The sequence below is a fragment of the Eulemur rufifrons genome, chromosome 19, assembly GCF_041146395.1.
Source record: "Eulemur rufifrons isolate Redbay chromosome 19, OSU_ERuf_1, whole genome shotgun sequence".
Classification (NCBI taxonomy): Eukaryota; Metazoa; Chordata; class Mammalia; order Primates; family Lemuridae; genus Eulemur; species Eulemur rufifrons.
In genome coordinates this window covers 78,799,917-78,944,095 of record NC_091001.1, presented here as the reverse complement: position 1 = coordinate 78,944,095, position 144,179 = coordinate 78,799,917, and the positions used below count along the sequence as shown (strand labels likewise).

Here is a 144,179-nt window from a genome sequence, read left to right as displayed (position 1 = left end):
GTGAACTTTCAGAGGGTAAAAGAGAAGTTTTCCCTTGGCCCCTACAATTGCATGTGCCCTCCTACAGATTAAGTGCATGAGCTTCTTCCTTGGGCTCTGCTGATGCTCACCTCTTCCAGGGCCCCTTCTTTTGGTTCTCTAAGCCAAGAAATGAACGTGAACACTAGCAATATTTCATTATTAATAGTAATAACAACCAGAAAGGGAAGAACAGCCCCAGAGCTGGCCTGGCACCCAGAGCCAGGCGGTGGTATTGTACTGTTGAGAATAAATAATTTCACAAAACATCAACATCAGACGAGGCCACTTTGTGAGCTAAGGTAGAGTGTGACAAAAAACAGGACTGCTTATCCCATGATCACGGCAGAACATCGACCAACAAGCACATTGTCCAAACCACAAACATGCCTCAAATCCCCCTTTCTGTCTTGTGTGAGTGCCTGCTGCTTCTTTACTTATTACAGCTTTAGCTTGACTTCATTCCTTTTGTCTACCAGATAAAAATTATTAAATTCCCACTGATAGAGTTACCCTTACTGTCTGATAGCCTCTGATCCAGAGCAAAGCCCCAGTTTTTGAAGCACTCCTCCAAATCACCTAACACAAGCCCAGATTCTTGCTAAGTCCTTAGTATAGCATTCTGTGAGTTTTGAGATACACTACCCTAGTGCAAAGAGGAGGGTCCCGGTGGAATTACAGGAATGACAACAGAGCCATTGGGAAGCTTTCATGTCCCTCAGACCCCAAACCTGTGTAGAAACCTGGTTGTGTTTAAAATGTGGGTGAAGAGTAATCCCTGAATCCGAGTTACAGATTTGGATCAACACAAAACCCAATTAGGAACATATTTCCCGCCCCACCCCTGCCCCCACACTCCAGATTATCCCAAGAGAGTGAGATGTTTAGTTCTATTGCACTAATGAGAAAATAAATTAAACTGCTTGAAAAATTATTAGTAGAACAATGTCTGCCAGTAGAGATTGCTTCAAGAATGGAGCCCAATATAGAGTGAACAACAACAACAAAAGCCATTGAGACATCTGCAGGTTTGGTTTTAGCAAGTGTTCTCAGGTGTTAAGGTGGAAGCTTAGTAGGTGCTCACGGAACAAGTAGAGAAAGATTTCTCATGCAGAAATTAAGATATATATAAAAGTAAAAACAGTTTATTTTATATCCTTTAGAAGGACAGAGAGAATGAGAGAGAGAGGGAGGAAAGAGAGGGAGAGACAGCGTGGCATCCCAAAGAAAGAGAAGGGGGCGCCAGCAGGGAGGACCAGTGGCTCGCTGATTTTAAGGAAGACAAAGAGAACAAAAAATAGCGATGGCTGTCAGCAAAATAACAAAAGCAGCAGCAGGTAGATAACAAAAACTGCAAGGATGTCAAAGTCCAAGACTTGGTTTCCTGCCCTTCCAGGGAGAAGAGATTATCACAGGAGATGTGACTCTGTCCTCGAGATATGGTTGAGGCTGTAGCTCCTTCCCCAGCTCTTTACTCGGGAACTCTGTAAAAGCAGATTCTCAAGGAACAATTTTGGAAGAGAGAGATTTATATCTTTTTTCCATTCATTCTGCTCTTTTCAGAAGTTGTGCAAAACAGAACTCCTGCAGGGTCCCTGTTAGTGAGAGAACTCTTGGATTGATCTTTAACTGTTACTGGGGAAACTGAGATTAGGTATTTCCTATTATTTTTGCAAGGCTGCTCTTACAATCCCCTCTATTTATCAGATATAAAAATGAACTTTGCAAGAGCAAGTAGTGTTTATTTCTGTAGGGGAAGTATTTCTCATTGAGCCCACTTCCTTTCCTTTATGAAACAGGAAGGAAGCATCTCATTCTTTTGGAAGACAATAGCATACAGTGTATGCTCTGTATAAACGTGAGCTCTGTGCAAATGTGAGGCTATTGGGTCCATATTAGTTAGGTTTGAAATTTGAGCTTACATTTTCTTAAACCTAAGAAACGAGAATTAACAGTCCAGATATTGAACTTCATTTCAGTCTTCTGTTTCCAGAGTTGTTTCAGAAAGAATTTAGGGTCATTTGAAGCAGAAAGTAAGTTTGCATTTCATAGCCAGCTGGAGACAGGATCTAGTTGGGACCCAGGCAGGGAGCGCCACCTCCTTCTCCTTCCCGCCTGTCTCCTCAGGAAGTCAGTGGATCTGCAGGAAGCCCCAGGCTGGAAGCCCACGGTACAGTCTCCTGGAGAGCGTACTCCTTGCTGCTATGTCTCCTATGATGCCCCGTCTCTGCCTCCGAGCAAGAGGAAATAATTATTTTCTCCTATATGACCATGTTGTCATTTCTATTCCTTATCTCTTCAGGGGTATTTTACAAGCCCTTAAAGGTGATTCAGGTATATCTAGACAATGTTTCACTACTGAATTAGAGAAGGAATGAGCTGTTAGAAAAACTCATTTGCTGTTTAACTTGAATGTCTCTCTCTCCAGGGGTGGCCCTCAGGTGGGCACCTGGCTGACAGGTACGGCCTTGGGCCAGCCTCATTGTCCCACAGCCTCTCCCCTCCTGCTGCCTTCCAAACAGCGGCAGCCCCCATCTGTTATAACCTAAGATGCGAGAAATGACCACCTAAAGACTGAATTGAGCCAAATTAGGAGTCTTTATTAGCTGGCCAGCGACCACCCCCTGTCTTGGGAAAGTCCAGAGACAGAGAATGGCCCCGATCTTAAAGTGAGCAGGGGTTATATACCTTCACCACTAACAATACTAACAATACACATACGGCTAAAAACATGTTGATTACAATAATTCATAAGCAAGCAAACTTACAGAAGCAAATAGCATCCGTTAGATCAAGGAACATTTCCTTGAGGAACATCCAAGGAACATTTTTCCAAGGAACTGCCAAGTGTAGTACAATGTAACTATACACACCTAATGATTTTAAACAATCACTTACAAGTTAATCACTGTATAAATTTTTTTAACTTTACACAACAGTGAGTCCGTACACAAGATGGCTGCACTAGCCTGCATACAAGATGGCCTCACTGTGGCTCACAGAGCTATACTGATTACTGTGCCTCATCACACCATCCGTGCTGGCCCCTGACTCCTCATCCCTGCTGCTGTCTTACCTGCTCACTGACTAAGGCTCTGCAAAACCACAGTAGGAGGGTGGGACCCCTTTCAGGGCTTTTTGCAATTTAAGACTTAAGAAAAACCTGCAAGAATCAAAGAGCTGCAGTTACTGTGGTGGGATTATGGGCAGTGAGGCTGATGTCCTGCAAAAGGAATAGGTAGCAGGGGACACTGCTCCAAGGAACAGGGCAGGGTCTCTCCTCAGTTTGCTTTTCCTGCTTCCAATACTAAAGAGCTTTTTCAAATTTATTGACTGATTGATTGAGACACAGTCTCCCTATGTTGCCCAGGCTGGTTTTGAACTCCTGGGCTCAAGTCATCCTCCTGCCTTGGCCTCCAGAATAGCTGGGACTATAGGTATGTGCCAAAGCACCCGGCTGAAGAGCTTTTAAACTATCAGGTTTTCTACTCATCTTCACCTTCCAGAAGCTCTTCCTACACAGAAGACGTTCACCGAACAGAATTATTAAAAACACAGAGCTCCTTGCTGCAGATTCTGTCAGCAGCTGGACTCTTGACAATCTTTTAGGATTTTTCCTAATCTCAGTTTCTCCATCTGTGAAATAGAAATAATCAAAGCATGGGCTGGCCTGCAGTCTTTGAAGGACCATTAATTAGAAGGGGTGAGGGGAGCCAGTATATTTCCAGAAGGCAGAGAAAGACTCTTTATGAATTTTTTTTTTTTTTTTTTGGACACAAAGTCTCACTCTGTCTGTCACCCCAGCTAGATTGCAGTGGCATTATGACAGCTCACTGCAACCTCATACTCCTTGGCTCAAGTGATCCTCCTGCCTCGGCCTCCTAAGTATTTGGGACTACAGGTATGCACCACAATGCCCAGCTAATTTTTCTATTTTTAGTGAAGACCGGGTCTCGCTCTTGCAAAGGCTGATCTCAAACTCCTGGCCTCAAGCGATCCTCCCGCCTTGGCCTCCCCAGAGTGCTAGGATTACAGGCATGAGCCACTGCGCCTGGCCTCTTTATGAAATTTGAGAACCCAGAATTGAATGGTATATTCCTAGAAATAATTATTAATATATCCTATTTTCCCAGGGCAATATGATGGAGTCTCTACTTCATTAACCTGACCCAATCAAAGCTCACAGATTATGAAAGCTGGAAAGGACCTCAAGGACCATTTAATTAGGGGTTCTCAACTGTAGTTGCTCATTATAATCTGATTTTTTTAATCAGATTAAAAAAATTTGCTTGGCCTCACCCCCAGACCAATTATATCAGATTCTCTGGTCGAGGGGCCAGAGCCTACTTTTGCTAAAAGCTCCCCAGGTGACTTCAGTGTCCAGCCAGAACCAAACACCAATGATCTGGTCCAGCATTTTCTGAGCAAGGATAAGACAACCTGGGAAGGTGATGTGAATCAAATGAAAGTCTCATAGCAATGGGTGGAATAGCCTGTAGCAGCTGTAGGGGGGTGTATTAGTCTGTTTTGCATTGCTATGAGAAAATGCCCGGGGCTAGGTAATTTACAAAGAAAAGTGGTTTATTTGGCTCACTGTTCTACAGACTGTACAAGAAGCATGGCGCCAGCAGCTGCTTCTGGTGAGGGCTTCAGGGAGCTTCCAATCAAGGTGAGAGACAAAGGAGGAGCAGGTGAGTCACATGGCCAGAGCGGGAGCAAGAGAGGGAGGAGGTGGTGCCAGCCTCTTTAAACAACCAGCTTTCCTGGGAACTAATAAATCAAGAACTCACTCATTGCTGCAGGGAGGGCACTAAGCCAGTCATGAGGAATCTGCCCCAGGACCCAAACACCGCCTATGAGGCCCCACATTCAACACTGAGGATTAAATTTCAACATGAGATATGGAGGGGCTGAACAACTAAACCATATCAGGGAGGAAAAATAATTCTTAGTTGAAATGAACCCTATAACAGAAGACAGATTAACAAGAGAAAAACAAACAGAAGTTTATTAATGTGTACATTCCACATATGCATTTTGAAGGAGCTCAGGGAATTTCACCCCAAAATATGACTCCTTGGTAATTAAAGGCCCTTAGAGATCAACAGGCCTTGGAAGGGGCTTTCCCTCTATCTTCATAAAAACCAGACAGACCCATCAAGAAGAACAACTGTCTTTCCTTCCCCTCCCTGTTATCCCAATATATTGCAGGAAAAAAGATCAAGAATGCAACTAGACCTGGCTCAACCCATTTTAAAGATAATACCTGTTTCTCAGGTTAATTTAGTTTCCAAAGGGAATCATTTACAAGTCAATCTGTTTCCCCCCCAACCATTCATTCTCTCAAGTATCTATTCATCCTCCCTAGTAATCATTTATTGCCCCTTAACAGAATTACTTATATTCCTGATCTCTCCCTCCCCTCTAACATAAGGATATATAAACTTCTGGACCCCATTGGGATATTAGGTAATCACTCTGTGATTCTCCCTGTGTGCATGGTAAGTAAATTTATGATCTCTTTCTCTTATTAATCTGCCTTATTGTGAGTTGATCCTTCAGCAAACCTTCTAGGGGCAAAGGGAAAGGTTTCCTTCTCCCCCACAATTTGAAACACCCAGGGAATGAGTAGTTCTCAAAGACATGGCTTTGAATTCCAGCTTACATAGCATCTTCAACAAAGAATAGCAAATTTTTAGAGGCAACAAGACAAAGGAAAAAGACTGAGTCTCTAAGGGCAGCAACTATGGGGAAGGCAAATAAATGGGAAATAAAGGCTAGTTAGGCCAGGCAAGGTGGCTCACGCCTATAATCCTAGCACTCTGGGAAGCCCAGGTGGGAGGACTGCTTGAGGTCAGGAGTTCAAGATCAGCCTGAGCAAGAGCAAGATCCCCCTCTCTACTAAAAATAGAAAAAAAATTAGCCGGGCGTGGTGGTGTGTGCCTATAGTCCCAGCTACTCGGGAGGCTGGAGGCTGCGGCAGGAGGATCATTTGAGCCCAGGAGTTTGAGGTTTCTGTGAGCTAGGCTGATGTCACTGCATTCTAGCCCAGGCAACAGAGTGAGACTCTGTTTCAAAAAAAAAAAAAAAAGAAAGAAAGAAAGAAAAAGAAAAAAGAAATGAAGCTTGTCTAAAGGATTGGAATGTTTTCAGTTACGATAAAGAAGTCTGTTAATCAGAGACAAGCCACAGGCCATATACCCAGACTCAAGTGATTTGTTATGTAAATTGGGGACCTGAAGATGTGGTTTAAGCTTTGTCTTGCATAGCCTTGGGCCTGTTAATGAGTTACAAAGGATATCTACAAGAAGGGAGGGGGCATGATGAGCCATGTCTGACCTCCCTTATCATGACTAGCAACTCAGATTTAGGGTATCCTCTTGGCCAAAAAGGTGTCCATTCAGTCAACTGGGGCAGGGGAGCTAAAGATTTTATTTTAATTCACACTCTATTTCTCAATTATTTTAAAAGGACCCAGGCCAGTTGGAACTTCACTGGGTGGATGATGGGGGCCATTCCTTGCCTGTGTAATTTTTAGAGTGTTCTGTCTTTTGTACTTCCTCGGTGCAGGAATCCTCACCTGAAGGTGTGGGCCCAGAGAGATCTGCCAGGGGTCTCCCAGTGGCTTAACTGGAAACTCAGGTAGAATCTATCTCCTATGTTTTAGTCTTGATCTTGGTGGGTCTGCACAGTCTGCACACTTGGGTGGGCCTGAGGAATAGACCGGAGGCTGTGGTAATGGAAATGTGCTTATTCCAGGAGGGCTGGGCCTGTGGCTGGAGCCTGGGGGCTCACTCCCCATTCTCCCCGCCCTCCCTGCAGGAATGAAGACCCCTGAGCAGCACTTTACAATGAGGTGATACAGGAAAGGCGCTTGTAGGGTACGGTCCCTCCAAATTATTACCAAAGGGATCATTAAAGCAAAGTTAAATTTGTCTTCACCTAGGTGAGGCAGAACAGAGTCTCAGGAACACCTTGGAAGATGGAGGGCACAGTCTGGTTTAAGATGGGCATTTCAATGCAGAGACTTCATTAGAACTGGGTGAGAATCATTATAATAGTTCAGATTGATGGACACAGCAAGGCAGGGGTTTAGAGGCAAGGATTTTGAAGAGTTTTGGGGAGTGAACTGTCTTTTGATGTTTCCTGTTGAAGAATCAAACACTTTGATGGTCATTTAAATCAGGATTTCTCAACCTCAGCTCAGCACTTTCAACATTTTGGGCAAAAGCATTTGTGCAAGGCTATCCTGTGTATTTTAAGATATTTAACACCATCTGGCCTCTACCCACTAGATGTCAGTAGCAATGCCACCACCACCCCCGTCATAACGACTAAAAAAAAGTCTCCTTACTTTGCCAGATGTCTCTGGGGGGGCTTTTAAAATTTTATATCCTTTTATATGTAAAAATTCATATATTTTACATTCATATTTTTATATATAAAAATTTATATATTTTATGTTTATATTTTTACATATTTTATATTCATATATTTTTCATAGAATGTGGTTCAGAAGTACTTGTTATGTTATGTATTTTTTTTTTCATAGAACTGTGGTTCACTAGGGAAGGGCATTTAAATTTAAATGAGTCTTTCAGGAAGTTCCTGGAATGAATAAAGTCATTTGCAACTTTTATCTTCCTTGCCAAGAGTTTCCTTTCATAGTAAAGTCACATTGATTAAAACAGTGGAAGAGCAAGTTATGTTAATACAGACGGGGAGCCTGGTGGGGGGAGATGGGTTAGGTTCTCACCTGCACCCTCAGCTCATCCTCCCGCCTGGCCTCTCCCAGGCCTGCGGGGACTGGACTTTCATCTCTTTGTCTCTGGACTTCCATCTCCTTGTCTCTTATTTAAGGTCAGCTTTAGAGATTACATCTCTGAAGTCGAGAACCCGACAACCGGTAGCTTCTCATGAATGAAGAGAAAACAGCTAAGTTTTGTTGAGCTCTTAGCTGGACCCAATAGACTTCAGGTTACCCCTGGGAGAGTTATCATTGTTCATTTTATAGCTAAGGAAGCTGAGGCTTAGAAAAGTGAAGAGAATGTCTCCTGCTACTCAGTGAATGATGTTAAAGGAAACATGATTCGTGACACTTGAATATGGGAAGGCAAACTTTATTCAAGGAGGGACTATGAAGCTAGTTATAGGAACCACTGCCACTAGGGAAGAGAGTTTGGGCTCAACTCCAAGTGCAGCATGGGTAAGTGGGACTGTATAGCCACGGAGGGTGGGGTCAGTGAGTGGAAAACCAAGAGGAAACATCAGGGTGAGGGGGGATTCTAGCCAAACTGACCGCACAGGGTGCTTGCTGAAGGCAGGCCAGGGTGATGAGACGTCACCTGGAAGGGGGTAGGGGTGGGTGGAACGTAAGGAACCTGATCAGATATCAAGGGTGATCGAGTTTGGGGGAGGGTGGTGGGTCTTGCTGAACTGACTTAGCAGGATTCTTGTTGAAACTGGACAGTGCAGATCCAACACAGAAGCCCAAAAGCCAGGCCTAGTAGAAAAAGAGCTCAGAAGCGCCTGAGTGGAGTTTGGTCAAGGAGAGAATCTTTGTTAAGTGTGAGGCTGGAGTCTCAATGCAAGAGTCTGACTCCAAAATAGGGTTAACAGATTTCATAAAACTATTGCATGGGACATACTTATACTAAAAAGTATTGGTTGTTTATCCAAAATGCAAATTTAACTGTGAGTCCTGTAGATTAGCTGGCAACCATACTTCAGCACCCCGTCTCTAACCTCTGGTGGCGCTTGCCTGTAGGATCAGGGCGCGGGGTGCAGTGGGGAGATGGGAGCCGTGGCCGCGGCTCTAGAGCCAGGGCCTGGCGAGGAGTGACCCCTGGTGGCCGCAGGGCGCGCCGCAGCCGCAGCCGGCCCAGCCCAACCGTGGGGACAAGGCGTCCAAGGGCACGTCTGGCCTAGGCTCTGTCCTCTTCTGAGAGCAGAGGTATACGCAGGGCCTGTGGGCAAGGAAACCGGGAGGGCGGGCCAGGTCAGAGCCACCTAGGTTGGGAGATTTTTCAGACCATCCGCCCCGCCTGTTTCCCCCAGGCGGCTGATCCGCTAAGAGCTGATCCTCAGCCCCTAAATCTTCAAGGACCAAAGGAGGAACTGCTGAAATTGTCCAGTCCTCAGCCCACCCCCTGCCGTCCTCTGCCCTCCTGGCCCCTCCGCCCACTGCCGGAGTGTGGGAAGTCAAATCAAAACTGAGGGCAAGCCGGGCTGGAATCCCAGGAGTTGGTGCCACTGCACTCCAGCCTGGGTGACAGAGCGAGACCCTGCCCATAAATACATAAACATATACACATATTAAAATAACTTTTAAAGTAAAAAACATAAGAGTGAGTCCCTTTCTAGGATGGAAGACCATTCCTATGAGTCACCCTTTGCGTGAATCTGCTTTTCAGTAGATGGGGACGGTTTCACGCAGGGTCCACAGGTATGCCCTCAGGGACTCAATCCTTCCCCAGACTTTCACTGTGTGCCTCCTCCGTGCCAGGATGTGTCAAGTGCTGAAGTTGTGTAGGGGACAAAAAGTAGTATCTTTTCCTCGCTCATCTCAAGGTTCACGGCTGACGATCCTGTAACAAAAGACATTAGGAAGAGAAATGCATGTCAACTTTATTTAACCAAAGTTTTACGTGACATGGGAGCCTTTAGAATGAAGACGAAAGACCTAGGGAAAACTGTGTATTTTTACACTAAGGTTTGCTGAAGAACAGACTGGTATAGAATTGCGATTGGACAAAAAGGGGTAGGACTTGATGGTAATAGACTGGGGATGCAGCAAGTCCTGCTAGTTCAGATTCTTGCCTGTGTCTCTGCATGACATGCCTTCCCCAGGGGAGTAGGGAATAGCACCTGTCCCATAAGGGTCTTCAGGGGAGAAGGGAGGAGGTCAGAGTGACCTTGCTAGGTTTTTATGGCTCAGTTCAGAGAAAAGGAATTCTAGTTTCTATAACCCGCTTCAGGGAAGAAAGGGGCCTATGAGAAATTCAGAAAGACCTTGCTTCTGCAGCCCTCTTAACCTCCTTAGGCTCAAAACACTCAGAATGCCAAGGTGCCCTACTTCCGGTTCTTGTGTCCTGAGCCTGATAGTTGCAACCATGCTCCACATGGGCCCTGCTTTCTTGGGCCTGTTGAGGAACAGGCCTGGACACAAATCGTCACACAGTACAGAAAGTGATAACGAGGCACATCCCACCTCCCAGCCCAGGCCCTAAGGAAACCCACCTGCAGACCCTTTCTTCTGAGAACTGCAGAGGCCAGAATCCCTTGGGAGGTACAGAGTGTCTTCCCTTCCAATGCAGGGCCCCTCCTGCATTGGTTGGGCCCAGCTGACCTTTCATACTCTTTGTCTGTGCACCTTGCACTGAAGGCCTCATTGGCCATGCTGGCTTGGCCAGGACCCTGCAGTCTCTGCACACGGCCCAGGGTGCTGGTACCTGTGCTGCTCATCCGCCTTCCGCCCCTGCACAGCCAGTGCCCACCCTCCTCCACTCTGCTCTGTGCTGGAGCATGGTGGCTTCCCCAGCTTCAGATTAGGTCAACCAACAGGAGGGTCACTAGCAAGAAATAGAGGCGTAAGAGGTATCAACCTAAAATAATCAAAAGGGTCAGAATCTAATCTAAAGAGAGTTTTTTCAAGCACAAAGTTTGAGGATAGCCCACCCGGAAACACCAACTCCAAAGGAATGGAGTCGGCACACAAGTTAAGGTTTCACTTGGGTAGGCAGAGACAGAGGAGGAGTTTTTAGCAGGCTTACATTTTTCATACAAGGTTGGTGCATAGTTACAGCAATTTGATTGGTTATAGGCAGTGTTTCTTTTTGAGAAGGGTCTATTTAACTTTTTTTTTAAATAGAAGGTGTAATAGTCATGGCTTTTTTTTTTATCTGGTCTAAGCAAATCAGGACAACAAAGGGCAAGTTAATCTAGAACAAGCATCATTAATTAAGAAGGCAGGTTTTTGTCCCTGACTGGGTTGTTTAATTCTCTCCAGTCTTGTGCAGAATAAGACAAATAAGAAAGTAAGTTAATCTATAATCTAAGAAACAGAAATTGTAACCATATGTGACTCAGATCACAGTTACATCTCTCTCAAGGATTGAAGTGTTTTGGGGGTTCCAACAGCTTTTAAATTTTATTTATTTTCAAGGAGCATCGCCCACCTCAGCCCTCATGCTGGCCTGAGGGCTGGCAGTGGCTGTGTTCCGCTCCCAAGCCAGGGCTTCATGGAGGCCCTCCCCTATGGCTGCAGGTCTCTCTCTCCCTGGAAGGGCTCTTTTCCCTGCTCCATCAGGCCTAGGGGGACAGTGGCTTCTTACTATTGCTTGTCCTGGGGTCCTCCATCATCACCCATTGTTGATTTCTCTTCACCCTGCCCAAACTTTTTAAAAAAGTTCCTTGGTTAAACTCTTTGTCTTGCTAGACTGGTAGAGTAAATTTGCTGGCATCCGTCCCCTTCCAACAGGCATCCAACAGCTGGGATGCCCCAGGCATGTAGCTGGGAGAACATAAATGATAAGACCCTCATGGTCCTCCCAGCCTAGGAGACAGAGACCATGACAGGTCAGTGGGGGTGAGGAGGAGGCTGGGGGTGGGGGCTGGAAAGCACCCAGCCCTGCCAGGAGCGTCAGGGTGGGCTCCTGTAGTGCAAGAAGGATGGGCGAGGCAGAGGGAGGCAGACAATCCAGGTGGAAGAAGCCACATGTATAAGGGTCGAAGGCAGAGATGTCGTGAACCAGGCACCAAAATGGCCACAGGGAAGCCCAGCCCAGAAGAACACTGGTTATTTAGCATGTCCTTAGTAGACAATGTGCTCCTCCCCAGGCTGGGGCCTGCTCTCTGGGTTTCTCCTGGGTCTGACTAGGAAGCAGCAGCATCCATAACACAAAGAAAGAGTCCACATGAGGCCCAGTACTGAGGATATTCAGGATTTTTGAGCATGAGTGTGTGTGTCTCTGTGTGTGTGTGTGTGTGTGTGTGTGTATGTTGGGGGGGGGAGGGGCCCAACCATGCCCATCCTCCAATGCTGTAGCGGTGTGTTTCCTACCTTTTTTACCTGGGGACCAGGTTAGGCTCCATCTTAGGCTATAAGCAGCTGGAGAGGCAGTCACCTCAAGACTGTGACTGGTTTCTGAGCGGAGCCAGGCTGGCTGGCTCTGGCGGAGAACGGCCTCCAGGAGAATGGCTGAGGAGGGGGAAGGCCAGAGGACTACCCGAGCCAGGGCCAGCCGGTTCCTTCTGACACCTCCTCCCCCCGGGGAGGATTTCAGCCTGTCGAGGATTTCAGCCTGTCGAGACCAGGAACAGAGGGCACAGCTAACCTGTGCCTACGCTCCTCACAGAAATTGTGAGATAATACATTTGTGTTGTTTTAAGCTGCTAAGTGTTTGGTAAGTTGTTATGCAGCACCAAGAAAGTGAGACAGGCAGTGTCTATAGGACTCACTCTAGCCCTGGGTGCCTCCATTCTGGAACACTCCCACCAACCCCTGGCTTCCTTCTTTCTCAGAAAGAGTAGTAGAACTAACTTAACCTGCAGAAAGCTCCTCACAGGAAATGTGCTAAAAGGGAGGTCCTTTAAGTCCATAGAAACCTCCCACATCGCCTGCTTTGCTCTAGGTGAAAGGAGGGTGGATCTCGTGAGCAAAATAAATCAGCTCTGCTCCCTCTCCCCCTAGCTAACAGGTGCCCTGTGGAGATCTGAACATCTCAAAGGAGCCCAGCAGACAAGAGGAAATGTGCATTTTTTTTTTTTTTTTTTTTTACAGTGCTAGAGTTATTGACTAAAACTGCCTTTTAGCATCTGTTTCTATAGCCTGGAGTGTTCCTGAGAAGTTCCCGGATGACAGCATGGGGGACAATCTCCGGACATATCTTGAGGGCAAGGTCCCTTTATCCCTAAAGCAAAGGGAACAGATGTAGCAGTTTCACACAGCAGATTCCATTATCTGCTTGCAGTTAAGACAAGGAGAAGGAACAGATACGGCGATTCACAATTAACTATTTTTCTCTTCGTCCCCATAAAAGCAGCAAGCCACTTGGCCTAGCGCTGGCATCGCTGTTCTCTTTCTTTGGGATGCCACACTGTCTCTCTGCTCTCTCTCCACCCCCTCCCCCTCATTCTCTCTGTCCTTCTAAAGGATAAACTAATTTTTTGCTTTCCTATATCTTAATTTCTGCTTGAGAAATCTTTCTCCACGCGTGCCATGAGCACCTACTAAGTCTTTTCTACCCTAACACTAGGGTCTAAGTTTCCACCAATATTTGTTTAGCCAACAAATATTTATTGAGTGCTATGTCAGTAATCTATTGCCACAATAATGCCGTGTTATAAATTACACAAAAGCATGGTGCTATGGTTTGAATGAGTCACCTTCAAAATTCATGTGTCAGAAACTTAATCCTCAATGCAACAGTGCTGGGAAATGGGGAGGTGTTTAGGTCATGAGGGCTCTGCCCTAATGAATGGATTAATGATGTTATAAAAGGGCTTGACAGAGGAAATTCATCTCTTTTTGCTCTTCCACCTTCTGCCATGTGAGGGCAACCTGCTCCTTCCTTCCCTCTGGAGGAAGCAGTCTTCAAGGAGCCATCTTGCAAGAAGAGACTGAAGTCTTGCCAGACAAGCAACCTCGGGTGCCTCAATCTTGAATTTCCCAGCCTCCAGAACTGTGAGAAATAAATGTCTGCTCTTTATAAATTACCACTCTCAAGTATTCTGTTACAGCAGCACAAACAAAGATACATAGTCACCTAAAATAATGATGACTTATTGTTGCTCATGAGTCTTCATGGTTGGCTTTATAATTTTTCTGGTCCCTGGTGGTTTATTTATATGTCTGCAGTCAGCTGCAAGTCAGGTGGGTGTCTCTGCTGATCTTGGCTGGGCTCCCTCACACATCTGTGGGTCAGCTGCTTGTGGATGTTCTCTGCAAGGCTGACTCAGATCTCCTCCTCATTCCTCTCACTTCCCTCATCCTTCCTGCAGACTAGCTGGGTATGTCCTCATGGCAACGGCAAGGAGTCTAACAAAGAACAAGCTGACAACTTTGTGTGGGAGGGCAAGTGGAAGCTCACATGTGCTTTTCAAACCTCTGCTGGCAGTCATGTTTGCTAACATCCCATTGGCCAAAGAAAGTCACATGATAAGCCCAGAGATTAAAGTGGGAGGGGCCTACAAAATCACAGAAAGAAAGGAGGCCTTTGAGTTGGGGCCATTAATGCATTCAGCTTGCTACAGGAGCTAACTATACACAGGCTTGTTCTGGGTGTTCGGTGTACAATGGTGAACAAGCTATTAGAGCTTGAAGATGAGAAATAAATAAGTAAAATTAATTGATTGGTCTGCGAAGAATAAAACTGTGATTGGTACACAGATGAGAGTAACAAGTGAGACCTACTTTAGGTCACTGAAGACCTGCAGGATGAGAAGGTGCCAGCAATGCAAAATCGGGACAGAGAGCACCAGACAGAGGGCACAGCCAATGCAGAGGCTCGGAGATGGGAAGAGGCTCTAAGCCTAGCTGGAGTGCAGCAAGCAGGGAAAGTGAAGGGCATGAAATGAGACTGGGGAAGTGGCAGGGACAAGTGATAAGGAGTTTGGATTGTATTCCAAATGTGATGGAAATCCACTGGAAAATTCTTGGGGAGGGGGAGGGGAGGAGTGACACGATCTGATTTGTGCTTTTAAAAGATCACTCTGCCTATTGCACAGAGTGGATGAATGTTAGGCAGATAAGAGCAAAAGCAAGGAGACAAATTGGGAAGATACTATGAGTGCAAGAGAGAAGGGAGGGAACAGTTTTGTGCTGTGTGTGGAGGTGGAACTGGCAGAAGTTGCTGAGCTTTGCATGTGGAAAGTAAAGGAAGAGGAGGTATGGAGGATGGCACAGAGAAACACTTTGGTTTACAATCTAGGTGTACAGCTTTAGATAGGGGATTTGAGGACACACTATTCCACATCTATCTTAACGTTGTAGTTTCTAAGGAAATGGGACCTTGGGTCCACTGTGTCCCATTTATTGGCTTGAGCAACTTGGTGTATAGAGCAACTTGGTGTATTCTCTACTAAAATGGAGAAGATGGCTGAGGACATGTTGGGGGAGGGGAGATCAAGAGTTCAGCTTTGAATATGTTAAGTGTGAGATATCTGTGAGATAACTAAGTATTTGTATTTATGGGTCTGGTACTCCCCTCCCCACCCCACGGAAGTCTTTTGAGGTTGGGTTACAAAGAAGGGAACTAGTTGGGTGGAGTAGAATTTATGACATAATGGATTGGTGGGGTGGGTCCAGAAAGTTTAGGATCTTGAACAAATCTTGATGAGCAAGTTGTTAGTCTTGGTAGGTAAACTGCTTAGTGAGTTTACTATCTTATCTATCAGATAAGATACTTCCTCGAGCAAGCAGCTAGATTATTTTTGCTTGGTCCTAGTATTATTTAACACAGGGACAGGAAACTGTGTTTATTTCAGTTCTGATCTTCATTAACTGGGTGTCCTCAGGCAAGCACCCTTTTTTTAAAAAAATAATAATAACAATTATGTAGCACTTACTCTATTGTGGACAGTTCTAAGCACTCTATGGGCATTAACTCATTTAATCTTCCAACAACTCTGTGAGATGAGTATTATTATTTGCCCAGTGTTATAGATGTGCCTCTTTTAAGCACAGATTAAATAATTTGCCCAAGGTCACACAACTAGTAAATGGTAAATCTGGGCCTCAGAGTCCAAATTCTTAATCTCTCCCTTACTTAATTTTTCAGTTTCTCCCTACATAGAAGGAATTGGCCCAGGGGATAAGGGCTGCTGGGGAGGAAACTTTTTCTCCACCCTCTTTTGTTCAAGTACTGGGGATCTGCAAATTAAACTGACAAAAGACAGATTGGCAAATTTATTTACGAATGCAATGCTCACACAAAAGGGAGTGCTCAGCAATGAGTAACTCGAAGGGGTGGTTAAAATTTGGGGCTTGTATACCCTAGTAGGGGAAATTGAGGTGGAGAGAAAGGCTATGGGAATACTGAATACATTTCTTTTTTTTTTGAGACAGAGTCTCACTCTGTTGCCTGGGCCAGAGTGCCATGGCGTCAGCCTAGCTCACAGCAAGCTCAAACTCCTGGGCTTACGCAATCCTTCTGCCTCACCCTTCCGAGTAGCTGGGACTACAGGCATGCGCCACCATGCCCAACTAATTTTTCTATAAATTTTTAGTTGTCCAGCTAACTTCTTTCTATTTTTAGTAGAGACAGGGTCTCACTCTTGTTCAGGCTGGTCTCAAACTCCTGACTTCAAGCTATCCTCCCGCCTCAGCCTCCCAGAGTGCTGGGATTACAGGTATAAGCCACCCGTGCCTGGCCATGAATATATTTCTTTTGGAAAGACAAATGGTTTTTTAGGAGAACAAACTGTAGATAAGAAATCTTGGGATATTTGTTTATGCAGGTGCAAGGGGTCTTTCTGTCTTCTTTTTCTTCTTCATGGCCATGAAACACACCCGGAGAGGGGATTTATGGTAGGTTTACTCTTGGTCTCTTTCCTGGCAGTAGAAGCTACCCAAAGAGGGATTTATAGCAGTCTTCATTTCTCAGAAGTTTCTGCTTTTAGTCAGATATAGGAAGCTCTGAGAAAATTTCTTTCTGCATCTGTTGAATCTCAAATGTCTTCAAATTAAAATAATTTTTATACCAAATCAGGGATTCCAAGTGGGTCCCCACAGGGCTTATTCAGTTCCATCATTCTTTGGCTCACTGTGAAATGGCAAATGACAACCACAGCTCAGGGTCTGTGACCTGATGAAGTGCTCCTGAGCAAAGGACAGTATGCTCAGAAGAGGAACTGGGCAGGGCATGGGACTTCAGCTGAGCTGGGCAAGGATTTTTGAATCTTGATTAGTGAAGGGAAGTAGGCAGGAGCATTGTAGGGGGCAAAGGAGGCACCAGGGGAAGGGAAGGATTTATATTTACAGGATGCACGTTATGTGCCTCATAGCAGTTTTCACTGCATCTCGTTCTAACCTCCCAATAACCCTGTGAGGCAGATATTAGTCAATCCCATTTACCAGACCAGGCGACCAAGGCTCAAGTGCAAATAATTTACCCAGGGTGCCCCAAATGATGCATGAGGTCAGCAGGATTGAAACCAGGTCTGTGTGGCCTCAGAGTGGGGCAGAAGTGAAGGCAAAGTGGCATGAGTACTGCTTTTTGACTCTTGGTGAGCTCAGAAATATTGTTCTCTACAATCACAGACTTTTAGAAACTTTGCTTTTTGAAATTATATCAGCAAGAATGAAACATTCCTCTCTTGCCTGGAGCATCTAGCTTACTTTGACACAGAGAAATGGCTTTGATTTACAACCCAGGTGTACAGCTTTAGACAGGGGATTTGAGGACACACCATTCCACATCTATTTTAACTTCGTAGTTTGCAAGGCACTGGACCTTGGATCCACTTTGTAGTCTAGATTTGACTTTACACACAGCTTTCCTTTGAGTTTTCAAACATTGCTTCAGGTAAATTTCTCCTAAACTCTACCTTCCCCCCAGGCATAGAATAACTGTTTTCCTTCAGTTTGGTGGGATATTCAGTGGCTCCTCTGTTGTGGTCTCCCTCCTTGAAACCAGGGGGAAAAAAAACCACATCTTTGTCAGACTATACAGGCTTGTCCCTGTGATCTTGGGTTGCTTGGGCTAGGATAGGACCCTCACAAAAACTCCCCTCCTTTCTCTATCCTTTTTCCTCCCAAGGCCCAGCACAAAGACAAAGATTATTGGGTCAGCCTGTTCCTTGGATGGGCTGGGGTGGGGGTGGAACACAGGGCACTGCGTTCTTCTGGAATGCTTGGTGCTTTCTTTACATAACTCTGTCCCATTTATTGAATGTTCATGGTGTGTCAGGCTTCACAAAGCTCTTTCACTCAATCCTTATGACAACCCCATGAAGTAGGTGCTATTCATACCACTGTCCCCATTTTACTGATGTAGAAACTAAGGCACAGGTTAAATAACTTGCCCAGCAAGGTCATGCAGTTAGTAAGCAGCTCAACTGGGATTTGAACACATGAAGTTTGAATACAGAGGTCCTAACCACTAGGCCAGAGGTTCCCAAACACCTAGTATACTATCTCAGCACTTTCTTCGCCACATCTTCTAGGCCAAAATAGTTGCATTCATTTTATAACTTAATATGCATTATGTCCTAACAATTTAGTAGCCATTTGAAAAAAATCATATAAGTTAAAAAATATTTTTATTCCATTTTCAGTAACCCCTATGCAGAAATGGAACATGTGTGTTGGTTGCACACTACAGATAAAAGATATTAGCAAAGGACTCAATACCATTCATAATACCTAGGAATATACTTAACCAAGGAGGTGAAAGATCTCTACAAGGAGAACTGTAAAACATTGATGAAAGAAATCACAAATGATACAAACAAATGGAAAAACATCCCTTGCTCATGGATTGGCAAAATCAACATTGTTAAAATGCCAATTCTGCCCAAAGTGATTTATAGATTCAACATAATTCCCATCAAAATACCATCTTAATTCACAGACATAGAAAAAATAACACTAAGCTTCAGTTGAAACCAAAAAAGACCCCAAATAGCCAAAGCAAAGCTAAGAAAATAGAACAAATCTGGAGGCATCACATTACCTGACTTCAAATTATATTACAAGGCTATAGTAACCAAAACAGCACAGTACTGGTATAAAAGTAGAGAAATACACCAGTGGAATAGAATAGAGAACACAGAAATAAAACCAGCTACCTACAACCAACTGATCTTTGACAAAGCAGACAACAATATACACTGGGAAAAGGAAGCCCTATTCAATAAATGATGCTGGGAAAATTGGATAGCCACATGCAGAAGAATGAAACAGGACCCCTATCTCTTACCATATACAAAAATTAATTCAATATGGATAAAAGACTTAAATGTAAGGCATAAAACCATAAAAATTCTAGAAGAAAACGTAGGAAAAACTCTTTTAGACATTGACCTAGGCAAAGAATTTATACTAAGACCCCAAAGGCAAATACAGCAATGACAAAAATAAATGGGACGTAATTAAATTTAAACACTTCTGGTCGGGCGCGGTGGCTCACGCTGTAATACTAGCACTCCAGGAGGCCGAGGCGGGAGGATTGCTTGAGATCAGGAGTTCAAGACCAGCCTGAGCAAGAGCAAGACCCCGTCTCTACTAAAAAAAAAAAAAGAAAGAAATTAGTTGGACAACTAAAAATATATAGAAAAAAAATTAGCCGGGCGTGGTGGCGCATGCCTGTAGTCCCAGCTACTCGGGAGGCTGAGGCAAGAGGATTGCTTGACCCCAGGAGTTTGAGGTTGCTGTGAGCTAGGCTGACACCACGGCACTCTAGCCCAGGCAGCAGATTGAGACTCTGTCTCCAAAACGGGGGGGGGGGGGGGGGGGGAAGCTTCTGCATAGCAAAGGAAATAGGCAAGAGAATGAATAGACAGCCTACAGAATGGGAGAAAATATTCGAAAACTATGTATCTGACAAAGGACTAATAACCAGAATCTACAAGGAACTCAAATCAGCAAGAAAAAAACAAACAACCCCATCAAAAAGTGGTCAAAAGCCATGAACAGAAGTTTTTCAAAAGAAGATAGAGAAATGGTCCACAAACATGGAAAAAAATGCTCAACATCACTAATCATCAGGAAGTACAAATTAAAACTACAAAGATACCACCTTACCCCTATCAGAATGGCCATTATTAAAAAGTCAAGGCCGGGCGCGGTGGCTCACGCCTGTAATCCTAGCACTCTGGGAGGCCGAGGTGGGCGGATCGTTTGAGCTCAGGAGTTCGAGACCAGCCTGAGCAAGAGCGAGACCCCACCTCTACTAAAAATAGAAAGAAATTATATGGACAGCTAAAAATATATATAGAAAAAATTAGCCGGGCATGGTGGCGCATGCCTGTAGTCCCAGCTACTCGGGAGGCTGAGACAGGAGGATCACTTGAGCTCAGGAGTTTGAGGTTGCTGTGAGCTAGGCTGACGCCACGGCACTCACTCTAGCCTGGGCAACAGAGTGAGACTCTGTCTCAAAAAAAAAAAAAAAAAAAAAAAAAAAACCTTATAAAAATAAATAAATAAAAAATAAAAAGTCAAAAACCAATAGATGCTGGCATGGGTGCAGAGAGAAACGAAGACTTATATATTGTTGGTGGGACTGCAAATTAGTACAACCTCTATGGAAAACATTACGGAAATTCCTCAAAGAAATAAATGTAGACCTACCATTCCATCCAGCAATCCCACTGCTGGGTATTTACCCAAAGGAAAAGAAGTCATTTTGTAAAAGAAAACACCTGTACTTGAATGTTGATCGCAGCAGCACAATTTACAATTTAAAAGATGTGGAACCAACCTAAGTGCCCATCAATTCACAAGCGGATAAAGAAAATGTGGCAAATATATATACCATGGAGTACTACTCAGCCATAAAAAGGAATGAAATAACGTCGTTTGCAGCAACTTGGGTGGAACTGGAGATCATTATCCTAAGTGAAGTATCTCAGAAATGGAAAACCAAACACCATATTTTCTCACTAATAAGTGGAACCTAAATGATGGGGTACACAAGGGCACAAAGAGATATAAAGGATATTGGAAACCAAGAAGGGGAGAAGGTGGGAGGGGAGTTGTGGAATAAAAACTTATTAATACCTATTGAGTACGTGAACACTATTCTGGTGATGGACATACCAAAAGCCCTGACTTCCATGTAATGAAAACATTTGTACTCCCTTAATATTTTGAGATAAAACAAACAAACAAAAAGACGCTAGCAAGAGAAAAGATAGATTTTTATTCAAACCTGCATGCAGGATTTCACAGGAAAAAATGTGACTCCAGGAGGCGAGGCTGTTAGAATTTGGGCATATATACCATTTTAATAGCGGAAGAATTGGGGAAGAAAAGGCTTCTATGGAAAGAATAGGCGAGTTTCTAGGGGATCAAATGGGAGATAAAATTTGAAATAATGTTTGTTTATGCAGGTGCAAGTGGTCTATGTCTCCTTTCTGACCAGCAAAACTCCCCCAGAGAAGAGATTTATGGCAGTCTCACTCCCAGATGTTTCCACCTTCAGTCAGATAAGGGAAGTTTGGAAAAGGGTTCTTTCTGCATCTGTTGAATCTTAAATATCTTTAGTTTACAATAACCTTTACACCAGCTCTGAGGGATCTGAGTGGTCCCCACATAGCATAGGTGACTTCTTAGCTGTTTAACTTTTAGTGTTGTGGGAGGCACCTAACTGTAGCCTCCAAAATTTGGGCCAAAGGTATTATCATCCTCATTGAAGATGAGGAAACAAGTTCAGAGAAGTAAAATTGTTCCAAGTTATCGGGCTGTCAGGCTGGGATCAGAGCTCAGGTCTCCATCTACTCCAAAGCACAGGCTCTTAACCACTGTCCCGTAACTGGCTCATCCGCTCTGGACCTCCATTTCCTCCTTGTAAAACAAGAACAATATCATAACAAGCTGAACCAAAAGGAATTAAATTTTTGTACTTCAAGAAAGGTCAAATTTTAGCAATTTCATATAGTTCAACCTAATACAAGGTTGTTGTGAGAAATAAATCAGGTAAAGTGATGTTAAATTGGAAGGATTATGTAGTATTTCTGTTAACACAGGACTCCAGAACCAACTTCCCTGTGTTTAAATTGAGACTCCATCACTTTCTAGCTGGGTGGTCTTAGGCAAGTTACTTGACTCATCTGTGCCTCAGTTTCTTCTTTTTGTTATAAAAGTAAAAAGTTTATTTTATCCTTAGAGGAGAGAGAGAAAGAGAGAGAGAGAGAGATGGCGTGGCATCCCAAGGAAGAGAAGGGAGATACCAGCCTGTGCCTCAATTTCTTCATGCATGAAATGGAGATGTAGTATATAGATCAACAATCTCTTACCTACAATTCTGAAACCCAAAAAGCTCTGAAAACCAAGAGTTTTGTGTTAAATTCATTTGGCAGCAAATTTTGACCTGAGCTGACCTGAGGCTACTTATAGTCTATATTTATTTTACTTAGTGTGAATAAGCATGAGGCTTTCCTGCAGAAATATGTTTTGATTTTAGGGTTTTCCTCCTGGACTCTTCGGGAGGTGCCACATATTACACCTGTCAGGGGAAGGGACCATCTCTCAAACATATCTGAAGCAAAGTTGGTTGTATTACTTGCCTAGCAAAGGAAAACCCTGTGACACAAACAGTCTTCAAGGACAAAGCAAAAGGCTAATCTTATACAGGTTTTTATCAAAGTGCAGCTGTTGCTGATTGAGGCTGGTTTCCTGGATTCGGATTCCCATGCTTATTTACAATTTAGGATAGGAGCCAAAGAATTGTCAGCCTCCCAATTTCTTTCCTTTTTTAAAGAATTGAGGTCTCGTTTTGTGGCCCAGGCTAGAGCGCACTGGTGTGATCATAGCTCACTGCAACCTCAAACTCCTGGGCTCAAGCGATGCACCTGCGTCCAACCTCCTTAGGAGCTGGGACTACAGGCCTAAGCCATCGCGCCAGTCTCCTAATGTCTTTCTCGAATTTGAATAGGAACCTTTTATTCTCATACCCTTTAAAATCTAAAAATCCTGTATTCTAAGACACACTTGGACCAAAGGGCTCAGATAAGGGACTGTGGACCTGAAGCATCTACTTCACAGGTTATTAAGAGAATTAAATTAGTTAATATATGTAAAATGCGTGGATCAGTGCCTGGCAAAGGAAAGCTTTGTATGGCTGCAGGTTTTTATCATAAACATATAAAGGGCCTCGCACTTAACATTCATTCTGCATTTACCAAGCGCCTACTATGTGCAACTCCTTGAAAATACAGTATCAACAGGAGACGTGAACTCTTGCCTAAACTCCTTTTCCCCTCAGTTCCTTGGCAAAAATGCTCTCACAGCAGTATTTCACGCAGGAGCTGGTAGGCGTTTCTCTCCAAGGGTCCTTGGATTCGCCCCATCACCCCTGCCCAAGCAGTGCGAACACACTCGGGCGCCCCCGCAGCCCCCGCGTTCGTCCACTTCCGTTCCGGAGAGGTGGGCGGTTCCGAGCGGGACAGCCTCGCAGCCACAACAGACTTCGTGCCCGAGTATTCCCGTCCCAGTCGGCCTCCTGACGTGACAGCAGAGGGCTAGAGGCAGCTGCAGCGCAGGCCCCTCCACCGCGCGGCAAGCCGGCCCCTCCCCTCCCCACGTTGCTGCGCGCCGGGGGCGGGGCCTGGAGCGCACGCCGCCGCGCTCGCCGAGGCGCTCGCCGATTGGCCGCTGGGACCTGGGTTCCTCCCGCAGAGCGCACCTCCCCCCAGGTTTCCCGCCAGCCGGAGCCGCGCGGTAGATGCAGTGCCTTTAGGCGCTCGGTCCAACAGAACGGTTGTGCCTCGCCGGCCGTCGCAATGTCGCGACAGAGTACCCTGTACAACTTCTTTCCCAAGTCTCCGGCGCTGAATAATTCAAACAAGGCCCTGACTAGGGCCTCACGCGAAGGCGGCGGTGCCGCCGCTGCCACCAGGGCCTCCCCTTCCCCAGGCGGGGATGCGGCCTGGAGCGAGGCAGGGCCTGGGCCCAGGCCTTTGGTGGGCTCCGCATCTCCGCCAGAGAGGAAGAACCTCAACGGAGGGCTGCAGAGATCGGCAGCGGCTGCGGTCCCGGCCAGGTAGCGGGGCAGGGATGGGGTCGAAGGCGGGGGCACGGCGGCGGGCGCACCGAGCCCTGGGAAGGGAGGTTCGCCGAGAGGGACTAGGGAGGTGCACGGCCAAGCCCTGGGCTCGGAGGAGGTGGGGCTGCACAGTTGGTTTGAGAGAGTGCTGGGGCTGAGTTTGGAGCATTTGGGGGTGTAGCTTGTAAACAGCGACAGCGTAGGAGGAAATAGGCAGTGAAGAGAGAAGGGTGGGAGGGGAGACGCGGATAGTTAAGGCGCTTTGCGGGAGGGAGGAGACGCGCCCGCCCGGTGTGGTTTGGGTGGGGGAAGGGAAGATGCGCGCAGCTTGGGGCTGCGAGGCGGCTACGGATCTGGGAGCTTTGGCGGTGGGGTGGAAGGGGGAGGCGCCGTGCTCGCTTGGAGCGGGGCGGGGGAGGGCTGGCGGGAAGGAGGAATGCCTGCGGGGAGGCTGGGGGTGTGGGGTGCGTGAGGAGGTTCCTTGTTCAGAACAGGGATAGTGAATTGGGGCTCCAGTAAACTTTTGAGGTACACATTTGTGGGTAGATGTGAACCTCGGACGCCTAGACGCCGCGGGGGCGGTGGGCCCTCGGGTTAGCTGAGGGGGCTGTGGAGAAAATGGGAGTTGGGGGCGGACAGCGAGCTGAGAGCGCTGGGGGTGTGTCACACTCCGGACCCAGAGGCCTGATTGGGCAGAGTGAGGTTTGTGGGGGTGGGGCGGGAGAGAGTCGAAAGTGCTGGGATCTGGCTGGGTCGTCCCGCAGATCAGACAACACGTGCACAAAGACAAATGAAAATAGAACTATGTTTTGGCGCGCGGAAGTTAGTGTGGAGTGGGAAAATGTCGTTTCATGACAGTGTAATTTTTATGGACAATTTCACGGGAGTGTGGGGCACCGTAATTTTATCGGAGTTGAAGGTGGGCCTCTAAACGCCTTGATCTGGCGCTGTGGACAAGGAGGTGTGCACGAGACTGCGGGGAAGCCTGCTTGGAGGTGGCCTCCTCGCATTCTGGGCAGTTCGGTGCTGTTCAGGGCTTGAGTGGCGTTTTATCCGGGCAGCGGGCGACATTTTGAAAAGCTTGCTTTTTACAGTGTAGCAGATACTGTATTAGGCTCAAAGTGTAATGGTAGCCGTTTAAGCATACAAAGAAATTAAGCTCGGAAAAAATAACTCATTCAAGATCAGAGAACGACTTAGTGATTCTGAGTAATCTATTTAAAATGTCCTGAGTTTAAGGTGTCTTGCAGGAGTTTTCAGGTTTGTCTAAGTGCAATTATAGTGTTACTCTTGTTTAAGCTACCCTTTCCCACAGTTTAAGTATATAGTTGTTCATTGGTAGAATCTGCCTGTGGGGAACAGAGCCAGTGTCGTAATAACAGACTTTCATGGTTAGAAATGCATGATGTATATTATGTTTACTTGAGCGTGAATTGATTCTTACTCTATCTAAACGGGTGTATTTATTCTAAGATTGTACTTTACATATATTGAATAGCATATGCTATTTGCTTTTTGAGGTCTGAATTCAAGATACCTGTGAAAACATAACATTGTATACATTTATTTGACCTCCCACTATGGAGACATACTCCAGGTCACAGGATATTTAAGAAAGATGGACATTTGATACTAGACTACTAAAGAAACTCCAGTGTATATAGGTTTGTCCTTCATTCAACAAACGTTCACATACCTACTCTGCTAAACACAATATTAGGCATTGTGAATCCTGTGTACAGCAGTGAACAGGGCAAGCAAAAAGGCAGTTCTAGAGCAAAAGTGAAACGTATGAGCTCTGTGTACTTTGAGGGGAAGGAGAGGGTGTAGGTCAGGCCAGGCTTTCAGCTCTGTAAAGTGAGACCAGAAGATCAAATGGGGTTAGCCAGATTATGGTGGGAGTGGGGAAGCTGGTTCAGGAAGAACAAGATCCTGAAAATGGTAGAACGAAGGGAGCCTTGAAGGTAGGCAGGGATCCAATCATAAACAGGCTGATGGGCCATAAAGACTTTTGGACTTAATTCCAAGAAAGCTTTAAAAGATGTTGAGCATCTTTTAATGTTATTGAGAGTTCCTCTTATACTGAAGTGTTTACATTTTTGCCCGTTTTTTTGAAGTTTTTTTTTTTATCAGTTAATGTGTGTTGCAAAATCTTCTTCCACTCAGTTTGTGACATCTTTTGATAAACAGAAGTTATTAAGTATAATGTGGTATTTGTCCACCTTTTTCTTTATGGTTAATGTGCCTGTAGGTTTCATCTAAGAAATCTACAGGGGAGATTTATGCTTTAGATACATCACTCTAACTGCAGTGTGGTGTTTATTGGAGAGACCAGTTAGGAAGCTGATCTGATCAAGGGGAGAAGACAAGGGTAGTGGCAGTGAGGATGGAGGATTTCCAGGAGGAGTTGGGAGGCCCAGACAGGAAATAAGTGGTGATGATTTCAATTGTGGGAAATGAGGGAATGGAAGGAATTGGAATGATATAAATTTGAAGTAAATAGCTAAGAGAAAAGTAGCAGGACATAGATGTACCCCTGGGCCTGTGTCTCAGCTATAGTTTATCAAGACGATAATTGAGATCTGTGAGCAAGGCATCTGACCACTTAAATCTGGCTTTCTAACAAATCTTGGCTAGTTTATTTTTCGGAATCCCATTTTCCTGATAATTATTGTTTCTGTTGATTATGGGTGATTAAAAAACGTGTATGACTGTCTCCATTCATAGATAAGGAGTGGTATGTCAGACCTGACAAATTTTTTTTTTTATAGAGCCTTTAGTTATCTTTCTTGGGAATTTTCAAACAGTTAAACATTTTTAGAGTAATATATTTCAAATAATATCACAGTTATTATAGTTATTGTAAGAGAAAAAAGTTCAAGCTTTTTTCACAGTATCATTATGAATTCAGATTTACAGACCTAACTTATTTTAATTGATTTAATTAAAACAGGTTTTTTTTTTAATTGAAACATAACATTTGTACATATTTATGGGACACATGTGATATATTTTTTACATGCCTAGAATGTGTGATGATCAAGCCAGGGTATTTAGGATATAAAACAGGTATTTCCACATTTGCAAAAATTTTGTTTTTAAAAACTTTTTTGGGGCCGGGCGCGGTGGCTCACGCCTGTAATCCTAGCACTCTGGGAGGCCGAGGCGGGTGGATCGCTCGAGGTCAGAAGTTCGAGACCGGCCTGAGCAAGAGCGAGACCCCGTCTCTACTAAAAATAGAAAGAAATTATCTGGCCAACTAAAAATATATATAGAAAAACTTAGCTGGGCATGGTGGTGCATGCCTGTAGTCCCAGCTACTCGAAAGGTACTTGGGGGGCTGAGGCAGGAGGATCACTTGGGCCCAGGAGTTTGAGGTTGCTGTGAGCTAGGCTGATGCCACGGCACTCTAGCCTGGGCAACAGAGTGAGACTCTGTCTCAAAAAAAAAAAAAACAAAAAACAAACAAAAAACAAAACTTTTTTGGTAGAGACAAGGTCTTGTTATGTTGCCCAGGCTGGTCTTGAACTCTTGGGCTCAAGCAGTCCTCCCTTCTTGGCCTCTCAAAGTGTTGGGATTACAGGTCTGAGCTGCTGCCCCTGGTATTTTTTTTTTTTTTTTAAGATAGTGTCTCGCTCTGTTGCCTGGGCTAGAGTGCCGTGGCATCAGCCTAGCTCACGGCAACCTCAAACTCCTGGGCTCAAGCGATCCTTCTGCTTCAGCCTCCCTAGTAGCTGGGACTGCAGGCATGTGCCACCATGCCCGGCTCATTTTTTCTATATATTTTTAGTTGTCCAGCTAATTTCTTTGTATTTAGTAGAGACGGTGTCTCACTCTTGCTCAGGCTGGTCTTGAACACCTGACCTCCCGCCTCGGCATCCCAGAGTGCTAGGATTATAGGCATGAGCCACCACGCTTGGCCAGCCCCTGATATTTTTTAAAAATTTCAACTTGTCATAATTTGGCCAGTGGAAACCTTTTTTTAAAAATTATTTTCTATTTTTTTTAAACAAGGCCTGAGGTTACACAGCCAGAAACCTCTTAAGCTGGCTTTTATGTCTTTTTAACACTGTCAGAAACTTTTAAAAGCATTCTTTCATTCTAATGACAGTTCTCAGTTCACCCTGCCCCACAAGGCATGGAATTAAGCTGCTCTCCAAACAACGCTGGTTTCTTTTCTAATACGGTATTATAGTTTAGAGGCCAGTTTGAAGAATTTATACGGTCCTCCTAGACCTAGCGCATTAGTGATGTTGGACCATAGTTATCCATAGCTGAATCAGGAAAGGAGACTGTGTATATAGGCAGAGATGCAGGTCAATGGGTAGATGTGACTGGGAATTACTCTGATTACTGCTCTTTTCTCAATACCACATTTAGTTATTTGAGGGTAGGGGAAATCTACTTAATGGTTCACCTTGAGAGGTAGGTGCAGACATTGGTAGTTTCCATTTCTAAGGTTGAGTCCAGTGTTTTTCACATGTGTGACCACTCAATGTTTATGTACACAGTTTTTTTGTTAGATGAGACCTGTTTATCTTTTTTTGTTTATAGGAGCAAATTCTAGCAATGCTTTGGTATCTACTGATTCCTTTTATATTTATTTATTTTGAAACAGGGTCTCGCTCTGTCACCCAGGCTGGAGTGCAGTGGCCTTATTGTCATAGCCTTCTGCAGCCTCCAACTCCTGGGCTCAAGTGATCCTCCTGCCTCAGTCTCCTGAGTAGCTGGGACTACAGGCGAGGACCACCATGCCCAGCTCATTTTTTCTATTTTTAGTAGAGACAGGGTCTCACTTTTGCTCAGGCTGGTCTCCAACTCCTGACTTCAAGCTGTCCTCCCAGAGTGCTAGGATTATAGTCATGAGTCACCACGCCTGGCCAGTGTGATTTTAAGGCAGAATTTAAAAAATCTGTTCAATGTGTATTTAGTAGACTTACTAAGTCATTTCATGCTTTTAGTATATCAAAGCTTTTACATTTATTTTTCTGAGCTGTCAGCTTTCCCTCTTAGCTTTTTTTCCACTGTCTTTAAAATCCCAGGAATACCAAACATTTAAGACATATTATTTAAAGCTTTAAAAACACTTACAAAATCAAAATTGAATTTTATTTAAGTATACCATAATTTCAATATTTTGCCATTTTAAGTTGTTGTTTAGGGAGAGCTGATGTATTTTGCAATTATTTGGGGGAAGGGAGTAAGGTGACTTTGACCCAGATATTTTCAAATTGGGTTTACATTGCATAGGGCTAGATCCTTGTTAATATTAACACAATTCTAGTTATAGGAAAAGAGAAAGATATTAAGATTGTTCAAAAATATAGCCAAATATTAAACTACAGTAAAATTAAATTAACATAACACTGCTAAAGATAAAGTTTTAAGTAGAGCCAGTTTTACAGGTTTATTTGACTTTATAAGATTGGGCTCTTTTAAGGACCACTGTATAATAGATTGCAGGTATTCAAATTATAGCACGTTCCAGTTAGTATCCCGTGCTTATATTTAAAAATATGGTAGTGTTGGTAGAAAAATCTGAGTATTTGCATAGATTAAAATGTTTCCTTAATTTTGGCATTCTTGAAAACTCTACAATTATTAGAGATAAAATTTTAAAATTACCTTTAAAGAATTAAAGTTTATACACACACACAAATGAGTTCGTAATTTTTTAAAAATATTCTTTGTTAGCATTGAGTGGAGAAAAATTTTGAGAAATGTTCAAAATTTTTATTTTTATTATGTATTTTATTACCTGCTTAACTATCTTTTTGGCTTGGAAACCACTGTTTCCTGGGTCAAGATTTTTAGCGTTACTCTTTTTCTTAAAGAGCATTTTAGTGTTGGAGGAATTGCATATTACTAAATTTTTTAGTCTTAGCATTTTATATTGTACTGCCATTTCTTAACAGAGAAATTAGGTTATGTGTAAGACTCTGCAAGTATAATGTCATATTGAGGGTAAGGCGATGTTGAAAGACAAAATTTATTTAAACAGTTACGTTTGTAATAGGATTTTATTTCAAAAAGAAATTTCAAAACTGGTAATGGTTGTAAATAGCTTTTCATACAAGCGTTTTTTTCTCTAGTGAGGATGAACATTTGTCTTTTAAATATACGTTGAACGCTTTTTTTTTTTTCCATAGAACTGTGGTTCAGGAGGATCAAAGATATTTTATGCTAAATTTTTTTTTTTTTTTTTTAAGGGGCAAGGTCTCACTCTGTTGCTTAGGCTGGAGTGCAGTGGCATGATCATAGCTCATGTAGCATCGAACTCTTGGGTTCAAGTGATCTTCCTACCTCAGCCTCCCAAGTTGCTGGAACTACAAGTGCGTGCCACACATCTGGCTGATTTTTTAAAAATTTATTTATTTTTCATATTTTGTAGAGACAAGGTGTTGCTATATTGTCTAGGCTGGTCTCGAACTCCTAGCCTCAAAGCTCCTTCTGCCTCTACCTCCCAAAGATTACAGGCATGAGCCACTGCACCAGGCTATGTTATTTTTTTTAAATCGGTTGCTTGGGAAGGAAATACATTACTCTCTAATCATTTTTGAAACCGTGAGACCTTGAACATCATTTAAAAATGACAGAGTTCTAAGGTAACAGACCTCTTTAAAAGACTCAAGTTATAGTCTTCCCTTGGTATTTGAGGGGAATTTGTTCCAGGACCCCCTGGGATACCCAAATCTTTGGATGCTCATGTCACTTATATAAAATGATGTAGTACTTGCATATAACCTATGCAGGCCTCCCCTATACTGTAAATCATTGCTAGATTACTTATAATACCTAATACAATGTAAATGCTATGTAAATAGTTGTCACACTGTATTGTTTTTAAATTTGTATTTTTTATTTTTATTTTTGATCCATGGGTGGTTGAATCTGTAGATGCAGAACCCAAAGATACAGCAGGTCAACAGTATTTCCTTCGGGATAAAAACTAGAATGATTAACTGAAACATATTAAAATGATACCATTTTATTACATATTATAGGTAGAAAACTAAAAAATTGGTTTTCCCTCCACATATCTTTGGGATCTCAGTCAGAAACTTGAGTTAATTGAGCACAGAGGAGAACTTTTTGGAGGCAAGTTTGGCCATTTCACATTATTTTGCTCAAGAATTTTGATCTAGTCATTTAGTTTCTCTGGGAGCTCCTATGAGACAACTCTGAGATTCCTGTAAGTGACTTGTTGCTTTTTACCAGGCAAAATAGAATTCTGCTGGGTTTGGGGCATCCTTTTCCCTTGAACTTCAGGCGTAGCACAATGTGTGTTTTTTGTCAAAGTCTCTGATGTAGTAACTCCATTCTTGAGAATTTGGAACCCTTATATTAATAGACTTGTATGTATGAAATAGCTGGTGAAATTTTATATTATAATTTCAATATGCAAGGGAAGAACTGCCTCAAACTGGCCAGTGGTTAGGTCAATGCTTCACTATATACAAGTCTTCATCTCTTAAGGGATTTAGTTACCTTCAGGTAGGGCAGACAGGCTTGACTGATGGGTATCCCTACCCTTCCCCTCTTCAGAAAAAGGTGCCTTAGCCAATATAGTTTGAAACCTAAAATATGCTTGATGTTGACATTTATTTTCTCTGTGGCCAATCTTTTTTTTTTTTTCTTTTCTTTTTGAGACAGAGTCTCGCTCTGTTGCTTGGGCTAGAGTGCCGTGGCGTCAGCCTAGCTCACAGCAACCTCAAACTCCTGGGCTCAAGCGAGCCTTCTGCTTCAGCCTCCCAAGTAGCTGGGACTATAGGCATGTGCCACCATGCCCGGCTCATTTTTTCTATATATTTTTAGTTGTCCAGGGAATTTCTTTCTGTTTTTAGTAGAGATGGGGTCTTGCTCCTGCTCAGGCTGGTCTCCAACTCCTGAGCTCAAGCAATTCTCCTGCCTCGGCCTCCCAGAGTGCTAGGATTACAGGTGTGAGCCACTGCACCCAGACCCAGTCTTTCAAAAGTTACTGTCAGAGTTCAGACTGAGAACTGTGATAGTTCCTTTATAGAGACAAAGGTTATTTCCCTTCTTTAGCAGCAAAAATAAAGGAGTACAACTTACGGAAGAAACTCTTTTCTAACTTAAAAGGAAAGCTTCTGAGTGTGATAGGCTTTTGTGGTTAATTGGCTAAATCGCCCAAGTTCAGGGAAAGCCTGCTTGACAGGAGGGAGGCTTGTGAACAAGCTATTCCACACAGTCTTTTATTCCTGTTAATCAATGGCTATGTTAGTGAAAAGGAAGCACAACTATGGTAGAGGTTTGAATGTGTAGATACAGCTTCCTGTTTGGAGATGCCTATGTGGTGAGCCTGAGGGCAATATTTATGAACTTGTGCAGGTCACTAGATTTCTGTAAGTTGAGAGAATGTACTTTGCTGTAAGGGCCCTTGAGGTAAGTACAACCTGAAGTAATGCTCCTGTTCTTGTTTCTCTTTTAAATATTCTAGCCTAGAGGTTTCTTGTTATTTTTTGAAGAAAGGGATACTTTATATTGCATGATTGGGTCTAAATCAGGTGACTTCAACCAAGTAATTACTATTCAAAAATATCTAAAATACTCTTGTAATATGCTTATTTTTAATTTCGTGGTTATTCAGTGGAAACTTTAAGCAGGCTTAGGAAAATCTTGGTATCTAATACTTGGGCAGGGCTTATCAGCTGTCTGTGGCCTCTACATCACTGAGGGCCGGCTCCTATGTAGTCTGTTAGCGAGATTCTTTCCTTTCACCCCTCCCCTCCCTTTCTCTGAGAAAACTCACAGGGCTAACCCAGTTTTTGTGAAAATTGAATCTCTGTTTTTGATTTTGTAGACATGTACTCACTATTTTTGGCACATTAGGCACTTGTTTGTTTTTTTTTTTTTTTTTTTTTTTGGAGACAGAGTCTCACTCTGTTGCCCAGGCTAGAGTGAGTGCTGTGACGTCAGCCAGCTCACAGCAGCCTCAAACTCCTGAGCTCAAGCAATCCTTCTGTCTCAGCCTCCCGAGTAGCTGGGACTACAGGCATGCACCACCATGCCCGGCTAATTTTTTCTATATATATTTTTAGCTGTCCATATAATTTCTTTCTATTTTTAGTAGAGATGGGGTCTCGCTCTTGCTCAGGCTGGTCTCGAACTCCTGAGCTCAAATGATCCGCCCACCTCGGCCTCCCAGAGTGCTAGGATTACAGGCGTGAGCCACCGCGCCCGGCCTAGGCACTTATTTGTTGACTTGAGTTTTTCTATAAAACTATTATAGTTTGCTGGTGGGGGTAGTGCTAGTAGAGTGCTAGGTAGCTTTTGGAATACACAGGATCTTAACTGGAAACAGATTCTAAGCAAAGTCTAATGAATAAGATACTTACTATAATTAATAAATTATATAATAGGTGTGTTTCATATTAGTGCTGTGGGTTAGATCCTATTTCTGATATATAATACATACCATGTTGTATTATGCGAGCTATTCACCATAATTCAGAGAGCATGTACAATGAGTCTGTGCCTTTTCCTGCCATCAACATTGTACCAGAATTCTGCCATGGTTTTTAAACTTTGAATGATTCTGAGAAAGTTTCTTAATACCACAATTTATTACATTTGTTTGCCTTAATAGTTAAGCAAGCATTATGTTAGCTTGTTTTTAAAATGACTACTACTCCAGACTTCAAAAATCATTAATTCTAAAGTTTCTATGCTTATTAATGCCAGAAGATTTCAAAGGAGACTTAATGATACTTTTCCTTGGAATTGTTTATTTGTAGGTAATTGCCTTTAAGAAAACAACCAAATATTAACTAAGTTATGTATTTCCTTTTGGCAGCAGTTCTTGTGACTTCTCACCAGGTGATTTGGTTTGGGCCAAGATGGAGGGTTACCCGTGGTGGCCTTGCCTGGTTTATAACCACCCCTTTGATGGAACATTCATCCGAGAGAAAGGGAAATCAGTACGCGTTCATGTACAGTTTTTTGATGACAGCCCAACAAGGGGCTGGGTTAGCAAAAGGCTGTTAAAGCCATATACAGGTAAGAGTCACTGCAGAGAGAGAGAAAGAGAAAGAAAGAGTGTGTGTGTGAGGAGGGGGAGAGAGAGAGAGAAAATCTCTTCTTTCTATATAGTGAAATTAAGTGTGTTTTACTCCAGTAAATTGCAACAGTGGTGGTTGTGAAAGCTTCTAGCATGGGAAAGAGATAAGATGGAGCTGGTCTTCAGCCATTTTGTTTTTGTGGAATGGAGTTCTTCACTTCTGTCCTTTCAGTGACTATAGCAATATTAAGCTCTTAAAGGAAAAAAGCATTTCATGATTGGAGGTAATAACCAAAACACCAAATTCAGACATATGGTTAAACTGTCCCCATCTTGAAGGATCCAAAAGAAAGGTAGTGTGGTTAGTATACATAGCCTATAGGTTAGTGATATTCTCTCTCTCTCTCTTTTTTTAAGAGACAGGGTCTCGCTATGTTGCCCAGGCTGGCCTAAAACTCCTGGCTTCAAGCGATCCTCCCTTCTCAGCCTCCTGAGTAGCTGGGACTACAGGTGTGTGCCACCACGCCCAGCTGTAGGACAGATGGAGATACATACTACTTGGCCTCTAAAATACTCACCTATGAACACATCTGAGTTGAGTTTCACACCATATTTTTGGAACCATACTTTCTCTTCCCAGACCCAGCCATATTTATCACAGATATCATCAGTCTTGTATGTTTAGCCTCATTTGAGCTAGGTACACCCCATCAGTCTCTTGAATTATACACAGTGCATGCACAGTATGATTGTGGATATAGTACACTGTACACAAGGGCATGAACAAGTCCTTATCCTTTATCTTCAGATTCTCCAGGCTAGTATGTCATGTTTTCTTAAATTAAAAAAATTAAAAAAAAAAAAAATTTTTTTTTTAGAGATGGAGTCTTGTTATGTTGCCCAGGCTGGTCTCGAACTCTTGGCCTCAAGCGATCCTCCTGCCTTTGCCTCCCAGAGATTACAGGCATGAGCCACCGTGCCCAGCCTGGGCTAGTACACTGTTGAACTCAAATATTGTAGAATCAAAACAAGGGTCATTTTCCCAAAAATCTCTGGGAATCATACCTTTTAGTATAGTGCTGAGCCTATAAAAGGGTGGGGGTGGGAAGAACTGAAGAAAGTTAAATCTAAATGGAAATCTGACATACAGGATGGAAAGCCAATTAGGAAATTTGGTTCTGTCTTCTCTACCAATTTGCTGTGTAATCTTGGCCAAAAAAGTAACTTATTTTCTGATACTGTTCATTCATACATAAAGTGATCTCATTGGACCAGATGATAAATGAGGTCTCTTCTAGAACTTATTTTGAGATTTTTTTTTTTTTTTTGAGACAGAGTCTGGCTTTGTTGCCCTGGCTAGAGTGAGTGCCATGGCGTTAGCCTAGCTCACAGCAACCTCAAACTCCTGAGCTCAAGCGATCCTCCTGTCTCAGCCTCCCGAGTAGCTGGGACTACAGGCATGCACCACCATGCCCGGCTAATTTTTTCTATATATATTTTTAGCTGTCCATATAATTTCTTTCTATTTTTAGTAGAGATGGGGTCTCGCTCTTGCTCAGGCTGGTCTCGAACTCCTGAGCTCAAATGATCCGCCCACCTCGGCCTCCCAGAGTGCTAGGATTACAGGCGTGAGCCACCGCGCCCGGCCTATTTTGAGATTTTAAAAAGGCTTAGGCAGAATGACTTTAAATAAGAGATCAAGAACATACTTACATTTATGTTGTCATTTTTAATAAAATTATCCCTGTGCACACTGCTTTTTGCCCTTTAAAATTCCCAATTGTTACAATACATGCATGTTAATAAATTAGCAGAGAGGTATAGGTGAAAAAAAGTAGGCCTTTTTGTTGATGTTGAGATTTTTGTCTTAGATTTGTAAAGTAGAGATTGGATCAAGCATTCTTGAGAATGATATCACTAGATATGATGTGTGTGGGCAGACTATAGCCGCAGTAGGCACTTTGGGAAAAGTTTAGTGCCCGCTCCAGTTTATTTTGTTAGTTGCAATTTGTAGCTTTGGGGCAGCTCTTTAGAAAAATGGAATATTATAGCTTTAAAAGTTACTAATTCCATGGAAATTTATGTTGTCCTGTTAGTTTTAGTGTACAGAAAAAAGGAAATACATGTTTTTAGATATGTTAAATTTAAATAAATTAAGGTTTCTTTTCCAATTATGGTTATATTTGGGCAGAACAGACATTTCTGGTACTCTTGGAAAACAACTAAACAATTATATACCATTAGACTTGTGATCTCTATCTAGCCTTTTGCTCAGTACATAGGAATGCCATTTAATATTATAATGAAATGAATTTACATTTAATTGTTCATATTATAGCTGCACTTAATTGATAGTATAGTCTTTGCCTTCCTGAAAAAACTTTTTAAAAAGAGAGGATCTCAAAACAAACCCCTTTGACATCTCCTGCCTCACTTGAAGAGGTACACCCCTACCCTTTTAGGTCCATGGTCCCAGGTAATTAGAAGAGAGACTACAAATAATAGGTCCTGGGTAATCCCATAGAGCACCTTCAAGGAAGTGAAGTTGTTGATTTCAGTTTCACAGTTAGTTTTTCCCTGAAAATTCTTTTCCTTGTGGGCTTTATTGATCTAGCTATATATAAAAAAATGGAAATTACAAATTATACTTGTTATCATTTTTGTTCATTAGGGCAGATGTTATAGGTTGAGTCAACTATCCAGCCAAGTTATTATTTATAATACATCTTTCTAGGTTCAAAATCAAAGGAAGCCCAGAAGGGAGGTCATTTTTACAGTTCAAAGCCTGAGATACTCAGAGCAATGCAACGTGCAGATGAAGCTTTAAATAAAGACAAGGTTAAGAGGCTTGAATTGGCAGTGTGTGATGAGCCCTCAGAGCCAGAAGAGGAGGAAGAGACGGAGGTGGGACATTGTGAAAATTCACTTGTTACTTCTGTTAGGAGGGTGATGAGAAAAAAGGGGGGAGGGTGTCTTAAAGTAATGTTCTCTTGTTATATGTAGTATTTTATTTATTTATTTATTTATTTTTATTTTTTCCACTGATGCCTTTAAATATGTATTATTTTAGTACACACACACACACACATACATGCATACTTCTGGACTTCCCTGGATTGTGTAGTTAGATTACTTAGAATCTCAACAGTTAACATCCTTTTTTTACTTAAGTTCTCAAGCCTACCGGCAGGCAAGCAAAAAATAACACCATTTTGGAAAGAAGTAGAGAACTAGGGACAATAAGGATGTAGTAATAAAATTGGTCATGGAGTCTGGTAGTAAGCTTCTATATGAGGGTACAGCCAGGCCCTGGAAATTGTCTAGGTTTATGCTTTTAGTTCTAATACTTTTTGTTGTATTTTGTACTAAGAATAGGTGTTAAATAAACCTTGAAATACAAGCTTGGGTCACATGTTAATGGTCATTAATCAAGTGAATTAAAACTTGCCAAGTCAACAAATAAGTAGTTAATTTAAAACAAGATCATTATTCTCTATTTAGCAGATTAATGAGCTGTGTTCCAAAATAGATTCATCCCTAACTAAGCTTAATTTTATGTTTTATAACTTTTTCTTATAGATGAGATAGGAATAAGCATGTTAATGTAGTGGGTATTTTAATCTTATTTTTTTTTTTTTTTTTTGAGACAGAGTCTCACTTTGTTGCCCGGGCTAGAGTGAGTGCCATGGCGTCAGCCTAGCTCACAGCAACCTCAAACTCCTGGGCTCAAGCGATCCTACTGCCTCAGCCTCCTGAGTAGCTAGGACTACAGGCATGCGCCACCATGCCCGGCTAATTTTTTCTATATATATTTTAGTTGTCCATATAATTTCTTTCTATTTTTAGTAGAGACGGGGTCTCACTCTTGCTCAGGCTGGTCTCGAACTCCTGACCTTGAGCGATCCACCCGCCTCGGCCTCCCAGAGTTCTAGGATTACAGGCGTGAGCCACCGCGCCCGGCCTTTAATCTTATTTTTAAGTTCGAGACAAAGGATCATAATGTTAATCAGAGGTTTAGAAATGTGTAAGTACAGAGATCATTTAGCCTAATACTGCTTTACACATGAGGGAGATCCATGATAGGTGAGTGTGTGAGGCCTGAGATAAGACACCTGGTTTGTGGAAGAGCAAACACTAGAACCAGTATGGATTGCTTACTGCTTTCTTATACTGTTAACGAAGACTTCACCTCCTGGCATTTATGATATATGGTCATGCTTACAGCTTCATCACTGTTCTATAGGACAGAACTCCCATGACAGCAGTCATTTAATCCTGTAGTGTGATACTTGTTTTAATTTAAAAAATTTTTTATTTTAGAGATGGGGTATTGCTATGTTGCCCAGGCTGGCCTCAAACTCCTGGGTTCAAGCGATCCTCCCGCCTCAGCCTCCCAAGTAGATGGGACTATAGGCATGCGCCACTGGCGGCTGTGTCACACTTGTTTTAATGTTAGGTGAAACTGAAATTGATATTCTTTGAGAAAGAAAAGTTTCTCCTTTTTGGAGGTGAGTTCTTGGAGTATGAAGTTGTAGCATACTGAGAGAGTTCACAGCAGTACAGAACTCAATTTATGGGGTTTTGTAAGTTGAAAATGTGTTTAAGACACCTAACCCTACTGAACATCATAGCTTAGCCTAGCCTACCTCAGACATGCTCAGAACACTTATATTAGCATTCAGTTAACACAAAGCCTACTTTATAATAAAGTTACTGAATATCTCATGTAATGTATTGAATACTGTACTTAAAATGGAAAACAGAATGGCTGTATGGGTCCCACCATAAAGTCAAACATAAGTCAAACTGTATAATTTTCCAGTTTTGCTTTGTTTTTAAAATACTCTCTCCTTGCCTGGCAGGTGGGCACAACTTATGTATCAGATAAGAGTGAAGAAGATAATGAAATAGAGACTGATGAGGAAGTACAGCCTAAGACGCAAGGATCTAGGCGAAGTAGCCGCCAAATAAAAAAACGAAGGGTCATATCAGACTCTGAGAGTGACATTGGTGGCTCTGATGTGGAATTCAAGCCAGATGCTAAGGAGGAAGGAAGCAGCGATGAAATAAGCAGTGGAGTGGGGGATAGTGAGAGTGAAGGCTTTGACAGCCCTGTCAAAGTTGCTCGAAAGCGGAAGAAAATGGCTGGAAATGGCTCTCTTAAAAGGAAAAGTTCAAGGAAGGAAATGCCCTCAGCCACCAAAAGAGCAACTGGCATTTCATCAGAAACCAAGAGTACTTTGAATGCTTTCTCTGCCTCTCAAAATTCTGAATCTCAAGCCCACATTAGTGGAGGAGGTGATGACAGTGGTCGCTCCACTATCTGGTATCATGAAACTTTAGAGTGGCTTAAGAAGGAGAAGAGAAGAGATGAGCACAGGAGGCGGCCTGATCACCCTGATTTTGATGCATCTACACTCTATGTACCTGAGGATTTTCTTAATTCCTGTACTCCTGGAATGAGGAAGTGGTGGCAGATTAAGTCTCAGAACTTTGATCTAGTCATCTTTTATAAGGTGGGGAAGTTTTATGAACTGTACCACATGGATGCTCTGATTGGGGTCAATGAACTGGGGCTGGTATTCATGAAGGGCAACTGGGCCCATTCTGGTTTTCCTGAAATTGCATTTGGCCGTTATTCAGATTCCCTGGTGCAGAAGGGCTATAAAGTAGCACGAGTGGAACAGACTGAGACTCCAGAAATGATGGAGGCACGATGCCGAAAGATGGCACATATATCCAAGCATGACAGAGTGGTGAGGAGGGAGATCTGTAGGGTCATTACCAAGGGTACACAGACCTACAGTGTGCTGGAAGGTGATCCCTCTGAGAACTACAGTAAATATCTTCTTAGCCTTAAAGAAAAAGAAGATTCTTCTGGCCACACTCGTGTGTATGGTGTATGCTTTGTTGATACTTCACTGGGAAAGTTTTTCATAGGTCAGTTTTCAGATGATCGCCACTGTTCCAGGTTTAGGACTCTAGTGGCACACTATCCTCCAGTACAAGTCTTGTTTGAGAAAGGAAATCTCTCAGTGGAAACTAAGACAGTTCTAAAGGGTTCATTATCCGCTTGTCTTCAGGAAGGTCTGATACCAGGCTCCCAATTTTGGGATGCATCCAAAACTTTGAGAACTCTCCTTGAGGAAGGATATTTTAGAGAAAAGCTAAATGAGGACAGTGGGGTGATGTTACCCCAGGTACTTAAAGATATGACTTCAGAGTCTGATTCCATTGGGTTGACACCAGGAGAAAAGAGTGAACTGGCCCTCTCTGCTCTAGGTGGTTGTGTCTTCTACCTCAAAAAATGCCTTATTGATCAGGAGCTTTTATCAATGGCTAATTTTGAAGAATATATTCCTTTGGATTCTGACATAGTCACTACTACAAGTCCTGGTGCTATCTTCACAAAAACCAATCAACGAATGGTGCTAGATGCAGTGACTTTAAGCAACTTGGAGATTTTTCAGAATGGAACAAATGGTTCTACTGAAGGGACCTTGCTAGAGAGGGTTGATACTTGCCATACTCCCTTTGGTAAGCGGCTGCTAAAGCAATGGCTTTCTGCTCCACTCTGTAGCCCCTATGCTATCAATGATCGTCTAGATGCCATAGAAGACCTCATGGCTGTGCCTGACAAAATCTCAGAAGTTGTAGAACTTCTAAAGAAGCTTCCAGATCTTGAGAGACTACTGAGCAAAATTCATAATGTTGGGTCTCCCATGAAGAGTCAGAACCACCCAGATACCAGGGCTATAATGTATGAAGAAACTACCTATAGCAAAAAAAAGATTATCGATTTTCTTTCTGCTTTGGAAGGATTCAAAGTAATATGTAAAATTACAGGGATTATGGAAGAAGTAGTCGATAATTTTAAGTCTAAAATCCTTAAGCAGGTCATTACTCTGCAGACAAAAAATTCTCAAGGTCGTTTTCCTGATTTGACTATAGAACTGAACCGATGGGATACTGCCTTTGACCATGAAAAGGCTCGAAAGACTGGACTGATTACTCCCAAAGCAGGATTTGATTCTGATTATGACCAAGCTCTTGCTGACATAAGAGAAAATGAACAGAGCCTCCTGGAATACCTAGAGAAACAGCGCAGTCGAATTGGCTGTAGGACCATAGTCTACTGGGGCATTGGTAGGAACCGTTACCAGTTGGAAATTCCAGAGAATTTCACCACCCGTAATTTGCCAGAAGAGTATGAGTTGAAGTCTACTAAGAAGGGCTGTAAACGATACTGGACCAAAACTATTGAGAAGAAGTTGGCTAATCTGATAAATGCGGAAGAACGGAGAGATGTATCCTTGAAGGACTGCATGCGGCGACTGTTCTATAACTTTGACAAAAATCACAAGGACTGGCAGACAGCTGTAGAATGTATGGCAGTACTGGGTAAGACTTAACAAGCTTGTTCCTCAGGCTTTGATTAGTAATGCTGTGTCCCAGTTGTATATCCCTAAATATAACAAAGTTTGTTTGTTTATTATTTATTGATTGATTGGTTATCTTGCTTTGTTCCCTGGGCTAGAATGAGTGCCGTGGCGTCAGCTTAGCTCACAGCAACCTTAAACTCCTGGGCTCAAGCGATCCTCCTGCCTTAGTCTCCCGAGTAGCTGGGACTACAGGCGTGAGCCACCACGCCCGGCTAATTTTTTGTTTCTATTTTTAGTTGACCGGCTGATTTTTTTTCTAGTTTTAGAAGAGATGGGGTCTGGCTCTTGCTCAGGCTGGTCTCCAGCTCCTGACCTCGAGCCATCCTCGGCCTGATCTCGGCCTCCCAGAGTGCTAGGATTACAGGTGTGAGCCACCATGTCCGGCCTACAAAGTATATATTTTGATATGTGTACATATACTTGCTTCCTCACTAGGCAAAATGACTAGGTTGCCATAGCAATTTAAGTTATTCACCTAAAACTTGCTTTTAATTCTTAATAGCCCTCTGGCCTTTCTTTAGTCTTGAATAATTGAACAAAATATTGATTTTGAAAAGAGTTAATAGTACATAAGTCAAGCTTTATTTTAGATCGAATTTTATTTTTAATTGAATTTTTAAGTGTTTAATAACTTTTTTAAGGTGCTTTTCTGTACACTAATTTAGGACTGTGTCTTGATCTGTCTTTTTAACTTAGTTTTATTATAACCTTTGCATTTTTCCATTTTTTATTTCATTGAATCCATTTGTGTATACATTTCAAAGATTAATCTTCTCTTTTTCCTCGTTAGCCAGATTGTCACACTTTCTTTACTACAGTTTAAAATCAAAATCAACTACAGTTGATTTTAAAAGCCCTGATTTATGCATTTACAATTTGGCAATATTTTCAGCTTCATACATAATTTCCTTTTTCTTTACATGCCACGGCCAACATATCTGGAGCCTTTGCTATTTTACAGTTTAGGTTTAGGTTCTGTATTCTTTATTTTTTTTAAATACAGCAACCATAGTTTACTCAGATTTGTAAAACAAAGCTATTTTGATCTGAACACAACCATGGAATAGAATAGCATCCTTCTGTTTCAGTGTGCTCCATTTGGTAATTAGATAATTTAAAATCCTTCCCTCAGCATGGGTGTTCAAAATCAATTTATCTTCCTCTCAAGATTGTTTTAATATCAGTGTGCCAATTCTCAGAACATTCTGTTTCTCCCAGGGAGTGTCAGCCCCAGGATTATATCAAGTAAGAGGGTAATATAGCATCTCTCTGCTGTATCTTCTAGCTTCTACTCAGCAATCTTGGTCCAGATGTTAGCAGCTAAGTCCTTTGAGGGGGGAGATTTTTGGGCTGAAATTGGAAGCTATTTCTCATTTCATTGTAAGTGTTATCATAAAGACATGTGAAACACTTAGGCTGGTAAAACCCCCAAAATGATGAAGCCTCACTTTTACCCTCTCTTTAACAGATGTCTTACTGTGCCTGGCTAACTACAGTCGAGGAGGTGATGGTCCTATGTGTCGCCCAGTAATTCTGTTGCCAGGGGAAGACACTGCCCCCTTCTTAAAGCTTAAAGGATCACGCCATCCTTGCATCACGAAGACTTTTTTTGGGGATGATTTTATTCCTAATGACATTCTAATAGGCTGTGAGGAAGAGGAGGAGGAAAATGGCAAAGCCTATTGTGTGCTTGTTACTGGACCAAATATGGGGGGCAAGTCTACGCTGATGAGACAGGTAACTGATTCTTAAGGTTTTGTTTTATCAGAAAGTTATTTATAACACTAGGAATGAATATATTACATATTTAGGCCATCATTTTCCAAACAGCACAGAGTTAACCTAAAATTCAGTTAATGACTTAACTGGGAAGCAAGGGGAAACTACTTAAGGCTGTAAGAAAAGATGAAATGTTGCAGGTTTGTCCCTAAATTAGACTCATTTGTAGAAACCCTTATAAAAGACCTATGACAGACTTACTGAAGTAGAAAAGCAAATAAAGCTCATGACCTCTAGCAACTTTTGACAACTGCTTAGAGGGATGACATGATGGCCTTTTTGATATAATTATCTAACCTTTGTATCAGGAGTTGGCTAGCCACAAAGCTTAAAAATGGTTTTTATATTTTTAAAAGGTTGTAAGAAAAACAAAGTAGTATTTGCTGACCTCCCCCCGATACCATATTATACTTCTGTTCACCAAATTTGCTAACTAGAGAGGCAGAGTAGTGTGTGTGCAGTGGTTTCCAACATTTTTTTAAAAATCACTTTCAGAATGTAGATTCATTTGATTTGGAATTGGTTCTAGGTTTCAATTTTAAGGAGCTCCTAGGTGATTCTACTCTGTAGCCAGGGGCATCGCTAGTGTGTAGTGGGTTAGTGTGCAGGCTATGATATTTTGAAGGCCAGTTAGGCCCTGAGCCTCTATCCCCACTTTTCTCCATTTTAGCAAGTGGGTATAAGAACAGAACCCTTCTTGTCTATAGGTTTTTTTAATACCAGTGGTAAAAAAACCTTTTCCTCCCTCATTCACAGGCTGGCTTATTAGCTGTAATGGCCCAGATGGGTTGTTATGTACCTGCTGAAGTGTGTAGGCTCACACCGATTGATAGAGTGTTTACTAGACTTGGTGCTTCAGACAGAATAATGTCAGGTGAGTCTCCCCCCACCCCCACCTAAGGCTTTATTATGTGACAATTCATTTAGAAGTGATAAAGACTTCTATAAAGGCCTTTTATACATGAGCCACTTAAATTTGATGTTTGATTTTTCTGGTGTTTATGAAAAACTGACTGCTTTAGATATTTAAAAACATCACCTCTAGTATAAGTTGCATAGTCTTTTAATGAGATTTAATCTTTTGTGTCACTCTGTGTAGCTCATGATAGATTAAATGGTATAATCTGAAAGATGAAGCTACTGTTAATATGATTTGCAAAATGATTTTTTTTTTTTTTTTTTTTTTAGGTGAAAGTACATTTTTTGTTGAATTGAGTGAAACTGCTAGCATACTTATGCATGCAACAGCACATTCTCTGGTGCTTGTGGATGAATTAGGTAAGACATCTGAAGGCCATCTTAAAAAAAAAAAAAAAAAAAAAAAAAAAAGTCTTGCTCTGTTGCCCAGGCTGGAGGTCCACTCATCATAGTTCAGTGTAATCTTCAACTCCTGGGCTCCTCTCAGCCTCCCAGAGTGCTGGGATTATAGACATGAGCCCCTAGCTACCATGCCCAACCTGAAGCCTGTCTTAAAAACAGTAGTAGTATAAAGAACTGTTTTTCTGGAAGATCATCCGAAGGACATCTAAATATGGATGCTTTTCGAGCATGTACTCATAATTGTGGCACAGACCCATAGGTGGAGATAAAAGGTGACAGTATGAAAGGTTTTAAGACTTTAAATTTCTTAGCCTTATTAAAGTTGTAAGGATAATGAGAATACTTACTAATTCACTAATAGGAAGTTTCTAAACTTGAGTAGTATTCTTAAAGAAACCCCACTCTCCAAGGGCTGCTAAGCAGACCTATTTAGCTTAATATGTTTTAGTAAATTTGCTTTTGGATATGTTGCCTAATGTTAGTTTTCTATCCCTTTGTTGGGTTTCGTTTTGCATTCCTTTGTGAGGTCATCATTTTCGGGATAAAAGGCAGATTGTATAATATACAATTTATGCATATTTTACTTTCACAGGAAGAGGTACTGCTACGTTTGATGGGACAGCAATAGCAAATGCAGTTGTTAAAGAACTTGCAGAGACTATAAAGTGTCGTACATTGTTCTCTACCCACTACCATTCATTGGTAGAAGATTATTCTCAAAATGTTGCTGTGCGCCTGGGACATATGGTATGTACAGTTGTTTATTTGAAAATTGTTCAGTTTCTTGAAGGAATCAAGTTTTGGGTACTTATATTGCTAGTGCATGAATATCTTTCTTTCTTTAAGGCATGCATGGTGGAAAATGAATGTGAAGACCCCAGCCAGGAGACTATTACCTTCCTCTATAAATTCATTAAAGGAGCTTGTCCTAAAAGCTATGGCTTTAATGCAGCAAGGCTTGCTAATCTTCCAGAGGAAGTTATTCAAAAGGGACATAGAAAAGCAAGAGAATTTGAGAAGATGAATCAGTCACTACGATTATTTCGGTAATTATAATGGGATATATACTTCACCATATGGCTGACCCTGTTAAGTTTTCTGAGAAAACAGTAAGGGGGTGGGGGGCAATGATGCACTGTGCAAAAAAGCAAACTTAAAAACAAACCAAAAAAATGTTTTTCTTTTCTTTAATTTTAAGGGAAGTTTGCCTGGCTAGCGAAAGGTCAACTGTAGATGCTGAAGCTGTCCATAAGTTGCTGACTTTGATTAAGGAATTATAGACTACATTGGAAGCTGTGAGTTGACTTTTGACAAAGGTGGTAAATTCAGACAACATTATGATCTAATAAACTTTATTTTTTAAAAATGACCATTTTTCCATTTTCTTTCTAGGAAATTAAACCCTTTTAATTCTTATCTACCTTCTACATAATGGTTATTGAATATTCCACAATATATTAAGTCTAGATGTTATGGTACATGCATACACTTTCAGGCTGTTTTATACCCACTGTCACCAATACACATAAATGGGGGAGGAAAAGCTATGAAACTGTATAGGGCTGTATATATACTTGTCTCAGCTTAATGCAGGAAACTTAATTTCCAGCAGTTTTGTCTAAACTGTTCAAAAAAAAACTATGAACAGAGTTCAAATACAGGACTGTTTTGAAGAGACTTTCTAAAGTGTACTTTAAAACATAGTAGTTTTTACCTTTCACAAAACTGAGTTACAAGAATACTTTTGTTTTACAGTGCATCCCTTCCTAGGAAGTCTCATTAAAACACTCACTTTTTCTAGGGGTGGCTTTGAATGCTGCACAGGGAAGGGAAGGAAATAATAGTCTTAACTTTTCTTAAAGGATACCAGAAACATTGCTGGATATAATTTAAGATTAGTGTTTTCTCTTTCATAGAAAGAACGTACATACTGGGACATGAGTACAGTTACAGCAAGTCTAGGTGTGCTAACAAAACAGGGCACATTCAAGTACAATAAGATTTTGCTTGAAATTAAAAACAAACTACATGAGATTAAAGCATTAAAATCATATTTCTCAATCTGAATACATGTTTAAAAAAATCAAAAGAAACGCAGAAGTGCTAGCTCACATTTTTACCATATTACAAAAGCAATTGGTACCCATGTCCATAAGGCAGCAACAAAGCTGCTCGTCTATTGAAGATTACTACTGCAAATTGGACTGCATTCAATGCTAGTTGTAAAAACACCAGCTTTTCAGAAGTTGGTATCTGTACAAAATTGCAGCTTATTTCTTCACTTCTGTCCCTTCAAAAGTCTTTACACAGTAATGCTAAAACACCCAGCTTTGAGATCCTGAGTCAATATATTGCCACTTTCTTTTTGGTAGCTTGAGCTTCATAGTGTCAACTGACCTTGTGTATCCATTTTTAATACAGTCTCTTCCTGTAGCATGGGCAAATATTTTAAATCTTCTTCCAAAAAATGTTTTAAGTTATGATGTTAGAATGGCAGGACTTTATTCTTTAGGGAAGGAATTCAGTTGTGCTGCAATGTATTAGATTCTATAGGTGGAGCAGAGTCATATAGTGTATCTGTATCATGTGTAGGCTCACCAGCTAATGTACAAGGATTAGACAGTGTTCCAGCACCACAGTCACAGAAAAACCTAAAGCAAAATGAAAACCCAAAAATTAGGAAAGTAAGGGAGGAAAACAACTGGGTAACAAAGCAAGCAAGTGTGCTACATACCTATCATGTCTAATAAATTCTACATCATGTCCCTGATGGCACTTCTTAATGCAGTTCACACATATGGCATTTCGATCTGTGGTGTTACAAGTGTGACATCTAAAAAGCAAAAGCTTACATTATTTTTCTCAAACATGTCATTAATTCAAAATATTGCATTTTGTTTATTACCCTGTGACCTCTGGCTTTTAAGAAAAAGACCAAAACTGAAAATTTTTGTGGCTCCAGCCCAGATTAATTCTGAAAAGGAACTTCAAATTGGAGTAAGTGAATTTCCTGTCGTCTTGTGTCTTCTGAGGAAAAGGAATGATTTCTAAGTTGTAGAAAGGCAGTTCAAACTTTCAGTTTAAAAAAGCCTATCCAGTCTCTCTGGGCTGAATCAACTTGGGGAAAAGGGGTGTCAAAACTGTCACAGTGATTGGGATATATTGAACACTTAACGACAGCTTTCCTATGAAACTCCTAAGAAAACAATGTTACACTGGCCCACATTTTGAATGACATCTGTCACTGTAGTACTGCATTTTCCCGTATTTATGGTCTTAGACACAGGATCTTCAAGTGGATTGATTATAGAAGTCCAATGTGGACAATTATAAAATTTCCAGTTATATTCTCTTTCAGCTGGCAAACAGCATTTTGGAAATCACTACGTTCCCCTTTTCAGGACTCAAATAATTCAGAAATATACCTGTAGAAATCATGCATGGGGTAGCTGGTATAACTTGATATTTTATATAAACATTGGCCTCTACTAACAGCCTTTTCTATGGCGTCTTGATTGTTCATTATTTTGTTATCTGTAATGAAAGAAAGAATAAGTAAAAATTATAGGATTATCCTAATAGAAGAGCCACTATTTTTAAGAGCTTTAAACAAAGCTAACCAATAAAGTAATTGTAAGAAATCAGCTTAGAAATGAATTTTCCTTGTCAAAATACTCCAATTATTTAGAACCAAATGAAGATTGTTTCTTTCAAAATAGTTCTCTTAAATTGTTGCCAACTTGGAGAGCGGCAGAAGGAATCAAAAACAATGGTTTCTGATTATCGTTCTCTTCTCATGACATATTTCATGTATTTATAGGCAGAACAGACTCCAACATACCTTTCATTGTCACATTAACACCAGATGCTAAAAATAAGCCTCCAAACCGGTTGTTAAAAATCTGATTGCCTTCTAGTGTTGCAGTTGCGTGATTTGTAATTTCAATACCTGAAGTAAAATTTACAAACAAGTAGATGTATCACTTTATACTATTTCTTAAAAGAAGCCTGAAATTAGCAAATGTCGTAAACTGCTTCTTTTATATAAAAAGTACATTAACTCTTAATGTGTAAAGAATGAAATGCAGATATCTGAGTCACTAACAGTAACATTCACTTATCATGTTAATGGCCCACTATCCTTGCTAAAGGAAGGACAGAGATGATTCATAAATTTTATTAATGACATTTAAAAAATTTTGTTGCAAACTATGTAGAGGGGGATATTGCCCAAAAGGATGTTTAGGTGGCAGCTAGTTTAACATATTGAAAAGGAATTTCATTTACCAATATATATATATATTTTTTTAAACATCTGTGTCTGTGAGGTAAGAGGGATTGAATTTATCTGTATTCCTAATGGCAGTAACAAGCCTGCATTTATACTATTTCAATTAATGTTTCATAATTACTATTAAATAGTAAGAGCAATATTTCTTAGAAGTATGGCTTAGAATGGAAGAATCCAGAACTTGATTAGGTGCTCTCATAAGTGATTATTAATAGACAGGCAGTTAGTAAGCAAAAGAGAATTAATATATCCCAAATCAAACACTTTACAGAAGTATAAATAAGCCACAGGTAACAAAAGAAAATACAAACCTGCAGCAAATCCATCAAATATTCTGTTTTTCCTTAAGACTGGATGACTATTAGTGCTGATGAGAACACCTGCTTGAGCATTCCTGAAAATATCATTTTCTTCAAGGAGACCTATAATAAAATATTTCCTTAGATTAAGGCTAATGCATGTAACAAACTTTACTAGACTTGGTGGTTATTTAGGTTTTAGTTTCTTATTAACTGCACTGTAAAATTCACAGGACTATTTTTTTTCAGCCAAAAATAAAGTTTATTATTCAGAGGTAATAAGGATTTAACAAAAAAAAACCAAAAAACGCTAAAATGACAGGTAAGAGCATTCGAACCAATAAACTCAAATTTCCATGAAAGCAGCAGCCATGTCTAAGTTTACTCACCACTTTATCCTCAGTGCCTAGTACCTAGTTGATTCTTAACGAATAATTCCTTTGAAATATTTCTAGAACTTCTGCAACCTGTTTAGTTCAGGCAAGCAAGCCCTTATTATTTCTGGCCTTAATTACTGTAATCATTCCTTGATCAGTTCCCTATTACCATGCTCCTTCTCTGCTTTCACAACTACTGAAAGATAGTTTTCAAAATCAATCTACCATTTAAAGCCTTTTAGAATATCTGTACTCTTTTCCTAATGTTGCTTCCTCTGGGAAGTTTTCAGTTTTCCTACATCTTCTGGCAGTGTAACAATGATTAAGAGTGGGCTGAAGAATCAGACTTAAGGCTGTCAGATCTTGACTCCACCACTTACTTACTAGATCTGAGTGGGCAAGTTACTTACCTTTTCTTTGTCTCCGTTTCCTCAACTGTAAAATGGACATAATAGCACTACCACAGAGGGTTACTATCAGGATTGAATGAGTTAATACAGGTAAAAGTACATAGCACTAAATAAGTATTATCTAATACTATTCCTGTAAAACCACCTTAAATTCCTATAAAACCTATTTTACATACAGTGAATTATAATTGTGTATTGGTGTTTCTCTGCTCCTTAAAGATGTGAGGCATGTTTTTCTGTAGACATTTGACATCTGGTATTTCACAGTATTGACCTGTAAACTCCTTTCTCTTGGATGACAGGGTAAAATCTCTCTGAAATGATTCAGGGGCTTCTTGGGATTTTTCCCTCTTTTCACTTTTTGGGTATTAGTATTTCTAGGTTCCATCCCTGACTCTTACCCTCTGCACACTCTGGGCACAACTATAAATGCTAGTTCTTAAATCTGTTTAGCTTAGTGTAATTAATCACCTTGTGGGCATACCAACTGGGATATCACAAAGATAACCCTGGATTCAATATGCTTAAAACTGACCAGTCCTTTCTATATTCCTTACCTCAGTGAAAGGTACCACCCAGCAATCACCCAAATCAGAATTCTGAGCATGATGTTTCATTCTTCTCTCAACCCCCATGTGACCCAGTCCTGTTTGGTTCTACCCTTTTTAATATCATTATTATGTGCCCCCCTCCTTTTCCCACCCTCATGCTATATCACTTTAGTTCAAGCTCTCATTGTTTCTTGCCTGGACTAGTCCAAGTCCCTGTCTCTGATCATGCATACTTCCAGTGCACTCTTCAAGTGCCACTGCTAAGATGGAGTCCAAACTCCTTATTGCATATAGAAAACCTTATGATTTCGGCCTTGCCCCTTCTCTAGCCTCGACTTTCAGTAGCTATTGCCTTACTAAACCACTTTCGGTTTCCTTTTGACTTGTTTACAATGTACATTAGATTGTACGTTATATGAATGTTGTACTGTTTTATTTACCATTACATCTTTAGTGTCTGTATCACAGTGGTTGGTACAGGGGTGTTCAATCAGTATGTAAAGAACAAATGAAAGTGTAATAACATTTGGAATGGCCTGTTTACCCCCCGCCCCCAATTTACCATTGAGCATCTATTAATACTTGGTTTTTCAAGACACAGCTCAAGAGCAATTTGACTGCATGAACCTTTTCTCAACACCTTGCAAGCAAAACCAACCATTCTGTATTGTGTGTCATCACTGTATCTTGTAAAGGTTCCTATCAGAAATATGTTGCTTCATTGAGTTGACTAGATTCTAAGCTCCTTGAGAGTTTCATTAATGGAATCATCACTGCTTGGCCATAGTATTAAATTTTGTTCATTAGATCCTGGTATATTAGAGTAATAACTAGCTATCCCCCCATGTATGATATACATGTTTTGTTACTGATATTTCAGGCATAGTGATAGATTTGCATTTGACATTCTTCCCCAATCTCTGTGAACACATGCATTTGCAAAAGGGGCAGGCACTGTGGAACTTTTGACTCAATGCAAAGTGATTTGACCTTTATGGATACCAAACCAGGCACATCTTGGCTTCAGTAATTCCATTCTCCAACAAACACAGTTGAAAACAATTACAAAAGCAATACCCGTTTACTACAGACATTTATAGATATTTACAGACCAATTAATTTCTCACACCTAGTTCTATAACTTGACTTTGAAGTTTATTGTAATCATATGGCTATTCTGAATAATAAAAGTTTCAGAGAGAATGTAAACAAATTCTGCTATCTTAAAAAAGCCTTACTGACAACTGGCAGAGTCAAAGTGGCTACAAAAGGAAAAGTACTGTAAACATTTGTCTCCTTTAACTCTAGGCACTAATCTAAACCCATCTCAACTTGATAAGGATTTATAACTTAAATGTTGTATCATTTATAGAACTTAATGTTAGTTGGCAATATCATTGATCATTAAAGATATGGAAGAATAATGGAAAACTGGGTTTTTCACTAATGCAAAATTAACAACAATACCTCGACCCCCATTAAATATACAGATGCCACCATCTCTTCCATCATGGATTTTATTTCTTCTTAGTGTAGGATTACTGTCTGTCTTAATCCAGACTCCAGCCATTGCATTGTCAAATATTTCATTGTCTTCTATACAGCCTAGACCTATAAATGCAAAAATTTAGGTTATTTAGATTTTTTTTTTTTTTTGAGACAGGGTCTCACTTTGTTGCCCAAGCTGGAGTATAGTGGCATGGTCATATCTCACTGCAATGCCAAACTACTGCGCTCAAGCAATCCTGCCTCAGCCACCTGAGTAGCTGGGACCACAGGCACATGACACCATGCCCAGCTGATTTTTTGTAGAGACGAGCTCTTGCTTGTCTGGTCTCAAACTCCTGGGCTCAAGTAATCCTCCCACTTCAGCCTCCCAAAGTGCTGGGATTATGGGTGTGAGCCACCATGCCCAACCTAGAAGGTATGTTTCTGAAGTCTATTATAAACACAGAGAAAGAGATGACAGATGAGACATACCAGAGTTATAAACTAGAATTCCACCATTCTGTCCTCCCCAGATTTTGTTGCGTCTAATTTTGGGGTTGCTTCCAGTCCTAAGGATGAGAAAGAAAATACCATTTCAATAATTTCTACTCCCATATCTCATGTTACATGAGGTAATAATGGAGAAATCCATATTAATCATAGTAATAATTAACATACTAAATAAAGTGGTTTAATTATGTTTACTCCTGTATTTCCCACAGAATATACTTTGCTACGGATTACATTATTACCATAGAGTTTCCTAATATATAAACTGAGGGGGTTAGATTAAATGACTATTATTATTATATACTCTCCTCATATGTAAAATGAAGGGCTGAATTACGGAGGCATACCTCGGAGATATTGCTGGTTCCAGACCACTGCAATAAAATGAATATCTCAATAAAGAGAGTCACAAGAATTTTTTTGTTTCCCAGTGCATATAAAAATTATGTTTACACTATAGTCTACTAAGCATGCAAAAGCATTACGTCTAAAAAAACAATGTACATAACTTAAAAATATTTTATGACTGAAAGATTCTAATGATCATGTGAGCCTTCAGGAAGCCAATATCTTTTAGCTGGTGGAAGGTCTTGCCTCGATGTTGACGGCTGCTGAAGGCTGGGGTAGCTACGGCAATTTCTTAAAATAAGACACCAATGAAGTCTGCCAAGTCGATTGACTCTTTCTTTCATGAAAGATTTCTTTGTAGCATGCAATGCTATTTGGTAGCATTTCACCCACAGAACTATTTTCAACATTGTAGTCAGTCTTTTCCAACCCTGCTGCTGCCTTTATCAAGTAAGTTTATATAATATTGTAAATCCTTTGTTATTTTAACAATGTTCATAGCATCTTCACCAGGAGCATATTCCAACCCAAGAAACCACTTTCTCTGCTCATCCATAAGAAGCAACTCCTCATCCATTCAAGTTTTATCATGAAATTGCAGCAATTCAGTCTCATCTTCAGGCTCCACTTCTTTTTTATTTTTTTTTAAGACAGAGTCTCACTCTGTTGCCCGTGTGAGTGCCCTGGTGTCTGCCTAGCTCTCACCAACCTCAAACTCCTGGGCTCAAGCAATCCTCTTGTCTCAGCCTCCCAAGTAGCTGGGACCACATGCGAACACCACCACACCTGGCTAATTTTTTCTATTTTTAGTAGAGACGGGGTCTTGCTCTTGCTGAGGCTGGTCTCAAACTCCTGAGCTCACGCAATCCTCCCACTTGGGCCGCCCAGATTGCTAGGATTATAGGCGTGAGCCACCTCACCTGGCCTCCACTTTTTTTTTTTTTTTTGAGACAGTCTCGCTCTGTTGCCTGGGCTAGAGTGCCATGGCATCAGCCTAGCTCACAGCAACCTCAAACTCCCAGGCTCAAACGATCCTCCTGCCTCAGCCTCCCGAGTAGCTGGGACTACAGGCATGCACCACCATGCCTGGCTAATTTTTTTATATATATTTTTAGTTGTCCAGATAATTTCTTTTCTATTTTTTTTTAGTAGAGACAGGGTCTTGCTCTTCTCAGGCTGGTCTCAAACTCCTGAGCTCAAATGATCCTCCTGCCTCGGCCTCCCAGAGTGCCAGGATTACAGGCATGAGCCACCACGCCTGGCCTGGCCTCCACTTCTAATTCTAGTTCTCTTGCTATTTCTACCACATCTGCAGTTTCGTCCTCCACTGAAGTCTTGAACCCCTCAAAGTCATCTATGAAGGTTGGAATCAACTTCTCCCGAACTCTTGTTAAATTTGTTGGTATTTTGACCTCTTCCCATGAATCACAAATGGTTTGTATGGTTTTTCCCCTAAGAGACAGGGTCTTGCTCTGTCACCCAGGTGAGTACAGTGGTGTGATCATAACTCATAACAGCATCCAACTCTTGGGCTCAAGTGATCCTCCCACCTCAGCCTCCTGAGTAGCTAGGACTACCGGCACATGACACCATACCTCGCTAATTTTTAAATTTTTTTGTAGAGCCAGGGTCTCACAATCTTGTCCAGGCTGGTCTTGAACTCCTGGGCTCAAGTGATCCTCCCATCATGGCCTCCTGGAGTGCTGGGAATGCTAATAGGCATTAGCCGCTGTGCCCAGCCACAAATTTTCTTAGTGGCATCTAGAATGGTGAATCCTTTTCAGAGGTTTTCAATTTACTGTGCTTAGATCCATCAGACGAATCGCCATCTATGGCAACTACTGCTTTACAAAACGTATTTCTTAAAAAGATTTAAAAGTCAAAATTACTCCTTGATCTGTGGAACGCAAAATGGATGTTGTAAGAACATCTATCTCCTTGTACATCCACATGAGAACTCTTAGGTGACCTGGTGCATTGTTATTAAGTAGTATTTTAAAGGGAATTTTTTTTTTTTTGTCTGAGGAGCAGGTCTCAATAGTGGGCTTAAAATAGTCAATAAACCATCCTGTAAACAGATGTGCTGTATTCCAGGGTTTGTTTTTCTATTTCTAGAGCACAGGCAGAGCACATTTAGAATAATTCTTAAGGGTGCTAGGATTTTCAGAATGGCTAATGAGCCATAGCTTCAACTTAAAGTCACCAGCTGCATTAGCCTCTAACAAGAGTCAGCCTGCCCTTTGCAGCTTTGAAGCCAGGCACTGACTTCTCTTCTCTAGCTATGAAAGTCCTAGATGGCATCTTCTTCCAATACAGTATAAGGCTTTTTTGTCTGCATTGAAAATTCGTTGTTTAGTGTAGCCACCTTCATTAATTATCTTAGATCTTCTAGATAACTTGCTGTAGCATCTATATCAGCATTTACTGTTTCACTTTGCACTTTTATGTTTTAGAGATGGCTTCTTTCCTTAAACCTCATGAACCAACTTGTGATAGCTTCAAATGTTTTTTCTGCAGCTTCCTCACCTCTCTCAGCCTTCAAAGAATTGAAGACAGTTAGGGCCTTACTTTGGACTAGGCTTTGGCTTAAGGGAATGTTGTGGCTCATTGGATATTCTATCTATACCATTCAAACTATCTCTGTATCAGCAACAAGGCTGTTTTACTTTCTTATCATTCATGTGTTCAATGGAGGAGCACCTTTAATGTCCTTGAAGAACTTTTCCTTTGCATTCACAACTTGGCTAACTGGTACAAGAGGCCTAGTTTTCATCCTATTCAGGTTTTGACATGCCTTCCTCACTAAGCTTAATCATTTCTAGCTTTTGATTTAAAATAAGAGATGTATGATTCTTCCTTTCACTTAAACACTGAGAGGACATTGTACGGTTTTATTAAGTGGCCTATTTTTCAAGATTGTTGTATCTCAGGAAACAGGGAGGCCTGAGGAGAGGGAGAGAGACTGGGGAATAGCCATTGAGTGGAGCAGTGAGAACACAAACAACATTTATGTTGAATAGGTCCGCTGCATTATATGGGCACAGTTCATGATGTTCTAATACAATTATAATAATAACACCAAAGATCACTGATCACCGTAAGAGATATAATAATAATGAAAAAGTTTGAAATATTATGAGAACTACCAAAATGAGACACAGAGACACAAAGTGAGCACATGCTGCTGAAAAATGACACTGATAGATTTGCTCTACACAAGGTTGCCGCAAACCTTCAATTTGTAAGAAACACATCAGTAAAGCTCAATAAAATGAGGTATGGCTCTATATGATCAATAGGACTACTAAACTTCCCAAAACCATTAAAATATAAGAAACGGAATGCAAGAAACTATTAATTTTACAACAACAACATAAAAACAGAAGTTCCCATTTTACTGAGTGTCAACTATATGCCAGGCATAGTGAGTGCAAAAGTATTTTTATATGGACTTCCACTCTTTAAGTCTGAAGGAGCATATCAGTAGCTGATGTGACTCTTAGTGGACAGCAGTACAGTGGAAATGAGCTCTTATGGCACATGTGCCATTGGCTTCTGTCCTCACCTACTAAGAAAACCTAAATTCTGACAATTTAAGTCAAGACTGTGATAAGAATGTAAATGTATTTTCAAAAGCGGAATAAAGATTGGGCATTAAACAACAAGGAAATTTCTTTCACATACCCTACATACTCCCAAGTCCCTCCCAAAAGAAAGTCAAATGTGAAAACATTTACCTTATCTGAACCCCCGAATACATATGATTATAGATGTCATTGTCTTCCAGCACTCCATGTCCATTGTCATAAAAATAAACACCAACCTAAAATTAAAAAAAAAAAAATTTCAAATGACAAGTGTTTACAAAATAACGCATTTCCCATCCTAGTGTCCAAGCTAATCCTACCTGTTTGCCACTATGTATCCGGTTTCTTCGCAGTACTGGAGTGCTGCCAGTTGTCACCCAGACTCCAGCCAGAGTATTACTATAAACTTCATTCTCTTCTATTACGCCTTGTCCTTTTTCATGCTAAATAAAAGTTACACTGGTTACACTATATATCTTCTATAAGCAAGGAGTTTATACTGTTATTCCCTTAATAGACAGTTGGGAAAAAAATTTCAATTTTTGTTTTTTCATCTGGGTAAGGAGGTAATGACGACATTCTTTTTATGTAGCCTCTACCTCAGTTTAAACTTCCAAAGTTTTTATACTGTTCTTTAAGTGGTTTTATATTTTTAGATCTATCACAGTTAAGGGTAGCAGTAGCATTCAATTTTCTTCTTATTCCATTCTAAGTTGTGTAACAAACAGAAGACCTCTTATTTAGTAGTAAATTAATAGTTATTTCATATTACTGGTGACATCACTTCAAAATTATAAGGTCTCATGTCCCCCAATTTTTTACTTTTAGCAGAAAATTGAGGACATGGCCATCTCTAGAACTATAAATAAAAATTAAAAGTCACACCTGGCATATCAGGTGAACTCTTTTTGAAATTTCCTAGATTTTCTTATTTGAATCAATTCTATGGTTTCAGGTATCATGATGACAGAAGACACAAGACCTAACACACAAAATTTTGAAAGACACTCAATTATGTCTCAACATAAATTCAAATGAAAAGCTGGCTTTTTTAGAAAATAAAAATATTCAAGTCTAGTATTATTATTACTTTCAGTGACATTACAATTTTACTTAATGCTTCTATAAAACTTCAGAGACTCATACAGTAGTCACGCTGGCAAAAGTCCAGTGCAACAAATATAACTCAGACTGCCAATCAGTTGTTGTGCGTTTAGCCCATAGTGCCAATAATAAAGACTTCAATAAAAAGGTGTATCTCCTGTGCCTAAACTTAGATGGCTGCTGATTAAATTTTACAGAATACCACACACACAGTAAAATTAGAAGTCATTCAGATATTGGCAGGGAGAACAAGAGTCTTATTTATTGTCTCAATATTAAAGATGGTCACAAATTCATACTCTGGAAGTTGAATATGGCCTACCTAAAGCTAAAGAGGAAACTCTTTCTCACTCTTGCTTTTGATGCATGAATTTATAGAATTGTATTCATTAGCTTACCACATAAATCCCACCATGCTGGCCATCATGAATTTTGTTATGTCGAACAATTGGACAACTGTTTGTTCTAATCTGAATTCCTGCTAAGGCATTGCCTATTTAAAAATAAAAGTTACAGTGTCAACATTTGAAGCCTAGAACACAGTAAAAGTTTTACATTAGGTAGTTACAATTCTTACACTAGAAATTTAGTGAGCATTAACAAGACAAAATTAAGGGAACTAGAAGTGCAAATAGATGCATAAGGGTTGCAGGCAGTATAACACAGTGGTTAAGAGACTGAGTGGGACACGGTGGCTCTCGCCCATAAACCTAGCACTTTGGGAGGGTGAGGGAGGAGATCTGCTTGAGGCCAGGAGCTCAAGACCAGCCTAGGCAATATAGTGAGACCTTGTCTCTACAAAAACTTTTTAAAAATTAGTATGGCATGGTGGTGCACCCCTGTAGTCCCAGTTACCCTAGAGGCTGAGGCAGAAGGATCACTTGAGCCCAGGAGTTTAAGGTTGCAGTGAGCTATGATGATATCACTGCACTCTAGCCTGGGAAACAGAGTGAGACCCTGTCTCAAAAGAAAAAAAAAAAAAAGAGTACAGACTCTGAAGCCAGGCTGCCAAATTTTGAATCCCAGGAATTCTACTTCCTGTGTACCTTGAAAAAGTTACTTAACCTCTTTATGCATCTGTATACTGATCAATAAGTATTTTTGTGCTTCTGTATCCTGATGAATATTTAATAGTATCTACCTCATAGGGCTGATGTATTATATGACTTAAGCACCTGACACTTAGTAAGCATAATTTATGTAAGTATTATCCAGGTTAGTGTCAGCAGAAGAGAAAGCCTAGGAACATACTGGTGAAGAGCACACAAATATCTAATTGCTTAATGTTTTAAAGCTTTCATGAGGAATAAGTATTTTCTTTCTGTAGTTAGTACAAAGTATATTAAACTACCACAGAAATAATTTATTAATTGTTAAACAATAGAGTGAATCTAAGGAAAACTGTAGGTACTCCTTGAGACTAGGGTTTTATTTATATTTTCATCCCTGGTATCTGGCATAGTGTCTGTGAATAAATATCAGAGAATAATCTTTATTGAGAATGTAAAGAAACTGGATTAGTTTTCCCACTTGGATGGTTTTAAAATGGTCCATTTTCAGCCGGGCGTGGCGGCTCACGCCTGTAATCCTAGCACTCTGGGAGGCCGAGGCGGGTGGATCGTTTGAGCTCAGGAGTTCGAGATCAGCCTGAGCAAGAGTGAGACCCTGTCTCTACTAAAAATAAAAATAAATTAGCTGAACAACTAAAAATATATAGAAAAAATTAGTTGGGCATGGTGGTGCATGCCAGTAGTCCTAGCTACTTGGGAGGCTGAGGCAGAAGGATTGCTTGAGCCCAGGAATTTGAGGTTGCTGTGAGCTAGGCTGACACCATGGCACTCTAGTCTGGGCAACAGAGTGAGACTCTGTCTCAAAAAATAAAAAAATTAAAAAAAAATGAAAGAATCAGAATGGTCCAGTTTGCTCACACAAAGACGACAGGCCAATCTTTTAAGTTTTATAAAACAAAACCATATGCTTACCATAAATGTCATTTCCTTCAATAAGGCCTCGTCCATCACCAAAGATGTAAACTCCTCCTTGATTTCCATTAAATATAGAATTCCCCCTATAATTATGTGAAATAATAAAAAATAAGCATTTACTCAGCAAAGCTTACTTGTTTTATACAACTGTAAGGTCTCTCATTGTCATGTGACAAATTATTTAACTTCTATGGGCCTCAGTTTCTTAATTGTAAAATGAGACATTCAGACTAGATGATTTTTAAATTCTCTTTTAGCTCTTTTAAGACCTAAGGCTTTGGAAAAGCCAATTATTATCTGTGACAAATAGCATTCTTGAAATTCCCCTCAAAACAGCTAATACATTCAAAACATTTTTTTAGCTGATCTAGGAACATTTGATGAATATTAACAAGATGGAAATCTCATAATCTACTTTCATAAAGTCAGTGGAAAATAAAATTTGACAATTAAAAATAATTTATGGTGTGTATTTAAATCATAATAGCTCTGTTCTGCAGTCTTGGTCAATGCTTTTAAGATTACATTCATTTGGTTCCTTACTGTGGCCAGAAGGGGCTGTAGGAACTATTAAGGGAAAGTGACAGCTTGAAGTTTTCAGTTTTTGACAATTTTAGTCTCTCTGTCCAAGAATCTTTGAGATAATTAGTTTTCTGAGTTATTCTATCTGCTAACTCTCAGAAAAAAAGAGAGAAGACAAATTCATTAAAGTTCTAAGGGGGGGCCACAGCCCTATTTACTCATCTATAATACAGTTTGATGAATTTAAAATAAAAATTACAGCATTTGCAACTGTTTATAAAATGATATTGTGCATGGCTTAAAGCACTAATAAAAAAAACAAATGGAACAGCAAAAAATAAATATGCAATAGCTATTCTCATTCAGATGTACAGACTTTAACTAGAAAATCTAATTTTACAATAGCCACATTTCTAAGAAAATGCTTTTAAGAGTTAAAGCTTAATATCTTGATTTTTCTTATAAGACACACCCTGAAGTGAAAAAGTAATTTCCACCCACAATTATATGTAAATACCTTATTGTTGGGTCACTATTTGAGGTAATCCATACACCTGCAAAGTTGTTTGCATAGATTTTATTCTCTATGAATTGTCCTCTTCCTTTTTCATGGACATATATTCCTCCAGTCTGCCCATGGTGAATTTCACATCGAACCACTGTGGGGTTAGCATAGGCTTTTACTTCAAAGCCTGCTATCCTGTTTCTGTGTATGTTGCAACTTTCAAAGTAACCCTGAAAAATACAGAAATTAAATCTGTAGGTAAGGGCTACTTTCCAAAAAAGACATGCCTTTTAAAAAACTTTTTAATGTATATCTCAAAATTAAGTATCAGAAGTATTGAAGAGTTAAGAATGACAAGCAGATAAACACTAAACTTGAAATAATAAACATGGAAAGAAAAAGATTTAAATGTTTTAGTAAAATAAAGAACTACACATCCTCTAATTAGTCTAAGAACATTCAAAGGCAGGAAAGAAAAACAGAAAAAGAGCTATTCAACAAATGTAAATAAATACCATTACCTATTAAGTATATATCCTTCAACAAAAGATGGAAATCATTAAAGAAAACAAACCCTGGTTGCCTGAGAAATGTCCCAATAAATCAATTTCTAAAAGTTGACCTACAGGCCTGGTGCAGTGGCTCATGCCTGTAATCCTAGCACTTTGGGAGGCTGAGACGGGAGGATTGCTTGAGGCCAGGAGTTCGAGACCAGCCTGAACAAGAGCAAGACCCCGTCTCTACAAAAAATAGAAAAACTCACTGGGCATGGAGGCACATGCCTGTAGTGCCAGCTACTTGGGAATCTGAGGCAGGATAATTGGAGACTTACAGAAAGAACAAAACAAAACAAAACAAGTTCATCTTCGCCCAGTAATAGAGAACTGGCTAAATAAAATGTTTTTGAAGACTTATGCTCTTGCTATACATGTTAAATGAAAAGAACAGGTTTTAAAATAGTATACATTAAGTATAATCTCAATTTTATTTAACGAATAACAACTTGAAGGATGGAACAAAAATATGAGGTGATCATTATCTGAGTAGAATTATGGATATGGATATGGAATTATGGATAATTATATCTTTATACTTTGAATTTCTTAAATTTTCTATTATAGACATATTTAATGAGAATGAAAGTTACTTATAATACTGATATCCTAAATGTCAAAGACTCAATCAAGACTGAACATTAAGAGAAAAACAAGTTATTTATAAGATGGCATTTCTAAGAAGCCATTCAATATCCCTAGTCTATCTCTCTTCAAAAACTGAATGTGCTTGCTCTTTCTTTCTCTTTAAAAACCCTTCAGCACTAAGTATTTTTCTTACGCTACTTCCATGTACTGCCTGCCTTGTACTATTTCTGTATTTGTTGAGTTCATTTCTACCTCATTATAAACTCCTGAAAAAAAGACTATTCTAACTTCTGAAGCAGCCACACAAGAGTATACACACAGCGAACTGGATCTGCTGAACTTTTTTGCCAAATTTAGTAGAGATTAAAACAGGATGTAATTCTGAATACTTTTGAACCATCATATATTTAACTCTTTAAAAGAAAACAGATCTCTAAGAATAACATTCAGAAGTAGTTTTCAGGTTTCATTTTCTACAAATAAAGTACAAATTATCTATAAATTACATCTCTACATTTAGATTATAATTTTTTTGATTATGGGATTAAAGACAGCATCTTCAAATATTCAAGTTTTTTCTTCTTTAATGTTATACTAAATAAAAGTTAACGTACACTTGGGGTGTGTGTGTGTGTGTGTGTGTATATATATTATTATGGCAAAACTGACTATCAAAAAAAACCAAAAAGACGACAGACTATTAGTCCTTAATGTTAGATTGGGACTATTCACCATTTCTGATGTTTTTATCCATGAGGAGGAAATTCAATTAGTATAATTCTCAGTCTTTCTCTGCCAGCAGTTGAATGACATATCTAACTGGTAAACTTGTCAAAAAATAAACTGGGTATGCTTGACTCAGCTTCATCCTTTTTCCTCATGGAAGTGAGTTGCCCTTAGGGACATACCTTCTGCTACCTGTCGTCTCCATGAACCCTGCCTGTGACTAAGTGGACAAACCTATTTAATTTTGGGATTCATTTAAACAGACCCATTTGGCTCTAATTCTAAGCTGTGTCCTCCAACTTAATCTTTTTTTATTTATTTATGTTTAGAGACGAGGTCTCACTATGTTGACCAGGCTTGAGTGCAGTGGGTATTCACAAGTACAATCACAGTGCACCACAGCCTCTAATTACTATCCTCAAGTGATCCTCCTGCCTCAGCCTCCTGAGTAGCTAGGATTAGAGGAATGTGCCCCCGTACCCAGCTCAACTTAACTTTTAAGAGTAATAAAGGTGATAATCCAGCCTCCTCATGCCACTTTATGACTTTATTTCTTAACTTGTTCAGAAATGAGGCAGGGAAAGAAGTGCTATTTATTGGGCTGTGTTGAAGATTCCAGTAAGAGGCCATGGTCATGTCCTGGCTATACCAGTTAAACATACAGCACTGGAACTTTGATATACACTGTCTAAACATTATATTCAAATGCAGGGGATGCTCTTTTTCTGCTTTCTTTAGGTTTTGATTTTACATATCATTACGAGAGTCAACTAGATCCAAAAGATTATTAAGTCAAACGGCATCCTTCTCTCCTCATTTTCCCTTATCCAGAGGCCCCCACTTTCAATTCTTTTAGCTGATTCTTTTGACTTATCTCTATATTTCTAAGTAACATACTTGTATTATTATATCTTGACTCTTCAGTTTCAGGTGTTATCTACTGACTTCCTATTAGGGGGCGATGAGAATTCAACTCTCCTATCCCATCACACACATTCCCACACTGTAACCTTCCATGGTAGTTACAACTACGTATTGTACTACTACAATTTTACCTCTTTATTATGGGTTCAGTTGATGTAATTTTGCTTTAAAATATATTTTAATAAAATGCATCTATTTTGTTAAGAGATACCTCTAGTGCAAAATAATCCAATAATGCAGAACTCTAAGATTTAGACAGAATTCTGCTTTGCCTTTTTAAGATGCAAACCAGAGATGCTCTTTTAATTTTTTAAAAGTGAAATATTCTTTATTAAGTATGAAGTAAACATTTTCACCAGAAATTCTCCAAATAAAACAAAAAAAAAGTAGACAGAAAAAAATATGCTATCTTCCTTGAAATAAACTTCTACAACCCCAAACTATAATCTATATTTGTCAAACACTGTGAATCTGGTTAAAGAGGAGGGTGCTAAGAGATAACAAATGTCACCTTACACCTTCAACAAGGTGTAGTTTTCCCCAAGTAACTGAAGACTCTGAGCCTAGCCAATGATCTTCTAAAGTGATAGAGATCTAGTGGCATGAATGGGCCATAGGACAGAAAGGTAATATATTTTCACAGAAATAACTTAGGCCCAAGAGGTAATCTGGAGAAGAAAACTAATGTGCAATTTCTCTCATCTAAAACTTACACTTCCTATCTAAGGGAGACTATTCAAAGTGAGGTGAAGTGAAAGGAGAAGAGGGTGGACAGCCAGATCTTAACACAAAGAATAGGGGATATCTGTCACCTGTGATGAGTTAAAATTCAGAAATTTAGAATGAATGCTCCAAAAACTTTATAGCAATTTGCCACCCATATGACGTTTATTTTATTTTTTAGATATAGAGTATCACTCTGTTGCCCAGGCTGCAGTGCACTGGCACAATCATAGCTCACTGCAGCTTCCAACACCTGGCCTTAAATGATTGTCCCACCTCAGCCTCCTGAGTAGCTGGGATTACAGGCACACGCCACCAAGCTTAGCTAATTAAAAAAATATATTTTTTTAGAGACGGGGTCTTGCTATGTTGCCCAGGCTGGTCTGGAACTCCTGAGCTCAAGCAATCCTCCCACCTTGGCCCCCCAAAGCACAGGGATGACAGGTGTGAGTCACCAGGGCCAGGAAGCTATGACATTTTAATCTCATTTTACAAAAATAACACTCTGCAATGGACTGAATATTAAACAAAAGACAACTGGGGAACAGTGAACATTAACAGAAAATCTGATGATATTAAGCCATTATTCCTAATTATTCTTTTATGAGTAAGACTAGCATTGTGGTTATGTGAAAGAACAACAACAAAAAATAATAAAGAATCTCCATCCTTTAAAGAGACATGGTAAAATGTTTACAGATGAAATGATGCCTGGTATTTACTTCAAAATAATGCAGAGTACAAAAACGGGAGTGAGGAGTAACTGAGGAGTTATATGTAAAACAAAATTGGCCATGAATTGATAACTGTTGAAGGCTGACAACAGGTACATGGAGATTCATTGTACTAGTCTCTCGACTTCTGTGTATGTTAGAAAGATTCCATTAAGACATGTAAAATTTAGGCCTGGTGCAGTGGCTCATGGCTATCATCCTACCACTCTGGGAGGCCGAGTCGGGGATGATCGCTCAAACTCAGGACAGTCTGAGACCAGCTCTGAGCAATAGCGAGACTCCGTCTCTACTAAAACATAGAAAAAACAAAACAGAACAACAACAACAACAACAACAAAACCAACCTAGAAATGTAAAATTTAGAGACAAAACGCACACTGGAAGTAAAATAACAACAGAAAAACAGATAAAACTATGGAGATACAGTGAGGGACACAGATTTGAGGAAATCACATAACAGTTAAAGGAAAAGAACACAGCAATATAAAAAACAGATGACAGCCAAATTTCTAAAGAAAGGCACATATAGAACACAAAAACCCAAAGTAAAACATGGATACTGAGGCAGAAAAGCAAATCAACACTAGAAAGGAAAAAAAAAACTAGGATGATCTAAGAGTTCTTAGCCACGCTCAATGCTAGAATAGAAAAATGTCTATAGAATTCTTTTTTTTTTTTTTTTTTGAGACAGAGTCTTGCTTTGTTGCCTGGGCTAGAGTGAGTGCCGTGGCGTCAGCCTAGCTCACGGCGACCTCAAACTCCTGGGCTTAAGCGATCCTACTGCCTCAGCCTCCCAAGTAGCTGGAACTACAGGCATGCACCACCATGCCCGGCTAATTTTTTTCTATATATATTTTAGTTGGCCAGATAATTTCTTTCTATTTTTTTAGTAGAGACGGGGTCTCACTCGTGCTCAGGCTGGTCTCGAACTCCTGACCTCCAGCAATCCCCCCGCCTCGGCCTCCCAGAGTGCTAGGATTACAGGCGTGAGCCACCGCGCCCGGCCAAAATGTCTATAGAATTCTATGGGAAAGAAAGTATAATCAAATTGTATACTCAGCTAAGTTAAAAGGTAACAGACATTCTCAAATGGCAAGAATTCAAGCTATGATACCCATAAGCCCTTATTTAAAAAATAAACAAAATTTAAAAAATGGCTAGATGGATGACAAACTCCAGCCACACCAAGAATGAATAAAAAAAAAAAAAATTCAGGAATGGAGAAACTGATGAAAGAACTAATGAGAAATAGAGTAAATATAACCAATAACTTTAGGAATATAAATGTTTTAAACCTGTACCAAAAAATAAGGATGTAAATGATGAGGTGGAGAGAGGGTGAAATATAAAGTATATTTGTTTACTCCTTTTTCATAAGGGGAAGTTCATGCTTTATTCCAAAGTTTAAATGTGCAGCTTACAAAGACAAACTCTAAAGTCATACCCTTTGAAACTTTAGAGGGCTCTTTAAACTAGACATACAGTACCTTTACAAAAACATTGATTTTCTTTAAAAAATAAAAATGAGAAAATTTTATGATTCATTCTTAGGAATGCAGGAATTCTAAGTATGTCATAGATAAGGAAAAGGACACAATTTCAGAAAGCAAACACAAATATGAATATACTTAAAGGACAGTGCAGTATTAACTGATCAGATGTTTATTCTGATGTTCTTTGAAGGTCTACAGAAAAAGTCAAATTTTAGAAAAAGGTCATCCTTTGTGATGAGGGTCATTTTATCAATCATGAGCTGCCAACACAAAGAAGACAAGCCAAAAGAAAGCCTCCAATGGAAGAACCCGCCAAAGGGTTTTTAAGGATTGTATCACAGTACTAAAACAGACACAATAGATATGATAGGCCCTGGATATGCTTTATTTCCATCCTTTCCTTACAAATCTATAATACTTCACAAATCTTCTCATTAATCCTTAACAGGAATATACCTACAGCATTGCCTAGAGTTGTTTTAAAAAATGCTGTAATATTTATAAACCCAAATCTGTATTTAAAAAAACTTATATAAGGGGTATGTGATGAGGAGATTACTATGGTTAATTTTAGTAAGGGACCATCATCACAGGACTTTTCAAAAATGAGGAACTTGTACTCAGGTTAAAATTATCTTGGTGCCTCAAATCATCTGTGAATGAGATAGAAACACACACAAATATACTTGAATTGTATGTGACTCTGTGGCATAGCCTAAAGAAAACACAGGCAACAAAATACCAGCACAGTATAGTTCTGTTACAAAATGAGAGTTCCACTTAGGAACTGTAACTGATATAAGTCTCTAGGGGAGGGCAGAGATTCTCAAGAGTCTTTTCTTTCAACATTCTCTACACCTTTATCCAGACTCCCCCTATTTCCCAACCCTTGGGAAAAAGAGTTACACTTTTCCAACAAAATGTCAATTTCTTTATTTCAGCTGGAGAAGGGTAAGTGGTCATCTCCAGGATCAAACTACAGCCTCAGTTGTAACTGAATTGTTTTTCTCAGGTTACAGTTACACCAGGAACTAGTTAATATGATGAACTGATCTCTGGTCTGAAACTATTTAAGTCTAATTAATATTTGACAACAGGGTACTCCTTATGATCTAGTTTAGTTTTCAAAAAGAGCCCTGTGTTAAGGTTCCAGGCACAAACAGTAAAAAATTTCCTTTGCCACTGAAAATTTGTATATGTAAATCCAACATTCCTAGGTTGCTTGGTTAATGCCATATGATAGGCAACAAAGGCTCACCATAACCTTATTTGCCACCATGTTACCACTCTCTTTCCCATCTCTTTGATCCCACCACAAAAAATTCTGCCATGCTGTACTAGGATTTGAAAATTACCTGAAGGAAAATTATATTTTAAATGAAAAAAATATCTGAATAGACATCCAAGAACATTATTTTGAAATAGTGATCTCAGAGAGCTCAAAAAGGTCATGTCTCTAGAAAATTATGTAAAATCATACAGTAGTATTTAAAACATAGTATCATCCATAAGGATATCTAATATAATCGCTGCATAACAGTTTTAGAACTGATATTTTATTATCACTGTATCTTCTATTGTTCTGCCAGTTAAAAATTTTTTCAAGAGCAATAAAATGGATACAAAACTAATGATGAATCCCTTATTTCTCAATAACCTGCGTTAGATTCTCTTATGGTGCTTATTAAAAGCACATATCCTAGGCCCCATTTTTGGAAACTCTGATTTATCATATTGGGGTAAAATACAGGAATTTTCATTAAAAAAAAAGCTTACAGGTAATTTTTATGCAAACTACTACTAATAGGAGAACTAACTACTGATGGAGAATCAACTACTAAATTAGACCTTTTGTTCCCCTAAAGACCACATCAATTGCCTAAGAACTCTATCATCTCTACATGGATATAATATTTGATGCATAAATTTATAAAATGAATATTGCATATTGATTTTAAAATATAATGTTGAAACTGCTTTTAAATCATCCTATACTCTTCAATTCAGATAATTTGGTAATGAGAAAATAATGATGAAACATATTTAAAATTTAACTGATACAGGCATCAGTTTTTCTATTAAAAATAAATGTTCTCACCATGCCATGATCAAATGTGAACACACCAACGTCACGTCCATGATGAATATGATTCCGTCTAATAATTGGGTTTCCATGATTTTTAACCCAAATCCCAGCTAAAGCATTATTGGAAATTTCATTATCCTCATATATTCCCTACAAAAATTCATCAGAAACAACATTAGTAGAGTTTTAAAAAAAATTTTAAAAAGGAAAAACCCCAAATTCAAAAATACCTGTGCATGATCTGTTATATACAGTCCAACATTTTCACAGTCGCTGATGTTACAGTGCTTGATAGTAGGACATGCTCCTTGACCACTAACACATACTGCAGAACCAACTGTAAGAAAAATTATTCATTTATTAAAAACCTACTGGCAACAACACAGTGACTCAATTTCATTGTAAAAGATAAAGGAAACACTAACCCGTACATGTACTTCGGATGATACAGTGATCAATAATAGGGCTACAATTTACTGTAATCTCTAAGCAGTGGTGTGCATTGTGGTGTTGAGCAGATTTGTCATCAGGGTTAAACTGCAAAGTAGAAATTTTGTTTCAAATAAACAGCCACTACCTTTATGATTTCAATATGTATATTTTAAATCTTAAAATTTCTTACCCTTATCGTCATATATCCAACATAAGCATCTTCAGAGCCTTCCATAAAAACAAAGGTTGAATCTCTAGTGTTTTCAATTATAACTTTGTCTGCTACTTTTCCAGGTGCTGTGGAAAAGATATTTTAAGGCATATTATCTTTATTCCATTTCAACAGATGGGTACTTCCATGGAGGGGAAACTTTTTAAAAATACTAGTACTGAGTAGGACTAATATGCACTTTATCAGTTAACTATGTTTCATTAGCTTTATTACAAGCATTCATACTTAATGGGGGATATTATTTGATTACTATTATACTCAAATCCATGAATAAGAATAATTCTAATAATATTCAACTACAATTATCATTAACATCAAATGCAACGGCATATTAAAAAATGGTTTCTTGTGAAAACAAAAGCAACACCAGCACTAGCGCTGGAAAAAGCAGCTCAGGGAGAGAAGAGACCTCTTTATTTAAATTTATTTCCAACAGTGGCCTCAATTTGGAATGCAATAAAATCACCAGACAAAAATTTTCTACACTCTCTCCCCTTCTTTTTTATGATGGAGATGGGGGAGGGGAGCAAAAGAAGCAGTAAATGCAAATTTCATTAGCAAATAATAATCATTAGCTATCTTAAAATGGTCTACATACTGTTCAAAAAACAAGATAGCAACAAACCTTCAAATGACTCATCAGTGTTTAATAGATATTTCATTATATTTATTCTTAGAAACTTGATCATAAAATAGCACAAAAAGTATTTAAAAAATTACATTTTAGTTACTTTAAAAACATAGCAATAAAAACATTAGCATCCTTATTTTCAAATAAAAAACATTTTTCTTTGGTTTTTTTTTTTTTTTTTTTTTTGAGACAGAGTCTCACTCTGTTGCCCACAGTAGAATGCCGTGGCGTCAGCCTAGCTCACAGCAACCTCAAACTCCTAGGCTCAAGCAATCCTCCTGCCTCAGCTTCCCGAGTAGCTGGGACTACAGGCATGCACCACACCATGTCCTGCTAATTTTTTCTATATGTATTTTTAGTTGTCCATATAATTTCTTTCTATATTTTTTAGTAGAGATGGGGTCTCGCTCTTGCTCAGGCTGGTCTTGAACTCCTGAGCTCAAATGATCCACCTGCCTCGGCCTCCCAGAGTGCTAAGATTATAGGCGTAAGCCACCGCGCCCGGCCACATTTTTCTTTCTTAAATGAATAACTAAAGGCAACTGGAAAAAGTACTGACATCAAGAAATATATACATCTATAAATTCTGAACTCTTATGTGTTTTCATATCTTTCACATAAAATGTATGTGATATCTTCATTCCTATCCTACTAGTAAGGTATTATCAAAGTTCAACTGGATTTTAAGTCACTAGCATTTTAAAATCCCATCATATAAATCAAATAATATGAATAAAATATTAAAATTCTAATGACAATGCATTTCCAAATACCTGCACCAATCATGGTGATTGGAGATTCAATATATATCCATTCATCAGTATATATTCCAGAATGAACAAAGATAAGTCCATCAAAATGGGCTTCTTGTACCCCACCAAGGGCATCTTCAATAGTATCATAATACTAGAAGAAAATAAAAATGTCAGTATAGAACAGAAATATTACCATTTTATGTCAGAAAAATACAAATCAAACATACCAACATATTTTCTCTTCCTTTGTATCTTGCAGGGTTACTGTAGAAATGTTCAGCAAATCCTGGCTTTACATGTGCACCTTTATACTAAAATGACAAAAACAAAACCAAACCAAACATTGACTAATGTAAACATTATATTCTAAATTAATGTACCACTACATGAATAACTTTTTTAAATATCAGAAACAATTCTATATTATTTCAAATAATTTTCTGTCACAGAGTATAATGTAAAATCCAGAACAAGTTACAACTCAGTAATATCAAGAAAGAACAGTGTTTCTCAATCTCAGCACTACTGATACTTTTGGCCAGATAATTCTTTGTTGTGGGGGCTGTCCTGTGCATTGTAGCCTCTACCCAGGTAGATACCAGGCAGCACCCTCTCCCCCCACTGTGACAATCAAAAAATGTCTCCAGAAATTGCCAAATATCCCTTGGAGAGCAAAATCATCCCCAGCTGAGAACCACTCCTAAAGGACCATATGAAAATTATGCTAAACGTGGCATACAAGTTCAAATAGACCCACTGAAATAACTGCTCTCACAGTACTGATGTTTATTGCCACTAAATTATTCATTGATATATCAGTAATGAAAAGAATTGTTAAATATTCTATTGGTTGATAAGTGTTCACTGATTCACCTTTAAAACCTATTCTTGAGCTTAAATAAATTTATTAATTCCCCCCCCCCCCCCACAACACAGAGTCTTGCTATGTTGCCCTGGCTGCACCTGAACTCCGAGGGCTCAAGTGATCTTTCCGCCTTAGCCTTCTGAGTAGCTGGGACTACAGGCATGCACCACTGTACCCAGCTAAATTTATTTTTTAAAAAGAAACTTTTATTTACAGATGTATAATATAATTCATACCAACTGCTGGAAACTCTCTTTCCAAGGATTTGGATGTTCATATTCTTCTGGATTAATCTGGTAGAATTTACCAGGTTCAGGATGCATCATAGGGCGAGTATATTCAAATACTTCCATGTATAATCGTTTCCTGGAGAAGAATTAAGAACTTCCTGATAAAATATTCTTTAGACTAATAAAATCTTAAACTACTCAGATAATTATTTAAGGCCTCAAAAACTTGGATAAGAATAGACAAAGCTGAACATCAAAATGCAGGATTTTAAATATGAAAACAGTTTTTGGCTGAAACAATGTAACTACATATGAAAATTAGTTCACCCAACAGAATGGAAAGTGTCAATTTCTTACAAAATTGTTTACTTGGGAGGGAAAAAAAAGCTAACCTCTACTGTAAAAGTTTCATACAATTATTATTTAAAAAGATAATTTTTTAAAAAATACTTTCTGAATTCTTTCTGTATCTTCAGTCCATTAACATCCTATCAAGAACCATCAAATCTTACAACTGGAATATAGTAACCATTATCATTTCTTGTACAATGCATAATGTTGTTTTCTTCTTCTACTCTTCATTCTCATTTCTCCTTTCTAACACAAGTATAATTTTTCTCTTAAATACAAGGTGTGCCTTATTTTCTGCATCATAAAAATAATAGATATAACTGTTGTAAAACAGAAAAGTATACAGAAAAGAGATAACCTATAGTTTCAATATATTCACTATTAAGTTTACATTTCCTTCTAGTCATTTTATTTACGGATCATTTCTTTTATTATAGTTGGTGATTTTATAGCATATCAAATTTTGTATTCTGTTCTTCTCACTTTTTACATAGCATTTTTCCATGTTATTAAAAACACTTAGTAAAAATCACTGTTAGCAGCTATATCACAATGCTTCAAGTAAACATTACATGGTTTACTTAGTTCATTCCCTTATTGCTGGACATTTAGATTACTTCTAATTTTTCTTCACAATTAACTATGCTATTATGAAAAATTTTTACATAAGGCAAAAAACTTTTCAGAAGCAGAACTACTGGGTCAAAGAGCACACATGTTTTAAGATTCATGAATTCCACACTGTTTTCCAAAAGTGATGTACAAAATCTATACTCTCACTAACCTATCAGATTAAATGCATTAGCTATTTTAAATCATGCTAAGTTATGTTTCTAAAAAGCAATTAAATGAAAAACACCAAAATCACTCAGTTGTTATTAACTGACCAAGAGCAGAGAAAATACTTCATTTACTGATTAATAAATACCATCTGGACTGACAGCCCACATTTGTGATAAAGTAACTTGGAACTAACTTATAAGCATTTTAATTTGTTCTGACTATTTAACTATAACTACCAACTCACACTTCAACTTCCTTACCACGTTTAGCATTTTGGGCAGTAAATAATATATCCTAAGATAATAAGGAATAGGTTTTCACTTACCACAAAATTGGATCATTAGCAAGTTCACTGAATCGTTTACATACACAAGCTGCTCTACAAAGATCCTGTTCCAGCAAATAAGAGAAGATTTTTAAAACCACTTCATCTGGCAGTTTCTCCTGAAGATACTGTTCAGCAGGTGCTGCTATGAAGAGATTAACAAACAAAGTATAAACTATTTATCATGCTAACAATGACTTTCTCATTATTTAAAGAACACAGTTTTCATTTTATCTAATGAATAGCTTTTATGTTTTGATGACTATAATTTCATTAAGCATTTGGCGTTCACAGATGATACACATTTATCTCCATTTACCCTGACTTAAGTATTCTTTGTTTTAGGTATGTGCCATCTCAGAAACTGGTTAAAATAAATATATAAAAAGTATTTTTATACAACAATAGAAGTCAAAGAGGGAGAGGTCAGGGTTCTAATGTATGTTCTATAATAATCACTTTCTCAATCTCAAATGCAATACTCAAATACATTTAATTTTTATTTTTTGTATCAAACAAAATTTTTAAAATATCTTACTCTATCCCTTATTTCCCTATAGAAAATACCTGATAGATCTTGTGATTTTCCAGACACTCTTGCACGTTTTGCACGATGACCAAAGTTTTCTGTAGTTGAAGTTGAGGCACCCTTCAAAAACAAGAAAACCCCAAAAACTAATAAAGCAATTATATTTACCACACACAATCATTACTTTGTTTCCTAAAAATTCTTTCATTATAAAAAGAAAAGCAATGACACTTAAACGTACCTCCATACTGCTCTTTGTAGGACACGCTGTTCTTTTCGGCAAAAGAGTTTTTCTACGAAGTTGGTATGGACTATTTTGTGCACCAGGACCTGATTCTTCTGCAACCATATCTGCAGGTACATCATCATCTGTTATAAACAAAAGCAGTAAGAAAAATGACACCTATTTTTAAAAAGTTCTATGGATACAGAAAACTTTTTTAAAACTTCAAATTCAGGAGAGAGATGCAACTTTTATGTAAAATTCCAACCAACTGGATAACCATGTAAAAGAAATGCTAGATTTCCACACATACTGTTGTATAAGTACCACAGGCTAACCATCTGTGCCACTGGAATGTTAGATTTCTATAAAACTTGAAACACATTTACCAAAAAAAGGTGAGGAGGATGTCCACTTGCTAAAAAAGTGGGAAGGGGACTGATACCACACAGACCCCAAACTGAGCGAGGAGGGTAGCCAAGCAAGGGGTGTCACAGTCAAGGGGTGAGGAAGGTGTCTACAGAGAGGGACAGCTCAGTATAGGGTAACAGATACCAAGTAGGGTAAAAAGGGTATCCAACAGTGGTCTGGCATATGGCATTGGACTTCAAGAGGAGTAAGAAATAAGTGTGCATGGTGGAGGGGAAATGGCCTGGAATAGGGTATCAGAGCCAAAGTAGGCAAAGGAGGGCATCACACAAGACAGGGGATGGCAGAGATTGAAGATTACATACAACAGCAGGACTGATCAAATAAGTAAATAGGATAATGGAAGCCAGCTATGTCACTGTCAGAGAAGAGAATAATAACTGTAAAAAGAAAAAAGCTAGAATAAACCCTTTAATGTCAGGCTGAAATTGGAGGTATCAGTGTAAACTCATGGTTTCCAAACATAGATAGATATAGAAATAAATGTTTAGATATGTGTGGATTTATGTGCATACATTCCCCAGCTCTATCCACTGACAGAGCCTGGGAGCAGTGATATTCCAAAAGCAATGAGCATGACTACCAACTGGATCTTGGCTTCTGAATAACATTTTCTGTAAAGGAATGAAGAGTCCTTGGAGAAATGGCTGATTCAAGGGCTGAGGCAGGAAAGTATAAGAGGAGTCTGGAATATCTTGCGGCACAAAGAAATAAGTACTCAAAGAATGATGAGGACAGTCAAAAGGACACAGAAGTCAGCCTGAAAAGGCTCCCACTTGGCAAAATTATGTTAGAGAATAAAAATTAATAATTATAGCAAAGGGATTATATAACCTACAGGATAGAACAGCAACCTATAAATCCGTACTGATATAAATAAATAAGTGAATCAAAAGTATGACGACGACTCTGGGAGGCTGAGGCAGGCGGATCGCTTGAGCTCAAGAGTTCGAGACCAGCCTGAGCAAGAGCAAGACCCCATCTCTACCAAAAATAGAAAGAAATTAGCCAGACAACTAAAAATCTATATAGAAAAAATTAGCCAGGCATGGTGGCGCATGCCTGTAGTCCTAGCTACTCAGGAGGCTGAGGAGAAGGATTGCTTGAGCCCAGGAGTTTGAGATTGCTGTGAGCTAGGCTGATGCCATGGCACTCTAGCCCGGGCAACAGAGTGAGACTCTGTCTCAAAAAAAAAAAAAAGTATGATGATGAACAGGATATTTACAGTGTATCTCCATAAAATATTTAAGTAGAAAGAGAAAAATAACTTCCTAAGTAGAGATGCCAATCAGACAATGCCATAATCAAGTGCTCAAAGTGAACATCATCATTAATAGGACAAATTGAAATCATATGCCACCTTATAAGCATACAATAAGATCACAGCATGTCTGTGATATTCCTGACAAAGATGCATAACCTGAATCTAATTATAAAGAAACATCAAACAAACTTAAATTTGTTCTGATTTGTTCTATAAAATCAATGGTCCATACTCATCAAAACTGTCAAAATCCAGAAAATCTAAGGAACTGTTCCAGACTGAAGGACATTGTCTGGAATTGAAGGAGACTGAAGAGATGTGATACTGAATCAAACGTGTGATTCTGAACCAGATTATTTTACAAAAAGGATGCTATTAGAACAATTAATGAAACTTGAGTGGAGTCTAAAGATTATAACACGATAATGTATCAGTGTTAATTATCTGACTTTAATAGTTGTAGTGACCAGGTACAGTGGCTCACATCTGTAATTCCAGCACTTTAGGAGGCCGCGGCTAGAGGATTGCTTGAGGCCAGGATTTTGAGACTAGCCTGGGCAACATAGTGAGGCCCCCATCTCTATAAAAAACAAGAAATTTTTAAAAATAGTTGTATGGTTACTCAAGAGAATATTCTTGTTTATAGGATATATATATCAAAGTATTAGGAGGTGACAGGGTAATAGGTTGGCAACTTAAATCTTGAAGGGTTCAAGGGGATTTCTTTGTATTGTACTTCTCTTTTCTAAGTTTAGATTTTAAAAATCTCAAAAATTTGAGTAATTTATAAAAAAATTTAAATTCTTGTAGGAAAATAAGCACCACAAACGTAGTCAAAAGAAGAAACACAATTAGAAAAAACATCTGCAAAACATATCACAAAAGGGTAATAACTTCCTTATTATCAATATGGAAAAGATCAACAATTTAATAGAAAATTGGGCCAAGGACATGAATAGTTCAGAATTAAGGAAACAAATGAAATACAAATAAAAACTACAATAAGTTATTTTTTATCTAGCAGATTATCTATCATAGGTCAAAAAGTTCAGTAACATACTAGTATTATCAAAGGATAATATGAGGGAAAAAGACAGTTCTTAATTGCTCTATGGAGGGCAATTTGGCAAGAGCTATTACTTAGCCACTCCATTTCTAGAGTTGATCTTGCAGCTATTTTCACATGTGTGGGCAAAGTAGTATGCATTAAGATATTCACTGCAGCATTGTTTATGATACTGCAGGGTAATGATAAAAATGTTCATCAATAAGAATTTGTTAAATAAGTTATGGTATAGCATACAATAGAGCATTTATTACATGGCTATTACAAAATGTAAAGCAGTTCTATATAGATTCATGTGTAACTATAGACCAACTATGATGTCTTTGAGAAGACATGCAGGGAGCTGGCAATTGAATATCCCTTTCCCTGTCTGTATTATCGAAGAGCCCACCACTGATTTGTGACCAAGGTGGCTCTGTGTACTGGGGTTTTCCAGGAGGCTCAAAAGCTGAAGGACCAAAAAAGGGCCTTTATCTACAGAAGCAGCAGCTCAAAAACAAGATAACCAGAGGAACCCAGAGAAGCCTTCCAAAGCCTGACCAGAGGCACTCAAAGAAAACAAATGAATTCTATTAAAATTAAACGGAAAAAAAACAATCTCAAATTCCCATTTGTAAACACTGTCCTGTTCTAAAGCACTCAAATCTCTCAGTTCTAAAAATACTATATTGAACTCTGTGCTGAGGTAAAGAATTTGTGCTAAATTTCTACGTAGTTCTCATAATAAATTACCAGTGACTGTTCTGAGAATCAGATGCAGTGCCAGAAGGTACTTACACAGGGATCATTCTGGAAAGATTACTTGGCTAGGATTGTGATAAGCAGCAAAGGAGAAAGCTTAGGAAAAAAAAAATCTCCATTTGTATTCTTTATCTTTTGAACTCCTATAGTTTTTTTTTTGTTGTTGTTGGGTTTTTTTCCACTTAAACTTGTGCAGTTAGATATAGTTCTGAAAATGTACTATATATTCCTTACTATACCTTAGCTGCCTTATGTTGTAGTTCCTTTTTTGTTATATGCCGTATTTCCCTAACAAACATTATAAACTCAGAGGGCAAGGGTTCTCTTTTATATTCTTCGGTATTTACTTTGGTGCCAAATAAGAACTCAATAAACGTTGATTCCCATCTATGGAAAACACTTCAATTTTACTCAATTCAAGGACTTTTTCCCAGAAATCATCACTAGTGGTGGGCTATGATGATCTTATGTCTTACTTTACCGAAAAAAATAAAAAGCCAGACAAGAACTGATTCAATTTCCTACCTACAAATCCACAAACATATTTACATGTACTTCCATTATTCTTTGTTCCCTCCTGAAATTATGGGGAAGTATTCCCCAAGACAGACTTAGCACACATGAAGCAAACAAAAAATATCTGTTACATAAATAAATAAAAATGAATAAGCCAGTGATCTACAGTAGATACCAAACTGACTCCAACTCAATGACCACGAAATTATGAAGGATTAGTTACATACAGTTTTGTGTCAAGTCTTAAAACAAGACTTCAATCAAAATAATTTTATTTGCTAAAAAAATTAATTTTATAGTTTTCACTTTTGCATCTAATCATAGAATTGCCAATATTTAGATGTCAAGCCATAATTTAAAACTACTAAAAATAACTCAATACCAAAAATGTTCAATTTTATCATTTACAAAAAACTTAAATTTGTAGTTAAAAAATGTTTTAGACCAGAGATGTCCAAAAGAAATAGAATGTGATCCACATATGTAATTTTTAATTTTCTAGTGACATTAAAAATAAAACAGTAAAATTAATTTTAGTATGTATTTTATTTATCCCATCATATTCAAAATATTATTTCAACATGTAATCAATATAAAATTATTACTGAGATACTTTACACTTTTTTCATACTAAATCTTTGACATCAGTATGTATTTTAAACACAGCACGCCTCAATTCAGACTAGCCACATTTCAGTGCTCAACAGCCACATGGCTACACTAATTGGATAGTGCAGGCATATTCAATTATGCATCACCAAACAATGGAGATATGTTTTGAGAAATGTGTTTTTAGGCAATTTCCTCATGTGAACATCACACAGTATACTTATAATACAAACCTAGATGGCAATAGCAGCTCACTTCACACCTAGGCTATAACGGCATAGCCTATTGCTCCTAGGCTACAAACATACAGCATGTTACTGTACTGAATATTGTAGGCAATTGTAACACAATAGTAAGTTATCTGCATATCTAAACATAGAAAAGGTATAGTAAAAATATGGTATTATAAATCTTATGAGACCACTGTTGTACATCCAATCTGTTGTTGACCAAAATGTTGTTATGTGGCACATGACTATGTGTATAAAACCACACAAATACACATACATATCATTCATTAAACTTTTATCAGTTCTCTTAAAGGATAAAAAATTATAATAATATGCAATTAAAAAGGATGTTATATACAAACACATAATATCAAAATTTATTTTGTAATTTCTAGATTTTACTGTAAGTCTTATACTATAAATATACCAGAATCTTCATTATTAATGGGAACCACAGGGATAAGCAAAGCCTTCCGGAGAATAAACATGCTTCTCTAACTAAAAAATACTCTTTTGAGAATAAATAGCACTGAAAATTTATATTAGGATTCAAATAAGAATCCCAAGTGTCTTGGTCTATCCATTCTGAGGCTAGCAGACAGAATACCTTGATTTTTATATAACTTTATAACTACCTTAAAGATTTGCAAAAAACTATACTATTGATTGGCTGGAGTTTAAAGTCTACACATTTTAAATTATAAACTAAGATAAAGCTGGAGAGTAGTTTGTGGAATTTAATTTACAGACATTTTTTTCCCCACAAATACTATACGTATTCCAAGCTACTTACCCATAGCCACAGATCAGATTGGAAACTTAGGCAAATCTGTGCTACTAACTAACAACTTTGTGTTTAGAAACAGCTCCCAGTCTCACTGTGTAAAGAACCACACTTGACAACTGTTTCTAACACAGAGGGGAACTACCACAGCTTTTCTCTGACTACTAAAAAAAATTCATAAAGTAAAATCAAAACAAAATTTATTTTAAATACTTAGTTTGCTCTAAATTTAAATATTTTACAGTAGGGAATCCAAAAGTAAAGTCATTATAAGAAACTGCTTTTTAAAAGTTTGACTTGTGCTGTAAGCAGATGTTTCTGATTGTATTTTATATTTAGTTACAAATCTAAAAAAAATTTACTCAGGACACTATATAATACATTCATTAATGTATTCAGTTATTACACAGATACATACACACTATTTTGTTGAATTTTTAACACTACATAAACTGTTGGAATTACTTACAACTCAAAGAAAAAAACATACATATATACTCTGACTACTTAAGAACACTCTTCAGAAGCCAAATCTTGTCATGTACTGTACTAGGTACCGGTGAAACAGACCAACCTAACAGAATACTGTATTTGCCCTTCAAGAGCCTAAGACAGAGACAACTCAACAGGCAGTAACAATGCAGTGTGTCACATACTGTAATACGGATAAGCAGAAAAGTACTCTGAGAACACACAGGAACATCTAATCCAATCTTAGATTATGTTACGGTATTAGTAAAGGGTTTCTTGAAGAAAGTCCAAGTTGAGAATTGAATGACAACTAGAAATTAGTCAAGCAAAAGGACCAGTGTATGTGAAGACCTGAAGGTGTTCACCTCTAGCACAGGTCTCAAGAAACTGACAGCTGCTCCATTTGGCTATACCATGTAGCAGAGGCCAAATGATGAAGACTGCTATAAACACTTAAAAGAATTTAGACTTTATCTTAAAAACAAAGATAGTCACTTAAGGGTTTTAAAAAGAACAATAATGCATTCTGATTTGTGTTTTAGGAAGATCATCCAAACAATATAAAAACAACAGGAAACGGAGAGCACTGTTGTTGGGAGACCAGTTAGGAAGCTATGGCAGTAATACAATTGACAGATGAAGATAGCTTAAACCATGGTAATAAAAATGGAAGAAATGAATAGATGAGATACAGTTATAAGATAAAAGTTCATAAAATGTGATGAATGACTGGATATGGGTAGGGGTGGAGAACAGGTTGGAGCCAGGAATAATACTGATTTGGGAAATCTGACGGATGAGGGAACCATGTATTAAGGCAGGGAACTTTGGAGACAGAGAGGGACAGGGAAGGAAAAAAAAAAAAGATGAGTTAAAGTTTGAATTATGAGGTTTGAGGTACCCGTGGGTACCTCAGTGGAAGTGGAAATGTCCAATATAAAACTAAATATGTAGATCTCAAGTTCCACTGAGTCATTGGGGTTGGAGACAAGGAATTAGGGAATTTTATCACTTTGAAAATACACTATAGTAAGTGGAAAAACAGAAAGCACAGACTAGCTATCATTTACATATGGTATACGATATTGATATCTCATGGTAGACATGCCATTCAACTCTTCAGAGATAGCCAGATGATATAAAGTGGATTTGGCTATCTGTGGATATTAAAATTACTGATAGTGTATATAAAAAGTGCCCGTGGGTCCCAGAAGTGACAAGAATTCATAAGTTTAGCTTGATGAAAAAGTAAAAGAAAAACCTCTGACAAATACTAATTCAAGCATTAAAGTCCCTTGGGAAGAGCTTAACTTTATTTTCATTCTTTCCTATTATATATCACATTCTGTTCTCCCAAGACATTTTCTCTCATTGCTCTCAGGACAAAGAAAAGTATAGAATAGCCTCTACCCAAAATGGAACATTTTAAAATGCTTTCTTTTAGTCTTATATTTGCTCCTCTAGGTTTTTACATGTTTAATACTTCCTAAGAGTCAAAATTTGTAAAATACATTCTTTTTTCTATTTTACCAAATATGAAAAAAATTTTTAAAGTTAGTAGCTTCCATAAATGTTAAATATTTTCATGTTCAATCCAAGTTCAATTAAACAATGTAATTCAAAAGTAGTCTTATACCCAAATAGAAGCTGATATGACCAGAGTATCAAATGCATCATTAATTTAAGATCAGAATAACCATGGCTCCAAATTATAATTAAGTCAAACTTAATTTTAGACTAAAACTAGAATTCACAGAAGTCATCAACTAAATGCTGTTAATTTTCATCTATTTGCTAGTAACTGCGAATATAAAGATCCACCACTAAGGGACTTGTTCTAGTAGGAGAGTTAGATATGTAAACAAAAAATTGAAGCCATATAATAAGTGTCATGCTAAAGGCATACACAAGGTTCTATGAAAGTATAAGATTAAACACAAATGTCATTATATGCATACAGCTTAAAAGAAAACAATTCTGGCTGGGTGTGGTGGCTCACGGCTGTAATCCCAGCACTTTGGGAGGCCAGCATGGGAGGATCACTTGAGCCCAGCAGCTCAAGACCACCCGGGGCACACCTGGGCAACCTAGCATGCCACTGTACTCCAGCCTGGGCAAAAGAGACTCTGCCTCAACAAAAGAGGAGTGGGAGGCAAGGAGAGGAGGCAGCAGCTCTTCATACTTTACATTCTTGCTCTTGGGCTGTTATGTCCTCATAAAATTAAACTAACAAAGATACTTCTAAAAATTTCTAAATTTCATGTGAACAGGCTAAATTTTTCTTTCTTTCCCTCCCTTCATCTCTTTCTTTTTCCTCCTCCTCCTTATCTGGGACTGCAACATGATTTCTAGTAACGTTTTTACAGATCAAGAAATCACTCAACAGGGAAGGTATCAGCCTGTGTTAGTGATGGGTACCTGAGGCCATTAAGGTTAAGTGAAATGCTGAAAGTTAGAAAGCCAGTAAGTGATAGCAAAATAATTTTTAGGTCAATGGACTCTAAGTACAATGTTCTTATTTTTATTTTTCACAAGATAATTTGGATGTCTTTAAAAAGTTTATTATACAATCAGTACAAATGATGATGATGATAATGATAGTAATACTACTGCTACTGCTGCTACTACTACTAGTGTACCTAACACTAAAAACTTACATGTGACGGGCACTACTATTTCAGTTGTTTTATATACATACTAACTCACAGAATCTTCACATCAACTCCATAAGGAACACATCATTCTTATTTTATAGATGAGGGAACCAGGCAAACAGAGGTTAAGTATTAACAATTTACTCAAGGTCACACAGTATTAAGTAGCAGAGGCAGAATTTGAACTCAGATAGTCAAGCTCCAGAGCCCCATACTCTTAACTACTGTGCTATCTAAAAACAAATTAGTCCTGCCAAACAATACTGGATATATTTATTACTAGTATATTAGCCTAAAAAGAATACCAATGGAATGGGGCATACACCTTTTAAAAATGTTTAAAGAATTTTTAAAAAATCAAATAATACTTTTTCATGTCATATTTTCTTCAAATATATAAGAACATCATAACTCTTTATTTTCACAACAGGTAGCTGAATAATAGGTAAGCAGTAATATGTGGAGACAATGTAGCACAATGACTAAGGACATAAGCTTGAAAAAGACTGTGTCTGGCTCTTGGTTAGAATCCTCACTTAGAAGCCCTATATAATCTTGGACAAGTTCCTTAACCTCTTTAATTTCCTTCACTGATTTTCAGTTCAGCTATAAAGTGGAGATAATCATGGTGCCTACCTGATTAAATTATTTTGAAGATTAAGTAAGATTGGTAATACTTAAGATAGTACCTTGCAAAAACGACATTCCAATGCTATTATCATAATTGTGATGGGGTACTGAAAGTTAGCAAGATGCACTCAAAACATATTTCAAATTCCAGCTAGAGGCTTTTGAAAAAATATTCAATTTAATCTTCTAAAAACTCTATAAGGTAGAAAATGATTCCTACTATAAAATACTACTCATGACAGGTGTTTAGAATGGTTCTTGAAGAACAGAAAATATAGTGTTAAATCCACAAATGTCACAGGCTAGCCACATATAAAAATGAATATTGTCCCCTTTAAAGTATAAAGAAAATAGCTAGAAGAATATTCTTAAATGTTTAGCTATTTTTCTCTATGCAAATTATAATTGAAACATTGTGTGTACTCCTTTACTCCTTTTTCATTTCTACTGTATCATTTTATTTTTTCTGAAATATGGTTTTCAATGGCCACGGGATATAAATGTTCCATAATTTATTTAACCAGTTCCTTGTTATTAAAATTTATTTAATCAGTCTCCTGTTATTAAGGTTTTCTACCTTGGCTATAGTTGTGAACTCCTTCAATCATGACAATTCACCCTTTATAAACATTTTTTTTTTCTTTTTTAAGAGATGGGGTCTCTGTCACCCAAGCTGCAGTGCAGTGGCATATTCAAAGCTCACTGCAGCCTCAAACTCATGGGCTAAGGAGATCCTCCTGCCTCAGCATATCAAGTAGTTGGGATTACAGGTACGTGACACCGTGCCTGGCTAATTAAAAATTTTTTTTTTTGTTTTAAAGATAGAGTTTTGCAATGTTGCTTAGGCTGGTCTTGAACTCCTGGGCTCAAGCAATCCTCCCAAGTCACTGGGATTATAGGTGTGAGCCACAGCACCCAGCTAGAATAAATATGATTTTTGACGTTAGCCCTAAGTCATTCAGAGTCAGTTATTAATAAGATGACTTATCAAGCTAAGATGTAACAATAGTTGACATTTATTTATTTTTTATTAGAGATCGGGTGATATAAGTTTGGATATCTGTCCCCTCCAAATCTCATGTTGAAATTCCATCCTCAGAGTTAGAGGTGGGGCCGAGTAGGAGGCGTTTGGGTCACGGCAGCAGATACCTCATGAATGGCTTGGGTTCCCTCCCAATGATAATATGTGAATTCTTGCTTTATTAGTTCATGTGAGACCTGGGTGTTTAAAGGAGCCTGGCACCACCTCCTCCCTGTCTTGCTCCTTCTCTAGCGATGTGACACATCTGCTCCCCCTTCACCTTCTGTCTTGATTAGAAGCTTCCCAAAAGCCCTCACCAGAAGCAGATGCTGGCACCATGCTTGTACAGTCTGCAGAACCAGGTGCCAAATAAACCTCTTTTCTTTATAAGTTACCAGTTTCAAGTATTTCCTTTATAGCAACTCAAAACAGACTAACACACAGGTTCTTGCTCTGTCACCCAGGCTGGAGTGCAGTGGCCAGATCATAGCTCACTGAAGCCTCTAACTCCTGGCTTCAAGTAATCAGTCCACCTCAGCCTCCTAAGTAATGGAGACTACAGGTATGCACCACATCTGGCTAATTTTTTAATTTTTTTGTAGAGATGGGGTCTCACTATATTGCCCAGGCTGGTCTCAACCCCCTGGCCTCAAGCAATCCTCCAGTATCAGCTTCTGAAAGTGGTGGGATTACAGGCATGAGCCAGAGCACCCAGCCCAAGTCGACATTTATTAAAGTACTTATGAAATAATAAGGCATGGCATCAACATACATTTTCTCATTTAATTGTAACTACCACTTATGAAGTTGAAACTATTAATATTATTCCCATTTTACAAATGTGGATACTAAGGTTTGGAGAGACTAACTTGTTAGAAGTCAAACAGTTAGTAAGTGACAGGGCTGGGGTTTGATTCAGGAACCCACAGTCTTAACTTCTGTTCTGTATTGCCTCCCTAATTAAAATAACCACAACAAAGTCGACAATACAACCAGTAATACCACCCAACAACAGTAATAATGTGCAGTTAACATTTTATTAATGCACCAGGCACTGTAATCATCATTTTACATACATTATTTCTATATTCCTATAAAGGAAGACCTAGTTATTATTAGTCCAACTTGCCTATTTTGTTCCCAGGACATATATGTATGTATGTATGTATGTATGTGTGTGTGTGTGTATATGTGTGTGGGCCTTTATTCAGTGTAGTTTACCTGCTTAGAACCATCCATCTCTTTTCTGTCTACTTATAATAGTGTTATTCAAACCACATGTTCTCTGTAAGTCTTTCAAAACTTGCCCATCTCTGATTCCTTTCTAATTACAACTTGTAAAAAGTCAAATCAAATGTGGAAGTATTAGAAAGTATACTCTACTTAGCTGTGTGACATTGGACAAGTCAATTAACCTTTCTAGATCTCAATTCTTTGCCTGCAAAATGAGATAGATAGATGAGACCAATAGTCCTCCAAGCTTGTATCAATCAGAATCATGTGGAGGTCTTGGGCTCCATCCCCCATAATTTCTGATTCAGATAATCAGGGAGGAGTGAAAATTTATACTGCTAATCAGTTCCCAGGGATGCTTATGCTGATGGGCCAGGATAATACTTTGAGAAAACACTGAGGCCAAACAAAGAAAAGTCCCTGAATGCCAAAGAAGTGGAAAAATTTCAATTAGTGTTATAACATTTATCAAAACTTTTGTTAAGAGATGGCTTTGCAGCAATGTGTCTTAAGAAACTAGGGCATAACAAAAAGACTCCTTCGATAATGACAGTAAGCTAGAAGGCCTAGATTGGAGTGGTGGAAGTAAGAATAGGAACAAAACAAAACCCAAAATCACTATGGCTCAGTCACTCACCCTGCTAATGTTTTTGCCAGTATCCACTGAAAAGCTACAGGTATATACTACTATTTCTTTATAAAACAGAACGTGAAATTAGGATTCACTTTCTGGTATAGTGAGATCATGATCTCATTGTTAGGGATTTAGCATTTAAGTTACTTAGTACATTTCAATTTCAAACTTTTTAAAATAAAAATTTAGGGAAAAATGACAGACTAGGTAGACTCATTTCATCTCCAAGACTCCTTTAATGTCACTAATAAGAAAATACAGGACGGGCGTGGTGGGCTCACGCCTGTAATCTTAACACTTTGGAGGCTGAGGCGGGAGGATCATTTGAGCTCAGGAGTTTGAGACCAGCCTGAGCAAGAGTGAGACCCCGTTTCTACTAAAAAATAGAAAGAAATTAGCTGGACACCTAAAAATATGTAGAAAAAATTGGCCGGGCATGGTGGCACATGCTTGTAGTCCCAGCTACTCGGGAAGCTGAGGCAGGAGGATTGATTTGAGCCCAGGAATTTGAGATTGCTGTGAGCTAGGCTGATGCCACGGCACTCTAGCCAGGGCAACAGAGTGAAACTCTGTCTCAAAAAAAAAAAAAAAAAGGAAGAAAAGAAAATAAAATATAAAAGTATACACCCCTCCAACAAAGAAAACAGGATGGATACCATAAGTGCACGAGAGATCTATCAATGGATTTCTGGAAGACACAAAAATAAAAGAATGTTGACTGGTGAAGCAAAGTAGAAGAAGCTATTATTGCATAAAGTATAGATGAGCCTACAACAGAAAAGGCAGCTGTCAAATTCCTTCAAAACCTCAGAGAAGCTGGGCTCAGTGGCTCGTGCCTATAATCCCAGTTCTTTGTGAGGCTGCGGTGGGAGGACACTTGAGGCCAGGAGTTCAAGACCAGCCTGGGCGAAATGTTGAGAACCCAGAGAAGCTTTCAACTCTGAAAACGTAAGTATAACAAAGGACAAATGTGATATGTGGATCTCAAAACAAGTCAATTCCTCTTATCAAATCACCAAGTAAAAGTAGAATATAGCCATTTCCAGACATGCAGAGATTATAAAGTTAATCTCTTCCATGATCTTTATTAGGAAGTTACTGGAGGATGTATTTCAGCAAAACTAAGGAGTAAACACTGAAAAAGGAAGAGAGAGTATCCAGCAATTAATGAAATTATCTCAGAAATGCAACAAAGGGAAGAAATCCCAAAATGAAGGGTATGAAGCAGGTCCAAAGAAACTAGTACACATTGGAAAAGAACTCCAGGAATGAAATTTGTTTTTTTTAAAAAAAGGTAATAGATTAGGTAATAGGGAGCTTGAAAAAACTTGAGGACATGATAAAGGCAGTAAATGGTCTATAAAAAAGAATCCATCAACAGCTAGGAATAATCTCTTTTGAGTGGCCTAGGAATAATAATATAAGGTAGTGGAGAAAAATTTAATTTTAGCACACGCTCAGCACTAAGTCCATATTCATAATAAGGTGAATACTGATATTATTTTTCAACTTCTAGAATCAATCTGTACACAAATCACTGGAAAAAAGCTTCATTAATAATAGGATAAATATATTATCAACTTTGATAATGAAAATGTAGAACTAAAAGAGCACAATGGTAAAAGGCAAGAGCCACAAACATCTTTACACAAAGGAGAGAGTCTACAGATAATATTCAAGTTGAGGAAATATAAAATTAGGCTTTACTGTGTTGCATCAGGGCGGGGGGAGAAAAAATTAAGCTTTAAGTACGTGATTTAAAGTTACACTGGGATAAGGTCGGTGGAGAGAACGGGATAAAGTGGGTGGAGACAATGCTGTACATAGACCATCACAGCAGAAATCAATACATGATGTTTAAATGTGATAGAAAAACAGCAGGGTAAGCAGGGCAGCCAAAATATACATCGTACTATTTATACATAGAAACTCATCCACTTTACTCAAAGTTCACCACTCAGGATCCACATATTCTGCACACAATTCTTTTAATTAGGGCATCACATTTCCAAATCTGCATAGTACATAGTGCATGTGCATTTGTTTTTTTTTTTCTTTGTACCCTTCAAAAATTCAGCTGCAATGCATTTGCATTTGTTATCTAAAGATTACAAAATCAGTATATAAACTGTCCTAGTCAACAAAGAACATGCCACTTGTTGGGAGAGAAAAGACATAATGGCAATTTATGAACAAAACAGTATTTTTATATTCCCACACATACATATCATATATATATAGTTATACTAGAGTACCACATCATGTGAGACAATTAGAGACTATGAAATAAAATGCTGTATCTGTTGTGTAAATTTTTTGCATAAAAGTTATAAAAAAGAGATAAAAATTAAAGTAAATGTCATTTAGAATCATGGGGGAATTTCATAGCATGGACAAAGATGGGGCTTAAGGATAAAATATGGACAGACTGTGAAAAATGAAAAACCAGATGTTCAGAGAGAAGGGACACAAAAAACATGAGCAAATAAGGAGTCTAGTTAACGTGTCTAACTCAGGAGCATTTTTCATGAGAAGACATACTAAGTTAGAAAAGGAAGTCTTCAGAAACTCAAAAGGCACTGAATGAATACACATAACTGGCAGAAGCAGGAGCACAGAAGTATTTTTTAGGCAAAGCTATTACCATCCAAATTACAAGAAATAGCCTTGGCAGCTGGATATATAGCAATTATAAGACAGATACAGAACATGTTTTTTAAAAATCCCATTTTTGTGCTTAATATGGGCAATTAAAAATAATATATATTCAAGTCTACTACCTACAAGTTTCACCAAAGTAGATGAAATGTCACATTAAAGAACAGCAGATGGCGCCAAAATATCTTTCAAAAAAAATCATTGCCTTGGGTCACTATAAATGATTAACTGAAACTAACGGGAAAAAAAACCTCTTTGTATTAGGACTGAAGAGTATAAACTACAAAACTAAATTACAAATTATCCAAGTTTTCATGTGGTGCACACATGGATTGAAGTCAATAATAATGTTCTAAAGCATGAATACTTAAAAAAAAAACAACAAGGTTATATCAAATGTAAAAACCTTAACTGATTCAAAGTACTTTTGGTTTTACTAAACATTTACATTTCTTACAAAGGCGTTACTTGTCTAGAAAAAGCACTAATATCTGCAAAATTAAAGGGATTCATATTAACATTTACTTAATAAACTCTTAATTAATGGCACTAACAGAACTCATCAGCAACATGGGTAACTTACAGCACTCTTCACAGAAATGTATTCCCTTTCTTGATTCTAAGGTATGTAAGAGGAAATACTACCACAATATGCCAAATGATCTCAAGATCATCTAGAGTTCAAAATATTAACATGTGAAAAAATAAAAAATTGGGGATTTGGAGAACAGCCTGTACCAAAGTCAATGGTTTACTTCTATGATATCTATCTGGGTTGAGTTAAGATTAAACTTATTTCATTGATTGGGAGAGAAGGGAAGGGGAAGAAGACTTGGTAAGATTTAAAAGTAATAAGCTCTCGATGAGTTACACAGAGGAAGAAATAACACATTTTCATAAATTCATAAATGGATGAGAACTGAAAGACTCTGTTCCAATCCCTTGTATACAAATAGCTAAAGCTTTTACTGTATCTTTCTTATCTGTAGCCCTCAAAGAAAGTGCTTTCATAGCTACATTTTCAAGATATAGCTAAGGGTTTACAACCTTCAAAGATTTTAAATTTTAATCATTTCGATTAAATTCCAGAGTAAATTATTTTGTTTTTTAAAAGAATTATCCTTAAAATAATATTAATACTTTCTTGATCACCATAAGATAATCATTAGGATCATGAAATACTCTGTTTTGTTATATAATGAAACCTGAGACTCTGAGGACGCATTTATCAGCACAAAGCTATTTTCTAGAATAAGTTGTCCTAAACTGCTGGGTTTTTCTTGAGATACTCTTAAAGTTTATAGACTCCCCCACCCCTCACTCCCGCTTTCTTGCTGTCATGTTGCTAGCTGTCACTTCTAGCTGTCCATGACAGCTAACTACAAAATCCTCCCTTCGCCAATAAACCAATGAAATAAACTTGCTACTCACATCTGTTTTTAAAGGGCAAACAGGCACTAAATGGGAGCTTAAAAGAGATTTTTCTAAGAATAAAGTACACAGGTTTTAGAACTACGCTATGCTGCTCAGAAGTCTTTCTTTATTGCTTATATTTCTTTTTTTTTTTTTTTTTTTTTTTTTTTGAGACAGAGTCTCGCTTTGTTGCCCAGGCTAGAGTGAGTGCCGTGGCGTCAGCCTAGCTCACAGCAACCTCAAACTCCTGGGCTTAAACGATCCTACTGCCTCAGCCTCCCGAGTAGCTGGGACTACAGGCATGCGCCACCATGCCCGGCTAATTTTTTCTATATATATTTTTAGCTGTCCATATAATTCTTTCTATCTTTAGTAGAGATGAGGTCTCGCTCTTGCTCAGGCTGGTCTCGAACTCCTGAGCTCAAACGATCCGCCCACCTCGGCCTCCCAGAGAGCTAGGATTACAGGCGTGAGCCACCACGCCCGGCCTGCTTATATTTCTTAACAACATAAATGAGACTTCTGGGCAATGTACTTCACATAGTTAAAATACTTATTTTTATCATTGTGCCACAGCACACAACCAAAGGATCTCCAACAGCCAGGACATTAGAAATTGGCTATATTTCACGTGGCTGGCTAATAAATTTAAATGACAATTATGAATATAAGTTTTAATCCTTATCCTTAATTAAGAATTATTTTACCCTGGAACAGTAACCAAAGCTAATCAAAACTTTAGTTTCTGTAGGAGAGATACAGCAGATAAGTTAAACCAAATGGTCACACAGAATAAGCCTGTTCCACTGGAAAAATAGTTTTAAAAATTAGTTTTTTTCTTCTATTTTTAAGTCTTAAATTGGGAAGCATAGCAGTTCTCAAACTTAGTTGTATACTGTATCACCTGCAGATCTTGTAAAAACACATACATCCACACTTTACTTCCTATGGAGTAGACATTGTGATTGACTTCATAATATCCATTCCACCCCTTATGAAGAGTCTGGCCATCTGTGGTAATTCCATACCCTTCAAGGATAGACAGGCCCAAGCCAATTTGGCCCAGTGAGATACAAGAAGCAATTTGCTCGGTTTTGGCTTCTGGGAGAGAGACGTCCTTCTCTTTTCTCATGATAGACACAAATAAGGACAAATGTTGCATTATTTATGGAAGGCACCCACCCTAGGTCCTTGAGAAGAACTAACCTAAGGCCCATGTTGACATACTGAGGAGGGCCGAGCTAACATAATTACAGAAAATCAGAGATAAAACTTTTTGTCGTGTGAATTTTCTTACTGCTTAAGCCAGTATGAATGAGTCAGATTTAAGTTACTCACAGCCAAAAGCACCTTGACTTTGGAAAAAGCTCCACTGCTCATGATATACTAAAGCTGAAAGCCACTGGACTAGAGAAGTAATAACCTGAAATTCAAAAGGAATTAAACAAAGCAGAGTGATGTGAAGAACTGGTAAGGAAGAGTGAAAATAAGAATCAAAACCTAATCTACAAAGGCAAACTCCTAAATCATAAAAATGTAAGCACAATTCTCAAAACATATAGAGATATATAGCTCTTTCTATGCATCCTCCATCTGCAATAATCATAGTATCAGGCATATAAATGATGTTTAATAACTATAACAAACCTAAAACACTGAGTCCAAAGACATTAGCCTCAAAAACAATGTTTCCCCTGCCTTCAAATCTATTTCAACATAGAAAATAAAACCAAAACGTTGCTAAATCAGCTCAACATGAAGGAGTCTCAAGTTAAAAATACCGCAGACTTGTTGGTACCACAGGAAAGCTAATGAGCTAAGTATTAAATCAGAATCCTATTTACACATTTTTGTTAGGAATAATCAATTTGCAAGTGAATGGCTCCTAAAAAAAAAAAAAAAAAAAAAGAGGAGGCCAGGCACATTGGCTCACACCTGGTAATCCTAGCATTCTGGGAGGCCAAGGTGGGAAGATTGCTTAAGCTCAGGAGTTTGAGTCCAGGCTGAGCAAGAGTGAGACCTTGTACTAAAAAATAGAAAAAATCAGCCAGGTGTTATAGCGTGTACCTGTAGTCCCAGCTACTCGTGAGGCTAAGGCAGGAGGATCGTTTGAGTCCAGGAGTTTGAGGTTGCAGTGAGCTACGATGACGCCACTGCACTCTACCCAGGGTGACAGAGTGAGACTCTTGTCTCCAAAAATAAAAATAATAATTACTAGTTGATTTTATACAGCATTTTCTGCTTTAAGGTCCACAGAGAAACAGAATTAAATGAAAATACACTTTCATTTTTATAAGTGCTCTTAAAATGGCTCGATTACATGGCTCTATAGTATTAATAATTCAGTTACAGAAAATTTAAGTGAAACCTATAATCAAATCATAAAGACATAGTTTAATAAATTGTTCTAAATAAGGGTCTATAAGCAAATCTTAATTTATGAAGTACCTAAAAGTTATAACTTTATTTCAAAAGTTTCCCATAGTTTTATTAGACCTAATATTTTGGGGTATGATACAAAACTCTTCAAAGGTATTGGCTAATTTTGAAAAATATAGCAACCTCCACCAGAACATAAAGATAAATCTAAAGCTGGATTTATGGTTTTGCTTGCAAAATGGTAATCAATCTACAATATGGCATATTTGCTAGAATTTTAAACTTATTTCAATTAAAAAACTGGTAATTTGGTCATGTTTATAAAGGCATGTAACTTCACTGATCTTCCATTATGACTAACATAACTATGATAGTTAAACAAAATCTCTCCTAAATAAATGTTCCTATTCATTATAAAAAAGCATTTATTAAGTACTCATGGTACTTCATGAGAAACCATATAAAGATAATGAAACAGAGATGGGAACTTCCTTTGAACAACTCATAATTAAAGACAGTAACAAACAGTAAGTATCCAGATTTAATAAATTATTTATGTTATAAGCAAACAATAGGGGCTTCTGTCAAGATGAGTAAAAGTCCACAGAGGTTAGGTAAATCACTTATTCATCAGGGCAATGACATGCATATGAGTTAGGTATGTTGACCCACAATAAGTGACTGAAGTGAAAAGTAAAAGGCAAAGCCTTGAAATTTAATTCTACTTTTAAGATCCTTAAATAAATCCACATATATTGTTTTATTAACACATTTACTGCCATGTGAGTTCTATTTAACTCATGCTAGTTTTGAGCCCAGGGCCTCGTGAAGCAAAAACCTGGGCAAAACCCTGCAGTTGAAAATCTTACTAGTTGATGTTCTTACTGTTATAATTAATATTGACAAATTAATTCTAAAAATGTGGATTAAATGAATAGAAGTCAATAAATTTCATTTTTCATTAAATTAAAAGGATTATTTTGTTTTTAGAGTTTTTATTCTATTTTCGTAATAAAACACCATGGCCTGAAGGAAAAAAATTTTTTTTTCCTAGTGTGGCTGTTCAATGTGTTGATCATATTCTACCTGCTATGTGAATTAAGAACATGCTTTGCTTATTATTTTGCCAACAATATTTTTTTCAAGAGACCAGGTCTTGCTCAACACCCAGGCATCACAGCTCTCTGCAGCCTCAAACTCCTGTGCTCAAGCAATCTTCCTGCCTCAGCCTCCCATGTAGCTGGGACCACAGGCATGCACCACCACACCTGGCTAATTTTTTGCAGAGACAAGGATCTCACCATGTTGCCCAGACTAGCCTTGAACTTCTGACCTCAAGTGATTCTCCCACCTTGGTTTCCCAAAGTGCTAGGATTACCGATGTGGGCCACTGTGCCTGGCTTAATATTTGAAAGTAAAATATCAACTTAACACTTGATCAGACTTTTCTGCTATCTGTACAAATAAAACACCTGGGTACTCTTTAGTTTAACCTATTTAGAATAAAATTATACAATTTTCCTAAACTCTTTCCTAGGTTCACAGGAATTAATATAGTTTACCATTGTATATATTTATGAACCAATGTCTGGTAGGTCTGCTCAATAAATACCTATAAAGAAACAAACTGAAACAGAACCTGATTACATCTTTGTGACAGAAACTGCTATCACTACAAATCTACTCACCCCTTCTGTGTCAGATCCAATTTTTAGCTGAGCAGATGAACATCTAGAATAAAGCCCACATTTCTCAGTCTCTTGAGTTAGCCATCTTACTGGGTTTTGGCCAACGGGATATGTAAGTGTCCTGTATGACTTCTAGGATATACTCTATTAATAGAAGAAAGGAAGAAGGACCTTCTCCACCCTTTCTTATCCTTGCAGGGTACAATGTTGGCGCATGATCAGATATTTGAACCATAAAATAAAATCATGTGTTTAAGGATAGCGAACTAATAAAATCAGAGCCTAGGCCCCTAATGTCATTGTGGAGCCTTTATACCAACCCTAGAGCCTTACCTCTAGACTTTCACCACAATCGAGAAGAATAAATTTCTTTCTTTTTAAGTAACTATTTTTTCTAGGTTTCTTGTCACTCTGGAAAATCTAATTTTAATTAACAGTCACACAAAGTAAAAATATTCTCTACATTTGTATAAAAATCTTAAATACATTTAAAACATTAGCGGAAATAACACAGGCATTACAGTCAACAGAACTTGTTCAAATATCAGCTCTGTTACTTAGCTTTAAGATGTTGGGCAGATTACTTAGCCTCATTGAACCTCAGTCTCCACAAGTATAAAATGGTAGAAATACTTTAGTGTTATTGTGAGGATTAAATATGATGAAGAGGGGGAAAGAGAAAGCAAAAGGAAAACAGATATTGGCAAAGAGAGCTTAAAAAGATATTAGATGGGAAAGAGAAATAAAAACGGTATTTTGAAAGCCTAAAAATAATGCAGAAAGCCGTCAATTCAAATATACTCTGTTCCCAGGGACATTAAAAAAAAAACCCAAACCAAAATCAAATACGCCCTGCCATCTCATCTTTTGTAACATACAACATCTACAAAATGAGGGTGTTGTACTACATGATATCTAAGGGTTCTTCTAGCTCTAAAATTATATCACAAAATTATGTTGTTACAAATATCTATTCTAGCAAATTTTCTTAAGAACTTCCAGCTCCATGCCACTTTGAGAAAAAATAACACACCCCAACACATACTTTGATAAAAGCCAGAATTCTACATAAGCCTTGATCATCTTAAGTATGTAACACTGTGCTGACTCTGCACAATGTTCTGTGATCTCTAGCATCTTTTGTATGTACTCTCAAAGTTGCAATTTCTAAGAATTAAGGCCTGTTACGATGCTCACAACTTATAAATAAGAGTTATCCTAGGCCGGGCGCGGTGGCTCACGCCTGTAATCCTAGCACTCTGGGAGGCCGAGGCGGGTGGATTGCTCAAGGTCAGGAGTTCGAGACCAGCCTGAGCGAGACCCCGTCTCTACTAAAAATAGAACGACATTATATGGACAACTAAAAATCTATATAGAAAAAATTAGCCGGGCATGGTGGCGCATGCCTGTAGTCCCAGCAACTCGGGAGGCTGAGGCAGTAGGATCGCTTAAGCCGAGGAGTCTGAGGTTGCTGTGAGCTAAGCTGACGCCACGGCACTCACTCTAGCCTTGGCAACAAAGTGAGACGCTGTCTTAACAAAACAAAACAAAACAAAACAAAAAAAAAAAAAAAAAAAAAAAGAGTTATCCTAAAGACTAAAAATCTTCTAATTGTTCCCAGGTTCCAGTTTTAACATGGCTTCCTTTAATTGCTTTAAATAATTTCATTATTCTTTCTTTGCCTTACTGATGCAGTACAGTTTCAGTCAGACAGGCTAAGCTGAAGTAAGAACCCAAAAAATCTGTAGCTTAAAACAACAAAGATTTATTTCTCACTCACTTTATGTGTCTATAATGGGGTAGTGAAGAGCTCTGCTCCATAGAATCATCCTCTACTGGAATTCAGGCTTATCTCAAACACTGCTAGTTGCGGCCACAGAAAGAAAAGAGTTCTGGATGGTCTCATACTGGCAACTGCCAATTAAATGATTGGCCTGGAAGTGACATACTCATTTCCATTCACAACTCTTTCCTCAGAACTGTTCACACTGCCCAATGACAAAGGGGTCAAGAAGTGCCAGATGGAGGAGAGCCAAAACCAATTACTAAGCAGTATAAACTGACTACCCCAAGGCCCTGTCCTATGACACATATGAAAGAGGTTAAATGTTTTTAGTGATATACATTTGAGAAATTATTAATTTTAATAGCCAATATGGTCACTTAACAAAATTAGGATGTTAAACTTCACTGATTCACAAACATAAACTACCACACTCTAGGGGACTCTATGTCAAATTGCTTGGAGTCAATAAAGAATTGATATATATATTATCTATATATTGGTATATCTATATCTATATATGAATGAATACATACACACACATTCTCCTAAAGACCTAGTATTAATACATTTCCAGGGAAGTAGATATGACAATGCTAGCCCAAATTTGAGGCTTTTTAAACAAAACCATTTATTTATCTCTAATTCTGATGCCACAATTAGTTAGAAACAACAGTTTTTTTTTTTTAAAAAAGCTCTGAATACGGGCCAAAAAGTTAGCAAGGGCACACACTTAAATGCCCACATAAGTCACAGGTAAAGAAACTGAGTGAAATAAAACATTAAGAAATAGTGAGAACTGAAAAATTTATGGCCCATGCAATCCTTATCCAATACTAACCCTGGCCAACTTTTGCCATGTTGGAATTCAAGCCAGTGTTATCAGATGGTCTGAAATGTGAAAAGAAGCTGGGAACCAAGATTATGTGAAATCTCTGCAAGTTTTAGGTTCTTCTCTTCATTGGTTCTTCTCTTCATTCCTGGGTATCCTGAAATTTCACTGTAATATGCCACAATGTGAGCCTTTTAACATTCACAGTCATGAATGTTTGGTGGTTTTTTCCAATTTGCAAATTCATGCCCTTTTTTTGAGAAACTTTCTTGAAATATTTGTTTGAATTTCTTCTCAGTTTTGTTTCTGGAAATCCTAATATTTGAGAGTTGAAATACTCAGACTGACAGTTTACTTTTCTTGCCCGTATTTCCTATTTTTGGACTTTTAAATTCTAGTTTCGCAGCCACTGTCACTGCCCAATGGGCTCATGAGCAAAGTGGCCACGGTGGCAGGGATGGAGGTTATACCTGGGCTCAGCAACATGATTTCCATTTGCCAAGGCCAATTTGGTTATGACTGCTGCTGAGTGCTCAATCTGGCAGCAGAGACCAATACTTAGCCCCTGAGATGGCACCATTCCCTGGGATGATCAGTCAGCTACCTGGTGACAGGCTGATTACATTGGACCACTTTCATCACAAAAAGGGCAGGATTTGTTCTTACTGGAATAGATACTTCTCAGCAGATGAAGAGCAGCAGGGCCCATGCTCACGGAATTCATTGGTCTTACCACGTTCCCCAGCATCCTGACGTAGCTGGCTTCACAGAACAGTGAAACGGCCTTTTGAAGATTCAGTTACAGTACTTGCTATTGCTAGCTGGCGATATCTTATAGGGCTGGGGTGAGGTTCTCCAGGAGACTGTATATGCTCTAAATGAGTGTCCAATATATGGTGCTATTTCTCCCATAGCGAGGATTCACGGGTCCAGGAATCAAGGAGTGGAAATAGGAGTAACATCACTTACTACCCTCAGTGACCCACTAACAAAATTTTTGCTTCTTTTATCTGTGAGCTTATGCTCTGCTGGCCTAGAAGTCTTAATCGCAAAGAGAGGAATGCTCCCATCAGGAGACACAACACTGATTCCACTGAACTTCCTACCTGGCCATTCTGGACTCCTCATGCCTCTGAATCAACAGGCAAAGAAGGGAGATATTGTGCTGGCTGGAGTGATTGATCCTGACTACCAAGGGGAAATTTGGACTGCAACTCCACAATGGAGGAAAGGAAAAGTATGTCTGGAATACAGGAGATCCCCTCGGGTGTCTCTTAATAAGACCATGCCCTGTGGTCAAAGTCAATGGAAAACTACAAGAACCCAATTCAGGTAAGACTACTAATGGCCTGTCAAGAATTAAAGTCTGGGTACCTCTACCAGATAAAGAACCATGACTAGCTGAAGTGCTTGCTGAAGGCAAAAGAAGTACAGAATGGGTAGTGAAGAAGGTAGTTATGAATAACAAAGAGTATTTAAGTTGCAGAATATTCAGGAGAAGAGCAACCACCACCCAACTGCTCTGCATCATCTTTAGGAGAAAGGGTTAGCGTACTTTTCGGTTGAATGCAGGACAGTAGCATTGTGTTAAGTGAAAGTATGACCTTGTTTCTGTATTTATCTGGAGATTAAATATGGCTTAAGGAGATATATATATATAGGTGTCAAGTTGAAAAGGGGTGGACTTCTGATAGTTAATTTTATGTGTCAACTTGGAGAGTGTTTTTGTATTTAAATTTATATCGATGAACTTTGAGTAAGCAGACTGCCCAGCATAATGTGGGCAGGCCTCATCCAATCAGTTGAAGGCCTGAATAGAAGAAAAAGACTGGCCTCCACAGCCAACTGCCTTCAGAGTTCATCTGTACCACCAGCTCTCCTGGGTCTCTCTCTATATCTCCTATTGGGTCCCGTTTTTCTGGAGAACCCTAATACACATGGATTTGTAATTTATGTTATTGCTACTACCTTATCATTCTGTTTCTTATATTTTTTGGTATATATTATGTGCACATCTAATCAGCTGCTTACAGTTGTTGCATAATAGTCCATGTGTGTATGAGTTGAATTGTATCTCTCAAAAAGATATGCTGAGGTCCTAACTCCCGATACCTGTGAATGTGACCTTATTTAAAAATAAGGTCTTTGTGGATGCAATCAAGTTAAGATGAGGTCATTGGGGTGGGCCCTAATCCAACAAGACTAATGTCTTTACAAAAAGAGGAAATGACATATAAAGACAGAGACAAAACAATGCCATGTGACAACAGAGGTAGAGACTGGAGTGACGCAGTTACAAACCCAGGAATGCCAAGGATTAACAGCCACCACCATAATCCAGGAATAAGCAAGGAAGGATTCTACCCAGATTCTCAGAAGCAGCATGGTGCTGCTAATTCTGACTTTGAACAGAAGCGTGAAAGAATTCCTCACATACTTCTAGAACTGTGAGAGAATAAATTTCTGTTGTTTTAAGCTCTCAGTTTGTGCGACTTTGTTAATGGCAGCACTCGGAAACTACTACAATGTGACATTCACAAATTTTATATATCTACGCTCATACTGATCTATGGGACAAGTACATCACCTCCAACTTTCTGCCACTACAAATAATATGGAAATGAATATCAATGTACATATCCCCTTATGGAACTCTTACAAATAGCTTGAGATGCATGTTCAAAAATGAAATTACTGGGCCACAGGGCGTTCACCTAATTAAGAACTGCTCTACTGAGCTCCAGAACGGCTGCAGAGTCTACACTCCTATGAACACTTGACATTATCCAGTGTAGGGATTCTAGAAAGTCCACAAATGCTTTGATATTCCTCCCTTCATGAGTTGAAGCCGTATTACCCTTCCCTGAAGTATTGGCTGGACTTAGTAACTTGCTTCTAATGACGAGGAAGTGACAGTATGCAATCTGGAAGGGTAGGTCATAAAAGGCACAGTGGCTTCCTGCTTGCTCTCTCTTGGATCACCTGCTCTGGAGAAGACCATGTCACCAGATGTAGTCTTATGGATCTACTCAAGTAGCCCTGTGGATAGGTCAATGCAGCAGGGAACTGAGATGTTCTGCAAACAACCAGCAAGAAACTGAGGCCTCTTGCCAACATCTATGTTAACAAGCCATCCTGAAAGCAGGTATTTCAGCCCCCATCAAACCTTCAAATAACTATAGCCCTGTCTGACAAGTTTGACTACAATCTAACAAGACTTTGACATAGAACCACCCAGCTAAGCCACTACCAGATTCCCAACCTTCAGCATCTATGAGATAATAAATGCCTGCCATTTTATTTTATGATGTTAAATTTTGGGGTAATCTGTTATGGTAACTAAATGCATTCAGTTTTCTTTTTTTGGTTTGTTTTTCTTTTGTTTTTGCGACAAGGTCTTGCTCTGTTGCCCAGGCTGGAATATACGGCATGATCACAGCTCACTGTAACCTCGAATTCCTGAGCTCAAGGATCCTCCTGCCTCAGCCTCCTGAGGACTATAGGGGATGCCACCATACCTGGCTAATTTTTTTATTTTTATTTTTTGTACAGATAGGGTCTTGCTATGCTGCCCAGGCTGGTCTCGAACTCCTGGCCTCAAGCAATCCTCCCGTCTCAGCCTCCCAAAGTGCTGGGATTACAAGCATAAACCACCACGTCCCACCAATTTTCTTGTTTTCTTTCCCCAAAACTAGTAGGTATAAAGTGAGATCTCATTGTCTTAATTTACATTTTTTCTGACAACTAATGATTTGAGCATGTCTTCATAGGTACATTAGCTATGAAGTTCTCCTTTTATAAACTGCCTGTTTAAAACCTTTGCGTATTTTTTATTTTTATTTTTAGAGACAGGGTCTTGTTCTGTTGCCCAGGCTGGAATGCAGTGGCACAATCATAGCTCACTGTAACCTTGAACTCCTGGTTAAGCAATTCTCCTGCCTCAGCCTCCTTAGTAGCTGGGACCACAGGTGGGTGCCACCACTCCCAGATAATTTTTTTGTTTTTTGTAAAAATGAGGTCTCACTATGTTGCCCAGGCTAGTCTTGAACTCCTGGACTCAAGCATTCCACCTGACTCAGCCTCCCAAGGCGCACACTAACATTCCTAGCTAATTTTTTCATTTTTTGTAGAGACAGGATCTCGCTATGTTGCCCAGGCTGGTCTTGAACTCCTGGCCTCAAGAGATCCTCCCACTTCCATCTCCCAAGTGCTGGGATTACAGGCATGAGCCACTACCCCGGCCCCTTGTATTTTTATATTGGGGAGGCTTTTTCTTCTTGATTTTCAGGAGTTCTATGAATCTTCTCAATGTTAAATTCCCTGTCAGATTTTACATTTTGAAAATATCTTCTCCCATTCTATCATGATGCCCCTTCAATGCACAGCACTCTTTAATTCTGAAGTAAACAAATTCATTCCACTTTTTGATACAAGCAATGGTTTTTTGAAATTTCATATACAAAGTTCTTCCCTACTACTATGTTACAAAGTTAATCTGTCTATATTTCCTTCTATTACTTTAGAGTTACACCTTCTACATTTCATATCTGCTTTGATATTTTTAATTTCTAAGACATCACTTTTACTCTGTTTCTCCAGTTCTGGTTTCACAATAACCTGTAGGCTTCTTTTAGCCCTCAGAATCTATGAGTTTCTTTCAAGTTTTCTTCTTCCCTGTACCATTTCTGCTTCTTCTAACTTACTTGATTCTATCCTTCATGTTCCAGGTTTTCCTCAATTGTCTAGTAATCTCTAGCTGTGCATTCACATATTAGAGTAAGATACTAAATGCTGTTCAGAAAATTCTGTGTGGGATTATGACTGGTAGGCTTTAGTGTAGAGCAGCTGTTCTCAAAGTGTGGTCTGGGAATCCCTGACAGTCATCAAAGGATGAATTTCAGAGAATATTATGGTCAAAACGACTTTCATTATTAATAGACATTTAGACATTATATGTTTTATTCATACTCATTTTCTTAAGAGTATAAGCAGAGTTTTCCAGAAGCTATATACATGAGATATCACAATAGAGTAAATACAGAAACAGGTATTAAAATTCAGTCAATTTCTATTAAGCTGGACATGACACTCACCAAAATGTAAAACAATGCTACTCCAAATTTTGGAAATTTTTGGAAAATAATCATTTTTTCATAAATAGTATAACATCTCAGATATGTAATAAGTTTATTACTGTTGTTTTTAAAGGAATATTTAATGTTTTTATTTTTATAATTCAGTAAATATTGATAGCTATAACCCACATTAAAAAAAAAAAAAAACTGACCCAGGCTGGGTGGCCCATGCCTGTAATACCAGTGACTCGGGAGGCTGGGTCAGGAAGATCGCTTGAAGCCAAGAGTTTGAGATCAGCCTGGGCAAGATAGAGAGATCCTGTCTCTACAAAAAAATAAGAAAAATTAGCAGGCATGGTGGTACGTGCTTACTGTCCCAGCTACTCAGAAGGCTGAAGCAGGAGGATTGCTTGAGCCCAGGTGTTCAATGCTACAATGAGCTATGATTACGCCACTGCACGCCAGTCTGCGTGACAGAGCAAAACCCCATCTATTAAAAAAAAAAAAAAAAAAAAAGCTACTGGAGGGTTCTCAATAACTTTAAAGCAGCTGAAAGTTCCTGAAATCAGAAAGTTTGAGAACTGCTATTGTAGAGTAATAAAACAGGGACACAGTAAGTTTCAATGTCAGTACTGGTAAGTCTATGGCTTTATTTTTAGACAGGGTAGTTTTCCCAGAGAGTACTCTTCTAATCTCTTCCTTGGAAGGCAAAAATCTAGAAGCTAGCATTCAAAGAGGCAAACAGCTAAGGCACTGGGATTCTCAATTTTTCATATATAGACTTTCCATTTAATCACCATTTTAGGTTTGAAAGCCCATCCCTCATCTGTATCTGGTATATTCTCTCCCATTATAAGCCTCAGCTTTCCGCCTTGATGGTAATGAGGCAAATACCTGGTTGCACAAGATGCAGGAAGGGAGCTAGAAGTCTAACTGCGCTTTTAAAAGTCTTACAACCAACCAGTACTCTGAGTTTTATTCTTGCTCTACACATCCAGCCTTTAGAGGTATTTGTGCCTGTAATTCCTTAGCTTTTCTGGGGTTCTTTGGCATGATTTGGCTTCTTTTCTTATATTAATACCTTCCATTTCTGCCTGCTTGCTTTCAACTTTATTAGGTACACTAAGTTGGTTGCCACCTATTCATTCACTTTTCAGTTTCCAAATTCTTGATTTCTTTTGTCCCTCTTCCCCTTTTCTTTTCTCTGTTCTTGTGGGTTTATGCCTTCAAACTATTTCTCTGTAACATCATGGTGTTTCAAGTAGAAACAAAGATATACACAGTGTTCAACTCACCACATTTTCATCCCTTTACATTTAATCTGTGTCCCTTTGCTCTGAGTATACCTATTGTAAGTAGCAGTTAAATTATTTTTAACGTACTATAACTTTTAAGTACATATACTTAAGCCATTAATTATGACTGATTATATTTCTATTTTGTTTTGTTACATTTACCTCGCATTTTCTTTACTTTCTATTCCCCCTTCTCCTGTCTTTTTCTCATGCTTCAACTGTCAGCATACCACTTACTACCTGGGTACACAGGACTCCTTTAAAAAAAAATGTTTAGGTCATTTTACGAATAATTTACGGAAGAATGAAGGGATAGTACAAGACAACTTTCTTGTACATTTTAATAATAATTTAAATATAGCAAACCTCTTTGTACCAAATAAATTTTTGCACACACAAACATAAAAGATGGAAAGAACATTGTCATGGTACTTTTTTTTTTTTTTTTAAGCAAAAAGAGATGGTTCAGGTTTGTGTTGCAAAATATTCCTCTTGAATAACTGGATAAAAATACTATTTTTTTTTGTCCTTAGAAGTATCTTGTACATTCATCAGTTCTTTAAGAAAATTCATATAGGATATGATCATCTAAAAGAATCACAGTCTGAGCTTACACTAATATGATCACTTTTACTGTCGGTATTAGAGTTAGAGCAGCAATATCTAATAGAACTTTCTACAATGATGAAAATGTTCTGTATCTATGCAGTCCAACATGGTAGCTAGGCACAGTGAAGTAGTCCCCTCTACATAAACTCTTAAAAGTGGTGTGACTTAGAGAAATGGAATTTTAAATTTAAATTAATTTAAATACAAATAGTCAGATGTGGCAAGTGGCTACCACATTGGACAGATGAGGTCTGGAGTGCTACTTCTCTCTTTGCATTTATCTTCTAATTTGTACATCTCCCAAATTCTTTTATACCTTTTTAAGGAGGATGCAATATTTGAGCAATGCAATGAGAAAACTGAAAAATGACTATTTAACTATTACATCTTCCTCCTAGGAGAGTCTATCATTCTTTATTATTTTAGTCTTTTTTTTACAAAGTATGAAATATTGGTAATAATGCAATTCCCACAGTTAAATAGCAAAATATTTCAATATATAGGAAAAGTAAGATTCTTAAGATCCCATAATGTACCTTAGAGGTTTATAAAAAAGGGTCTAATGGATCCATATGGTAACTGGAAGACAAAATGATTTTTTTTTAATAAGTAAATTTTCTCTTTGTTCTTAGGATCTCTAAGAACAAAAGTCACAAAATATCAACCCTTGTAAGTAGTTAGAACTGCTCAAAAAAAAAAAAAATTAAAAATTAAAATTACTCCAGCTGACCCTGATGGTATATCAAGAGTTAAGCTTTCTGCATTCCCTTATTTTAGTTCTGCTGGCCTGAAGACATATAGTTTATTTCTATTCTTTGTGTGGTTACTGTTAAGTTATAAAAGAGCAGCAGCAGCAAACATGTATTGAGTACTTGCACACACAAAGCAGTGTTCTAATGGCTTTATACTTGTGTCACTTAATCCTTCCAACACTATGAGAAGGTATTATTGTCCTCCCCATTTATAGATAAGGAAATTTAGGCACAGGAAGGTAAATAACTCCTTAATGTCACACAGCAAGTAAAGGATAAGCTATTATTTCATTCAGGTAGTTTATCTGCAGAGCCACAAAAACAGCTATTTATTTTTGTAAGATACCCTGATTGCTGAGATACCAACTGGTCAGTAACTCTATACACTTCTTGTGAACAATACCATTCTTGACTCAATGAACTCCATTTTCTTCCAGCTCCTTTGCTACTGTCTAGAACTTTGGTTCTACCTTTAAAAATATTATATATATTTACAATCAATAGTCAACTTGATACATCAACATATTTTACCACCCTTTGCTTGCCACTGTATTCTTTTATCCTATTCCTCCCTCCCTTTAGTTTATTCTCTCAGCTGAAGTACATCTTTTGGTTCTCACATCAAGCTTTTATAAGCAAGGAACTTTCGGTTTTGTATATAGCCTCATTTTGGGCCTCATTCTTGCTGATAGTAGTTTAAATGAGCATAGAAGTCAAGGTTAACAGTTATATACCCTTTACATTTTGAGAAAAGAGGATTCCAGCACATCTGGATGTTATTGTTTTGGTAAGTAAGTTGTTAATTTAACTGATGTGTTGGTATAGGAGGTACTGTGGCTTTTTTCATCATCATAAAGAACTCTGTTTTATGATCTGCAATTTCATGATGGAGCATCAGGAAGTTTCTAAAATTTACCCTGCTAAGCAATTGTTCAGCAATGCGCAATTTTAACTTTGAAAAACTTTTAATCATTATCTCATTAAGTATTTTTTCTCACTAATCTCTCCTTCTGAAATTTCTTCTGGACATTGGACTTATGTTTGATTATCTCAATCTATCCTCTTAATACATTTTCTCTATTTTTTCACTTCTCTTTTGCTACATTCTGGGTGAATTCCATAACATTATATTCCAAATGACTATTCATTGACTATGTTCAGTCTAGTACATCTCATGATATGACTAGTTTAATGATTTCTAATGTTCTCTTTTTATATCCATGTGTAATTTACATCTACTTAATTTTGGTTCTCTCTTATCGTTATTACTTCTTCCTTTGTAACCTTAAGGATCTTAAACATATACTTTAAAATTGTTCACAGACTAAGGGAGTCACTTGAATGAGAATATCAATTATCTCCCCACTCCTGCACAACAGAAAACATATTATAAACACTGTATCATGATTCCCTTTTTTCCCACTAAGCAACAAATCTTGGAGATATTTCTCTATCGGTACACAGAAAGTATTTTCTTTCTTTTTAATAAAGGTATTGACTTTCATTTTTTTAGGGTTATTTTTTTCTTGTATATTTTTGAATTGTTGTTTGCAGGGTCGTTATAACTCAAAGTTGCGTGCCTATGTGTATGTGTGTCACTAACAATTTTTCATTTGCTGCCACCTCTCAACCCAGGATTAGGTTTCATAATTGCTGCAGATGTCTCCTCCTGAAGATCCAGCCACTAAGACATAGGCAGGTAGGTCCAGCTCTTATACAGGAGGCTTTAACTGCTTCCTTATACCACTGTGGACATGCAATTTATATAAGCCATATTGCTAAGCAGTGGTCACACATTCTTTTCCAGTTCCTTTCTGATTCAGCTCTCTAGTTTCTTGGGTAGCAAACACAAGTTCTGTACCTCCCTTTCCCGACCTGTCCACCAATATACAGTAGTTTTGGTCTCTATTCTGCAGGAAATGACCTCTCAGAGGCAGCTACCAGCTTCCAAACCAGATCCTGACAGACTCACATATTTAGCTCCTACTTAACCCTTTGCCTTTTGTTCTTTTAAGTCCAGAGATGTTTATTTTTGTTTTGTTCTTTTAGTTTTCAGTAGGTATTATTTTTACCTTTTTTTTTTTTTTTTTTTTTTTGAGTGAAAAGTCTCCTTCCCAATCTTTTTATTTGCTCAGTTTCTGTCCCTTTTCCCTCAGGTAACTCGTTATGTTTTCCTTGTGCATCCTTTCCAAGTTTATGAATATACAAAAATATATGAATATAAATTATTTAGCCCCAGAAATTTTATATTTTCTCACAGCTGCATGGTATTCCATTGTATGGTTTTTCCATCATTTCTTTGACCAATCCCCTACTGATGGACATCTAGGTTGTTTCTAACATTCTGCTATTTATAAACCAGGCTACAAAATAATCCAGTGTGTGTCATGTGTGCAAGCATAAGATAAATTTCAGGAAATACAACCTGCTGGGTCAAATAGCAAATACATTTTTACTCTGGTAGATTTTGCTCAATTGCCATCCACAGGGGTTATCTCAATTTGTATCCTCAACAGCAACATATGAACACCTTTTCCCCCAAAGCCCCACAACCAACAGAATATGCTGTCCAATTTTTATGTTCTTGCCTAATATGTGAACTATATCATTATAGTTTTAGTTTCTCTTACTGTGAATGACACCAGCAACTTCTCATATGCTTAAAAGCCATTTACATTTAATTTTCTGTCAATTATCTATTCATATCTTTGCACACCTTTTATGGAGTTGCAAGGTCTTTTTCTTACCGGGTCTCCAAGAGCTCCTTATATGTGTGCTAGGTTAGGAAGACTGCCTTTGTCTGAAACATGAATTGGAAATAAGTTTGGCTAGTTTTTAACTGAAAATAAGTTTCAGTTGCAATTAAGTTTTGCTGACACTCTATACCCACTGAACAACTCCTATTTCCCCCTTCCTCTAGCTACTATCATTCCACTTTCTAAGAGTTTGACTACTTTAAATATCTCATATAAGTGGAATCATGTAGTATTTGTCTTTTTGTGACTGGCTTATTTTACTTAGTATAACATCCTCAAGGTTCATCCATGGTATTACTACATGACAGAATTTCCTTCTTTTTTAAGGTTGAATAATATTCCACTGTGTGTGTGAGAGTGTGTATACTTGCTCTTCTTTTCTGAGTCAAACCAGGTACTTCTGCCACTGACCCTGTCATTACGAACAAGAGATTTAGCTTTTGAACTTCAAGGTGAACCGCTCACTGCCAATAAGCATATTTAAGCTCATAGCCTCTGCCCCTTTCTTAGATGCTTTTGGTAGCCTTTAATAAACGTTATCTGGAGTCTATGTATCTTTCAGTTCACTGAAAATGGCAGCTGAGGCATTTTTCTTCTTCTTCTTCTTCTTCTTCTTCTTTCGTTTTTTGATTTCTAGAGGGGAAAAGACACAGACTTATACAGCCATATTCTTTCCAAAAGTATGATTATTAACTGTGTATGTTTCACCTATCATTGTTATCTTTGGAGAGATGGAGAGTCTCAATGCTGAAAACTCACAGCAACACCCTGATGGTTTCTCCTTCCAGTGTAACTAAGAGAAAAATTAGAGGTAACCTACATGTCTAGTAATAGGGATTAAATGAATTAAAAAATAAGGATTAGGGCTGGGCATGGGCACTTACGCCTGGCCATGGGGGCTTACCCCTATAATCCTAGCACTTTGGGAGGCCAAGGCGGGAGGATCGCTCGAGGTCAGGAGTTTGAGACCAGCCTGAGCAAGAGCGAGACCCCCATCTCTATAAAAAATAGAAAACATCAGTCAGGCATGGTGGCGTGCACCTGTAGTCCCAGCTACTTGAAGGCTGAGGCAGGAGGATTGCTCGAGCCTGGGCATTTGAGGTTGTAGTGAGCTAGTATGACACTACTGCATTCTAGCCCTGGAAACAGCACAAGACCCTGTCTCATTAAAAAAAAAAAAAGATTAAGTTCATTCAAGATTAAATAAACTCAAATAATGTATGTGTAATACATTATTTAGCCACTGAAAACCATTTTCAAGGAATATATGTGCATACATGTTTATAGCAGAAAACAATGACATGTTAAATAATAAGGGAGAACATAAAAGTATATACATAGTATGATTCCGGTATTACATGCAATTTTACATATTTCTATATATTATAGATTTTTACTTTTAAGAATGAAAGAAGTACAGTTTTCTCTAGTTTGATTGTTGCTAATTTTCAATTTCTCTGTATGCTTTTCTGAATTTTCAAAATTTTCTTTGAAATAGTATAACTGATGACTAATTACCTCTCCCTCTTTCCAAAAGGAGGTAACAATTTGTCATCATTTTCAAAGCAGTGCAATTAGTGATCATTTTCATGTAACAAAGATGTCTACTCTTCCTAGAAGTATGTATTCTTAACTTTTACATGGAAGATAATGATTATTGATGCAGTATAACAGAATATTAAAACTTCATTCAGGCTGTTTCATTAGAAAGACAGGGATTCTAATCCTGTGGTTGCCATTTTGTAGCTCTTGTTAGTTAAATTCCCTAAACTTCTATTTCCTTATATGTAAAATAGGTAAAATATTACCTACTTGATGGGAATTGTTATAAAAATAAAACAAGCATTAGTGCCTACCTAGAATAGAGTGATCAATAAATGACAGCTATTATCACTACTAAATAGTAATTATAATTATTATTACAGAAATTCCTTGTGTTGTTTTCCCATGTATCAAGGTAGTAAACTGATACTTTGAATGCTTTCAAAAATATTTTCGTCTTGTTATGCTAAATATGTGAATTACATATCATTTCTCTTGTGTATTTTAAGTTCATACACTTACATCAGACAACTATTAACAAGGAAAATACATTTTGGTGAGTATTTAGAAACTTCATGGTCAAACAGTATTATAAAGAAAGCATTCAGGGCCGGGCGCGGTGGCTCACGCCTGTAATCCTAGCACTCTGGGAGGCCGAGGCGGGTGGATCGCTCGAGGTCAGGAGTTCAAGACCAGCCTGAGCAAGAGCGAGACCCTGTCTCTACTAAAAATAGAAAGAAATTACATGGACAACTACAATATATATATACAAAAAATTAGCCGGGCATGGTGGCGCACGCCTGTAGTCCCAGCTACTCGGGAGGCTGAGGCAGTAGGATCGCTTAAGCCCAGGAGTTTGAGGTTGCTGTGAGCTAGACTGACGACACGGCACTCACTCTAGCCCGGGCAACAGACTGAGACTCTGTCTCAAAAAAAAAAAAAAAAAAAAAAAAAAAAGCATTCAGAACAGTGAACACGATGAGCTTACTACATAAATTATTATCAAATATTGGCTAATAATTCTTCACCCATGAAGCATAAATTAGACTAACAATTGTAAATTACAGCAAGTACCTGAGGTTGGGATATGGGTAGCTATCAAGAAGGCATGAGGAGCCGGGAATGGTGGCTCATGCCTGTAATCCCAGCACTTTGGAAGGCTAAGGAGGGAAGCCAGCTTGAGTTTGAGACCAGCCTGAGCAACATAGTAAGAATCTGTCTCTATAAAAAATAGAAAAATTAGCTGGGCATGGTTGCACATGCCCACAGTCCCAGCTACTCGGGTGGCTGAGGCAGCAGGACTGCTTGAGCCCAGGAGTATGAGGTTGCAGTGAGCGGTGATAACACCACAGCACTTCGAGCCTAGGAAACAGAGCAAGACCCTGTCTCAAAAAAAAAAAAAAACAAAGAAAGAAAAGAAAAAAAAAAAACAGGTGGCATGAAGACATATAAAAGGAAGATAAAAAGAAGCAATCAAATACTAAAGTCAAGCAACCATTGAGTTCACAATTTTATGAGTGTTCAGTAAAAAAATTGTAGTGGTAATGTGTAAGGGCTTATTCAAGAACAATGTGAATGTGTAGATGACTCTATCTAAGAAGAATCTCATAAGAAAAAATAAGCAGCCAAAGTGTAGGAGAATTTCAATTCTAGGCTAAAGGATTTAGATTATTCCACAGGTGGTAGAGTAAAGCCTTGAAGACAGGAAGATTGCTTAACTCCACTTTTTTTGCAAAGATATGCCAACATAAAGTGAACTGAAGCTGGGCATGGTGGCATACGCCTATAGTCCTATATACTTTGGAGGCTGAAGCAGGAGGATTGTTTGAGCCCAGGAGTTTGAGGTTGCAGTGAGCTATGACTGGACCATTGAACTCCTGCACTCCTGCCTGAATGACAGAACAAAACCCTGTCTCGAAAAGAAAAAAGGAAAAAAAAGTGAACGAAGAGATAAATACAGTATGACGACAAAGTAAAAGTTGTTTCCTGGTAATTCTTTCATGCCCTTTGGCCCTTTCCCTCTCACTAAGAATATTTTTTTTTCCTCCCCTTTTCTTTTCTCTTATCTGTGGCATATTCATCTTCAAGATCTAGTGTAAGTCTCCACTTTCTTTTTTTTGATGCGGGGTCTGCTCTGTTGCCCAGGCTAGAGTACAGTGGCACGATCATAGCTCACTGCAGCCTTGCACTCCTAGGCACAAGCAATCCTCTTGGCTCAGCCTTCCCAGTAGCCGGGACTATAGGTGAGGGCCACACCCAGCTTAGTTTAAGTACTCACTTTCTCTGAGAAGTCTTTTCAAATCCCTAGGACTATTTGCCCCTCTACTCTTAAGTATTTCCATATTCATTCACTCAATAGCATTTAATCTCATATACATTAAAGGGCTTATAAATTATACAACCTTTTTCGAAAACAAATTTGGCAACATTCACCAAACCTTAAAATGCAAATATCCCTCCAAATTCATCAAAATGTATACACTGAATATGTGCATTTTTGGCACATCAATTATACCTCAATAAAGCTTAAAAAATAAAATAAAAATTCCTTTGACCCAATAACCCACTTTTATGAATCTACTTAGTAAAATTGTGACATGAACAGGTAAAAAAAAAAAAAAAACTTGCTTGTACAAGGTTGTATGCTACAGTTCTATGAGAGCATCTTAAATATTAATCAGTAGAAGAATACTTAATTGTGGTACATTCATACAATGGACTACTCTGCAACTGTAAAAAGAATAAGGTAACATTGTATTATTTATACTGACATAGAAAACCGCCCAGGATATCTTTAAGTAAAAAATAAAATTTAAGTTACAAATTAATACATAAGTGTGGTTTCTTTTTCATGAAAAAAATGAGTTTATACATATATGCATTTAAAAAATTCAAAAGAATACACACAAAAGAAAAAACACAAAAGAACAGTTAAGAGTTACCTCTATGCTGGGCGCGGTGGCTCACGCCTGTAATCCTAGCACTCTGGGAGGCCGAGGCGGGTGGATCGCTCGAGGTCAGGAGTTCGAGACCAGCCTGAGCAAGAGCGAGACCCCGTCTCTACTAAAAATAGAAAGAAATTATATGGACAACTAAAATATATATAGAGGAGCTAGGCTGACGCCACGGCACTCACTCTAGCCTGGGCAACAAAGCAAGACTCTGTCTCAAAAAAAAAAAAAAAAAAAAAAGAGTTACCTCTGGGGAGTGAAGGGACAAGTGAACACAACAACTGACTTTCTCTTTTTAAATTTTATATCCTTCTATATTCTTTTTCTTTTTTTTTTTTTTTTTTTGAGACAGAGTCTTGCTTTGTTGCCCAGGCTAGAGTGAGTGCCGTGGCGTCAGCCTAGCTCACAGCAACCTCAAACTCCTGGGCTTAAGCGATCCTCCTGCCTCAGCCTCCCGAGTAGCTGGGACTACAGGCATGCGCCACCATGCCCGGCTAATTTTTTTCTATATATATTTTAGTTGTCCATATAATTTCTTTCTATTTTTAGTAGAGACGGGGTCTCGCTCTTGCTCAGGCTGGTCTCGAACTCCTGACCTCGAGCGATCCACCCGCCTCGGCCTCCCAGAGTGCTAGGATTACAGGCGTGAGCCACCGTGCCCGGCCTCCTCCTATATTCTTTAACTCACTTAGTCATTATCAATGAATTTCTAAGGTGTCTGGCACTCATAATCTATATCACTCAATTGGCACTCACATTAAATATCTTTTGAGAGAATATTCCACCTTCCCATCTACCCCTCGGAACCATAAAATATCTTGAAGGCAACTCTTAATTTTCCACAGTGACAGCCATAACACTTTACATAAACTAAATGTTTACAGATGCACATTTATAAGTATTTAAAGATGGAATAAAATGAACAGATTCCTATGAAATTCATGATAGTTATTGCTTCTGAGAAGGGTGACAGAAGGGGGGACAGCCATAGGTGGTGTTTTAAAGAGAGTTCGGCTCCATAATTGATAGTTTATGTCTAAAAATTTTTTAATAAACACTCTTATATATTAATCATTTGTATGTTGGATAAGCTGCAAATTTTTTTTTCCAGTGTGTCATTTGCTTTGTTTATAGTACCCTGCACTGCACAGAACTTTCAATTTATTATATGTAGCCAATTTCTTGATGTTTCCTTAATGGCTTTGGATTTTTTTGGCCTTGTTTAGGAGAAAGTATTTTCTCCTAATTCTTTAACAATTTTTTTAAATTAAACGTTTTAATCATTTGGAGTGTATTTTTTGGTACTAAAGTAGGGAATTAACTGAATGATTTTCCAAGTGAATAATCAATAGTTTCAATATCATTTATTGAATAGTAAATCCTCTCCTCACTGATCTGAAATACCACCATTATCATAAATGGACACTTACTGGGTTCTAAATCCACATGTCACATCGAACAAATGAATAAACCTTGAGAATTAGGGCAATGGTTCCTTCTATTTCAAACATTCTATAATTCTGTTTCTAATTTACCATCTCTAAGATAATTAAAGTATCTATACCAATAGCTGCTACCAAAAAAGAAAAGTATATAATCTTCTTTAGTGCCCTGTTTTAGAATTTACCAGATATTCTTTGTCAGTCTAAATCAATCTAATATAAATTCATTTTCCCTACCTATCTTTTGAGCATACAGAAAATAAAATAATTCAGCAACATTTTTAAGAATTATTTCCAACCCCTTGAAAGGATAAGTTACCCTCTTTGGAATATCATTTACAATTTTCAGTGCACACAATTTTTCAACCATTCCAACGTTTTACAAATCTTGCTGCTGTGATACAGTATCATGTGGTTATATACATGTACACACACACACACACACTCCACACACTCTTTAGAACTTCAACTATAACCCATATCTACTATACTTAGTTTTTCTGGCTAGATATTTCTAAGAGTCTAGTCTTTTTTGTTTGTTTGTACACATATTAAAGTTCACCTGCTTTTTTTCTTTTTTGGTAACATTATTCAAGGAAATTTGATTTCTATTCTTGGTTTTTTAAGTACTTAACCTCACCCAAATTTTTATCTATGAACATATTTAACAGGCTCTGTAATGTAAATTATTAATTATATAAACAAACCTGAGTCCAGAGAAGAAAGTTGAAGGGGAACGGAAACAATCATTCACTAAGTGTCTATTTGCAAATGGTCAGCACTATTTTTATAAGTTATAGTTTCCATATAACACAAACACAACTTTTTAAATATCTCCCAACACCACAATACCAATATGAATGCTCCATGAAAAGAATGAAAGCTTTATTTAAATTTGGCTATGTTGCCTTTGTTCCCTCTTCAGCTGTCAAAAGCCACTGTTTTCAGAGAAATGTTAAATAAATCTGTGATCAGCTCTAAAACCATGTTGATTATTATCTAGAATCTACGCTTATTGATTTTCCCTAAACCATATTAGTATAATAGCTTCTACTTAAAAAAACAAACAAAAATCCCCAAAATTTAGTTGATCTCTTTTAATCAAGGTAATATTTAGTGTATTTTTCAATAGGAAAATGCTTGTTTTCTCTTGGCTTAAGTTTATAAGCAGCTTTTAAGATGAAGAGATGACTAATCAAGTGAGTCTGAGATGAGTCAATACAAAAATCTAATAACTAAAGAGTCAAAAGCCCAAATTTTTTTTTGGAAAATGGTTCTTATTTATTCCCAAACATATTAGGTCCCATAATCCAAAAATTCTTAGAATATCATAACTTACAAAGTGAGAGGTGTGGTTTTTGCTAATTATGATGAAACTATTTCCCTTAGCCATCTGTTTCAACACCTAATAAACTGACAGTCAATTTCTTCAGAGATAAATCCAGTTTTATGGAAAAAAAAAATACCCCCCCTCCCACAAAAAATTATCAAACAGATACTAGTCCATACGACCTGGGTATGCTGCAGAAGAAATAGCCACCTGTTGTGACCAACAATAAATTTCTCTTTTCTAATCATCCAGTTTGTTTGCATACTAAATCTCCATCTTTCATCATTCAACCAGGTATATAAGCAAAATATTATTTGTATATATTTACTACCATGACACAATTATTTGATGCAAAAAGAATTCTATGCTCCAGTCACAAACTTATCTTGGAAAGACACCATCACTGGCTCAAAGCTTCAAATATCAAATTTTGTTTTTAAATTCTAAACTGACTTCCTGACCATCAGTTATCCTCATTTCCTATGAGTAATAGCCAAATATCATCCTAAAGTTACTGTGAATACAAATACAAAAACTGTCCATAAATTAATAAGCACTTGAAACACTTTAAGCATTGAAAAATGTACTGTTTAAGCTTTTATTCAAATTTAAAATGACCCACATGGGGACAGTGTCATCAACCAAGTGGTGTGAGTTCACATCACAATCAGATTTATTAAATTATTATTTTTAATTAATTTTATTTCATTCTAGTAAGAACAATTAACATGAGATCAACCAGTTTTTAAGTGTACAATACAATATTGTTGACTACAGGTATAACTTAACAGCAGATCTCTAGAACTTACTCATTCATCTTGCTTAACTAAAACTTTATGCCTCTTTACTAGTAACTCCCCATTTTACCCTCCCTCCAGTCCCTGGCAACCACCATTTCACTTTTTGATTCTATGAATTTGACTATTTTAGATAACTTCATGTAAGTGAAATCAGGCAGTATTTGTCTGTGACTGGCTTATTTCACTTAGCATGATGTCTTTAAGGTGTATCAACGTTGTATATTGCAGAATTTCCTTAAGGCTGAATAATATTCCACTGTATGTATACTACATTTTATCTATTCATCTGTCAATGGAAATATGGATTGAAAAATGATGTTATGAACATGAGAGTGCTAATGTCTGTTCAAGATCCCAATTTCAACTCTTATGAATAAATACCTGAAAGTGGAACTGCTAATCATACAATAGTTCTATTTTTACTTTTTTGATGGCTGCCATACTGTTTTTTCCATAGCAGCTACATCATTTTGCATTCCCACCAACAGTGCACAAGGGTTTGAATTTCTCCACATCCTCATCAACATTTGTTGTCTTTTATTTTTTTGACAGTAGCCATCCTAACAGGAGTAAGGAAATATCTCATTGTGGTTTTGATTTGCATTTCCCTGATTACTAGTGACGTTGAGCCTTTTTTTCATATACCTGCTTGCCATTCATCTTCTTTGAAGAAATGTTCACTGAAGTCCTTAGCCCATTTTAGAACAGGGTTATTAGTTTTTCTGATACAGAGTTGTGGAACCTTCTTAAATATTTTGGAGATTAACTCCCTATCAGATATATGGCTTGCAAATATATTCTCCCGTTCCACAGGCTGCCTTTTCATTCTCTTTAATGGTTTCCTTTGCTGTGCAGAAGCTTTTTAGTTTGATGTAGTCTCACTCGTCTATTTTTACTGTTGTTGCCTACACTTTAGGTGACACATCCATAAAACTGTTGCCAAGACCAATATCATGAAGCTTTCCTCACTCCAGATTCCATATATCATACTTGAAAAACAAAGAAATGTAAAATAACAAAAATCACCTTACCTCCACCATCTCAAGATACTATCTAACATTTTACCAAAAATTTTAAGACATGTCACCAAATCAAGAATGTATATTCCCAGTTTCACTGTGCTTATGTGTTATTGATGCATGTCTATGATAAGTATATAACATTTTCCTAGCCCTCTAAAACCACTTGAAAAACCCTGGTTAAGCTCCTTATATCCAGATCTCCCAGCTCAGTTTTTCAACGCTATTCAGCTAAGAGGTTCTCAAATGATGCAGAAATAGAGTACAGGTTCCCTGAGAGATACTGCAACAGAGACACTAAGAATCAGCAAGATCCATAAAGGTACTCTGGGAGTTACAACTACTACTTGGTATGTGGGATTATAGAGGCTTATGGAGAAACTTAAAGTGTTTTTTTTATCTCTGCAACTGAGGTGCTTAGATTTTTAAGCAATATGTAATTTAATTTAAACCTGTCATTCCTATCTTAAATTTCTATTTAGGTCATTAAATATGAAATGTCCAACTTCGAATCATAAGTTTAGTTTATTATCTCTCAAACAAGAAGCAGTACAATTAATCAAAGTATGCACCTAAACTATCCACACAGTTTTGCCACCTTAAGAGTAGCTTGTTTATGCCAGCAGCAAAGAAGCCTGGAGAGTGGGTAGCAATGAAATCACAAAAGGCATTTTCCACGGCTTGTTGAGAACTGAGTATTTTTCCTTGCAAGAAGTGGTCCAAAGCCTGGAAGAGGTGGCAGTCAGTTGGTACAAGGCCTGGTGAATATGGTGGATGCCAGAGAGCTTCCAAGTCCAGCCTCTCTAGTTTGAGCAGCACTGTTTGTGCAACATGTGTTTGAGCGTTGTCTTGCAAGAGGATTGGCCTGTCTCTAGTGACCAATCTTGGCTGCTTAATCACAAGCATCCTCATCATTTCGTCCAACTAAGGCTAAGGTTACAAATGAAACTCCAGTTATGGAAACATATAGAAAGACCTATTAATATTTATCTACATCCTTAAAAATACAAATCTATCTTACTTAGGCAGAAAAATATAGGCTAGCTCAGGAGATAAATTATAATTTTTTTTTTTTTTTGAGACAGAGTCTCGCTCTGTTGCCTGGGCTAGAGTGCCATGGCGTCAGCCTAGCTCACAGCAGCCTCAAACTCCTGGGCTTAAGCAATCCATCTGCCATTTGTTTCAAATGGTCCAATATTGCTGGAATAGTAACGGCAAACCTTGTTGCTAATTCACGCATACGCTGAGATGAATTCACTTCCACTACAACTTTCAGCTCATCATTATCCACCTTGGCCTTAGGTCACCCACGTGGCTCATTTTTAAGATTAAAATCACCAGAATTGAACTGCTCAAACCATCAGCATACTATGCGCTCATTCGCCACATCCTTTCCAAACCCTTCATTGATATTTCAAGCTGTCTACGCTGCATTGGTTCCATGACAGAACTCACATTCAAATATAACATGAATTTTTGACTTATCCATGGTTTCACAAAATTGCTCTAAAAAAATTTTTCTGAATGATAATCACAAGCCAAAAGGTATGTTTTAAAGACTGAGGATGTACCTTTGCAGTAAACATAAAACAAGAAGTGTCAAAGTGAAATGTCAGAAATATCAACTGTCAAACTTAGTACTAAGGAAATCGGACATTTCATACTTAATAACCTAAACAGACACAAGGGCAAAACAATGAATATATAATAAAGAACAATGATAGCACAAAGACAATATGTATGACCTCAACTCCGAAGAATTTCCTTTGCTAGGCATATGTTTATTTTTTAATCACTTAGATAAAGATGCTATAATTTTAGCTCAATCAGTGGACTGCAACAACTTTTGAAGTGTGATACAAAGGTAATTCAATAAATGATTGAAGACTAGAATATATACCAGACAGTAGGGGTTGTAACAAACCCCTTATTAGCATTTCACAGAAAACTCTAACAGACTCCAGTCTTGCAAACAGTCTAAGGCTAATAAACAAATGAAATTCCAGTTATACATATATAACTGGAAATATAAATATATAGACAGACCTACTAATATTTATCTACATCCTTAAAAATACAAATCTATCTTACTTAGGCAGAAAAATATAGGCTAGCTCAGGAGATAAATTATTATTATTATTTTTTTTTGAGACAGAGTCTCGCTCTGTTGCCTGGGCTAGAGTGCCATGGCATCAGCCTAGCTCACAGCAACCTCAAACTCCTGGGCTTAAGCAATCCTTCCGCCTCAGCCTCCCGTGTAGCTGGGACTACAGGCATGGACCACCATGCCTGGCCAATTTTTTTCTATATATATTTTTAGCTGTTCAGATCATTTCTTTCTATTTTTTTAGTAGAGACAGGGGTCTTGCTCTTGCTCAGGCTGGTCTCGAACTCCTGACCTTGGGCCATCCTCTCGCCTCAGCCTCCCAGAGTTCTAGGATTACAGGCATGAGCCACTGCGCCTGGCCAGGAGATAATTAATCTAACTAATCAAAAAGTTGATTTCTACTTGTTAGAAGAAAAAGGCATAGACAAAAAAGAGCAAAAAAAAAAAACAAACAAAAACCACAATGAAAACAGTATCAACAAACTTACTTGCAATTCATCCCAATCTCAAGTTTTATTTAAATTCAGTTTCTTAACTCCATTTTAAGTTCCATAAGGGCAAGAACTATGTCTATATAGTAATACTTAACAAATCTAAACTTCACTGATTTATACTGGTAACTCAAGTGATACAGAAAGAATTTCAGAGCAACTCAGAAGTCATCTTATTCAAAAATCCCCTAATTTAGAAATGAGATTAAGAAGCCATTCTGGAAAAAGAGATGGAAAAAAAGGCATTCTGAAGCAGCTCAGGCTCCATATCCCCAAACTTCATGGCAACATTTACTGAATGCAGCTACACGTTTAAAAATAAGAGGAAGAGCAGAAGGAGGAGAAGGAGAAGAGAAATGGAAAGGAAGATAGCAGTCTCCTTCACATTGCTTTTTGTGGACAAGAAAGAAAGATCAACTGTTAGCACTAACACTAAACTGGTAAGTGCTGAAAGAGCAGATGTTCCTCCATTAGTACCTAAGGCTACTACATTGTCAATTTCAAGCAAGTAGTTCCTTAAGAGGAGAACCCCCCCATCTGTCATTCTCAGGGGATACTTTGAACAGGGGGAGTATAAGTTTATATGCCACTCGCACTTTAATATAAGCTTTCACCTGAAAAACTTATCAAGGATGCTGGCAAAGGCACTTTTTCACCTTCCTCCTATACACTGGGAATGGATAGGTCCGGATAAGGACTAGAAAAACATCTTCGAGAGCAAAATGTGTCCCAATTTTTCCGTGATATTTTTATAATTTTAAAAATAAGCTGACTGTAAGAAGCTAACTATAAGATGATACAGGATAATCAAGGATATGCAGAAACCCAGAAACAAAATGAGTTGATCAAATAATTGCAAAATATTTATACAGGAGTTAAATAGATAAGCTTAAAGGAAGAAATAGGTTCCAAACTTAAGTGGAGAAACAAAAATACCTATGACTACTTCAGCATCAAAAGGAAGCATCAGTTTTTGGAAGGAAGGCTAAGAATCACCTATTAAAGTTCACAGTATTTGTTTTAATTCAGTTATGAAAAAGGTGTCCCTCCTCCTCAAAGCAACCCAACCTGCAATCTTTGGAGAAAAATCAAAGTAACATTAAGTTGATGGGTAAATTTTCTCACTACTGAAAAAAAGTTCCGGCCAGGCACGGTGGCTCACGCCTGTAATCCTAGCACTCTGGGAGGCCAAGATGGGAGGACAGCTTAAACTCAGGAGTTTGAGACCAGCCTGAGCAAGAGTGAGACCCTGTCCCTATGAAAAACCGAAAAATTAGCTCAGCAAAGTGGCGGCCGCCTGTAGTCTTAGCTACTCACGAGGCTGAGGCAGGAGGATCGCTTGAGCCCAGGAGTTTGAGGTTCCAGTGAGCTATGATGACACCACTGCACCAGGGTGACAGAGCAGAACTCTGTATCCCCCCCAAAAAAATTCCATAGATTTTGACACTATATACCTATAAAATATTAAAATAAACTACTAAATTCGTATTTTTCTGAAGTTTAAAAGACTCAAATCTGTATTTGAAAGATTTTAGCACAAAAACAATGTTTATGGGGGAGGGGTAGGGGGAAAAAACAATGTTTATAATAGCCCAGCATATTATAACACCAAATGTGGCTATCTACAAAAAATGAAAATAAACATGGCAGTTTCCACCACTGTTTTTTGAGGGCAACATTAACCATAAGCCCCAAGACTAAACTGTTAAAGATGCAAGAGCAGACATACACTAATATTTAAAATAAAATCATATTTTCCAATTAGTTTAGCAACATAAACATGAGAGGCCATATTCATATCTCTTAAAGCTGTTTTAGCTTCCATTTCTTCTAAAGCAAATGGAAGTTTTGCCTTTGGGAAAATACAAGTTTTATGTTGAGGTATAAAACTCAGAGGGAATGTGTCATGTGTTTACTTAAAGATACATATAAGAATGCTCATGGCAGCACTATTCCTGACAGCTAAAAACAAAAACTCTATGTCCATCCATCACAGAACGGATAAATTGTAAAATATTCATACAATGTAATGTTAAACAGTAACAAAAATAAACTCATGCCACAGGAATGAAGCTCACAAGCTAATATTAAAGGAAAGAAGTCAGACACATGAGTACATACTAAGGAATTAATACATTTACAAAAAGTTCAAAAACAGGTACAACCAATCCAAGATGAGATCGGGAAAAATGACAGGGAAAGCCCTCAAGGGGGACACTTCTGGGATGCTGGCAGTTTTTTATTTCTTCATCTAGGTATTAGTGGTTACACAGATGTGTTCACTTTGTAAAAAGTCATCAACTTGTATACCGATGATTTGTATACTTACATACTTCAATTAAAAGCTTAATTTAAAAGATTCATAAAAATTATCTCTATAATTTAAATAACTATATAAAGATATGCATATAGCGTCTACTATAGATACATAAACTATATACAGAGAGACTGTTTCTAATTCAAAGGACCGCTGCTAATTCAACTGACCCATATATACTGCTACTCCTACCTGCTCCAACCCTACTTATCTTCTCTCCATCTCAATCCTCAACCCAAAATTAGTGTTTTGAAAAAAAGGAGTGAAACTTTAAGAAAAATTTTGAAATCAGACATAGATCAGGAAAAGCAATAAACGTGTAATGTATGTGATTCTTGCACAAATCCTCTACTCTCCCCCTCTGCTGATGTGCTTATTTGTTTCCGAAGAAGAACTCCTACCCAAAAAGTCTTTCTCCGAATTGTTTAATTTCTCCTTTTTTCCTAGGCCTAAAATACCAAAAACTGACAAATAATCATAGTCTCTTAGAAATGCAATACCTTTCAGAGATTATGAGGATATCAGACTTTCATACAAAACTGTGAATTAGTTAATTCAGTGGCTACTTTTAACATACAGCTGACCTTATGTGAAAAGTAAGCTATTCTACTATTTCCTTTACCGTAAGATCGCTCTGCTAATAAAAATGTTAGATTTCAAAATATAGTGCCTTATCTCAACTCCTATTTCTTTCAAACAAGTCTTTTTTGATCTTTCTTCTCTGTTGTGATACAAAAGCCTGGAAAGACTCCTACTTTTCATTTGTTAAATTCTATTCACTTCTAATTCTTCTTAAAGCCTGTTTTTTTCCCCCAAAAAAGTTATCAATTGTGTCAAAAGAAACAAATGACTAGTGACATATACTAATCCTTTCCATTTCAAAATATAACAAGCGAATAAAAAATAGAATTGTATGCTCTTCTTCTTCCCTACCCCTCTCCTACTAAGTGTTAGATTCTCACAAAGCCATGTGTTGTTATATATATTCTGTTGTATACTATGGGTGCAAGATTCAAAATACTTAGATGTAAAAAAGAATTCTTGTCTCTAAACCATGAATACTAGCAAGCAAGCATCTAAACCCAAGTACAGCTGGCAAACCAGTAAAGGCCAAACTGATCCAAGTCAGGTGGGTACATTATGGTACCAAAGACACCAATGCCAAAGGTTGAACCCACACAGTAGCCAGTTAATTCCACACTAAAGAAAAACTTTCAACAAAGATTCCACCACAACCCAACTCAGCCATCTGGAAAATGAGTGACAGTGTTTACTAGGGGAAAAGAGTGAAACTGAAATTATCACTATTATCAGAAAAACAATTTAAAGCACAGATTCTTACTCCATTTCTATCCTTTAAATAACTTCTAAGCTTGAGAACATAAAGTAGGGTCTTGTCACAAAAAAAGATGAATGACACCTCTTCTCTCATGATATGAAAGTATTTCTTAATATATTTTAAGATTTAGTCACCATATGAGAGAAAAGCTTTTAATAATTTCCCCCTCTTTGACACAGTCCCATAATCTTTCATTTGTTAGAAGAGCAGAATATTTGACAATTGCATTTTTAGAAACTGGGAGAGTAAGCTATTAACATATATAGAACTTATACTTGCCTTAACATGCTATCTTATTTTGGGTGTTTTAAAAATTTTTTTAAATGTAATTAATGTATTCATTTTCAAAATAAATTAAATATTTTTGATACTTGCCTTCAACCAAAATAAATTATGTAAAGGAAGTTAGTTGGTTTCATTTCTCTATTTTCTAAGGATTAAGTTTAAGCACATTTCTTGTGTTAACCAAATATATATAAAAACCCCAAGCTATGGCTATAATAAACACATCAAACTATGGTGAGGACCCTTCCCTTATTCAGTCCACAAACCAGTCAAAATTACTACTGAAGTCTAATACTAATTTAATTCACATTTTTTCCCCTCCTGAAATAGTCCAGTCTATAACCATGAGCTAAAATGAGTTAATACCCTTTATTCATAACTTATGAGTAATCCAGGGAAAGTCTACCCTTCTTTGTACAATGAGTGCTTAATGGTCTCATCAACACACTGGAAAAATATGTTGGTCAATCAGTGCAGTCTTTTCTTCAGACAAATCTACATGAGAGGTAAAATTACGACCAGAAGGTTACTTAGAAAATGTGAAACTGGATGATTCAACAATCAACGGCATCAGACTAAGGCATCTGTCTCCAACAGGATAGATGGAATAGGATAAGGGAACAAATCTGCTGCAAGGACTAGCTTATTCTCTCTCCTGAAAGTGACAGAGACATTCTGCCAAATGTATTTTGGTATCTCCCCTTGTTTATGGAAAGATGGGTGATATAAATTAAATTTGAAATTCTTTTCTGCTACTTATTATGCATCTTCATTGCTGTGTAACTGTGAGCCTCAGTTTCCTCATTTGTTAAAAAAAGGCATAATAAAATCTGCCTCATAGAATTGCTTAAAAGGTTAAATGAGATATTATATAAGAAAGAGCATCTTGCATAGACCAACAAGACACAGCAGAAACATAGATAATATTTATTACTCTTCTGTTTTCTTATTCTTTCTCCAAAGAATATTTCAATTCATTAGACGCAAGGTTGCTCATTTACAATCACAAATCAGTCTTTCTGAGCTTATACCAAGTCATCTAGCTTGCATTTTGGGGTATGTCAGAAACTCTTCAACAACTCATGCACACTTTATCTCTTGGGCTTAATTTTACATACAGCTGATACAATCCCTTGTTTTTTTTATATTTAAAACAGTTGTAATGTGCTAGGTACTTTACCATCTCTTATTCTTACAATTGTCCTATAAAAGCAGGTGTTATCCTTACTTTAAAGATTATGAAGTAAGGCTCAGAGAAGTAATGCTGCATATTCAATATCAAATAGCTAATTGGGTGTGTAGCTAGGATTAGAACCCAGGTCTTACTGGCTGGCTTTACCTCAGAACTCTTTACATCATACTTCTCAACTATATTTGTATCTTCATAATTTTATTTTCAGAGGGTAACAACTGCAATTTGGGGGATACATTGCCAACAATCTCACATACTAATCAGAGTTCTCTGGAAAACAAGAATATAATTCAAAGGACTGATAAATTAGTGAACTAGAAGGTCTAAAACAGAGTAACACTTCAGAGATAAGTGGGACAAGACAGACACAAAATATTAATAAGAGTAACGTTAGTTACGGATAAACAGAGAGACAATAAGAGAACTCAGGTTGAAATAACTCATTGTACACTAGTCATTTTCAAAGTTAAAACAAATAGAAAAACAAAAACAAAACAGGAAATACTCACTAGCCTTGAATTCTGCCAAATCTAAGTCCAGGAGTCCTCACTAACAGGTCAGGAACTACTGGTGGTTCTTACCTTACCTGGTAGGTCTCCAAGCTGGTTGGTCTTTTCTTGGGTTTGCCAGAATTTCCAGTAAAGAAAGAGGAAAGCAGTATAGGGACAGCCCTTTGTCCTCATGAACAGAACTTTAACATTAATACCAACACTACCCCATTTCTAGCCCTCAAATAATTCCCAGGCTTTGAGAAAACAGGCTTGCTTCACACACACACACAAACACAAAAACGCTGGGTGGCACTTCTCTCATGGGATATAATTTGAAGGTTTAGCCACGAGATGGGAGAGTAGTGTCCCACAGTATTTACTTCCTAAAACAGGAAAAGTCATGTTCCTTGTCCAGAACTCCTCTATCTATTAAGGTTGCACAGGTTCCTTATTCTATGAATAGTAGAAAGAACCTTAAGATAAAATATCACGAGCTAGAACAATGCCACAGAAGGTGTAACTAGCATACATGAGTACAACACCAAGGAGTGTCCTGGCTAGTGCATATTATGAATATGTAGCTCCATTAGAAATATTTTATGTGACACTGTGTTACTGAATTATTCCAATAATCCAATTAAAAAAAAAACCTATAATTCCATTTTCATAGGCAAGATTTTTTTTTTATCTCACAAATATGGGATTAAAGAGACTAAGTTTTTATTCTATTAATTCAAACTAGAAATTAATGGCAAAATTTAAGATATTGCATTCATTAAATTTCTTAAACTATAAACATAACATACTTAAATTTTCAGCACTTCAAAACAGTCCTGTGACTTTTCTGATAACCAGAAAAAAAAATTATATCCATTTTTCAAAAACTGTCAAGATTTTCAGAATTCAAATTTCATCTTTTATTAAAAACATAATAAATGAGAAACTATGAAAATGCTGCAAGAAAATTGTAGAAAGAGAAGTCAAAAAAGAAAGAAAAAATAAAAACAATAAATGAGAAACTAATAATAGTGATTGGTTCTAGGTAGGAGAATTTAGTAGCTGGAGGCAGGTGTAGGAAAGAGACTTCTGAATTTTAAATTATGTGCATCTGTTACCTATTCAAAGTAATTAATTTTAACAACTAAAAACTACTGAGCAGAATACATAGTACTTCTGTAGATTTGTAAGCTTTCCCCATACATCTAGAAAAAAGATTACAAAATACATTCCTACAGTAAAGATAAATTCAGCAGAACAGATTGCAAAGCTAAATCTTTAGAATTTTAAAACAACAAATATCAAAAATCCAATCCCACACTACTTTCAGTTTGATTAAATTATAGCATATATTATCAAACTGTCACTATGTAGAACACAAATTATTTTCTACTAGCTTAAAGTGGTATGTGAAATCCCAAATTCAGGAATTTAAGAGACTAAAAAGGCTAATGATTAGTATTCAGTCTTAAGACAGATGATCATTTCAGACAATGAAAATGAACACATTTCATGAAATACACAGGCTAATATTTCCCAACGTGGGGTGCAAGAAATCCTCCTCCATGGAAGACTTTGAAGAATGCTCATAAGACTTCACTCTATTAGGTTCAGTTTCTTTCTTCTTGAAACATGGGCCATGATATATAAGAGAAAGTATATATATACACACATAGATTATCTGTGTGCAGGTACATATTTAAAAGCTGCGTCAAGGAAGTTTTTATACTAACCTGGGCGAAGAAGCAGCTAAAAACCAGTCTGACAGAATTTTTACTTGAAAAAAATATTATCTTGTAACTATTTTATTACCACTAAAACACCTAAAGTGTATCTTTATATGAAATAAGTGATTTTATATGGAGATTGGACTAAATTAAGTTGTCTTAAAACACTGAGTCTCACTTTGATTCCCCACCTGGAAAGTTATCTGATCCACTATTATGTAACTCTATCCAAGACCCTAATGCAAGAGTTAGTAAAAGGTAAAAAAATAAATAAAACGAACATTTGTTAGCTTTAGTTCCTTGATTACCTTATCAAAATGATTAAACTCAGCATATTCTTAAACTAACAAATAAAACCACTCATTTCCAAAGTATAAACAGTGACACTTTGCATGCTCCACAAAACTTTTAAAATCAAGAGCATTCTTCTTAATTAACTTCTGATCATATAAATTATACATTTAAAAAATGTAATTAAAATGACAATTTTTCAGAGAATGACATAATTTTTACATGAGGCTAGCAAAGTCTTTATATTTTTGTTTTCTAATTCATCTTAACATGTTATTCATTGTAAGGCCATTTATTTGTTCTCTGAAAGACTCATGCTATTTTCCCTGAAGGCTAATCAGCAAGTTCTTTTCCCCTCTGTGCCAACACAGAATCTCCAGAACAGTTTCTACAAGCAGCAGCAAAGCAACTATTCTACAGTGAATTTCATTTACCATTTGGTTAGGTACATACTGAAATTCTGATTCATGAACATCTTTGACAGTTTATGGACATCAATGAAGAGAATACTGACACTCTAACATGTGACTGCCAACAACCAAGTCACTTTACTTCAAATGGAAATGGAAATGGAAATGGAAATAGACTATGGTAACTAATACTTTTGAACACATGAAGTGTCCAAGAGAAAATTACTTCAACTAAGTTTGAAATTACACACAAATCATGAAATGAAGACTCAGAATAAACATTTTAAAATACATGATGGGACTAAATTAAGTTTATCGGACAGGTTTTGATTCAATGCTAATGTTATTAACAAATCACTACATCTTGAAAAAGCTTACAGTAGCAATAGAATCTTTAATATTAAATGCTAGGATTTCAACCAAGTGTCACTGTTTTCTCAAAAAAATCTGACAACTCTATTACATACAGTGCCAATTCTGGAAGGAGATTTGAATATTATTTGAATGGAACACCATAAAAACTCTGATCTGCATATGTGAAAGAAAACGATGAGACTACAAATTTTTTTAATTTACAAAATAAATAGGTAAATATCAAAGAAACATTAAAACATTACCAATCATGTTGCACAAGACCTCAAATTGGCTTGAAATATCACATTCTTTCAAGCAACATATAGCAAACTGCGTTCTCAAAGACTATCTGTAACAGTGACTAGTGAAAACCCTTTAAACTATTTTTCAGATTAACATCTCCCTCCTTCATTTGTTAAATATTTTGATCAAGTATAACAATGAAACAGTTAAGGAAAGACAGTGTAATTTTAAAAAGACATTTAATTTCAATCCCCTTAATCAAAGGAGGTGTGACAACCAACGCATGTAAAATTAACCTTAATCCGTCAACTAAAACACGCAAAATGTCTCCTAACAATTCTCCTCCTCCTCAAAACAACAACCGTACACATAAATACGGTACTGACCTCCACCCCTACTGCGAGCAGCTAATTAATAAAGAGAATACTTATGTTTCAAGACCAACGTGCAACACTCCCACCTCATAAACCTCCCAAAATAACCACATCAACCAAGTAGAACTGAACATTATTTTTGCTAAAGCAGGAATTCAACCCCGGGGAGTCTCAGCCCTTAGACAATGGTGGTTACCAGACAGTGCTGCACAGTTGGGTCCAAATGACACATTTCACTAGGCCTTGGACATACACACACACACACACACACACACACGCACACACGCGCGCGCGCACACACATACACACACACACACACACACACACTCCCAAGGGGCCAGTTCAAAGGAAGGGGCGTTCAAACCCCACTAGGAGATGGAGGGTACCACCGCAGCGTGGGGGGTCGCTAGGGGAGGCTAGGCGAGGGGGGTGTCGATAGAGCGGAAGGGTAACTGCACTGCACACGAGGGAGGGGGCTGGAAATGGCCGATGGATTCTATATTTATTTATTTACAGGTCCTGATTTAACGGGTCCTTCTCAGGGGTTCCGTAACTAAAGGCAAACTGCGTAGCAAACATTGTGGGGTTGGGAGAGCAGTCGCTGCTCCCCCTACCCCGTGACCAGGGAGGGGGGGCGGGGGAAACAAGTTCCCCGGCCAACACCACAGACCACTCCGATTCCCCCTCTCCCCCTCCTCCACAGGAAAGGGGAGGCTAACACGGAAAAAGGGGGAAAACAAGTTCCCCAGCCAACCCCACCGCCCGATCAGTCCCAGTCGTTCCCCCCACCTACCATTAGAAAGAGGCAGACTAAACCGTGGAAGGCGGCAGAAAAGGGGGAAATCCCACCCTTCGCCTTCCCCCCCAGCCACCTACAGACTCCCGCGGGGCCAGTGAGCTACCCGGGAAGCCAAAGGGATGGGTGGGGGTGGAGGCTGCCGAGCCCCCGAAACCAAACAAAGCGAGGCCTGAGCAAGAGCCCGGGCGAGTGGGGAAGCCGCGGCTTTTCCTGCCGGCCAGGGCCCGGCCCGGGCTGACACTGCGGCACCGGGGACCCGCCTCCGCTCAGCCTCCGTCCCTCACCCCCGGGGCGCACACGCCGCCCCCGGCTGCCCGCCCGCCCGCCCCGGCCTCCCTCTCCGCGGTGCCCGACCGGACGGGCTCCCGAGCCGGCGGGCGGCGAGGAGGGAGCGCGGCCTTACCCCGCTCGCCGACGTTGTTCCGCTCCTGAGGCAGCGGCGGAGGCGGCGGTGGTGGCGGCGGAGGCTGCTGCTGCTGCGGCGGCGGCGGAGGCTGCTGCTGCGGCTGCTGCTGCTGGGGCGGCTGCGGCGGCGGCTGCTGCGGGGGCTGCTGCTGCTGTTGCTGCACCGGGCGCGGCCGCGACACTCGCCTGGGTCTCCGGTTGGCGGCTCGGACGGAGTTCATTTGCCGGGCTGAGGTGGCGGCGTTGGCGGAGGGACACACACACTCACACGCACACGCACAGCGAGCTCCGGGGCAGGAGAAGGGGGTGGGGAGCGGGGGGAGGAAGGAGAGGGGACAAGGGGAAGGGGAGACGGTAAGGGCGGAGGGGGCGAGCGGGACCCCGAGTCAGGAGAAAGGCCTGAGGAGACAGAAGAAGACCGAGCGAGGCCGGCCGGGCGGGCCTGACGCACGGGGAAGGCCGAGGCCGCCGGGCGGGGCGGCCGCGAGGGACAGAGACAGAAAGACTGGCAGAGCGAGAGAAAGAAAGAAAGGGCGTCCGCCGCTTGGGGATCCCGAGGCGAAGCGCGGCGGCGGCTAAAGAGACAGATCCCGGTCCCGCCGACTCCCGAGCGGCGTCTCCGGCGGCGGGGGGAGTGGGCGGGCGGGTGAGGAAGGGAGAAGGAGGAGAAGAGAGGGAGGGAAGGAGCAGGGGGCGCCCGGCTCTTTTTTTTTTTTTCCCTCTTCCTCCCCCCCACACCCCCTGAAAGAGATTTCTGTGAGGAATTTTTTCTCTCTTTCTTCGGCCTCTTCTTTCTCCTCCCCCCCTTCTCTCCTCTGCGAAGGGGAAATGAGTGTGAAGGGAGGAGATAGGGGGGAAAAGAGGCGTCGTCGTTCCTCCTCCTTAAAGGAGCCTTTCCTCCTCCTCCACCTCAGCCCCGTCGCCGCTGCTTCTGCTGCTGCTCCGTGGCAGGAGGAGCCATTGACACCGCCAGAGCCTCCACTCGCCCAGTCGGTCCCTCCCCACCACAGGGCTGGCCAGGGGCGCGGGGGAGGGCCGCGGGGCGGCTGGGGGAGGGGTGAATGGGCGGGGAAGAAGAGGGGCGGGGATTCCAGCCAGGCGGCCAATGGGAGGCGCCCATACAACCTTCGGGCCAATGGGGCCTCCGCTCTTATCGCGAAGTCCCTTCCTTCAACGCCCTGTTTCCTCTCTCGGGTTTCCTCCCTCCCCCGCCGAGGAGGGGGAAAGAGGAAAGGGGGAGTGTGGCGGGGCGGGTGATAATGGGGAGGTATCAGGGCATATAATAGAGCAGGGGGTGGGCGAAGAGAGCGCCAGTGCGTAGCGACGGTTCTGGGAGAGGAGGTACTCGGAGGAAAGGGCGGGGGCTGCTGATGTAATGGGGAGAAGTGATTAATCCTTCGGTTCGCCGTTTCAGCCTTCCCCCCCACCCCAACCTTCACCCGATTTTTTAAGCCGAAAAAAAGTGGAGCAAGGGAGCCGATCTTTGGTAACTCGGGTTTTCGGTGCAAGGTGGGTTCAAAATCTGAGCTGTAGGGAGCGCTAGAGATTCTGTGCCCTTTAGCCAAGTTGAGGGTATTTGCAAACCTTGGAGATCTACTTTACCGAGCTTTAAATTTGGTAACCGAAGTTTGCAGTCGGTGTCTAATCGTAGTCTAAAAGGGGTCATCTGAGCCTTGAAAGGCTTTGATCTTTGGTCAGTTTGATTTGCTCTTTGAAGAATCGGTGTATACAATGCTGGGGAAAATAATATGTGAGAGAAGTAAATGTGCTGAGGTCGTGATTGTTTATGTGATTTACAATTTTTCTTTTTTTAGGTCCCACAACTCAAAGGAAAAGAAAAATCCCCAAGATAAAGTATTTTTTGTATCTGTATCTGGTCCTCTCAACATAATCTCTCCCTAAGGAAAACGCGTTTTTCCCTCCTAGCTGCTGTTATGATGACTGAAAATGTACTATGTCTCAATTCACCCCGTCTCATTTTTGTTTGCTATTTTTTGGATGTGGTAAAATTGGCAGTTTACCTGATTGTCTGGTTTTCATACTTTTGGGCGGTTTTGCTCTCATTTGAGTTTGATCAATTACTGTCTAGGTTTGAGATAGATAAAGAACTACAAAGTATGATAAAGGAAGGCTGAACGTGTATTTCGGGAGAAAGGAGAGGCAAGCCAGTATTGTGCAGTGCATTGGAGTCCTAGATTTGGTATGTGACTCTGGGCAAATTACTTTGCCTTTTTAGACAGCAGTTCCTCCCCCCACCCCCCCCAAACACACACAGTCTTTTAAATAAGAACTTATTTTAGACTACATAGCCCTGTTTTCAATTTTTAAAAGTTCTGTGATTGTGAGATGATCTCTCTTCCGTCTAGAAAATGTAGAAACCTAGATCAATATTTCCTGCTCAAAAAAAATATCTGAGGAGGGTCACTGTTACAAAACAACTGGACAATTCTAAATTTTTATAGTTGTTAGTTAGGTGTAATTGTGTAAAATTTTAGATTTTGTTCAAATGAACATAGGGGAAAAAAGTAAAAGTACAGGAAAATTACATGATACTGCACATATTGTGTGTCCAGAATTCTGATTTTTCTAAAAATTTACTTTTTCATTTAACAGGTACTTACTGGTTCCTTCCATGTATACGTGAATATATAAGGTGTTATGGGGAATACCAATAAAATAAAAGGCAAAATCATGGCCATAAAAAGTTTGTATTTTGGTGTGGCGGAGTTGAAGATTTACTTGCATTAATTCAGATGTACAAAGGGAATATGTAGCTTGTTTATTTTCTGTAATTTTAACCTTAAGCCCCTACATTACTTCAATGTGTTAAAACATAAATGTCATCTTTCAGATATTTCCCTACCTCCCTCTCATTTCAAGATATGAAGGAAAGTAGAGGGGTATTGGATATTGTGTAAGGGGTATCTTTTATATACCCTAGATTTCTAAATTTATTTCAACAATTCTGTGATATATGGCAGTAAAATGCTTGTTCTAACAAAATCAGCATATTATGACAATTTTCTGATAAATGGAAGTAAAGCATCTTGAGAAAGGGAGCAGCTTTTTCTTATTCACAGTGACTAGTGGCTGGTAGCAGCGTTGAGGGATGGGGAGGCTTACATGGCATCAGGGAAGGGCATCTAAGCCACAAATGCCAGTCCTTGTTTTGTCCTTTGGTATGGAGTGGCTGGTCAGATGGCAGGACTGTTATCTTCATAGATAAAACTGGTCATTTCTGTCCTTTTGAGAGGTCGTGCTGATTTTTCTTTTGCTAAAATCTATACCTGAGCCATTTGCCCCACATACTGCAGCCACTTTGCATTGACCCTAATTCTCTACAGGTCTATTGATCCTTATGATACCACTCAGTCTTCTCAGTGAGACTCAGTGGGCACTTCTGGATTCCCTGAATACCATACGTAGGCCTTCATGAGCCAGAAGCCTTGCTTTGGGCTTATTTATTGAGCTACCTCCCTCCACCAATGTTAACATTATTCTCCCCATGTCATACTGAGCATGCTGTCAAGCTGAAGATGGAGCTCCTAGAGGTCTTGGCCTTGCACAGACATGCCCACAAAAGCAAACCACTATCCCCAACTTTCTCAGTTTTCTCTCTATCTGTGTAAATACCTCAACTGCATACCTTCAATTCTAGTTTCCACCCTGAGAGGAGATGGAAAGTAAACACACTGGGTCTGATTACCTTTTCCTAGTCCCCTTTTCTTCTTTCCATCATCTCCCAGGGTTACAAGAAATGGAATATTCTCCTTCTTGTATGTAAGGAACTTTCCTTATATACTATATCATCTTCATTCTTTTTTGTTTGTTTGTTTGTTTGTTTGTTTTTTGAAACAGAGTCTCACTCTGTTGCCTGGGCTAGAGTGTCATGGCATCAGCCCTGCTCACAGCAACCTCAAACTCCTGGGCACAAGCAATCCTACTGCCTCAGCCTCCCGAGTAGCTGGGACTACAGGCATGCACCACCATGCCTGGCTAATTTTTTCTACATAGATTTTTAGTTGTCCGGCTAATTTCTTTCTATTTTTAGTAGAGACGGGGTCTCACTCTTGCTCAGGCTGGTCTCCAACTCCTGACCTCAAGCGATCCTCCCGCCTCGGCCTCCCAGAGTGCTAGGATTACAGGCGTGAGCCACTGCACCAGCCCGTTTTCATTCCTGAGGTGGCATTTGCTCTGCTCCCTGTCTTGGAGCCATGCTGGGTGATGAAATGCAAGAGAGAAACTAGTTTAACAATAATGGAACATCTGTTGGGAGATATTTAAAAATATTATTCTATCCCCTTATTACTGGTTTCTATATATTTTTAGTTTACTTCAAGGGATTAAATGTTAAAGTATTCTTTGTGCAAAAGTGTTCAAAACCATCTTAACTTAAAATTGTGGAACTTGGCCAGGTGCAGTGGCTTATACCTGTAATCCTAGGACTGTGGGAGGCCAAGGCGGTAGGATTCCTTGAGTTCAGGAGTTCAAGATCAGCCTGAGCAAGAGCGAGACCCCAACTCTACTAAAAATAGAAAAATATAGCTGGGCATCATGGTTTGCACCTGTAGTCCCAGCTACTCAGGAGGCTGAGGCAGAAGGATTGCTTGTGCCCAGGAGTTTGAGGTTGCTGTGAGCTGGGCTGATGCCATGACACTCTAGCCAGGCAACAGAGTGAGACTCTGTCTCAAAAAAAAAAAAAATTTTTTTTTTGGAACTTGGGGATTGTTAGAATGGACCTTGGAGATCATTTAATCTCATTTTTGTATTCAATAGACTAGGAAACTAAGTCCGGAGAAGTGAGACAACAAAACCAAATCCCACAACTGCCTACCAATCCAGTCACAGGTGTTATAGTTTCTTGATTCTTCTGGTGAAAACCCAATATATTACCGAGGGTTTATCCATCAGCAGGTCTACCTGTGTTAGTAAATAATCCTGTCAATTAGCTGTTGTAGAAGTTACATATGATAGAAAACAGGAGAAAAATTTAAAGGTGATCTTTATTTGGGGTAGGAGTCTCCCAGAATTATTTCAGTAACACTTAGCATAATTTCAGAGGACTGAATTCCCTCAGGGTTTGCTCTCTCTTCAAGAACATTTGTGTTTGTTTTTCTCAACTAATTACTGGTGCTTAACAGGTTAGTGTACTTAAAATTATTTGTTTATAAAACCTATCACAATAGCAGTGTGGAAAAAATAAGCTCTTTAATCATTTTAATACCTGGCAGGTGATATTTACTGTGATTTTTTTAAATTATAATTTTTATCGTTTCAAAGATTCAGCTTCCCTTTCCTCTGTCATTCTATCATCTAGTCCCAAGCCATCAGCACTCAGTCAGTTACATAAGACACCTCAAAGCTGCTCATGCCTTTTATGTCACTTAAGAAATTAGTTTGATCTGAATATGGTTTCCCTACAGGAATAACCAGCTCTGTTTAAAATATCCTTGTTAAGAGTATGAATGACTTATCTTACTAAGCTGCAAAAACTCATTCTTTAGTACATGTTCAGATAATATTTTATCAGTTAGGTCGTGAAAATTAACTTGGAACTAAGGGTTTAAATTTAATGTATATGTGGGAAAACTTGGTAAGCACACAATCCAGTGAAACTCAGAAGTTATCTTTATAGAATTATAGAATCTAACTTTAATACCCTTCTCTGTGGCATAATACAGGCAGAGCACTATTAAAAGAAATTAATTATGTTCAAGTTTTAGGATAGACTATGATAGACAGTTGTAAATCTTTATTTTTGCTTTTTAAAAGCAGAAACCAATTACCTAGTGTTGAGAGAAGACTAGGCCAAAACAATAAAAGTGTGTTATATTATGAATGGACTGGTAGATGACAGAAGTTTGGAAGATGTGAGAGTGGAAAACCAAGAAGGAGCTCTGCCACTTGCTGACTGTTTGACCTTGGACAAATTCCTTAATCTCTCTGTGCTTGTTTCTGCATCTGTAAAATGGAGATGATATTATTCCTCATTTTGTAGGATTGCCGTGAGGATTAAGTAAATTAATACCTATAAAATGCTTAAAATAATGCTTGGTGCCTAGTAGGAGCTCAGTAAACTGTTAGCCATTATTGTTACTGCTGTTGTTGCTGCAGGTGATGGTGTTATTTTAGGCCTTACCTGATGAATTTCAAGATTACATGGACACTATATATAGGGAAGCAGGTATATTCTGGTTATAAGAAAATATGCCTAGAAAATGAATGATTTTAGAAAATTTTTAAAAGGATACGGGAAAGACAACACCAAAGGAAAGAGGCAGAGCAACAATAGGTAGAGATCAGACATTGGTTGAAACTGATGAGAGGAGACCTACTATGCAGGATTTCTCCATTCAAGCAATATTTGAACTGAAGATCTTGTGGCAGATACAGAACAGCCTGATATTTTTTCACTATTGGAGCCTCTCAAGAAAGAGTCTATTGAGTAGGTCAGGAAACAAATACATAGGCCTAAGAAAAAAAAATGAAAAGAGAAAAAGGCAGCAGTTGAAGGTTTACCTGTGTTAGAGGAAGAATAGGATCCACTTAAATAGCAAGTTACAATTTAAAAACTCATCCAGGCCTCCTTGAAAGGAGCAGTAAATGATAGAAAGAAATGGAACAGGAGTCAGGAGTAGAGAAAGAAAGGGCAGAAAATAATACACAAGGTAGCACGAGGTACTCAAGGGCTGGAGAATCTGAAACCTAAAGAAAGTGGGGTTTTAGAGGATGAGTACATGTCAGAGGACAGGTGAGACCCCACTATGATCCTGAGATTATGGCCTTTGGAAGCATCAATAGCAGCTTCAGTTTCAGGAATCTGTTGAGGGTGATTATCCAGCTAAGATATACTTTAGGAAAGAGGATCTTGGAAGCAGGATTAATAGACCTAAAGAGTTCTAGAGCAGGAAACAGTGGCAACAGCTATGTCATAAAGTTTAAAAAATCTTGGGCTCCTACTGGGGATGGACAAATACCTAGAAAAAAAATCTGCTGCAAGGCCATAAGCATGGACTGCTGGGTTGCCTATTATACATGTAGGATGCTGTGTTCACACATGCGAAAGAAAAAGCTATAGGTAGAAATTAGGCTAAATTCAACATTGGATTTCCTGACCAGAAACACCAGACTCAAAAGAGAAATGGAAATAGAAGTATTCAAAACATGGAAAGAATACCAAGAAAAAGAAGGAAGACTTAGGTATGTTCTAGGCATTGGAGATGCCACCACTGAAAACCTCCTCATACCTCCTTATAACTAATTAGGCCCTATTCCCGTTCTTGAATTACTCTCTCTGGCAAGGGTGAGGGAATTACTCTTAGACCAATCAGACTTGTTTTTGTAGCTCCAGATGGGGCGAACTGGATGGGGAGGGATATAGGTCCCCTGAAAAAATGGGGGAGTTGGGAGGGCAAGGAGGAAGATGTCGTATAGAAAGTCAACTATGTCATTATTAAAAGCATAGTGTCACAGTTAACCTCTTAATAAGACATTTATCCCAACTGAATTTAAATTTACAGACAGTAGTTGGAACACGGACGTGTTCTAATAGTTAGCCTGGCAAGACAGAAAGCAAGAAGTTATCTTCTCTTCATCTTTTGTTCCCTCCGCATTATTCCTCATCCCCAAGAGAACACTAAGTCTGCTGAAATCTTTGATAGGCAACAGCAAACAAGGTCTATACACTGGGTTCTAGGAACATCATTCTGTTTGTACAATGCTGTTACTACAGGAGTCACAGTTGCTTCTATATTTTTGGGACACGAGATATTTGAGTGAATTACTTCAATTTTGAAGGTACTAAAGGTGCTATACCTATTGTAACCGAAGAAGATGCAGTGGCTGCTGAAGGACCCCAAATCACAAGGAATTGAAGTGAGTGCCTCTGACAGGGACTGAAAAGATCAGGAAACTAAAGAGAAGAATATTTGGGGTTTTAAGGTCCTCAATAGGAAGAGAAATTCATTTTGGATTTGAATTTCCCTGGGAATTTAATGGGAAGGGCTTTACATTGTTCAGTTTTCAGCTATTCATTGTTTTATTTGGACTTTTAAAAATAATCTTCTCTGTTGACCAATTTTGGACAGTATGACTAGTCCTAATTTCACATGGAAAATAGACTAGGGAGTCAATATTTGGCCTAGGGTGAACAGTGAGGAGCGGTGGTAATAACTGAAGGAACTGCTGATCTCTCCTAGTTGGACAGTCTTAGTTGAACAAAAGTTTGATTATTAAGCTCGGTTGTAGAAGAGAGAATTCTGGGGCCCAGGGGGTGGTGGGTGGGGGTTGTCAGCTTGTCTCCCTGCATTTCTGCCAGAACACATGAAGAAAGAAACTTCCACCCAAGCTTCTGCCCCTCTGTGTACTCTCATATTATATTCTCCACCTGGAATAACTGACTAGTCTGGTCAGAGACGCTAGAGTCACTTCACTAGAGATCATGACATTAATGGGTACTCACTTTCATCTCCTATAGGCCCTAATGCCTGCTTTTTCATTTCCTACCCCTAAGAGCAGCAGACTGTCTTGTACATTTTTTTCCCCATGTAGTAAAGCAAATCAAGAGGTGGTGGGGGTGGGGCATAGGAGGCGAGTGGACTACCCTGGTGAGAAGGCCTTATCCTCTTCCTCCTCCTTCTCTGTTCCCAACTCCATGGGTCTGGCAGGCCAACCTCATCCTGGCACTTGGTCAGGTAGGTGGACTTGTGCTCAGCTATTGATGCTTCTCTACTTAAACATTGTTCTTATCTTCACTCTCACCCTTCTCTCTTATGGCACACTTGAGGGGTCCCAAGATTTAGTTTTGGAGTTGGAAAAGTAAGAGGCCTTACTTAGGCTTCCTGGCTTCTACCCAGCCATGACCCAAGCTTCACTGTAAGTTTGGGCATTTGCCTGCTTACTAATAAGATGGTACTAAGGTTCTCATTTGGGCATAGATACAGGTGTGCGTGCCTCCTTGGGGAAGCTAGTTGGGAGAAGAGGTAGGGATAGGATTTGGGTTTGGAATTCTACCCCAAATTTCTGGCACTGTTTTTGGAGACATTTCATTATTTTCTACATTTTAAAGCCAGAACATGTCTTACAAGAGGTTGTCTAGCTCAGAAATTCCCAAAAGAAAAATGAAGCATGAACGAGTACTTTGGAAAAATTAGAAATGTTTTTATGACATAAAAACTAGGGGGAAAAAAGAACTTGTAAATATACTTTGGGAAAAATTTTTAAACTATAATTTAGCACTCACTTGGTGAGTGAGTAACTATTGCTATTCAAGTGATAAGTGATGGAAAAAATGTGAAATGAAAGACAATTCCAAATAAGTGAAAATATTGTCATATCTAATGCCTATAATAAATTCTTTATTTTGACCATAAAGAGCTATATATTTTATATTAATAGAAAATGAATTTCTCTCTGCCTTCAGCTATTTAAAGAATATTGGTTTGAAGGGGTGCCAGATTACTTCTTTTCCCAGGACTCCCACGTGACTTGAGCCAGTCCCTTCTCAGCCTCTCTTTTACCCTATAGTCTGTCTAGTGTTGCTTAATTGCTGCTACCTACTGCACAGTGTGGCACAGTCTCATCATCCGTGGCTCCTGAAAAGATGGGCTACTGCAAGGAGTTATGGGGTGGAGAGGAGGACAAGGGTAAAAAATGAAAAGATAAGGAGAAAAAAATTCAGTTTTCTATGTTTTGTTTTACAAAAAACCCTATATTCCCAAGTAGACTGTCCACACATATGGACATTCACTCCCCAAATGCTGCTCTAGAGGAAGAAGGGTGATAAAACTTCACAAAGGTGTTAACCATGCCCAATGGCACGGCCCCATAGCGTTCCTGCATGTGCCTCATATCAGTGGGCAGAGAGTGAATTATTAAGATCACTAGGTAGATTTATATATAAAATAATTTTTGAGAAAATGTTAGTGGTTGTGTTCAGTACACAGCTGGAGAAGAGGCCCTCGTGTGGAGTTCCAGGTTTTGGGGTGTGAAAACATCAAGTAGTCTTACCCAATCCATTCTCAGAATTTCATTTCCTCCATTTCAAGACAGCCTCTGACACTTCAGAAATTTATACTTATGGAAATTGGAAATTAAGGAACTGATCTTTTTGTATTAGTGAAACCCTTTAAGCTACTACTTACCCAGGATCACAAATGAAATGAGTCAGACTTTTGAAAACAAACAGATCAACAGATTAAACACCTACTAGAGTTCTAATAGCCTTAGTTAAAAACCCTTAGTTGAAAAGTAAACAATTAAGAGCTACTCATCAAAGGTAGACAGCTTTTAGCCCAGAAGCTTGTGGTTTGGGGAGGTAGGGGGGGCTGCGGCTGGGAGGGGGACTACTTGGGATCCATCTTTACTAACAAGAAGGAAATAGAGCTGTCCAGTCATTACAGACCTCATTTACAGGGCTAGGCCCCACCACAGGATGTGTCTCCCTCTTGATACAGATCAACTTCATTATGTGATTTATGTTAATGAATACTTAACATAAAATTGAGGGCATTTTTGTTTCAAAGTATAGTTTGTTATTAGTGTTCAGGTCAGGATCCTTTGGAGAAGAAAGTGGGCAGGGCAAGGATTGTTCACCTACAAACCAAAGTAGGGTGAACAAGTACAACCAGATATTCTTGAAGCCTCCACTGATGAGGCCCCTTTCTAACCCTACTTCATGAACCCATATGGTTTCCTTTATTCCCCCTGACTCCAGTCTCTAGTGTCCTACCTTTAATGACTTGGATTCCAATCACTGTTTGTTCCTTACCTTGTTTCCTATTTGTTGCATCTCCTCCTCCCAAGATCCTAATCTATATGTTGTGGACCATGAGCTGGTAATTTAACCCAAATTTCCTGTTTGCTTGTGTGATAATTTAATTTGGCCCTATAATGAAGTGGAAGAATATGGGCTTTGCAGTCAGGCAGACTTGGATTTAAATCAGACTATACCACTAACTGGTGTAATGCACCTCTCTGAGGAAATTTCCTTTTTAGTAAAATGAAGATATTAACACCCACCTAAAAATATGATTGTGATTGGAAATAGTGGTAATGGTTCCACAACATTGTGAATGCACTTTATGCCACAGAATTATACACTTAAGAATGATTGAAATGAGAAATTCTATGTCATATATATATTTTCACACAATTTAAAAAAGTATGGTTGTGAGACTTAGTCTTTGTAGAACACTTATTACAATGTCTGGCATATAGTTGGCTCTCAACAAACAGCAACTGTTTAGCATAGAATATTTTGTATCACAAGTAACAAAAAAGCACAACTTAAACTGACTTAAACAATAAAAGAATATATTGGTTCCTGAAACTGAAAAGTCTAGAGGTAGGGCAGATTTTTGGTTAGTTTATATCACCAAGAATTCAGATTCTTTAAGTCTTTAGTCACTAAGGACTGTCACTAAGGATTCAGCCATATCACTAAGGACTCAGTTTCTTTCCATCTTTCCATTCTGCCTTCTGCAATGTCATCTTTATCTTAAAGCTTGGAGCGGCTCCATAGAAGAACATGTTCCTTTGTCCACATTTGGAGAGAATGACTTGGTCCCTGACATTTACTTGCTTAAACCACACACCTGCCCTGGAACCAAAAGCTGTGCATGAGAAGATGGAATCTGATGGTTGGTTTTAACAAGCCAGGGGATGGGTCAGTTTCTCTGGAAGTGCAGGGGCTGTATGGGGAGGAGTGGATTCCCCAAATGAAAATCAAAGTACCATGGAGGAGAAAAGGTGAGACTAAGAAGGTTACTGAGGAGGTAACCAACAAATGTCCACTGTAGTAGCTATTATCATTATTATTGGCTTTCTTGGCCCTCAGCTCTTGGCTCTTGGCTATTTCTTTGGAAATTATTTTTAGAAAACCAAAAAACTAAGAAAGTTCTTATTTCATGTAATTATATTCTTTCTGGCAAAGACAGATCAATGAGTATAAAACTAAGTTTAATTTAACTGGGAGTTAAGCATCTGGAGCACCAGCCAAACAAGCAGCAAAATGCACCGAATAAAGGGGTCTCACAGGAAAGAGTGTCAGGGATGGAGAGCAGGGAGGGAGCTAGGAAGATGATGACCTGCCAAAATGCCAAACCCAGAAGGGTGAGGTTAGTTACTGGCCTGTTCTTTACTGGAGCCAGGTTAGAAGCCGTGACATGGGTTAGGACAAAGGGACCAATTGGAGAGAGGAAGGGGCATTCCCCCCAGAGTTGGCAGATGAAGGATCTGATTAAAACCTGGTTTTGAGTGCTTTGTTCACTCCTTTGCAGCTTCTACCTGCCCGTCTATGAGTTTCCTCTTTCTCTTTTTGCCCTAGCCCCCAACTAATGACTTGCCAATTTCTGCCAGTTGTATTCTGTCCCTTCTGCTAAAAAGGCTCTTCCACAGTCCTTTGCTGCACGCCATCTGGCTAATTCCTATTCATTGCTTAAGACTTTAAATTCTGGTCTTTCCTTTGCAAGAAGACCTTTCTGTACACCACTGTTGCCCCACCTCCCACCTCCAAGACATACCCCACAGGCTGATTTAAGTAATCCCGTTTGGTACTCCCTATCTGTAATCACTACTCGGTAGCCTAATGATTTATTTACTCATCTGACCCCAACCTCTGACCCCTCTCTCTCCAGTACATTAAAGCTTCTGAAGAGCAGGGACTTTACTTTAGTCATCTTTGGTTCCATGATGTCCAGCACAGTGCCTGGGACACAGTAGGAGCTCAATGAAACAAAGAGGCAATTCCTTTGGTTACTATCTGATATCCCCTTACCCAGGGCTTAAGAAACAGAATGACACATAAAAACCAAAGTGTTTCTCAACCTAAGGACAGTCCTGTCCTCTCTACCTAGAAGAGGAGTTGGAATGAGGAATACGAAGACACATTAAAGGAGTTTTGTAGCAGTTTGTATCCACCTTAGACTTTGGAAGTAAATTCCAAAGTGATTCTGAAGCAGCATCAAAATTGCCAAAAAGATACAGACTGTCTCTTTTCCTTTTCTGTTCTCCATCTTCAAACACTGTTCCTATTCCCAAACTGTGAAAAGAGATTTCACCTATTTAGTCACATAGTGCTTGCTCACAATTTTTATGTTGTTTATTCCAGTTAAAGAATAAGGATGTGATTATTACATAAAGTGACCATTATAATAGTTCAGAGTTACAAACACTAGCTAGTGGCATTTACAGAGTGAAGCAAGCCACCTGATATAAATACCAGGTGCTCAGTAAACTTACTGTAATACCTCATTCCTGTTTACAAAGAGCTCATATGACCTTTATGTAGAGAATTTGTTTTCTGTTTAATTTATTTTTCCATTCTGAAACAGATTCATCTATTATAGGAAAGGAGCCAATTATTGGGCAAACACAGTAACACCTAATGACCATACCCTCTGGTATTTAGTCTCAAAACATTTTGCATTTCTTAACACATAGAATTAAAAATATTTTAACATTACACTAAAACAGAACTAAGTATATCTTAAAATGTTCAAGGAGGTAGAACACTCAGCCCTGTTTCTCAAGCAGGCTAACTGTAAGGTCTTGTGCTTGGCCTGATGGTTAGGTTTTAACAAGCCAGGGGAAGAGGTTTCAGATGTGAGGCCTCACCCCAATAACTTCTTGTAGGTTTCTGGTTGTTTAGGATTATTTGGAGTCAAAGCCAGACATAGGCCAGTTTCTTGATGTAATTAATGTATTTTTTTGCCCCACCCCTGCATTACCATGGCTGCCTTCAAGCCCCCTTTCCCCACTCTTGGTGTCCTTCCTTCTATGTCCTCGGACTTGAATGCTGTGCCCTTATGACCAGAGCTGAGGGCCACCATGCTGTTCCTACATAATCATTCACATGTATATCTTTCCCTGACTCCTGTCATTCCCTAAGGACTCCCATAAAATTAATAACTTTCTTAATTCTAAAGCACACTTGAAAAATATTTTAGTGTTTTCTCAATTCTAAGACATACAGTGTGTGCTATTTGTACATTTCAGTGTTTCTGAAATTAGAATTAATTTTATAGTCTTTTTCTTTTTTCTCCTAGAAAAAGTAATTGCTATATTTTTGGCCACTTCTACAATCAAAAGTATCTTGGACCTGGAGATATATTGTATCAATGTACTTTACTAGAGACAACCAGTTTTTTCAAGAGTCAGAAAATGTTGCACATGGATATTTGAGTTATCATACAGCAGAAAAGGGACTTTAGGGGTAGGAAGATATAGATAGTTTAGGCAAAACGAATTAGCTAATTGTTAGTTGATTATCTGGACTAGCTGTTATTCAGATAATTACCTTAGCCACTTTACCTCTTTGCATTTTCTATTTGGGGATTGGATGCAAAGGAAATATGAAGCTAAATATCGCCATCATATAGAAGATAAGGTATCTCAAACTCTCTCTCTACATTAATGGTTCTCAGGTCGAATATTTATATTGAACAAGAGGCTGGGATTATAAACAGAACTGTCTATAGAACATCTTTGATGTGGATGACCAGTTATCTCAAATCACCCCTAAGGTCTTCCCTGAAAGGACTGTAACTTGATCCCATCTATTCTTGCTAAAGAGGTGATGGGTCTTTTTGGAGAGATGCAGAAGAGTATCAACACAGCCATGAATATATGTTTCCTGCTGAGGGTAAAATATTCAGATATCTGAGCTCCATTTCTAAGATCCAGTAAAATTATAAATTGTTTTTCTAAAACATTTTGGGGAAGATAAAATTATTATTCTAGGGATCCTCATCTGAACATTCTTATTTGTTAAAATTAAGAATAAAATAGAAACTCTGGGAATAACATGCTTGTCCCTAACATTTATAGCACCTAGGATTAAAGTATAAGTAGAAGGCTACATACAATAGATCTAAATCACTAAAAATTATAAATGAAGCTAACAAACCATTAAATAAATATGTTCTAGCCACCTTCCTTGACAAATTATCAAATATACCTTTATTGTGACAGAATTTTTAAAAATATGTATAAAACAATGGTTACTATATGATTGAAAGTCAGCTAAACAGCAAAAATGATTTGACTTAGTTACTGTACACTTGGGTGTTACATTGATGGACTGGTAATATTGGATACTAATAAAATATGTATATAATTCATAAATTATTGTGCATTAATTGCATAAGTATTATATTTTATGTTTTTCAGCAAAATAGTTATATTGTTGTAATCCAGATTTTCCTGTAATTTGTGTTCTGTTGACAATGATAGCAAAATAGACAACTTTTCTTGAAATCAGTGTACTTGAAGGGGGTCAGAATATTTCCCCCTAAAACTTGCTACTTTGG

At 38.6% G+C, this 144,179-nt stretch overlaps 2 protein-coding genes across 15 annotated transcripts; one reads left to right on the top strand and one right to left on the bottom strand.

The window, feature by feature from the left end:
- The first annotated feature begins 23,371 nt into the window (after positions 1-23,371).
- Positions 23,372-45,564, top strand: MSH6 (mutS homolog 6). Of its 11 annotated transcripts, XM_069495067.1 has the most exons (13): positions 23,415-23,720; positions 29,959-29,989; positions 30,999-31,014; positions 31,446-31,494; positions 33,541-33,740; positions 36,476-36,645; positions 38,604-41,142; positions 42,652-42,920; positions 43,719-43,836; positions 44,151-44,240; positions 44,875-45,029; positions 45,129-45,328; positions 45,481-45,564. In XM_069495067.1, the coding sequence occupies exons 1-13, from the start codon at positions 23,461-23,463 to the stop codon at positions 45,560-45,562; spliced, it is 4,179 nt and encodes a 1,392-aa protein (XP_069351168.1). In that variant the 5' UTR covers positions 23,415-23,460; the 3' UTR covers positions 45,563-45,564. The 11 variants fall into 11 exon arrangements, with proteins under 11 accessions (XP_069351174.1, XP_069351175.1, XP_069351177.1 ...); XM_069495072.1 differs by lacking the exon at positions 45,129-45,328; XM_069495078.1 differs by lacking the exons at positions 29,959-29,989; positions 30,999-31,014; positions 31,446-31,494 and having other exon boundaries at positions 40,653-41,142.
- A 53-nt stretch (positions 45,565-45,617) lies between these two features.
- On the bottom strand, positions 45,618-129,859 carry FBXO11 (F-box protein 11). 4 transcript variants are annotated; one of them, XM_069495079.1, is made up of 23 exons: positions 128,870-129,859; positions 73,462-73,589; positions 73,259-73,340; positions 72,692-72,836; positions 71,239-71,368; positions 70,365-70,448; positions 70,156-70,288; positions 68,710-68,816; positions 68,513-68,624; positions 68,318-68,424; positions 68,100-68,237; positions 60,272-60,489; positions 59,230-59,315; positions 57,646-57,740; positions 56,464-56,586; positions 56,294-56,379; positions 52,191-52,267; positions 51,678-51,821; positions 48,885-48,995; positions 48,124-48,231; positions 47,708-47,816; positions 47,017-47,115; positions 45,618-46,933 (listed from the first exon to the last, which is right to left on the bottom strand). In XM_069495079.1, exons 1-23 carry the CDS (start codon positions 129,090-129,092, stop codon positions 46,804-46,806), a joined length of 2,775 nt encoding a protein of 924 aa, XP_069351180.1. In that variant the 5' UTR covers positions 129,093-129,859; the 3' UTR covers positions 45,618-46,803. The 4 variants fall into 4 exon arrangements, with proteins under 4 accessions (XP_069351180.1, XP_069351184.1, XP_069351181.1 ...); XM_069495083.1 differs by lacking the exon at positions 128,870-129,859 and adding an exon at positions 128,461-128,708; XM_069495080.1 differs by having other exon boundaries at positions 45,807-46,933; positions 72,692-72,833; positions 128,870-129,763.
- Between the last annotated feature and the right edge of the window lie 14,320 nt (positions 129,860-144,179).

Bases quoted from the DNA above. Each gene is read 5' to 3' on its own strand.
- MSH6 (XM_069495067.1), top strand. From the start codon at position 23,461: ATGTCGCGACAGAGTACCCTGTACAACTTCTTTCCCAAGTCTCCGGCG. The intron at 44,241-44,874 runs GTAAGACATCTG...TTACTTTCACAG, and splicing joins GGTGCTTGTGGATGAATTAG to GAAGAGGTACTGCTACGTTT. The intron at 45,329-45,480 runs GTAATTATAATG...TTTAATTTTAAG, and splicing joins CAGTCACTACGATTATTTCG to GGAAGTTTGCCTGGCTAGCG.
- FBXO11 (XM_069495079.1), bottom strand. From the start codon at position 129,092: ATGAACTCCGTCCGAGCCGCCAACCGGAGACCCAGGCGAGTGTCGCGG. The intron at 71,369-72,691 runs GTAAGTGAAAAC...ATTCTTCTCCAG, and splicing joins GCTAATGATCCAATTTTGTG to GAAACGATTATACATGGAAG. The intron at 59,316-60,271 runs GTATTTACATAT...ACATAATTATAG, and splicing joins AATAGTGACCCAACAATAAG to GGGGAATTCTATATTTAATG.